Source organism: Microcebus murinus, chromosome 5 (assembly GCF_040939455.1).
Source record: "Microcebus murinus isolate Inina chromosome 5, M.murinus_Inina_mat1.0, whole genome shotgun sequence".
NCBI classification, from domain to species: Eukaryota; Metazoa; Chordata; class Mammalia; order Primates; family Cheirogaleidae; genus Microcebus; species Microcebus murinus.
Window position 1 is genome coordinate 111,074,335 of NC_134108.1, and position 144,179 is coordinate 111,218,513.

Consider the following 144,179-nt stretch of genomic DNA (forward strand, 5'->3'; position numbering starts at 1 on the left):
AAGTGAATTTTCCCAAGAATGGAAAAACAAGCACCACATATACTCACCAGAAAACTGGTATTAACTGAGCAGCACCTAAGTGGACACATAGGTACTACAGTAATAGGGTATTGGGGAGGGGGGAGGGGGGAGGGGGGCAAGTATATACATACATAATGAGTGACATGTGCACCATCTGAGAGATGGTCATGCTGGAAACTCAGACTTGTTGGGGGAGGGGGGGAAGGGCATTTATTGAAACCTTAAAATCTGTACCCCCATAATATGCCGAAATAAAAAAAAAATCTCTTTAACCTGGGAGTATGTACCTTTCCTGACTATCAACGTTTAGATGTTACATATGCAAATCTTATCTCTGTGCTTGATCAAACATAATTAAAAATATTTTCATGTTAAAAAAAAAAAAAGAATTGCTAGACTGCATTCCAGATTAGCTACAACAGTTGATATTACCATCAGCATGGATAAGGTTGCTCATTATGCTGACATTTATTGTCTATCTTTTTATATATTATATATTTAATATATCCTACCCATTATAGCTGTACTAGTGGGTATGAAGTGGTATCTCACTGTTTTTTTTTTAATTTATTCAGGATGTTATGGGGGTACAAATGTGTTGACTACACGTAATGCATTTGCCCTGCCCAAGCCAGTGCTATAAGGGGTCTCTAGGGGTAGGCAGCTGCTATTATGGGGGTGGTATTAGTTCTTTAAAGTTTGGTAGAATTCGTCTGTGAAAACATCTGATCCTCAGCTTTTCTTTGTTGGGAGACTTTTTTTTTTACTGATTCAGCCTTGATACTTGTTATTGGCCTGTTCAAGGTTTCTAATTCTTCCTGATTCAGTCTTGGTAGGTTGTACGTTTCCAATAATTTATCAATTTCCTCTAGGTTTTCCAGTCTGTGAATGTATGGTTGTTTATAGTAGTTTTTGTTGATCTTTTGTACTTCTGTGGTATCAATTGTAATGTCTCTTTTTTTCATTTCTGAGTTTGTTTATTTGGGTCTTCTCTCTTCTTTTCTTGATTAGTCTAGCTAGCAGCTTACCAAGTTGTTTATCTTTTTGAGGAAACAACTTTTTATTTTGTTGATCCTTTGTATAGTTTTTTCAGTTCCTATTTCATTTAGTTCTGCTCTGATCTTTATAATTTTCTTTCTTCTGCAAGTTTGGGTTTGATTTGTTCTTGCTTTTCAGTTCCTTGTGCTACATGGTAGATGGTAATTTTCTCTTCATGTAGTATCACTGTCTGGCTTTGGTATCAGGCTAAGGCTGGCCTGGTAAAATGAATTTAACGTATCCTTCCTCTTCAAGTTTTTGGAAGAGTTTTAAGAGTAGTGGTACTATTTCCTCATTATATGCTTGGTAGAATTCACCTATAAAGCTAAATGTTCCTGGACTTGATGGGAGATTTTTTAACTGATTCAATCTCCTTACTCATCAGGTCTAGTCATATTTTCTACTTCTTTGGGTGATTCAGTCTTGCTAGATTGTATGTATTTAGAAATTTATCAATCTCTTTCAGGTTACCCAATTTGTTGGTATGTAATTGTTCACAGTAGTCTCTTATGATTCTTTGTATTTTGTGGTATCAGTGAAAAAGTTTCCTATTTCATTTCTGATTCCATATATTGTAGTCATTTCTTTTTTTCATTTTTCGTAATCTAACTAAAAGTTTGTCTATTTTGGTTATCTTTTTAAAAAACAATTTCTACTGTTGTTCATTTCTATTGTTTTTCTAGTCTATTTCATTTATTTCTGCTATGAACTTTGTTATGTTCTTTAATACAATAACTTTGGCTTCATTTATTCTTATTTTTCTAGTTCTTTGATGTGTAATATTAGAAGGTTCACTTGAGAGCTTTCTTTTTTCTTCATGAAAATTGGCAAAAACTTCCCTCTTAGAAATACTTTAGCTGAACCCTATATGTTTTTGGTATATTGTATTTCCATTTTTCATTTGTCTTAATCCTTTTTGATTTCTTCTTTCACCTTTTGGTTGGTCAGCAGGGTATTGTTTAATTTCCATATATTCATGAAATTTCCAGTTTTCCTCCCATTATGAATTCCTAGTGTCATAACAATGTGATCAGAAAAGATATTTGATATGATTTCAATCTTCTTAAGTTTGTTTATTTTTGTTTTGTGGCTCATCATATGATCCATCCTGGAGAACATTCCAGGTGCACTTGAGAAGAATGTGTATTCTGCTGCTATTGGATGGGATGCTCTTCCGCTGCATGTCTGTTAGGCCCATTTGGTCTAAAATTTAGTTGAAACCCAATATTTCCGTCCTTGTTAGTTTTCTGTGTGGATGATCTATCAATTGTTGAAAAGGGGTATTAAAGTCCCCTATTATTGTTGTATTGTTGTCCTTTTCCCCTTTAGTTCTGTTAATATTTGCTTTATATATTTACGTGCTCTGATGTTGGGCGCATGTATAGTTGTTATAGTCTCTTGAAGAATTGATCCTCTATTATATAATAACCTTTTTGCCTCTTGGTACAGTCTTTGACTTAATGTCTATTTTGTATAGTATAAACATTCCTGCTTTCTTTTGTTTTCCATTTGCATGGAATGTCCTTTATTAGCCTTTCACTTCCATTCTTAGTGTGTTTTTAATGCTGGAGTCTATTCTAGGCTGAATATACTTGAGTATTGTTTTTGATCTATTCAGCTACTCTGTGTATTCTGATTAGCTGATTTAATCAATTTACATTCAAGGTAAATATTGATAAGTAAAGACTTAAAATAGCCATTTTGTTCATTGTTTCCTGGCTCTTTTGTAGGTCATTTGTTCCTTTCTTTCTCTCTTTCTGTCTTCCTTTGTGATTTGATGATTTTCTGTAGTGGGATGCTTTGATTTCCCTCTCTTTTTGTTTTGCGTATCTACTATAGGTTTTGCTTTATGATTACCATGAGACTTACATAAAACATAGTTTTAACAGTCATTTTAAGCTGTTAACAACTTAAAATAGATTGCACACAAAAACTCTACACTTTTACTTTCCCAACATTTTATGTGTTAGGGGCTAAATTTACATATTTTTATATTGTATATTCATTAACAAACTAATATAAGCATAGTTAATTTTAATTAATTTTTTTTTTTTTGGTAGAGATGGGGTCTCGTTGTGTTGTGCAGGCTGGTCTCAAACTTCAAGGCTCAAGCAATCCTCTTGTCTCAGCTTCTCAAAGTTCTCAGATCACAGGCATGAGCCACCCACCATGCCCAGCTTACAGTTGTTTTTAATAGTTTGGGTTTGTAACTTTTATAGTAGCATTAAAAATGATCCACAAACCACCATTAAAGTATTGGAGTATTCTGAATTGATTTTATATTTTTTATCAGTGAGTAAAACTTTCATATGTTTTCATCTTACTAATTGTCAGTCTTACACTTTTGACAGAACTTTCTTTAGCATTTCTTGTAAGGTAGATGTCTTGCAGATGAACTCCCTCAGTTTTGTTTGTCTGAGAAAGTCCCTATGTCTCCCTCATTTCTGAAACACAGTTCTGTGGGATAAAATATTCTTGGATGACACTTGTTTTCTTTCAACACATTGAATGTATCATCTCACTCTGTCCTGGCATGTCAAATGTCAAAGTTTTTTAATTGCTCATTCATGTAAAAATGTCTTCCTTTGAAATGCTGATATCCTTTTTGATATTGTCTTGTATGTGATATGCTTCTTTTCTCTTGTATCATTCAAGAGTTTCTCTTTATCTTTGATTATTAACAGTTTGATATAACGTCTTGGTGAAGTCTCCTTTGTGTTGAATATGATTGAAGAGTTTTGAGTTTCAGGTACCTAGATATCCACATCTCTCCCCAGATATGGGGAGTTTTCAGCCATCATGTCTTTAAATAAGCATTTACCCTATTTTCTCTCTCTTTTCCTTCAGAGACTCCCATAATGCAAAAGTTAGCTCTCTTGATGGTTTTCCGTAAGTCCTGTAGGTATTCTTCATTCCTTTTCATTGTTTGTCCTTTTTCTCTTCTGATTATCTAATTGCAAATTACCTGTCTTCTTGTTCAGATACTTTTTCTGCTCAATCAAGTAAGTCTGCTGTAGATTCTCTCTATTGCATTTTTCATTTCATTCATTGTATTCCTTAGTATCAATAGTTCTTATTGGTTCTTTTACATTATTTCTCTTTACTGAACTTCTCATTTTCTTCTTGAATTGTTTTTCTGATATCATTGAGTTGTTGGTCTGGTTTCCTTTGTAGGTCTGCTTTCCTTTGTAGGTCATTTAGTTTCCTTAAAGCAAATTATTTTGAATTTTTTGTCAGGCAACTTATAGATTTATTTTTTAGGCAAATCTCCATTTCTTTGGGGTTAGTCACTGGAAGTTTATGTTTCTTTAGTGGTGTCATGTTTCTCTGATTCTTTGGGATCATTGTAGTCTTGTGTAAGTATCTGCACATTTGAAGAAGCAGTCACCGTTGCCAAACATTATCAACTGGCATTGGTTAGGAAAAAACCTTACTTGCAGGGGTTGGTTACATGCTGGAGTATGCTGTGGTACTGGGTGTAGGGGCATCGGGTGCCTACAGTGCTTCAGGCCTAGTGGGGCATAGTCTTTTAGCCATGGTCCTTAGCATTGCTTGCTCAGGCAATTCTTGTCCATAATATTGTCAACTGTATAGTCCTTGGAGGCAAGTGCTGTAGAAAGTTCATGTTGACTGCATGGGCTGTTGGAATCCTCAGTGGCACCTCTGGTTCTAATGGCAGGGAATCTATCCAGGTAGTTGTGGGGCCAAGGATGGTGGTATGCACATGTTCAGCTACAGGGGCTGGGTGCAAGTATGCGTGTGGCAGCCAAGCGTAGCTTTAGGCATGTGCATGTTGGCAAGGGCCAGAGATGGGCATACACATTATCATAGTGGTGGGAGTTGGCAGAGTTCATCCACATAGCTACAGGAGGCAGGGCTGGCAGTGTGCAGATGTATAAGGGCCAACTGTGAAAGAGAGCATGGTGATGGGGTTGGCAAGAGGAGTCGGGGCCAGCTGCTTATGCACACACAGCTGAAGGTACTAGGGCTGGCAATATTTATGTGTCCAGCTGCAAGGGCCAGCTGCAGGCACATGAATGGTGGTTGGTGCCAGTGAAAGGATGGAGCAGCTGTATGCATGTACATAGAGCAGCGTCAGCCATGAGGACACACAGTGGGGGCCTGCAGCACAGGCCTAGGCTATTTGTGAGCATGTGCACAGTGGCAACACTGAGTCCCTAGGCTGGGACACCACAGCAACAGTGACTGGGAGCTCCAAGGAGAGGATAGAGAGAGGACTGTCAGCTTAGGCACTTAGAGATCATAAAAGCTAAAAACTGCCGGGCTTTTGGTGGCAAAATCTGCAAGAATCCACTGCGGCTGTGCTGGCTGTCAGTTCCTCAGCAGTAAAAGCTGCTGGGGTGCTCTGCAGAACAGACCACTGGGGGCCTCTATTGCAAACACTACAGGTCCTTGGTGGTAAAAGCTGTGGGCTTGGTTGTGGCAGCCAGAAGAGTTTTGAGGTCCTCAGCAGACAAGGCTGCTGGAGTCCTGTGAAGATCAGGCCACTGGAGACTGTGTTGGCTCCTTCTACATGAATGATACCAACAGCTCCATCCTTTTTATTTGTTCCTATCCATCTTTAGATATCTCAGCTATGCCAATCTCTCCAGTGATCTGGGTGGGGTAAAACTAAAGTGAGTCATTCCAAAAGTTTCCCTAAAGGCTTGGGAAGCTTGTTGTTCATTCTGTTCTCCTTTTCCCTGTGAGGGGAGCTCACAAGCTGAGGAGTTCTCTCAGTGCTGAGAAATGTCAAACTGGGGAATGGGATGATGCAGGCAAAATAAAGCCATTCTTCCTATTTTTCATATGGTTATCCTAGGTACTTGTGCTCTACTGTGTTGCTGCAGGTCTTTAAGTGGACTCCTGAGCTCTCCTAGTGCTATTTTTATCCACAGATAGTTGTTCAATTGTTGTTCTTCCTGGGGTGGATAAAGGCTGGGGTCTCCTACTCCATCATCCTGCTGAAGTCCACACACTATCCTTTCAATGACAATCGTCTGTTTATCTTTTGACTTTATTGTACCTCAAATATTCTGTGAATACACTGTATTTTGAAACACTATAAATGTTCTACACCAAAGTCATCCATATGTCATAGTGCAGAATTCTCTAATCTCAGAAATAACCATCTTAAGAATTTGAACAAATCCAAAGATATTTCATGAAAAAGTGCATGGCCACAAATATAAGCTTTCCTAGTCCCTCACAATGGGGTAGAGAAGTTTTCTTCATTTAAACAGAAAGTCAAGGTCATCCTTTGCCCAAGAAGTTGCTAATATTGCTGTCTATCAAGGATATTTAAATTACAGAGACATTCCCATCAATCAACAATATATGATATGTGTATTTTAGATACCAGTTAGCTTTATTACCATTAAAATTTCTCATCTCATCCAAATGCCTGAATTAAAGGACAAGTATGACTTTAATCTATAGGCTTAATTATTAGTCCTAGGCAAACTACTTAGTCAAGGAGATGTTTGCAATTCATTACTCTACTTTTCCTAAACTTTAACTTCTATCAAGTCAAATCAACTGAAAATTACATATCTGAACTCTTTACACATTATTTCTTTCTCCTTATATAGTAGCCTCAAATCCCTATTGTATGTGGTCGAGTTTTCTAAAATAGATCAAATGTCCCTCTGGAAGGTACAAAGAGCCCATAGGTTTTGGGGTTTTTTTTTAGTACACACGTTGTATTATATTGCCAATAATTAGATATTTAGCAAAGGGATATGTCAGGGCTCTCCAGAGAAACAGAATTAATAAGATGTATATAGAAAAATGTATTTTAGAGGGGAGGATCAAGATGGCAGACGAGAAACACCGCCAGACAGAGTGTCTCTGCAGAAAAGACAGATTCTAGCAGAAATTAGAAAAAAGAAGCAAGAAGACGAGCATACAGTGGACAAGGGCAGGAAGGAGGGGTACCTGAGACCCCGGGAGACTCCACGGGAGGAGGCTGTGGAGGAGAACTGGAGGCTGAGACCGCCGGAGCAGCCCGGAGACCAGCGGCAAGGGTAGGTGGATCAGTCCCCTTTCCCCTCCCCTGCATCTGGGACTGCTGGTGGGCTCCCCAGCGGGTGGAGAGACCTGCGGACACCAGCCCAGAGACGGCCGCCGCCAGCTAGTGGTGAGCCTATAGCAGACGTGGCACCAGGCTCCCAACTCCCTCGGGGCACCTCCGTGTGCACAGACCCGAGCCGGGCAGCAGGCGCCATATTGCCTCCTCCTCCCCTCCGCCGACCCTACCCGCAGCTGCCCAGAGAGACAATACAGCCACCAGCCGGAGGCACCTCCAGGGAACAGGACCTTCCCTTTTGGGACCCAACAGCTGACTAAGGGGAACTCAGACTGTGAGCTCCCTACCCGCCCGTCCTCCCAGGTGCTGCTGGCACGGTGTTCCCAGGAGAACGGTGCCGACTCAGAGGCTGAGAGACATAGACACAGCTTGGGCTCCCTGTGGGTGAATTGGGACCGGAAATCCTCTCCCTGGTGGGGATACAGTTTGAACTCTGGGACCCAGAGGTCGGACCTGCAGACCAGATCCCACGCACTGAGGTCTAGCATTGCCCAGGGCACATGAGAGATATACGTGAACAGCCTACTGAGGTGTGTGTGTCTTCAGGGGAAGATCAGCGTCCTACAGGGCAACCCTCCTCCCAAAAGGAGGCCATACACCCAGCCCAGGTGGCATTCCTGCACAGGGAACCTCCCCACCGCCATCACAGTCCAGGGAGGCCTGGGGGCATGTGGTCTGGCCTGCTGGCAGAGGCCGAGGAGTAGCTGTGGAGTTGGGGAGGGTGGAAAGAAGCGAGGCCCCCTCCAGACTGCCAGTCTCAGATAGCCCCAACTCCACACCCAGACTTTCTGGCTGAGCAGGACCATTCCAGCCTCTTCCTGACAGCTTTTCCTGGAAGCAGAGAACAGAACTTTGACCCCTGCTAACGACATTGGTGGTGCCTGAGAGCAGGCTTACCCAACCCAGCTCCGCCTAGAACAAGAGCTTATAACAGGACACAAAATCAACAGAGATACAAGATATAATTTATGAATACTATAAAAATCTTTATTCACAAAGAGTGGAAAATATGGAGGAAATGGACAAATTTCTAGAAACACACAGCCTCCCTAGGCTCAACCAGGAAGAAATAGATTCCCTGAACAGACCAATTTCAACAGCTGAAATAGAAACAGCAATTAAAAATCTCCCTAAAAAGAAAAGTCCCGGTCCAGATGGCTTCACACCTGAATTTTACCATACCTACAAAGAAGAACTAGTACCTATCTTGCAGAAACTATTCCACAACATCGAGAAGAACAGAAACCTCCCCGACACCTTTTATGAAGCGAATATTACTCTGATACCAAAACCAGGAAAGGATGCAACAAAAAAAGAAAACTATAGGCCAATATCCCTAATGAATATAGATGCAAAAATTTTCAACAAAATCTTAGCTAACCCAATCCAGACGCTTATCAAAAAAATAATCCATCACGACCAAGTGGGCTTCATAGCAGGGATGCAGGGATGGTTCAACATACGTAACTCTATAAATGTAATTCACCACATAAACAGAAGCAAAAACAAAGACCACATGATTCTTTCAATAGATGCAGAAAAAGCTTTTGACAAAATTCAACACCCTTTCATGATACGAACACTTAAGAAAATAGGCATAGAAGGGACATACCTAAAGATGATACAAGCCATATATGACAGACCCATAGCCAACATCATACTGAATGGGGAAAATTTGAAAGCATTCCTACTTAGAGCTGGAACCAGACAAGGATGCCCACTATTTCCACTTCTGTTCAACATAGTGCTGGAAGTCCTGGCTACAGCAATCAGACAGGAAAGTGGATAAAGGTATCCAAATAGGGGCAGAAGAGATCAAACTTTCCCTGTTTGCTGATGATATGATATTATATCTAGAAAACCCCAAAGATTCAACCAAGAAACTCCTGGAACTGATCAATGAATTTAGTAAAGTCTCAGGATACATAATCAATACACAGAAATCAGAGGCATTCATATACGCCAACAACAATCTAATTGAGAACCAAATCAAAGACTCAATTCCCTTCACAATAGCAACAAGAAATTAAAGTACCTAGGAATATACTTAACCAAGGACATAAAAGACCTCTACAGGGAGAACTATGAAACACTGAGGAAGGAAATAGCAGAGGATGTAAACAGATGGAAATCCATACCATGCTTGTGGATTGGCAGACTCAACATCATCAAAATGTGTATACTACCCAAACTGATCTACAGATTCAATGCAATACCTATTAAAATCCCATCAGCATTCTTCACAGATATAGAAAAAATAATTTTACGCTTCATATGGAACCAAAGAAGACCCCGAATATCAAGAGCAATTCTAGGCAACAAAAACAAAATGGGAGGCATTAACATGCCAGATATCAAACTATACTACAAAGCTGTAGTAATTAAATCAATATGGTATTGGCACAAAAATAGGAATATTGACCAGTGGAACAGATGTGAGAATCCTGATATAAAACCATCCTCATATAGCCATCTAATCTTTGACAAAACAGACAAAAACATATGCTGGGGAAAAGAATCCCTCTTCAATAAATGGTGCTGGGAAAACTGGATAGCCACCTGTAGAAGGCTAAAACAGGACCCACACCTTTCACCTCTCACAAAAACCAACTCATGCTGGATAACAGACTTCAACCTAAGATATGAAACTATTAGAACTCTAGAGGAAAAAGTTGGAAACACTCTCCTAGACATCGGCCTGGGCAAAGAGTTTATGAAGAAGTCCCCAAAGGCAATCACAGCAGCAACAAAAATAAATAAATGGGACATGATCAAACTACAAAGCTTCTGCACAGCCAAAGAAATAGTCATGAAAGTAAGCAGACAACCTACAGAATGGGAGAAAATTTTTGCATCGTATGCATCTGATAAGGGACTGATAACTAGAATATACTTAGAACTCACGAAAATCAGGAAGAAAAAAATCAAATAACCGTATTAAAAAGTGGGCAAAGGACTTGAACAGAAACTTTTCTAAAGAAGACAGAAGAATGGCCAACAAACATATGTAATAGGGTTTTGGGCAGGTGGGAGGGGGGAGGGGGCGGATATATACATACATAATGAGTCAGATGTGCACCATCTTGGGGATGGTCATGCTGGAGACTCAGACTTGTGGGGTGAGGGGGGGAAAATGGGCATTTATTGAAACCTTAAAATCTGTACCCCCATAATATGCCAAAATAAAAAAAATATATTTTAAAGAATTGGCTCACACAATTATGGGGCCTGACAAGTGAAATCTGTAGGATAGGTCACAAGGCTGTAAATTAAGGTAATAGTTAATATTGCAGTCTTGAGTCTGAAATCCACAGGCAGGCCAGGCAAATTGGAAACTCAAGCAGACTATCTATGGTAAAGCCTTGAGGCAGAAATCTCAGTCTTCGCTTTTAAGACAAAGACTGAATGAGAACCTCCACAACTAACTGGATGAGGACCACCCACAGTACAGAGGGTAATCTGCTTTACTAAAATCAGACTTAAGATTTTTTTTTATTTCAGCATACCATGGGGTTACAAATGTTTAGGTTATATGTGTTGCCTTTCCCCCTTCCCACCCTGGAGTCAGAGCTTCAAGCATGTCCATCCCCCAGATGGTGCACATCACACTCATTATGCATGTATATATCCATCCCTTCCTCCCCTTCCCGTCTGCCCAAAGCCCAATAAATGTTACTCCTATATGTCCACTTAGGTGTTGATCAGTTAATACCAATTTGCTCGTGAGTACACTTGGTGCTTATTTTTCCATTCTTGGGATTCTTCACTTAGTAGAATGGGTTCCAGCTCTATCCAGGAAAATACAAGAGGTGCTATATCACTGTTGTTTTTTATAGCTGAACAGTTGATTTGATTATAACTCTTTATCACATCTAAAAAATGCTTTCACAGCATCACCCAGACTCATGTTTGAACAAACAACTAGGCACCATACGTAGCCATGTAACACAAAATTAACTATCACAGAGAGTATTTTGTTTTGTTGGTTTAGTTTGGGTTTGCATTGGGTTATGATGGGAGTACAATAAAATTATCATGTTTTTGCCATTAGAATTTACATTTAGTCAACAATAAGAGAGCTGTAATTCAGAAATAAGGCTGAGGTACTAATCTATTTTGTAAGATATTACTATGTAACCAAATTTGAATAATTCAATTATAGCATGCTAGTGACATAGTCAAAATTATACAATTAATCATTGTAATTGACTATTGGACTTGCAATGGTTATAATAACTGTAATATACCTTCAGAATGAACCTGTATCAATAGGCAAGTCTTAATAAAATTAAAATATGGAGTAAGTATTGAAATCATGGTAATTTAAATTTATATATGTAAAATTTTTAAATGACTACTCCCTCATCAATCTAGACCATAAAAATAGGCCAAATAAGAATTTTACCATTAAGGTTCATTTAAAAAAACAAAGTAGTCCAGAGCTGCCCTAGACCTGACAGATCAAGCATCCTAAAACTAGAAGGCATCACTCTCCCCTTGCAGTGGCTGACTGCTCACCCTAGAAAATACCACTATAGGCCTCCAAGATTGAAACAAAGTGTGCCTTTGTGAATATAGTGTATGCTTTGGAATCAGAAACTGTCCTTTGTTGGCTGGGTGACTTCTGGTGTCTCTCTGCATCTAGAAGGATTTCACTATGAAGGTTATTGGGGATTAAATGAGTTTGTGCTTGTAAAGTCCTCATATAGAGCCTTGTAGTTAACAGGCACTCAAGAAAGGTGTTTGCTATTCTCCTTGTTCTCCACAGTAGCTTATGAAATCTCATTCAATGGTTCATTTTTCGTAGCACCAGAGAACTCTGCACTTCTCCTTGCTACCTAACTTCAACAACCTGGCTTCTCTGGTTCATCTTTATTTGTTTCAAAGCCACTCTTTTTATAATAAATACAGGAATTTTTTCCACTTTTAATCATTGAACATTTACAAAGTGTCTATTCTGTGGAAGGTTCTCTGTCTCAAGAGTTACAAAGATGAGTGAGACACAATTGCTGCCCTCAAAATCTCTGCAAATTAGAAATTATTCTAAAGCCCAGACAGAGTAAGTTCCTTTCTAATATCTTATATAAGTTAAGGTCCTCCAAAGTATTCTTACATCTTCCCGGCCTCTTGGTTCTTCTCTTTAGTTCCTCTTGCCTCCCTGAAATTCTAAGTCTTTATTACGACATAGATTTCAGAACTTTCACAAGCCACACTCCCATAGTTTGCTCAGATCTGATCAACCTGAGCCACACAGTTTCTCAGCAAACCTCTGCGTCTTTGTCTACAAGGGCCTCCATGACCCTCAAGTTCATACTGCTCATAAACAGTGAGCCTGAACTGTTCTTTTTGTCTTGATCTCCCTCTGACAAAGAAACACAGATGACACGAAACCCACTGAAGACAATACCGGGAAAATGGCAGTCTTGGGTATGGATTGACTTCTTCTCTAAGGCTTCCTTCACTCTACTGGCTCAGGAGTCTTCCCTTAAGGACTTTAACACAGCTGTTTTACCTTGCTGTCTGCCTCCTTTTCAAATTCAATACCGTTTATTTCATTCTTATTGATCCTCTGGGAGCCTGGGAGAAACAACCCACAGGCAGTTCCTTTCTAGAGTAATACTGTCGATTTCTCCTTTTCTTTCTAGAGTTTGAACTGATGAAAAAAAAAATAACCACTTTCCATAGCACTGGAAAAATTTCTTAGCCCATTATCTCCCTCCCATTCATATAGTACCATTCACTCTATGATCCATCTCAACTCTGAGCAATGGGGACTTCCACTTATTTTCCTCATAAATGGGATAAATCATCCTCTAACTGCTCTATAGCCAGAGCACTCAGACACCATTCAAAGGGAGTGCTACTGTCCAGAAGCTTAATAGGAGTACACTGCCTAGCTGTGCCTCCCTCCCCCAAGGGCTATCTCACATTAGCCAAAAAGTTCTGACTCACATGACAGAGTCCAGACTATTTACTCCTCATTTTAGTAGTGCATTAGGAGCAAATCTCCAATGGTTGATTAGGCAGGAGAATTTTCTCACATGACCAAACACCTAAAAGACTCAGTAGATATGTGCCTAATCTGCCTTGATTGTAGGTGTGTGTGTTATTACATCTTAAAGTGGATTCACCTATTCCTTTTTTGAAGTAGCTTTAATCTTGGTGTAACCTATTAACCTATGGAATTCAACATTCTTCAACATTTTCACTGTCACAGGCAGATTTATGGTTGATTTGTTCCTTCTTTGTTCCTCAATCTCTTTTTCTCTCTCTCTCTTTCTCTCTCTCTTTCTTTATTTTCATATCCTTTATAGCCATTATTCTTCATAACCATAGGATGTTGTCTAAGATTTTTCTCTCCTATGACTGTAAGACTCTATCTTACATCAATTGAAGGCAAATCAATGACACATAAACAAACACAGGTTAGTCAGTCTTAGCATGCTTTATCAACCACAGTAACAAACTTCACAAATATTCATCTTATCATGAGAGGTTCAGTGAATGATAACTGAAAGGTCCTCAGTGATAAAAAATTTCTGTCCTCTGCTACAACTTTCACAACCACCTTTGCTTAGCAGAGCCCTTTGGTCAGAGGCATCCAAAGTTTTTTGTTTTTTTTATTTCGGCATATTGTGGGGGTACAGATTTTAAGGTTTCAATAAATGCCCATTTCCCCCCCTCCCCCCAAAAGTCTGAGTCTCCATCATGACCATCCCCAGATGGTGCACATGTCACTCATTATGTATGTATATACCCACCCCTCTCCCCCCTCCCACCTGCCCAATACCCTATTACTGTAGTACCTATGTTTCCACTTAGGTGCTACTCAGTTAATACCAGTTTGCTGGAGAATATATCTGGTGCTGGTTTCTCCATTCTTGGGATACTTCACTTAGTAGTATGGGTTCCAGCTCTAACCAGGAAAATATAAGATGTACTATATCACCATTGTTTCTTAGAGCTGAATAGTACTCCATGGTATACATATACCACATTTTATTAATCCATTCTTGGATTGATGGGCACTTGGGCTGTTTCCACAGCATTGCAATTATGAATTGTGCTGCTATAAACATTCGAGTGCAAGTGTCTTTTTTGTAGAGTGTCACTGGATCATTTGGGTAGATGCCCAGCAATGGGATTGCTGGATCAAATGGTAGATTCACTTGTATTGCTTTAAGGTATCTCCATATTGCTTTCCACAGAGGTTGAACTAGTTTGCAGTCCCACCAGCAGTGTAGGAGTGTTCCTCTCTCTCTGCATCCACGCCAGCATTTATTGTTTGGAGATTTTTTGATAAAGGCCATTCTCACTGGGGTTAAGTGATATCTCATTGTGGTTTTGATTTGCATTTGCCTGATAATTAGAGATGTTGAGCATTTCTTCATATGTTTGTTGGCCATTCTTCTGTCTTCTTTAGAAAAATTTCTGTTCAAGTCCTTTGCCCACTTTTTAATGGGGTTATTTGATTTTTTCTTCCTAATTTTCGTGAGTTCTAAGTATATTCTAGTTATCAGTCCCTTATCGGATGCATACGATGCAAAAATTTTCTCCCATTCTGTAGGTTGTCTGCTTACTTTCATGACTATTTCTTTGGCTGTGCAGAAGCTTTGTAGTTTGATCATGTCCCATTTATTTATTTTTGTTGCTGCTGTGATTGCCTTTGGGGACTTCTTCATAAACTCTTTGCCCAGGCCGATGTCTAGGAGAGTGTTTCCAACTTTTTCCTCTAGAGTTCTAATAGTTTCATACCTTAGGTTTAAGTCTGTTATGCAGCGTGAGTTGGTTTTTGTGAGAGGTGAAAGGTGTGGGTCCTGTTTTAGCCTTCTACAGGTGGCTATCCAGTTTTCCCAGCACCATTTATTGAAGAGGGATTCTTTTCCCCAGCATATGTTTTTGTCTGTTTTGTCAAAGATTAGATGGCTATATGAGGATGGTTTTATATCAGGATTCTCACATTTGTTCCACTGGTCAATATTCCTATTTTTGTGCCAATACCATATTGATTTAATTACTACAGCTTTGTAGTATAGTTTGATATCTGGCATATTAATGCCACCAATTTTGTTTTTGTTGCCTAGAATTGCTCTTGAAATTCGGGGTCTTCTTTGGTTCCATACGAAGCGTAAAATTATTTTTTCTATATCTGTGAAGAATGCTGATGGGATTTTAATAGGTATTGCATTGAATCTGTAGATCAGTTTGGGTAGTATAGACATTTTGATGATATTGAGTCTGCCGATCCACGAGCATGATATGGATTTCCATCTGTTTACATCCTCTGCTATTTCCTTCCTCAGGTTTCATAGTTCTCCCTGTAGAGGTCTTTTACGTCTTTGGTTAAGTATATTCCTAGGTACTTTAATTTCTTTGTTGCTATTGTGAAGGGAATTGAGTCTTTGATTTGGTTCTCCATTAGATTGTTGTTGGCATATATGAATGCCTCTGATTTCTGTGTATTGATTTTGTATCCTGAGACTTTATTAAATTCATTGATCAGTTCCAGGAGTTTCTTGGTTGAATCCTTGGGGTTTTCTAGATACAATATCATATCATCAGCAAACAGTGAAAGTTTGATCTCTTCTGCCCCTATTTGGATACCTTTGATTCCATTTTCCTGTGTGATTGCTGTAGCCAAGACTTCCAGCACTATGTTGAACAAAAGTGGAAATAGTGGGCATCCTTGTCTGGTTCCAGTTCTAAGTGGGAATGATTTCAATTTTTCCCCATTCAGTATGATGTTGGCTATGGGTCTGTCATATATGGCTTGTATCATCTTTAGGTATGTCCCTTCTATGCCTATTTTCTTAAGTGTTCGTATCATGAAAGGGTGTTGAATTTTGTCAAAAGCTTTTTCTGCATCTATTGAAAGAATCATGTGGTCTTTGTTTTTGCTTCTGTTTATGTGGTGAATTACATTTATAGAGTTACGTATGTTGAACCATCCCTGCATCCCTGGGATGAAGCCCACTTGGTCGTGGTGGATTATTTTTTTGATAAGTGTCTGAATTTCGTTAGCTAAGATTTTGTTGAAAATTTTTGTATCTATATTCATTAGGGATATTGTTCTGTAGTTTTCTTTTTTTGTTGCATCCTTTCCTGGTTTTGGTATCAGAGTAATATTCGCTTCATAAAAGGTGTCGGGGAGGTTTCCGTTCTTCTCGATGTTGTGGAATAGTTTCTGCAAGATAGGTACTAGTTCTTCTTTGTAGGTATGGTAAAATTCAGGTGTGAAGCCATCTGGACCGGGACTTTTCTTTTTAGGGAGATTTTTAATTGCTGTTTCTATTTCAGCTGTTGAGATTGGTCTGTTCAGGGAATCTATTTCTTCCTGGTTGAGCCTAGGGAGGCTGTGTGTTTCTAGAAATTTGTCCATTTCCTCTACATTTTCCAGTTTGTGTGCATAAAGATTTTTGTAGATTTCATAAACTGTATCTTGTATCTCTTTGGGATCAGTTGTGATATCTCCTTTTTTATTCCTGATGGAGCTTATTAGAGATTTCTCTTTTCTGCTTTTCGTTAGCTTAGCCAATGGTGTGTCAATTTTGTTTATTTTTTCAAAGAACCAACTTTTTGTTTCATTAATCTCCTGAATAGCTTCCCTGTTTTCAATTTTGTTTAGTTCTGATTTGATCTTGTTGATTTCACTTCTTCTGCTGGGTTTGGGGTTGGTCTGTTCTTCCTTTTCCAGCTCTTTGAGTCGTTTCATTAGATTGTCTATTTGTGATCTTCTTGTCTTTTGGTTATAGGCATTTATGGAGATAAACTTTCCTCTCAGAACTGCTTTAGCTGTGTCCCAGAGGAGTTGATAACTTGTCTCTCCATTGTCGTTTTCTTCATAGAACTTTTTTATTTCCGTCTTGATATCTTCATTTACGAAGTAATCATTTAGTAGGAGATTGTTTAATTTCCACGTTTTTGTGTAGAAATGTGAGTTTCTGTTAGGGTTGATTTCTAGTTTTATTCCACTGTGATCTCAGAAGATACATGGTATGATTTCTATTTTTTTAAATTTCTTGAGATTTTCTTTGTGTCCTAGGATATGGTCAATCTTAGAGAATGTCCCATGAGCTGATGAGAAGAACGTATATTCAGTGGCTTTTGGGTAGAATGTTCTGTAGATGTCTGTCAGACAGAATTGTTCTAGTTTTTTTTTTAAGTCCATTATTTCTTTATTAATTTTCTGTTTGGAGGATCTGTCTCATCCCGTCAGTGGGGTTTTGAAATCTCCGGCGATTATGGAGTTGCTATTAATCCATTTGCTTAGCTCCAATAAGGTTTGCTTTATGAATCTGGGTGCACCTAAGTTGGGTGCATATATATTTAAAATTGTTATCTCTTCTTGTTGGACTGTGCCCTTCACCATTATATAATGACCCTCTTTGTCTTTCACTACTTTTGTTGGTTTAAAAACTAAATCGTCTGAAATTAGAACTGCCACACCAGCCTTCTTTTGGCGTCTATTTGCTTGGAATATTGATCTCCACCCTTTTATTTTTAGTCTATATGCATCCTTGCAGGTTAGATGTGTTTCCTGAAGACAGCATATACTTGGCCTGTATTTTCTTATCCATTCAGCCAGCCTATGTCTCTTGAGTGGAGAGTTTAAGCCATTCACATTTATTGAGAGAACTGATAGGTAAGGTAGATTACTGATCATTCTGTTGGGTTGGATGTTGTTGCTATGATTTCTGTCTTGAGCCATTGTAATATCTGGCCTTTAATATCTTTGGGTTTTGGTTGTTTTTATATCCGTGGGTTATTATTATGATGTTTCATGCATAATGCTGTTTTTAGTACTTCTTGTAGGGCTGGTCTTGTCTTGGTGAATTCTCTGAGCCTTTGCTTGTCTGAAAATGTTTTTATTTCTCCTTCATATACGAAGCTTAGTTTTGCAGGGAATAATATTCTAGGCTGGACATTGTTTTGTTTCAAAAGAGTGAGAATGGGGCCCCAGTCTCTCCTTGCTTGTAAAGTCTCATTAGAGAAGTCTGATGTTATTCGAATTGGCTTTCCCTTGTATGTTACTTGCTTCTTTTGTCTTACAGCTCTTAGAAGGGCCTCTTTAGTTGATACTTTGGTCAGTCTGATGACTGCATGTCGTGACGTCTTCCTGTTTGCATTGAATCTCCCAGGGGTCCTCTGAGCTTCTTGAACTTGTATATCAAGATTTTGAGCAAGGCCTGGGAAATTTTCCTTTATTATATCTTCAAACAGCTTGTCCAACCCTTGAGTGTTGTCTTCTTCCCCTTCTTGTAGCCCTATGACCCTCACATTAGGTTTCTTCACATAATCCCACAGCTCTTGTAGGCTTTGCTCTTTTCTCTTGTTTCTCTGCTCTATTTCTGTGACTGATTTGTTTAATTGGAGAGTGTTATCTTCAAGCTCTGAGATTCTTTCTTCTGCTTGATCTACCGGGTTCTTGAGACTTTCCACAGTATTTTTTAGTTCCCTGAATTGATTCTTCATCTCCAGGACTTCGGTTAAAGTTTTCTTCACTGTGTCAATCTCTTTGTTGAACCTTTGTTCCATTTCCTGGAGGCTTTTTGTGGTTTCTTGGTGTTGGTTATTGAGTTGTTGTTGCAGGTCAGTGAGTGTTTCTATGATCCACATACGAAATTCCTCTTCTGTCATATTGGTTGCCTGATTTTGGTTGGTGTCCATTTCTAGGGGGCTGGTGTTCCTCTTTGGGGGTGTGTTTTCCGTTTGGTTCTTCATGTTTCCTGAGTTCGTTCGCTGAGTTCTTCCCATGTCAATCAGTTGTTGTTTCTTTCCTTAGGTTATTGTTTGGGTATTCACACACCTTGTTTAGTTTCTGGGGCGTTAGGTGGAGTCTGTGGGTGAATTTGGACCACTCCCTGTATATTGAGTCAGTGGGTGCCGTGGAAAGGCTGTGCAAGATGCCGTCCCTGTCAGCAGTTGTGGTTTGCTTGGAGGAACAGGCTATACTGTTGATTTTGTGTCCTGATAACAGCTCTTGTTCTGGGCGGAGCTGGGTTGGGTAAGCCTGCCCTCAGGCCGTTAGCAGGGGTCAGAGTTCTGTTCTCTGCTTCCAGGGAAAGCTGTCAGGGCAGGGCTGGAATGGTCCTGCTCAGCCAGAAAGTCTGTGTGTGGGGGTGGGGCTGTCTGAGACCCGCAGTCTGGAGCAGGCCTCACTTCTTTCCACCCTTCCCAACTCCGCAGCTACTCCTGGGCCTCTGCCAGTAGGCCAGACCACAAGCCACCAGGCCTCCCCGGACTGTGATGCCAGTGGGGAGGTTCCCTGCACAGGAACGCCACCTGGGTTGGGCGCACGGCCTCCTCCTGGGAGGAGGGTTGCCCTCTAGGACGCCAATCTGCCCCTGGAGGCACACACTCTGTGCCCCGGGCAATGCTAGCCCTCGGTGCAGGGGATCTGGTCTGCAGGTCCGACCTCTGGGCCCCAGAGTTCAAGCTGTATCCCCACCAGGGAGAGGATTTCCGGTCCCAATTCACCCACAGGGAGCCCAAGCTGGGTCTATGTCTCTCAGCCTCTGAGTCGGCACCGTTCTCCTGGGAACACGGTGCCAGCAGCACCTGGGAGGGCGGGCGGGGTCCCAAACGGGAAGGTCCCGTTCCCTGGAGGTGCCTCCGGCTGGTGGCTGTATTGTCTCTCTGGGCAGCTGCGGGTAGGGTTGGCGGAGGGGAGGAGGAGGCAATATGGCGCCTGCTGCCCGGCTCGGGTCTGTGCACCCGGAGGTGCCCAGAGGAAGTTGGGAGCCTGGTGCCACGTCTGCTACAGGCTCACCATTGGCAGGCGGCGGCAGTCTCTGGGCTGGTGTCCGCAGGTCTCTCCACCCGCTGGGGAGCCCACCAGCAGTCCCGAATGCAGGGGAGGGGAAACAGCAAATCCACCTACCCTTGCCGCTGGTCTCCGGGCTGCTCCGGTGGTCTCAGCCTCCAGTTCTCCTCCACAGCCTCCTCCCGTGGAGTCTCCCGGGGTCTCAGGTACCCCTCCTTCCGGCCCTTGTCCACTGTATGCTCATCTTCTTGCTTCTTTCCTCTAATTTCTGCTAGAATCTGTCTTTTCTGCAGAGACACTCTGTCTGGCGGTGTTATTCGTCCGCCATCTTGCTCCGCCCCCCAAAGTTTTTTAATTGCTCATCCATGTAAAATTTTTTTGAGCATATATTCTCTATATATGTATATTTATAAATGTTATAAATGTACAACTATACTAACTAAAGGTATGTTTTATATATATATTTTTTTTTTATTTTAGCGTATTATGGGGGTACTATGTTAAGGTTACATATATTGCCCATGGCCCACTCCTCCCTAGAGTAAGAGCTTCAAGCGTGTCCATCCCCCAAACGTTGCACATCTTACTCATTGTGGTTGTATATGCCCATCCCCTTCTCCCCCCTCCCACCCTCCTGACACCCGATAAATGTTACTCCTATATGTCCACTTACGTGTTGACCCATTAATACAAATTTGCTGGTGAGTACATGTGGTGCTGGTTTTTCCATTCTTCAGATACTTCACTTAGTAGAATGGGTTCCGGCTCTATCCAGGAATATACAAGAGGTGCTATATCACCATTGTTTCTTAAAGCTGAATAATAAATCCATGGTATACATATACCACATTTTATTAATCCACTCATGAATTGATGGGCACTTGGGTTGTTTCCATAGCTTTGCAATTGTGAATTGTGCTGCTATAAACATTCAAGTGCAGGTGTCTTTTTCATGAAGTGACTTTTGATCTTTTGGGTAAATACCCAGTAGTGGAATTGCTGGATAGAATGGTAGATCTACTTGTATCGCTTTGAGGTATCTCCATATTGCTTTCCACAGAGGTTGAACTAGTTTGCAGTCCCACCAGCAGTGTAGGAGTGTTCCTATCTCTCCGCATCCACACCAGCATTTATTGTTTAGGGACTTTTTGATAAAGGCCATTCTCACTGGAGTTAAGTGATATCTCATTGTGGTTTTGATTTGCATTTCCCTGATGATTAGAGATGTTGAAAATTTTTTCATATGTTTGTTGGCCATTCTTCTGTCTTCTTTTGAAAAGTTTCTCTTCATGTCCTTTGCCCATTTTTTGATAGGGTTGTTTGATTTTTTTTTTGCTGATTTTCCTGAGTTCTAAATAGATTCTAGTTATCAGCCCTTTATCAGATGAGTAGCTTGCAAAAATTTTCTCCCATTCTGTGGGTTGTCTGTTTGCTCTCTTGACAGTTTCTTTGGCTGTGCAGAAGCTTTTTAATTTGATCAGGTCCCATTTGTTTATTTTTGTTGCTGTTATTACCTTTGGGGTCTTCTTCATAAATTCTTTGCCTGGGCCAATGTCTAGAAGAGTATTTCCAACATTTTCCTCTAGAATTTTAATAGTTTCACACCTAAGGTTCAAGTCTGTTACCCAGTGTGAGTTGATTTTTGTGAGAGGTGAAAAGTGTGGATCTTGTTTCATTCTTCTACGTGTGGCTATCCAGTTTTCCCAGCACCATTTATTGAATAGGATTCTTTTCCCCAGATATTCGACCACACCCTGTATGATGAGTCAGTAGGTGCCATGAAAAGGGTGTGCAGAATGTCCTCCCTGTCAGTAGGTGGCCCTTGCTCAGAGGAACAGGCTACGCTGTTGTTTTTGTGTCCTGTGACCAGCTCTTGTTCCTCTAGAGAGGCACTCTAGTGCCTCAGGTAGTGGGTGGGGCCCTGGGACATTCAGGTGTGTCCTTTTCTCCCCCTCAGTAAGGGCTGGTCTGGGAGTGAGTCTGGGTGGTGCTGGGTTGGATAAGACTGCCCTCAGGCACCACCCATGCTGTTAGCAGGGATCAAAGTTTTTTGTTCTCTGCTTCCGGGAAAAGCTGCCAGGGAGGGGCTGGAGTGGCCCCACTCAGTCAGAGAGTCTAAGTGTGGGGTGGGGCTGTCTGAGACCCACAGTCTGGAGCGGGCATCGCTTCTTTTCACCCTCCCCAACTCCGCAGCTACTCCTGGGCCTCTGCCAGCAGGCCAGACCATATGCCACCAGGCCTCCCCGGACTGTGATGCTGGAGGGGAGGTTCCCTGCGCAGGAACACCACCTGGGCTGGGCACATGGCCTCCCTTTGGGGGAAGGGTTGCCCTTCTGGACGCTGATCTGCCCCTGAAGGCACACACACCTCAGTAGGCTGTTCCCCTATATCTTTTCTGTGCCCCAGGCAATGCTAGCCCTCGGTGCAGGGGATCTGGTCTGCAGGTCCGACCTCTGGGTCCCAGAGTTCAAACTGTATCCCCACCAGGGAGAGGAGTTCCGGTCCCAATTCACCCACAGGGAGCCCAAGCTGGGTCTGTGTCTCTCAGCCTCTGAGTCGGCACCTTTCTCCTGGGAACACCATGCCAGCAGCACCTGGGAGGGCTGGCGGGTAGGGAGCTCACAGTCTGAGTTCCCCTTAGTCAGCTGTTGGGTCCCAAAAGGGAAGGTCCTGTTCCCTGGAGGTGCCTCCGGCTGGTGGCTGTATTGTCTCTCTGGGCAGCCTATAATTACTATTAAATGGGCAAGGGCAGATATCTGGGAACAGTAATATAAAGAAGATAAGGGAATAAAGGAGTTGAAGTAGCAGGAAAGTGAAAGAAAAAATGTCTATCTGGTGGACAGTAAGAAGTGATCAGAAATTGTCTCTGATAATGACCTGCTATAAATAAGCATGCCTACAGGTGAATTTGTATTTCAGAAATAACTTTGGCTGTCATCCTGACTCTACTGGGACTTGCCATTCTCGCTATTTTGTTAACAAGATGGACACGACGCAAGCAAAGTGGTGAGTATTTATGAGTCCAAATGAAGATCTGTTAAAGTCACAGAGGGAGGGATTCCAAGAGTCAGTTTGAGCTCATCTCTACTTACCAAATAACTAGAGACTTTGCCAATATTTGGGGAATCTGTTTCAATACATGAGTTAAAGAATCTATGACCTACTAGTGATTCCCCTACAATTTTAAATTCCCAAAGCTTACATTATCAATGATGTCAACAAAAAAATCACAGAATTTAACAGAAGTTATAAGGATACTTTTTAAAAAAATTTTCTGAGCTCCAAGGAAAATTATCTGAGTTAAAAATAAATAGAAGTAAGAAGACAGTATGCTAATACACACCAATATCTGATGTTATCTGGAAAGAGCTGAGGACTTTTAGAGATTTAATATGGAGAGATGATAAGAAGAGAGAAATACAGAGTAGTACTTGTCAATGAAACAGAGATGTAAATCAAAAGGGCAAAGACCTATTTCTATGTCATGGTTCATTTTTCCAGGATTTTTCCATTTCTCTCCCACTACCTTCTAATCAGCTATAATCCCTTTCTATTTTGCATCCTCAATGTCTATGAACCCTCAAAGAATAAGAATTGTAAAAAATAGAACAGGACTGGCTAAAGATGCTGAATCTTTAGAGAATCAGTAATGCATTTTATCAGGAAGACCACCCTGGGAGCAAAGAAGTACAGCTTAGAGTGAGGAAAGTTGGCTCAGGGGAAGAATATCTCTCACAAGTAGCTAACAGAAACATTTTTCTTAATTCTTCCACAGAAATTTATGTCTCCAGATACAGTTCAGAACAAAGTAAGTACTCAAACCCAGGAGAAAAAGAAATATAATATTTATGAAATTTTCGTAAGTCAGGAATGAAATCTATCTTGTTTACCACTCTTTCTAGCACTTCGCATCGTGCATCATTGCATGAACTGAACTTCTAAGTTACTGTAAGAAGTCAACTAGGGATTTCTGAGCAGTGCTGAATGCAAAACTGGAGTTGGGCAGAATGAATTAATAGTAGGTAGGCCTGCATAAATCTGAGGTGCTCTTCAGATGCTTTCTGTGGTCTGAGAGCAGCAACAGAGATACCAAGCCATAGAAATAGCAGACTCCTTAGGTACCAGAGTAGATGGTTCAGCAGGTCTAACTCTGCTAGTGAAAGGGCCTTTGTAAGGCAGCTGGGTAGAAAAATCTAAAGTAGCCTGGAATGAGGGTAAACATAGCTAATGTGATTATTATTGAAAAGAAGAGTACCAACATCAAATGTGAAGAGGTGAAGCAGACTTTCCATGTAAAGATCTGGAGAGATGCCAAAGGTGCTAAGAAGATAGCCCAGGACTGTTAAGGAGAAAAAAACAGGAGCTAGGTGCTCAAGTACCAAGAGGTAAAAGCAACTTTGAAGCTCTTTTTGATTATCATTTAGCTTGGCTAATATTATGAAACTAGCAACTGGCACTGTCATTTATCATCATCTGCTCCTGTTACTTATGAACAATCCCTCATTCCTGCAAAGTAAATTAATGCACATCATTATTCACTATTAGGAGTTCATGTTTACGTTAGCTCTCAGGGTCTTAAATAAAGCCCCACTAATAATAAAGAAGCAAAATTGTGAGCTCTTTCTTCCTTTTTTCTCTAGGTGCTGGACTTCTGGACTGTGAGGATGGTAAATAGATTAGGAACTACTAGAGAAGTAATGGAGGAACATATTCTTTAGAGAGCAGGACCTATTATGCCAGCACATCTTTTGTTGTTATAATATCCAAATGCCTATCAATCTCTCTTTCTCCCTCTCTCTCTTTCTTTCTCAATAAATAAATAAATTACACACACACACACACACACACATGAATTTTGTAATTTTATCATAAAAGGTAAACAATTCCTTTTCCTAAGACCATTAAAACAATTCAAGTTCCTATTTACCCCAAGACCTTAGAAAGCTTAACAAACCTCTCTGAAACAATTTCCTGAATGTTTAAAGTACAGATAACATACATAATTCACAGGCTTTCATGAAGAGTCAGTGGAATAGTATATGGAAAAAGACTCTTTGAAAGCTATAGAATACAATATATGAGGTAAATAAAACATCCCCATTCTAGAAGATGAAATTTCTAGTGTCAAAAGATTGACACTTAACTCAAGTACACCTACCTAAGGAAGGAGTTGGATATCAAATCAGGTTTTGAAATTTGATGGTTAAGATGAGAAACCAATGTACTGTCTACTTTTCTTCAGAGACACACACACACTACTAACTTCAGTGTACCGTGGCTATCCTTAACCCTCACACTCCAGCACTCAATGCTCTCTCTCAGCATCCACTCACCAGAGCTGCCTATGGATGTGCTGTCTCTCTGACTAGTCCTATCTCCAGAACTCAATAGTAGCCACTAGAACTCCTACCTGCTAGAGGCCACTAAAGTTGTCCATACTAGGCCCACCAACCAGGTTGGCCTATATAACTATAAGGTTATGAAGTTGTGGATGTGTGAACGATTACACACACACACACAAATGAAAATGCACACACACACACATGCTACAAGCATATGGATCCCAAAGAATTGAGAAAAGAAGAGGAGGGAACTTGGTCACTCTGCTTGCTGTCCATGCGCCACGCTTGGACTCTTGGTCCATTCTTCCCCCTTTTTACTTAGTTCATCTGTAATAAACATGAGTTCATCACAGCAAAGGCCATAGCATCTCCTCTTTGTTTTCTGAGATGGAACCCCAAAAAATGGGAATATCTGGAAAAAAGTAACAAATCTCTTAGTAGTTGGATTAAGACTAATGATGAACTTATTTCTTAAGACACTGTTGGTAAAGTTAATCTGTTTTTTTCTTTCCTAAAATATTTTTCCTCTCAGAGATCTGAAAGAGGAAGAGATTAACAGATTTTCATTTAATGAGAAAATAAGGTAGACATACTTGTCAAGGTAGAATCTCATTATGTTTTCATCTTCTCTTTTAGGATTACAATATGCATATTCAACAGAAAGTGGTAAATAAATTAGATATTTATTGGATTGTTAAATTAATATAGAAATCTGGTTATGTGAAATTAATAATCTTATTTTTTTTTATCCTCTAGACACTTCATACAATGACCAAGGTAAGTATATTTAGAGATTATGGTAAAATTAAAGGATAATCAATGTGTTTTCCTGCCATAACATAAAAGGCTGTGAAACCTACTAAGGTTAAAAAAAAAAAAAAGAAATCAAAGCAGTGTATAAAACATTCTGAGAGTGGTAACTATGTGACATGGATGAATACATTAATTAGCCTAATAGTGGTAATCATTTCAAGATATAAATGTGTATCAAATTATCACACTATATATCTTAAATGTATGCACGGTTTAGCTGTCAATTATATCGCAATAAAGATGAACAAAAAGGGAAAAAATATTCTAAGAAGTGTTCGCAAATGTTCACCTTCACACTATGAGGTCCCATTTTCCCTAATGCTATGCAGTTCCTCTCCTATACATCTTCTAATCAGTTAACAAAAATAATTGGAGAAAGCAACATCAGTAAGAAGGTAGAACAAGAACTTTCTTTACTGTCATCCCACACAGCAGTACCAATTTAGACAATTATCCACAGTTGAGAGTACCTCTGTGGAAGTCCAAGAATCCACTAGAGAAGTTTCAGCACAAATTTGGGTTATAAAATCCTAGAATAGATGTATTGACAAGGATAAGAAGAATACTTTCATTTTACCTACATCACCCCTCCCCAAGGTGGCACAACTCAATGCCAAGAGAGGCGCTTTTGGCTTACAATTTTTCCCACAGGAAAAAGTGAGAGGATAGTGACTGAGTGCCCAACTCCTCCAGCCATGCAGGATGCTGCCTGAGACCCACTTCTCTCTCGCCCCTCCAAAATACTGAGGCGATTAGTATGGTTGAGTGATTGGGAGAGGCTGCTAGCAGGAAATAGAGACTGCAGAACCCACTAACCACTCCAGCAGGAAGCCTGCCCACAAGCCAGGTGAGCGGCCTTACCCTCGCCTGACCCACAGACACTCTAAATGTTCCACACATCTCACTTCCCCATCCAGGTTGGCTCCCCAAGTGTACCCCACGGACAACAAGTGACAACATCACACAAAGACTGTCAGTTTGACTTTGCAGGATTGAGAAAAGGCACACAAACTTGATAATTCCAGGGCACCACCCTAGGGAAAACAAATGGGAGTCTCTCAGGACCTAGACTGGCTCCGCAGGATCAAGAAGAAGGCATACAATCTTAAGAAATCCCACACAAGAGGGAAGAAGAGCAATGGAACAGGTGAGTTCGTAGAAAAGCTGTGAGAGAGACTCAGATCCCCAGCCAGGCTGTTTGGTGAAGGCATTTCTCTCCCAAAGACAGACAACAAACAGTGGAGGGAGTGACTGACTCTTCAAATGGGAAAGAGCAATGCAATATTTCTAGGACATAATAGTCAGGGAAACATGACACTACTAAAAGAACACAATGATAATCTGATAACTACCCACCCAAAAATGGAGGTTTGTCTAAAAACAAATCTACAAATTGCCTGATAAATAATTCAAAATAATTGCTTTAAGAAAGCTCAGTGAACTGCAAGAGAACACAGATAAACAATTTAATGAAATCAGAAAAACAATACAAGAACAAAAGTAAGAAGTTCAACAAAGACAGAATTTTTTAAAAGATCCAAACAGAAATTTTGGAGCTGAAGAACACAATGACTAAACAACAACAATAAAAAAATGGAATAGAGAGCTTCAACAGGACAATGGATCAAGCACAAGAAGGAGTAAGAGAAATTGAAGACAGATTGTTTCAAATTACCCAGCCAAAGAACAATAACAAAAATAACAATGAAAAGGAATGAAAAACACCTACAGGATTTAAGGAACACCATCAAAGGAGCTAATTTTTGCATTAAGGGAATCACTGAAGGAAAAGAGAGAGAAAATACAGTAAATGCTTATTTAAAGACATAATGGCTGAAAACTTTCCAAATCTGGGGAGAGATATGGACATCTAGGTACTTGAAATTCAAAGCTCTCCAATTATATTCAACCTAAGGAAGACTTCACCAAGACATTATATTAAACTGTCAATAATTAAAGATAAACAGAGGCTGTTGAAAGAAGTAAGAGAAAAGAAGCGTGTCACATACAAGGAAATGTCAGAAAGGATATCAGCATTTCTGAGCAGCTATTTCAGTCTAGAACAGGTGTCCTCAAACTATGGCCTGCGGGCCACAGTTTGTTTTTTTACTTCAAAATAAGATATGTGCAGTGTGCATAGTAGTTTGTTCATAGTTTTTTTTAAACTATAGTCTGGCCCTCCAATGGTCTGAGGGAGAGTGAACTGACCCCCTGTTTAAAAAGTGTGAGGACCCCTGGTCTAGAACACAGTGGCATGATATATTCAATGTGTTGAAAGAAAACAATGAGTATTAAGAATACTATCTTTAAGAAATGAGGTAGAGAGAAAGACTTTCTCAGACAAACAAAAGCTGAGAGAGTTGACCACTAATAGATCTGCCTACAATAAATGCTAAAGAGAGTTTTTCTAGTGCAAAAGAAAGGCTGATAATTAGATGAAAACATATGAAAATATAAAACTCACTGGTGAAGGTAAATATTAATATATCATCAATTTAGAATATTGGTGCTCGCTTCGGCAGCACATATACTAAAATTGGAACGATACAGAGAAGATTAGCATGGCCCCTGCGCAAGGATGACACACAAATTCGTGAAGCGTTCCATATTTTTGGTTAGAGCTGGAACCCATACTATTAAGTGAAGTTTCCCAAGAATGGAAAAACAAGCACCACATATACTCACCAGCAAATTGGTATTAACTGAACAGCACCTAAGTGGTCACAAAGGTACTACAGTAATAGGGTATTGGGCATGTGGGAGGGGGGAGGAGGGCGGGTATATACATAAATAATGAGTGAGATGTGCACCATCTGGGGGATAGTCATGATGGAGACTCAGACTTGTGGGGGTGGGGGAAATGGGCATTTATTGAAACCTTAAAATCTGTACCCCCATAATATGCCGAAATAAAAAAAAAATTTAGAATATTGTAATACTGTAATGGTGGTATGTAAATCACTTAATGTTAGTATAAAAATTGAAAGACAGAAGTGTTAAAAATAACTATAGCTATAATTATTTGCTAATGAGTATACAATATAAAAATATGTAAATTTGGCCCCCAACACATAAAATATCAGGGGAGTAAAAGTGTAGAGTTTTTGTCTGTAATCTATTTTAAGTTGTTCGCAGCTTAAAATAGACTGTTGAAACTATAAGATATTTTATGTAAGCCTTATGGTAACCACAAAGCAAACATCTATAGTAGATACACAAAACAGAAAGAAAAAGAAATCAAAGCATACCACCATAGAAAATCATCAAACCACAAACAAAGACATTAAGAGAGGAAGAAAGGAACAAGGCTCTAGAAAACAGCCAGGAAACAATTAGCAAAATGGCTATAAGTCTTTATCTATCAAAACTTACTCTGAGTATAAATGGATTAAATTCTCCAATCAAAAGACAGAGTGGGAGGCAAGATGGCAGATGAGAAACACCTTCATCCATAGGGTCTATGCAAAAAGGAGAAATTTTAGATGAAAGAGAAAAAAACAAACAGGCAGACAAACATAGATCAGATGAGGGTCAGAAAGAAGGGTGCCTGAACCTACAGGAGACTCCATGGCAAGAGGTTGTGGAGCAGAACTGGAAAGAGAAAAGTATTGTAGGGATTAAGCTCCAAAAGGCTTGGAGACCAGTGGAAAGGGTAGGTGAAGTGGTTAAATTTCCCCTCCCTTGCATCTTTGACTGCTGGTAAGCTCCCAAGCTGCTGGAGAGACCTGCTGATACCAGCCCAGAGAATGCTGCCATCAGTGAACAGACACGGCATCTTGTGAACAGGGCACCAGGCTCCCAGCTCCCTAGGGGCCCTTCCCACACCACAGACCACAGCCAATCAGCAGACACCATATTGCTTCATTTTCCCCTTACCTTCCCATACTCGTGTCTACTGAAAGAGACAATTTAGCCACCACCGGGAGGCATCCACAGTGAATAGGACCCTTCCTTTTGGGCCCCTGCAGTGGACCGAGGGGTGCTCAGACTATGAGCTTCCCATCCAGTGCTACTTCCTGGTGCTACTTGTCCAGTGATTTCAGCAGAGCAGGGAAAACCCCAAGGTGGAGAGACATTGATCCAGCTTGGGCACCCTGTGGGTGACTAGAGACCAGCATTCTTCTCCCTGACCTGGACAGGAGTTGAACCCTGGAGCCCAGGGCACAGTCCAGCAGGCTAGATCCCATACACCCAGGTCTTGATCACATTGTCCCCGGGCACAGAAGGGATATTTGTGAATTAGTCTACTGAGGTATGTGTGCCTTCAGGGGCAGATCAGAGTGGGTCCTAGCTGCAGTGTGCTCAAGGGGCACCTCTCCTCCCATGGGAAGGCCACACTCCCAGCTTAGGCCATGATCCTGGCCAAGGAACCTCCCCCCACATCACAGTTGAGGCAGAGCTCAACTGGTTTGAGGTCCTCCCTGCCAGCAGAGACCCAGAAGAAACCATGAAATAAGGAAGAGTGAAAAGGAGCAAGGCCTGCTCCAGACTGCGAGTCTCAGACAGCCTCACCTCAACATGCCCACTTTTGGTTGAGGAGGGCCACTTTAGCCCTTCCCTGGAAGTTTTGCCTAGAGGTGTGGGACAGACCTGTGACCCCTACTAAAAGCATTTCTGGAGCTAGAGGGTAGTTTCACCTGATCCAGCCCCACCCAGCCTCACTGCCCCACCCACCCATGCTGAGGCGAAGAATAAGGACACACCTGGAAGTCCGAGGGCCCTACTCACCACCCAAGGAACTATAGCGCCTCTCCATAGGAATGAGAGATGGTTACAGGACCCCAAAACAACATTACACCTTGCTCCTCCTGGCAAGTGCCACCTACTGACATTGAGGTAAATTTGCATGTCCTTTTACTGCATGTACTGACCCATCACACAGGGTGTGGTCAATTCTCACCCACAAGCACCACCTACTGGCTTAGAGACCAAACTGGGCATGTCATTATCTAAATGAAAATCCAAAGGTAAGAAGCAACAGCTGTTCCAGATGGGAAGGTATCAGAGAAAGAACTCCAGAAGTATGAAAAAACAATCTGAAAGGATACTTGCAAAAGAGAACACCAGCTCCCTCGCAATGGATACCAACCAAATTTGGAACACTGAAATGACAGAAGAATTTTAAACATGGATTGTAAGAAAACTCAATGAAATGCAAGAGAAAATGGATACCCAACACAAAGAAAACACACACACACACAAAGATACAGGACATGGAAGAAAAATTCACTAAATAAATTGAAATATTAAATAAAAATCAAACAGAATGTCTGGCAATGAAAAATTTAATCAAGGAATTACAAAAGACAGTGGAAAGCCTCAAGAATAGGCTAATTCAAGCAGAAGAAAGAATCTAGGGAACAGAAGATAACATGTTCAATTAAACAAGTCAGTCACAGAGATAGAGCAGAGAAATAAGACAAAAGAGCAAAGCCTACAAAAAATGTGGGATTATGTAAAGAGGGCTAATATAAGAATCATAGGCCTACTTGATGGTGAAGAAGAAAATATACAAGTGTAGGGTAAACTATTTGAGAATGTAATGAAGAATAATTTCCCCAGGCCTTGCTAGAAATCTAGATATCCAGATAAAAGAAGCTGAAAGGATCTGGGAGATTCATGGCAAACAAGAAGAAATCATGACACATGGCCTTCAGACTGGCCAAAGTAAACATAAAAGAAGCCCTCCTACAAGCTATAAGGCAACAGCAGCAAGTAATCTACAAAGGAAAAGCCATCAGACCAAGAGCAGACTTCTCAACTGAGACCTTAGAAGCAAGAAGAGACTGGGGCCCCATTCACATTCTTCTCAAACAGAATAAAATTGTGTATCTTGCAAAACAAATTTTCTTATGTGAATTTTCTTATTATGTGAAATAAAGACCTTTTCAGACAAGCAAAGACTCAAGTAATTCATCAAGACAAGATCTGTTCTCCAGGAAGTATTCACAATAGCCCTATACACAGATATGCATAATGGACACTGACCAGTGTAAAATCATCCAAAGCCTAAAAGTCAAAGGACAGATACTTCAATGACTTAAGAGAGTAAACAAAGCAACAATGTTCAACTCAACAGTATGAACAGAAATCTGCCCCACTTATCAATTCTGTCAATAAATGTGAATAGCTTGAACTGCCCACTAAAGAGACATAGGATGACTGAATGGATAAATATGCACAAACCAAGTATCTGCTGCCTTCAGGAAACACATCTAACCCACAAGGATGCATTCAGACTCAAGGTGAAGGGATAGAAAACAATGTTCCATCCAAATGGAGACCAAAAGAAACTTAGAGTACCAGTTGTGGTTTCAGATAACTTACTCATCAAACCAAAAGAAGTAATGAAAGACAAAGATGATCACTATATGATGGTGAAGGGTACAATTCAATAAGAGGACATAAAATCCTAAATCTTTGTGCAACTAACTAAAGTGCAACCAGAATCACAAAGCAAATCCTACTTGATCTAAAGAAAATGATAAACAGCATCACCATAATATCTGGGGACTTCAACACCCATTTGACAGGACAGAACAGATCCTCCAAAGAGAAAATAAATAATGGACGTAAACAGAACTCTAGAACAAATGGCTCTGACCTACATTTACAGAACATTCTACCCCAAAACCACTGAACCTGTTTTTCTCATCAGCTCATGGGACATTCTGTAAGATTGACCATGTCCTAGGCCACCAAACATGTCTCAAGAAATTTTTTAAAAATAGAAAATTATACCACAGATCTTCTCAAACCACAGCAGCTCCAACAGAAACTCTCATCTCCACATAAATTCATGGAAACTAAACAACCTTCTCCAGAATAATTATTGAGTTAAGGAGGAAACTAAATGATAAAAGAGACACAAGTTATCGAAATCTGTGGGACACAGCTTACGCAGTCCTGAGAGGAAAATTTATATCCCTAAATGCCTACATACAAAAGACAGAAAGATCACAAATCAGCAATCTAAGGAATCATCTCAAAGAACTGGAAAAGGATGAGCAAACCAACCCCAAATCCAGCACAAGAAAAGAAATAACAAAGATCAGAGCACAACTTCAAGCACTATGTTGATCAGGAGAGGTGACAGTGGGCATCCTTGTCATAGTGCTTGAAGTCCTAGTGATAGCAATCAGGCAGGAGAGGGGTATTAAGGGCATTCAAGTGGGGGCAGATGAAATCAAACTCTCGCTCTTCACCGATGATATGATATTATACCTAGAAAACCCCATGGACTCTTCCAAGAGACTCCTAGACTTGATAACTGAATTTGGTAAAGTTTCAGGTTATAAAATCAATATACACAAATGAAAAGCATTCATATATGCCAAGAACCATCAAGCAGAAACTCAAATCAAAAATGCAATACCCTTTACTATAGCCCTAAAGAAAATTAAAAATCTAGGAGTATACTTAACGAAAGATACAAAAGATTTATACAAGGAGAACTACAAAGCACTAAAAAAGGAAATTGCAGAAGATTTAAACAGATGGAAAAATCTACCATGTTCATGCATTGGTAGAATCAATATAGTTTAACATTGACATTTTAATGTCAATATTACCTAAAGTGATCTACAGAATCAATGCAATCCCTATCAAAATACCATCAGCATTCTTTACAGATCTAGAAAAATAATTCTTCACTTTGTATGGAACCAGAAAAAACCTCATATAGCCAAAGCAATCTTAAATAAAAAAAACAAACTGAGAGGCATCAGTCTTCCTGACTTCAAGCTGTACTATAAAGCAATAATAGTTAAATCAGCCTGTTACTGACACAAGATCAGAAGCATGGATATCTGGAATAGATCTGGGATACCAGAGATGAAACCATCAGTGTACGGCAACCTAATCTTTGATAAAGCTGACAAAAAATAGACAATGGGGAAAAGAATCTCTCTTCAATAAATGGTGCTGGGAAAACTGGTTAGCTACATGCAGAAGAGTGAATCAGGATCCTTATCTCTCACCTCTCACAAACATTCACTCAAGATGGATAACAGACTTAAATTTAAGGCATGAAACCTTAAGAATCCTAGAAAAAGATGTTGGGAAAACCCTATCAGACATTGGTCTAGGCAAAGAATTTTTGAGGAAGATCCCCAAGGCAATCACTGCTGCATCAAAAATAAACAAATGGGATCTGATCAAATTAAAAAGTTTCTGCACAGCCAAGGAAACCATCAGTAGAGCAAATAGACAACCCACAAAGTGGGATAAAATATTTGCTCTCTACACCTCTGATAAAGGTCTAATAACAAGAATCTATCTAGAACTTAAAAGAATTAACAAGAAAAAATCAAGCAATCCCATCAAGAAATGGGCAACAGAAATGAAAAGAAACTTCTCCAAAGAAGACAGAATAATGGCCTGCAAACATATAAAAAAATGTTCAACATCTCTAATCATCAGAGAAATGCAAATCAAAACTGCAATGAGATACCATCCAACCCCAGTAAGAATGGCCTATATCAAGAAATCTCAAAACAACAAATGCTGGTGAGGATGCAGACAGGAACACTCTTACACTGCTGGTGGGACTGCAAATTAGTGCAACCTTTGTGGAAAAGAATTTGGAGATAGCTCAAACAGCTAGAAATAGAAATACCATGTGACACAGCAATAGCATTGTTGGGCATCTATCCAAAAGAGCATAAGACATTCTTTTATAAAGACATCTGCACCTGAATGTTTATGGCAGGACAATTCACTATTGCACAGTCATGGAAACAAGCCAAGTGTCCGTCAATTCATAAGTGGATAATTAAAATGTGGTATATGCTCACAATGGAATACTACTCAATTCTAAGAAACAACAGTGAGCTTGCACCGTTTATGCTATCCTGGATTAAGCTGAAGCCCGTTATCCAAAGTGAGGTGACACAAGATGAAGAAAATGGGCTCCACATCTACTCGCCATCAAATTGGTTCTGACTGATTAAAACTATGGTGCTCAAATGTGGTAGTGTTCACGGGGCTTGTGGAGGGAGATACACATGTTAGGGTTGTGGCGAGCATGGGGGGGGGTTACCTCTAACCCTTCGTAGGGAGAGGCAAAGATATACAATGTAACCAAAATGTCAAAAAAAAAAAAGAAAAAAAAACTTTTTATCGGGTGGTGGGAAGGTGGGATGGGGAGGAGGAGAAGGGTGTATACTTACATAATGTGTTTGGTGCGTACCACCAGGGGATTGGACACGCTTGAATCTCTGGCACATCAGGGAGAAGGGAGGTAGGGTGGGGCAATATTTGTAACCCTAACAATATTTGTACCCCATAATATGATGAAATAAAAGGAAGAAAGAAAAAAAAAGATCAGAGCAGAAATAAAATGAAATCAATAACAAAAAAGCTATATGGAAAACTAATTTCAAAAGTTGGTACTTTTAAAAATTAAACAAAATTGATACACCTCTTCCCAGTTTAACCAGAAACAGAAAAGAAAGGACTCTAATCAGCTCAATCAGAAAAGAAAAAGGAGAAATTACAGCTGATGCCACAGAAATACAAAATATCATCCATGAATAATATAAAAACCTCTATGAACATAAATTTGAAAATGTGGAGGAAATGGACAAATTCTTAGAAACACACAGCCTCCCTTGGCTCAATCAGGGATAAATAGAATTCCTGAATAGACTAATATCAAGTACCAAAATTGAAGCAGCAATAAAAAGCCTTCCTATATAAAAAGTCCTGGACCAGATGGTTTCACACCAGGATTTTACCAGACCTACAGAGAAATGGTGCCTATCCTGAAGAAATTATTCCACAACATGGAGAAGGAAGGAATCCTCCTCAACACATTCTATGACCAACATCACTCTGATACCAAAACCAGGAAAGGTCACAACAAAAAAATAAAACTACAGACCAATATCCCTTATGAATATAGATGCAAAAATTCTCAATAAAATCCTAGCAAACCAAATTCAGGTGCTTATCAAAAACAACAACAACAACAATACACATGACCAAGTGGGCTTCATCCCAGACATGCAGGTTCAACATACGCAAATCTATAAATGTAATTCACCACATATATAGAAGCAAAAACAAAAACTGTATGATCCTCTCAATAGACACATAAAAAAAAATTCAACAAAATTTAGCACCCTTTTATGATGAGAACGCTTAACAAAATAGAAATAGATGGGACTTACCTAAAAATGATAACAGCCATATATGCAAAACCCACAGCAAACATCATATTGAATGGGGAAAAATTGAATGCATTCCGACTTAGAACTGGAACCAGATAAATTTTCAATCTATCACCACTTCTATTCAACGTAGCGCTGGAAGTCCAGACAAGAACTAGGCAGAGGAATCAGACAAGGAAGGAAATCAAGGGCATCCAAATGGGGGCAAAATTGGTTAAACTATCATTTTTTGCTGACAATATGATCTTATATCTATAAACCCCCAAAGATTCTGCCATGAGACTACTGGAATTGATAAACAAATTCAGCAAAGTCTCAGGTTACACAACCAATGTACACAAATCAGTAGCATTCCTACATGCCAACATCTGTCAAACTGAGAACCAAATCAAAAACTCAATATCTTTCACAATAGCAACAAAGAAAATAAAATATATAGGAATATACTTAACTAAGAAGAAATCTACAAGAATTATGAAACATTGAGGTAGGAAAGAGTAGAAGACATAAACAGGTGGAAAACCATACCATACTCATGGATCAGCAGAATCAACATTAGTAAAATGTTTCTACTACCCAAAGTGATCTATAGATTCAATGCAATCCCTATTAAAATAGCAACATTATTTTTCATAAATCTAGAAAAAATAATTCTATGCTTTGTATAAAACAAGAGAAGACCTGTATAGCAAAAACAAACTTAAGCAAAAGAACAAATTGTGAGGCATCAAGTTACCAAACTTCAAGCTATACTACAAGCCTATAGTGACCAAAACAACATGGTGGTGGCACAAGAACAGAGACATAGACCAATGGAACAGAACTGAGAACCCAGATATAAAGCCATTCTCATATAGCCATCTAATCTTTGACAAAGCAGACCAAATCATACACTGGGGAAAAGAATCCTTATTAATAAAAGAGTACTGGGAAAACTGGATAGCCACCTGTAGAAGACTGAAACAAGACCCACATCTTTCACCTCTGACAAAAATCAACTCACAGTGGGTAACAGACTTAAACTTAAGGTGTGAAACTATAAGAATTCTAGAAGAAAATGTTGGAAACTCTTCTAGACATTGGCCTAGGCAAAAAATTTATGAAGAAGACCCCAAAGGCAATCACAGCAACAACAAAAATAAATAAATGGGACCTGATCAAATTAAAAGGCTTTTGCACAGCCAAGGAAACTAACATGAGAGTCAAAAGAAAACCTACAAAATGGGAGAAAATATTCGCATGCTACACATCTGATAAAGGGCTGATAACTTTAATCTACATAGAAGTCAGGAAAATCAACAAGAAAAAAAAATCAAACAACCCATTAAAAAGTGGGCAAAGGACATGAACAGAATCTTTTCAAAAGAAGATAGACTAAAGGCCAACAAACATATAAACAAATGCTCAACATCTCTAATCATCAAGTAAATGCAAATCAAAACCACAATGAGATATCACTCAACTTCAGTAAGAATGGCTTTTATCAAAAAGTCCCCAAACAACAAATGTTGGTGTGTATTCTGAGAGACGGGAGCATTCATACACTGCTGGTGAGACTGCAAACTAGTACAACCTCTCTGGAAAGTAATATGCAGTTACTTCAAAGAGCTAAAAATAGAACTACTATTTGGTCCCATTATTGGGCATCTACCCTAAGGAAAAAAAGACTTTCTATAAAAGAGTCATCAGCACTAGAATGTTCGTAGCAGCACAATTCACAATTGCAAAGATATAGAAACAATCCAAGTGCCCATCAACACATGAATGGATTAACAAAATGTTGTACACATATATCTTGGAATAGTACACAACCACAAAAAATAATGGTGATCTAGCACCTCTTGTATTATCCTGGATAGAGCTCAAGCCCATTCTACTAAGTGCAGTATCCCAAGAATGGAAAAACAAGCACCACATGTACTCACCATCAAATTATTATTAAGTGATCAACACTTATGTGCACATATAGTGCACATATATAGCACATATAGTAGTAACATTCACTGGGTGTCGGGCAGATGGGAGGGGCAGGAGGAAATGGGTATATTCACACCTAATGAGTGCACTGTGCACCCTCCGGGGCATGGACACCCTTGAAGCTCTGACTCAGGTGGGGCAAAGGCAATATAGGTAACCTAAACATTTGTACCCCCATAATATGCTGATTTAAAGAAAAGACATAGAGTGGAGAATGGATAGAGGAAAATACTATTCAGATATATGCTGCCTACAAGGGACTCACTTCAGCTTTAAGGACATGTATAGAATGAAAGTGAAGAGATAGAAAGAGACATTCCATGCAAATGGAAAACAAAAGAGAGTAAGAGTGGCTACCCTTATATTATACAAAATAGACATTAAATCAAAAACTGTACCAAGACAGAAAGACCATTACATAATGATAAAGGATCTGTTCATCAAGAGAATATAATAATTATATATGAACCCAACATGAGAGCACATAAATATATAAAGCAAATATTATCAGAATTGAAGAGGGAAAAGGGTAACAATACAATAATAATAATAGGGACTTCCATACCTGTTTTCAGTAATAAATAAATCATCCATGCAGAAAATAAGAAAGGAAACATTAGGCTTCAACTTATTTATAGACCAAATGGACCTAATAAACATACAGCAGCAGAACAGTCCATACAGCAGCAGCAGAATACACGTTCTTCCCAAGCGCATCTAGAATGTTCTGAGGATAGATCATGTGATAGACCACAAAGCAAGTCTCAACAAAATTAAGAAGATTGAAATCATATGAAGTATCTTTTCTGACTCCAATGTTATTAAACTAAAAATCAGTAACGGGGGGAAACTGGAAAATTCACAAATTTGTGAAAATTAAACACCCTCCTGAACAACAAAAGGATCAAAGGAGAAATCAAAAGGGACATTAGAAAGTATCCTAAACCAATGAAAATGAAAACATAACATAACAAAACTTATAGGATGTTGCTAAAGCAGTTTTAAGACAGAAGTTTATAGCAAAAAAATAGCATGAAGGAAAAAGAAACATCTTAATTAATTAACATCCTAGCGTTATACCTCAAGGAACTAGAAACAGAAGAACAAACCTAGCCCAAGGTTAGTGGATGGAAAGAAATAACAAAGGTCAGAGAAGAAGTAAATGAAATAGAGACTGGAAAAACAGAGGCAATTAATTACACTGAATTTTTTTAAAGATAAACAAAATGGACAAACCTTCAGCTAGACTTAAAAAAAAAGAGAGGACTCATATAAGTAGAATCAGAAATGACAGAAAAGACTAAAGTCTGAGGAAAAGACTAAAGGACTGATGCCACATAAATACAAAAGATCATAACAGACAACTGTGAACAATTACACACCAACAAATTAGATAGCCTAGAAAAAATTGGTAAATTCCTAAACACATGCAACCTACTAGGACTGAATAATAAAGAAACATAAAATTTGGACAGACTTATAATTAGTAAAGAGATTAAATGAGTAATACAAAAATTTCCCATCAAAGAAAAGTCCACAGCCACATGGCTTCACAGGCAAATTCTACCAAACAATTAATGAAGAATTAATACCAATTCTTCTCAAACTCTTCAAATAACTGAAGAAGATGGACACTTCCAAACTCTTTTTACCAGGCCAACACTAGCCTGATACCAAAGCCAGTCTACATGGAAAGAAAATTACAGTCCAATATCCTTGATAAACATAGATGCAAAAATTCATTTAAATACTACGGAACTGAGTTCAACAACTCATTAAGATGATCATGAACCATAATCCCTGGGGTACAAAAATGGTGCAACCTATACAAATCAATAAATGGGATAGAAAATGAAGGGAAAAATTATTATCATCTTGATGGATGCAGAAAAACTATTTGCAAAATTCAACAGCCTTTCATAACAAAAAAATCTCAGCAATTAGGTATAGAGAGAAAGTACCTAAACATAATGAAGACCATATACAACAAGCCTAAAACTAACATCCTATTCAATAGTGAAAAATGAAAGCTTCTATGATAAGGAACAAGGCAAGTATGCCCACTCTAACTACTTCTATTCAACATACTACTGGAAGTCCTAGCCATAGCAATTATGCAGAAGAAAGAAATAAAAGTCTTCCAAATCAGAAAGAAAGAAATAAATTATCTTTTGGGAGATGGTACAATCTTATATATGAAGGCTATCCAGAAAGTATCCAGCCATGCAATACTTTATTGTTAAAGAAAACTCGAAAGATTCCACCAAAAACCTGTTAGAATAAATAAACAAATTCAGTAAAATTGCAGGGTATGAAATCAACATACAAGAATAAGGAGCATTTCTATACACTAACAGTGAATTATCCAAAACAAGAAAACAATTCCATTTACAATGGCTACAAAAAAAAAAAATACTTACGAATAAATTTAATCAAGTAGGTGAAAATTTTTCACCTTCTATATGCTCACTGTATTTCACCTCCTATATGAGCACCTGAAAACAATACTCACTGAAAACAATAAAACGTTGATGGATGAAATTGAAGAAGACACAAACAAATAGAAAGAAAGACATCCTGTGTTCAATGATTGGAGGAATTATCATTCTGAAAATATCCATACTAAACAAAGTGATCTAAAGTTTCAATGAAATCTCTATCAAAATTCTGATGGCGTTTTTCACTGAAGTAAAAAAACAAATCCATAAATTCATATGAAACCACAAAAGACCTCAAATAGCCAAGACAATCTTGAGCAAGAAGAACAAAGCTGGAGACATCACACTACCTCACTTCAAAATATTCATAGTAATCAAAACAGTACCAAAGGAACAAAATGTAAATTCCAGAAATAAATCCACATATATACAATCAACTAATGTTTAACAAAAGTAACAAGAATACACATAGGGAAAGAATAGTATCTTCAATAAATGGCATTGGGGAAACTGGATATCCATGTACAAAAATAAAAAAGAAATTAGTCCTTAAACACCATACACAAAAATAAACTCAAGATGAATTAAAGACTTAAATATAAGACTGTAACTGTAAATCTCTTATAAGAAAACAGGGAAAGCTCCATGATGTTGGGCTTTGCAATGACTTTTTGTGTAAGACACCAAAGACACAGCAATTAGAGCAAAAATGAATAAGTGGGACCTCATCAAACAAAAAAGTTTCTGCACAGCACAAGAAACAATCAACAAAATAAAAATCCAACCCACAGAATGGGAGAAAATATTTGCAAACCATATATCTAATAAGTGATTAATATTTGTTTGAGTCTATTTTCTGTTGCTTATAACAGAATACCTGAAACTGGGTAATTTATAGAAAGAAATTTATTTCTTACAGTGACAGAAGATGAGAAGCCCAAATTTGAGGTAGCACATCTGGTGAGAGCCCCTGGCTGGTGGGGACTCTGAGCAGGTTCCCAAAGTCGTGCAAGGCATCACATCACGAGGGGCTAAGCATGCCAACATGCTATGATCAGGTCTCCCTTCCTCATCAGCCGCTAGTTCCCCTCCCATAATAATCCATTAATGTATTAACCCATTAATCTATTATGGATTAATTCATTCATATGGGCAGAACCCTTATTATACAATCGCCTTTTAAAGGCCCCAACTCTCAATATCGTCACATTTGGGAATACGTTTCGACATGAGTTTTGGAGGGGAGATTCAAACTGTAGCAATACACAAAATATACAAGGAGCTCATACAACTCAATAGCAGGAAAATAACCTGATTGAAAAATAGGTTAAGGATCTAAATAGATATTTTCCCAAAGAAGATACATGAATGGCCAACTAGTAAATAAAAAGGTACACAACATCACTAATCATTAGGGAAATGAAAATCTAAACCACAATGAGATACCACTTCACATCAGTTAGGATGCATTCAAAAAGCCAAAAGGTAACAAGTGTTGGCAAGGATATGGAGAAAAGGGAACCTTTGTGCGCTGTTGTTGGAAATGTAAATTGGTACAGCCATCACGGAAATCAGTACTATGGTTCCTCCAATAAACTAAAAATAGAACTACTACCATATGATTCAGCAATGCCACTTCTGGATATATATTCAAAGTAAATTAAAATCATTATATTAAAGAAATATTGGCATTACTATGTTCATTGCAGTATTTTTCACAATAGCTAACATATGGAAACAACCTAAATGTCCATTATTGGATAATGGATTTTTAAAAATGTGGTGTATATACACACACACACATATGTACACACACACACAATGGAATATTATTCATCCTTAGGAAAGGAAAGAAATTCTGCCATTTGTGTCAATATGGATGAACCTGGAAGACCTTATACTAAGCGAAATTAACAGGAACAGAAAGGATCACACAAATACTGGGTGATGTCATGTATATTTGGAACCTAAAAAAGTCAAGTACAGAAAAAACAGAGTAGAGGTGTGATTACCAGAGAGGGTGAGGGAAATGGGAAGCTATCGGCTAAAGAGTACAAACTTGCAGTTATAAAATGAATAATTTCTGGAGACCCAATGTACAGTATGGTGACTATAATGTATTGTATACCTGAAATTTACTAAGAGGGTATTCTCATCACAAAAAGAAAAATAAAGGTAACTATCTGAGATGGTGGATATGTCAATTAACTTGAGTGGGTGATCACTTCACAATATATATGTATATCAGAACATCATATTGCACATCTTGTATATATGTACATTTTATATCAATTTTACCTCCATAAAGGTAAAATTGAAAAAAACTAATGAGTATTTAAGAGAAACTCAGCATGCCAAATATCTCAAATGTTAACTACACAATATGCCCTTCTTAATATAAATGTTAAGAAATCAAGGAATAAGTCTCTTAAAAGTCATCATGCTAAGGTACTACTTGTACAATCAAATTCCAAGGGCACAAAGAATTGCTGCTATTGTCTACTATTGTCATTTACATCTCCTGTTTCATGGGAAACAGTCCTCCTTAGTAACAGTTAATCAGAGCACCACATTTAACCCTTTGCACTCAGATGTCAAGTGTGGATAATGTCGAGTGGATAATGAGAAAAAAGCAAGCAAGTGCAAAGGGTTCACCAGTGCAAGAACCTACCTCAATGTTAGGAATTTAAGGGTACATAGAAAAGCAAAATAAAACTACACACAATAGTAATGAAAAAATTAACGTGCTTAGCACGTTATGTGCTAGTCTATTATGTGCTAGTCACGCTAGTGGACATTATTCATTTTATTTTATTTTATATCTACACACAACCCTGTCAGCCACACAAAAATGAAACACCCAAAAATCCTTCCCTGGCTGTCCAAGACCTCCACTATCCCACAGGTTGCTTTGCTGCGTATTAGGGAAAGGTGCTCCTCCTCCGGGTGGATGCAGTCCAACAAGGACACTGTTGGAGATTTCAGTTCCTGTAACACTTTTGCAGCGAACAGCCTGTACAATCATAACACAGTGGTCCTAAATATATATGAAAGGCATCTCACTCTCTACAGGTCTAAAACCCAAGTCTTAATCCTTTGTACACATAGGTACTGGCACTGGTATTCACCTAACTGCTCAGACATTCTTCTAACTTGAAGTCATCTTTATCTCCTTTCTCTCATCATCTTTGTCTAAGCCACCATCAAATCCTATCATTCATACTTTCAGATTATATTCCAAACCAGACCAGTTTTCACCACCGTGACAATCTTAGCCCAAGAACCACATCTCGCCTCCTAACTGGTTTCCTTGCTACCATCCCTCTTGCCCCCTTATAGTCTATTCTCCTCACCACAGTTAGGGAGATCCTTATTAAGTAGTTCTTAAAGGAATAAAGTAGTTTACTGTACATTGTTATCCATAAATTACAGAAGAGAAACTTTTGCTTGAAAAATGTTAATGACGTACCCAAGGCCACAAAGCTTGCAAGTGACTCAACCTGGATATGAACTTAGAGTTGTCTGGCTCCAAATTTCAGGTAGTTAGGGAGTTTATTCTTATACAAATTAGTAATATCTTAACTTTTAATGTCCTAGTTATGAGTCTTTAGTGTATAGCCTACAATCTTAGTGTCCTTCTATTCTGAGATCCTCTTGCATTTTTAGGGAAAAACTTGAATCAGTAAACATTTTATTATTGTTTGAGTAGGCCATACCTTAAAATTCATAAAGGCAAATGATCATTTATTTCTCTTACTTTCAAGTCCTCTCTAAGGTGGTCTTATATATCTGAGTCATCCTAAGTTTCTAAGTTCCCAAGCTCTATCTCTTCCCTCTATCATTTCTGGACAGAGAAATATAAATTTGCCAGTCAATGTGAGAAAATAGAAATCTTCTGGCAGTAAAATATTAGGTAAGGTCATTATGTTGGTTTAGATACATGAACTTTAGTACTCAACACTTAGTTGAATTTAAGCCTATCATACTAAAGTCGATATTAAAGTTGCCATGATAATTCAAAAATTTTGAAATAACTAAATTTATTCTTAATATTAATTTTTATAGCAAATGTAAGTGTAGTACATGAAAGTTTTTAGGACAAATTTCAAGTGAAGCAGATGAAAGTGCTCAGCATCTCAGTGGTACTTTTTATTTATAAAATCCCCATAGAACCATAGGAAATAAGTAACATTATTATAAAACAGAGAGTGTTTTATGTGTTTTGGACTTAATTCCCATCACAATTACAACCAAACATGGAAGGAAATCACTTGTTTTCAGAAAAGATGCTGAGGAAAAAAATTCATGCTGTCTTTATATTTCTGGGTAGACCTTTAACTACACTTTAGTGAAATATCAAATGATACTGCCATGCAACATAATTGAGATTGACTGCAGAGTATCAATGCTATTATTTACTTTTGTACTTCTGCACTTTTATGAAAACAATAGTGATAAATTTGCTTGGTCTCTCCCCAGATCTTTTATAAAATCCATTTCCATGACATCACTAAGAAACAAGTATTAGATCACAGAATGCACGTCCAATCACAATAAATATATGCATATGTATTCATTATAATTTGCCATATTTTCATTGATTTTGAATTCTCTATCAGCTAAGTAAATATTTTATCATTTCCTCTCTTGTTTGGCCTCAACTTATTTATAATTAATATATTCTTCTGTTTGAATGTTTCCATACATAGTTTATTATTTCTTCTTACTACACATATTTACTTCAGTTAACTTTAGCTTGTTTTTTTATGTCATTTAACTCATAAATTAAGCCATGAAGAGATTTTGCCTCCAGTTTCTTGCCTGCTTAGCTATTTGAGAATGTTGACTTGGTGATTTTCTATAGTGATACCAAAACTACAGAAACAGAAAATCTGGGGGCAGGAGGATAAAGAAATAGAAAATCCAGACTTATTTTTCTTTGTTTTTTTCTGTATTTCCAGAGGGATCCGGAAGAGATTATAGTAAGTATTCTCTTGTTTCTAAAAAAACAAATTTAGCTTCCCGTTAGTAACATTTCCCTAGATTGTAAATGCTTTGGAGGAAAGAGAAATCTTATCAGTTCATATGAATACTAAGCAATAGATAAAGTCTCCTAGTGCTGGTTGAGAATCATATATTGGTAACAGATGAGTTTCCAAAGTGGCTGGGAGAAAAAAAAAAAAAATAGAGGAAATGATGAGTGGCAGAAAGGGGAAATAATACAGATAAAGGGGAGAGAGGAAAGAAGGGAAGGAGGAACAAGGACAATAGGAATAGCATCTGTCTACTAAAAATTAAACCCTTGAAAGAGGGTTTGAAAGAGAGTGACAGGCTATGTGATAGCTGGTGACAGTGGCCTTCAGCACCCATCACCAGCTCTGTGATGCCTCCCTGGGCCTGGGCTTCAACTCCTGAGAAGGGGGTGACAGTGGTTGAAGCTGAAAGATTAAGGGCCCAAATTCTAATGATTCCCCTCATGTTTTTGTGTACGTGTGTGTTTTAGCACCATCAACCAACTCCTTAGGTAAGTGCTTTGTGGTTTTCTTTCAATTCTACTGTTGTCTGGTTTATAAACCCTGTTGTTTCTACATTTGCTTTTTTCTTTCTTTTAAAGAAGTTTTAAAAATAAAGTACAAAAATAATTAACACTTGTATACCCATACACCAGGAGTGACAATTGATAATATTTTGTCATATTTCTCATTACAGATACTGTAGAAATCCCTTTTGTCCCCATCCCTAGATCTATTCCACTCCCCTCTTCCCAAAGACTTATAAATGCGTTTTTCTTTTTAAAACAGACTATTTTTCCTTTGCATATTTTGATTATTGTTAGATGTATACAATTTTAAAATTGTTCTCTTTTTTAAATTTTGCTTTATATAATGACACATGTCCATCCATATCCTCATGACTGTTTCGGGGGCTTAAATTCTACACTGTCTGATATTAACATTGTTCCAAAACCTTTATTTCAATTAGTATTTACCTATTATATGTGTTTCCATCCCTTCATTGTGAACCTTAAGAGTTTGCTTTTCCCTTAATTGTATCTTTTTTAAACAGCATATTGCTTGACTTTGTTCATATTAACAATGTAAAATGTTTTATTTCTTAATAGATAAATTTAATTAATTTTATATTGTGAATTGCTGATATATTTTACCTACATTCTAGCAATTTCAATTTACAATACTATGTTTTGGTTTTTTTATTTTTTATTTTCTTTCCTGCTTTCTGCCAGATTTTTAGATTTCCATGTTTCTTTTGTTTTGCTTTACTGTTTTGGTGGATTTTATTTTATTCATCCTTATATTTGTAACATACGTACTGTTTAATTTTTCTAAAAACAAACAAACAAACAAAACTAAAGACAATCAGTATCTTCTTCCCAGACAATATAGTAACCTTTATTTGACCATCTTCCCTTCAAAATATTCTTTCCATATCCTTCATGTTGTTTTATGGCATTCTTTTTAAAAACAAAATAATTATTTACTTTTTACAATTAATAATTACTTAGACTTAAAAAAATGTTTCAGCATTGTTTTTGCTTACCATTATTTGCTACATCCTGCACCTTTCCTATTTTATTTGTTGCCCAGTACAATCATTTGGTAGTTCTTTAAAGCTTTTATATGTGTGACAATTTTTCTAAACCTTTATATGGCTGAAAATAGCTTTCTTCACCCTCAGCCTTAAATGAGAATTTAGATGAGCATAGAATTGACAATTATTTTCCCTCAGCACTTTGAAGATTTATTCCATTTTCATCCCCATTTATTATTGTTTATAAGAATCTACTACTAGTTTTTTTTTTCAGCATATTACAGGGGTACAGATTTTAAGGTTTCAAATAATGCCCATTCCCCCCTCCCCCCACAAGTCTGAGTTTCCAGCGTGACCAACCCCCAGGTGGTACACATCTCACTCATTATGTATGTATATACCCACCCCCCGCCCCCCTCCCACCTGCCCAATACCCTATTACTGTAGTACCTATGTGTCCACTTAGGTGCTGCTAAGTTAATACCAGTTTGCTGGTGAGTATATGTGGTGCTTGTTTTTCCATTCTTGGGATACTTCACTTAGTAGTATCCCAAGAAAATACAAGATGTGCTATCTCACCATTGTTTCTTAGGGCTGAATAGTACTACATGGTATACATATACCACATTTTATTAATCCACTCTTGGATTGATGGGCACTTGGGCGGTTTCCACAGCTTTGCAATTATGAATTGTGCTGCTATAAACATTTGAGTGCAGGTGTCTTTTTTGTAGAGTGTCATTGGATCTTTTGGGTAGATGCCCAGTAATGGAATTGCTGGATCAAATGGTAGATCCACTTGTATCGCTTTAAGGTATTTCCATATTGCTTTCTAAAGAGGTTGAACTAGTTTGCAGTCGCACCAGCAGTGTAGGAGTGTTCCTCTCTCTCCGCATCCACACCAGCATTTGTTGTTTGGGGACTTTTTATTAAGGCCATTCTCACTGGAGTTAAGTGATATCTCATTGTGGTTTTGATGTGCATTTCCCTGATGATTAGAGATGTTGAAAATTTTTTAATATGTTTGTTGGCCATTCTTCTGTCTTCTTAAGAAAAGTTTCTGTCCTTTGCCCACTTTTTGATAGGGTTGTTTGATTTTTTTTCTTGCTGATTTTCGTGAGTTCTAAGTATATTCTAGTTATCAGCCCCTTATCAGATGTGTAAGATGAAAAAATTTTCTGCCAATCTGTAGGTTGTCTGTTTATTTCATGACTGTTTCTTTGGCTGTGCAGAAGCTTTGTAGTTTGATCATGTCCCATTTATTTATTTTTGTTGCTGCTTTGATTGCCTTTGGGGGCTTCTTCATAAATTCTTTGCCTAGGCCAATGTCTAGGAGAGTGTTTCCAACATTTTCCTCTAGAATTCTAATAGTTTCATACCTTAAGTTTAAGTCTGTTATCCAGTGTGAGTTGATTTTTGCCAGAGGTGAAAGGTGTGGGTCCTGCTTCAGCCTTCTACAAGTGGCTATCCAGTTTTCCCAGCACCATTTATTGAAAAGGCATTCTTTCTCCCAGGGTATGTTTTTGTCTGCTTTGTCAAAGATTAGATGGCTATATGAGAATGGTTTTATATCCAGATTCTCAGATCTATTCCATTGGTCAATATTCCTATTTTTGTGCCAATACCATATTGAGTTAATTACTACAGCTTTGTAGTATAGTTTGATATCTGGCATATTAATGCCTCCCATTTTGTTTTTGTTGCCTAGAATTGCTTTTGATATTCAGGGTCTTCATTGGTTCAAAACGAAGCGTAAAATTATTTTTTCTATATCTGTGAAGAATGCTGATGGGATTTTAATAGGTATTGCATTGAATCTGTAGATCAGTTTGGGTGGTATACACATTTTAATGATGTTGAGTCTACCGACCCACAAACATGGTATGGATTTCCATCTGTTTACATCCTCTGCTATTTCCTTCCTCAGGTTTCATAGTTCTCCCTGTAGAGGTCTTTTACCTCCTTCTTTAAGTATATTCCTAGGTACTTTAATTTCTTTGTTGCTATTGTGAAGGGAATTGAGCCTTTGATTTGGTTCTCAATTAGATTGTTGTTGGCGTATATGAATGCCTCTGATTTCTGTGTATTGATTTTGTATCCTGAGACTTTACTAAATTCATTGATCAGTTCCAGGAATTTCTTGGTTGAATCTTTGGGGTTTTCTAGATATAATATCATATCATCAGCAAACAGTGAAAGTTTGATCTCTCTGCCCCTATTTGGATACCTTTAATTCCACTTTCTTGTCTGATTGCTGTAGCCAGGACTTCCAGCACTATGTTGAACAGAAGTGGAGATAGTGGGCAGCCTTGCCTGGTTCCAGTTCTAAGTGGGAATGCTTTCAATTTTTCCCCATTCAGTATGATGTTGGCTATGGGTCTGTCATATATTGCTTCTATCATTTTTAGGTATGTCCTTTTTATGCCTATTTATTAAGTGTTCGTATCATGAAATAGTGTTGAATTTTGTCAAAAGCTTTTTCTGCATCTATTGAAAGAATCATGTGGTCTTTGTTTTTGCTTCTGTTTATGTGGTGAATTGCATTTATAGATTTATGTATGCTGAACCATCCCTGCATCCCTCTGATGAAGCCCACTTGGTCATGATGGATTATTTTTTTGATAAGTGCCTGGATTAGGTTAGCTAGGATTTTGTTGAAAATGTTTGCATCTATATTCATTAGGGATATTGACTTGTAGTTTTCTTTTTTTGTTGCATCCTTCCTGGTTTTGGTATCAGAGTAATATTCGCTTCATAAAAGGTGTCGGGGAGGTTTCCACTCTTCTCGATGTTCTGGAATAATTTCTGCAAGATAGGCACCAGTTCTTCTTTGTAGGTGTGGTAAAATTTGGGTTTGAAACCATCTGTACTGGGACTTTTTAGGGAGATTTTAATTGCTGTTTCTATTTCAGCTCTTGAGATTGGTCTGTTCAGGAATTCTATTTCTTCCTGGTTGAGTCTAGGGAGGCTGTGTGCTTCTAGAAATTTGTCCATTTCCTCCACATTTTCCAGTTTGTGTGCATAAAAGTTTTTGTAGTATTCATAAATAATATCTTGTATCTCCTTAGGATCAGTTGTGATATCTCCTTTTTTGTTTCTGATGGAGCTTATTAGAGATTTCTGTTTTCTGCTTTTCATTAGCCTAGCCAATGGAGTGTCAATTTTATTTTTTCAAAGAACCAACTTTTTGTTTTATTAGTCTCCTGTATAGTTTCCCTGTTGTCAATTTCGTTTAGTTCTGATTTGATCTTGTTTATTTCACTTCTTCTGCTGGATTTGTGGTTTTTCTGTTCTTCTTTTTCCAGCTCTTTGAGTCATTTCATTAGATTGTCTATTTGTGATCTTTTTGACTTTTGGTTATAAGCATTTATAGAAATAAACTTTCCTCTCAGTACTGCTTTAGCTGTGTGCCAGAGGATTTGATAACTTGTCTCTCCATTGTCATTTTGTTCATAGAAATTTTTTATTTCCATCTTGAATTCTCATATCTTTATTTAATTGTAGAAAATTCTTACTGTAATTGCTATGAATAGTGCCTCTCTCTATATATATATATCACTATAGTCTTTCCTTCTAAAATTACTATGTATGTAAATAAATGTGTTATGCCATCTTTCAGATGTTGTATTTCTTATCTGCATTAAGTTAACCCCAGATCCTGTAATAGATAAATCCTAAATTTGCAGTGGTTTTACCTAATAGAATTTCATTTCTTACTCATGAGAAGTCCAAAATAGGAATGCTTAATCATTCTTTTAGTAATTTCTTAAGCACTCAAATTTATCTTATTCAATAATACCTTCTGAGTTCATCATATTTGTTTGCCTAAAGTGAGCAGGGAGAGAAAACATTTGGAGATCACGAGTGGGAAGCTTCACAAACAAGCATAGATGATGTCTTATATCAATATGTGACTTCCAACAACATTAGACTGGCTAGAACTCAATCATGTGGCCACCCCTAACTGCAAGGGAATCTTGGAGAAACAGTCTAGCCATATAGTATTAGTTTTCTATAGCTGCCGTAATAAATTACCACAAACTTAATGGCTTAAAATAACATGAAGTTATCATCTAACAATTCCGCAGGCTAGAAACCTGCCATACGTGTCTCACCAGACAAGGATCAGGCTATCAGCAGAACCTGTTCCTTCTGTGGGTTCTGGGAGCAAATCTGTTTGCCTGTTTTCTCAGCTTCTAGGGGCTGCCCACATTCCTTGGCTTATGGCCCTCTTCCTCAACCTTCAAAATAAAAATGAATCAAGCCCTCACATCACATCACTCTGACCTTCTTCCGTTGTCATATCGCTTTCTCTGACTCCCTGTTCCTTTCCTCTTTCACTATCGAATACCCTCGGATTACATTGGTCCCACCCATACAAACCAAGATAATCACCCTATTTTAAAATCAACTAATTAGCACTTTAATTTACTGTTCAACCTACTTCCCTTCTGCCAGGTAAACTAACATATTCACAGGTTCCAGGGATTATAACATAGAAATCTTCAAAAGGGCCATCAATGCCTAAAAGAAGAAGGAAATTAGTTTGGTGAACAGCAAGGTAGTCTCTGCTATACCATCTCCTTATTTCTCTGTGGTGGGTCCTGAATCATTTCCTTCACATTTATTTTCCAATTCACTATTTTTTTCTTCAGTGGACTGTATTCTGTTTGTTTATCCACTTAATGATTTTTATAATGAAATGACTATATTTTTCATATCTGTTATTTTTATTTTTTCTTTATCAAATGTACTTGTTCCTGCTTCATAAGTTATTCTTATTTCGTGAATTCTACTCCTTCCTTTGTATCTTTCAATATTTGAGACACACTTATTTGAAAATTCCTTTTGAATTGCTCTTCTAGTGTGTATTGTCCCATTTGCTGTGGCCATCTGCCTACTGAGGTTTCATCAAAAGCTTTTTACCTTTTGTCTATGAGCTCACTGATTATCATTTGTTTGAGTTCATCATAAACCCTATGTTGTGTAATAATTCTTTTCTTTTTTTTTTTTTTTTTTTTTTTTTTGAGACAGTGTCTCATTGTGTTGCCCGGGCTAGAGTGCCATGGTGTCAGCCTGGCTCACAGCAACCTCAAACTCCTGGGCTCAAGCAATCATTCTGCCTCAGCCTCCCAAGTAGCTGGGACTACAGGCATGCACCACCATACTTGGCTAATTTTTTCTATATATTTTAGTTGTTTGGCTAATTTATTTCTATTTTTAGTAGAGACGGGATCTTGCTCTTGCTCAGCCTAGTCTCAGACTCCTGACCTCAAGTGATCCCTCTGCCTTGGCCTCCCGGAGTGCTAGGATTTCAGGCATGAGCCACCATGCCCGGCCTGCTCCATAGGCTACTTCATGGGTCAGTTTTTGTAATAGTTTCTGTACTCATAGTTTCTTCACTACATGAAGTGTTCAAATATGGACTTTATACCTGAATTTTCAGCCTTCATTGAATGTTCTCCCATTGCTGAAGACTCAATTTCCAACAATGGCCTGTTGTAAATGGGTTATTTCCTGGCATACTCCAACCAACAGGGATTAATGGTTGCCTTTCACAGATAATGCTTTTGTGAGCCCTGGATTCATACAGGACGACAGTCTCAAGTTCTTACAATGCCTGAGGCCTGTGGCTTTGATTTCTGATGATGATTATTTAAGACTCAGCCTCCAATAAGACACTGGCTTAAGTGGTGAAACTTCTCATTCACTATCAAAATTATGGGTTTCCTCTGATATATTGCTCTTGGAGACTTCTCCTTCTAGCTATCAATCTCAGCTATACATTTTAAAGCTTTTAAAAATATTGTGTCCAACTTTTCCAAGTGATTAAATGAGAGGATGACATATTTATTTTGACAGCAAGCCCCCTTTCCCTGCTTTTATTCTTTATCTTCTAGTGTTTAAGAACTTTCTGATGTGATCTCTTGCTATTCAGCATTCCCATAGGACACAGAGGTTTTTGGAAAGTGGAAATCCCTTATTGAAGCAGTTAGGTAGTAATAGATTGGCATAACAAAGAACCTTTCAAACAAAGAGAGAAAAGAGAAAGAAAATTGAGGAGAGAGAGGGGGAAGAAGAAGAAAGGCAGAGAAGGGAAGAACAAAAGCAGCAAATCAGTGCTGAAAGAGGACAGTAGAGACAGAAAAATTTCCATGGACTGAGAAACTGGCAATTTCCCAAAATATTTGTATTCTCTTATTCAAAGAAATTAAAAGAAAGATTGCATAGATCTTGCAGTCCTACCCTACCACAAAGTATTACCTAGGAATATATAAAAGTCTGTAGTTATGCCCGAAAGACAATCCACAAATGGCTATCCAGCTGCTCACCAACTGCATTGCAACTGATAATAGAGAATGGGATCTAACTAATTTCTACCTTCTTTCCCACAATGTTTTTGCAGTATAGTGTCTATGAAATCTAAGTTTTCCATGAGAGCTGCAGAACTCATTCTTGTTTTGATTTTTTTTCTTTTAGCACTGTCTCGTTCAACTATTGGTAAGTTCCTTTACTTTTCTTCAATTCTCCTGATATTTAGCCCCATTTAATCAAGAGTACATTTTCCTAAACTGCCCAGACTTCCTCCACTGAAGTATAGCAGAAGCTTGAGCTTCACATGTTTTCATTTTCTGGTTCTTCATAACCAGACAAATCAATAATCAGTCAAAAATATAGAAGGAAAATGAAAGTTCCTAGTGGCTTATTGTAATGACATGTCAGCAAGAAAAAGAGCAATTTCCAAACCTGAAGTGCTAGCAAAACAGAATAAATAAAGAAGGAAGATAACAAAGGGTTAGTAAGAAAAATGAGATAAGAATAGAAATAATATAGAATGAGAAACAAATAGCATTACCTGTCTCCTGAGAATTCCAATGCTTTGCAAGGCTGAGAGGAAAGGGCAGCCTTCCCTGAAGGTGTCCCCAAGTCAGGCTTGCAACAATGGAAAAGGTGCCCAGTCCCTGACCTCCCTAACCTGCAACTGGCACTCCGGGTTTATGGTTCCCGGGGCTCTTGTTCTGATACTCACCCTACTTCCCCCAAAAAGGAAAGAAATGTGTGATTTTTTGAGCCAACCACATAAACTTTTTTGTGAATATATATTTTTAAGAGAAATAAAGGGTAAGGTCCCTTCTATTTCCGAATTCTAATTCTGTTTGGTGTGTCACAGAAATGAGGAACATTTAATAATCCTGCTGAGCTCTCATTCCTCACCCTTTCTTCCTTACCCATCATTAAGCATTTTACCTGAAATTAATGAGAGCTTTGGAAAATGAGAAATACAAAGATTAACAAAGGAATAAAGAGACTATTAAAATGGTTTTAGCTACCAATGATGGTTTCAGCAAAACAATTTTAGCTTCTTTAACTTAGAAATTAGAGGGAAGAAGAAAGGGTTGTGAAGAGAGTAGGAAATGGGGGTGGGGACAGGGAGAAAGCTGCAATTAAAGGTCATATTTACAGATCTTACAGATGAGAAAACTGAAGTCCAAAGACATTACTTAACTTGGCCAAGGATGTATACCTAGTAAAAGGGTAAAACTGAGATTCTAAATACTGATCTTCTGACTCCAAGTCCTGTGCTTGCCCAGCTACCCCCAGAAGACCATTAAATATAGTTAATCTTCCAATTCAAAGTATCTTTTGAAGTATAAGATTTGTTTCAAGAAATTTAGGAAATTGTGCACATATAAAAACATTATTTCAATGCTTAAAATGTAATTTGAACCTCTTAAAATATAAATTAATCTAATTTCAAAATTAATGTGCTAGTTCAATACTGTACTATAACCTTATCCTATGAATAAGCCTGTTTAATTATATATATATGACACTTAAAGGGCGCTCTTAGAAAACTATCAAGATCAATATTTTATTATTTTTATAATTAAAACAAGTTTTTTTTAGTTTTGATTTATTTTCATCTAATTAAGTCATAGAAATGATAATGTACTATAGGGACAAAGTAAAATAGCTCTAGGTTGAAATGTGCTAAATAATAAACTCAGATCTTCAATTTCTCCTGTGAAATTTTTCAGGGGACGCATATGAGACTGGCTTGCCATAAAAGCCCTCCAAATCAGAAATAATTCAGTGGGTTTCAACTGCTATGGCTAAGATAACTATAACTATTTCATAGAGAGCATAAGTTCTAGTGAGGTAAGGCAAAGTAAATATGTAAACAAGCAAATAAAATAATCTCAGATCATATCAAATTCTATAGAGAGACTAAATTAAAATAATGTTATAGAGCAAGAGCAAGGAGCAGCAATCTTTAGCAAGGAGATTAGAAGAATTGTCTCTGAAGAGATATTTGAACTGACATGGGAATGGTGGAAAAAGTGGTAGTGCATGAGGACCTTAGTGAAGACTATCCCAGGCCAAAAGAACACCAAGTTCCTGAGACAGGAAGGAGAGTGGTACGTATGAATGATTGCAAGAAGGCAAGTAGTGAATGATGGTGGAGGAGTTTGAGAAGTAGGGAGAGGCCAGATCATAAAAGACCTTTTAGAATAAAATACAGAATACAGTTCTGAGCATCCAGTAAGCCATTGGAACATCTTAATCAGGGAAAGGATAAAGTCATATCTATGCCTTAAAAAGATAACCCCGGCTTCTGGAGAGAATGAAATGGTAGGGGATAGCCAGCACACTGATGTATGACAGCAACAACAGGGGGTGCAGAGGACACTCTCTTACATGCTTCAGAGACAACAGGAGCTTCTGAAGGTGGAGAAATTGTTTGGAAACAGCAAGGGGGAGCCAAGATGACATTTACCTACATCCAGGCCCTGTGGCATATGGGTATGGAATTTTAAAATAACCATCACTCAGAGGGCTGTAAGAGACATAGTATCTTTTCTAAATTTTTATCTGTTATATTTTAACATACAAAAATTACATGTATTTACTATACAACATAATGTGTTGATATATGTATACATTGTGGAACGACTAAATCAAGCTAATTAACATATCCATTGCTTCACATACTTTTTTGTGTGATGAGAAGATTTAAAATCTACTCTCCTAGCAATTGTCAAGTATAAAACACATTTTTAACTATAATCACCACATTGTATAATGGAACTCTTATTCCTCCTAAACAAAATTTTGTATCATTTGACCAACATCTGAGACACAGTATTTTAAATGACAGTGAAGAGAAAGTTTGGAGAAATTAAAGATATAGAGGATCTGCTGATATATTAATAATTACAGGCAGCATGGTGTGTTTTAGAGAGTAAGGGGAGGTGGAAGGAACATCAGATTAGGAGTTATACCACAAATTATAATAATAATACTATCAATAATATATCAATATCAATAATAATACTATCAATAATAAGTATCCTTAAGATGAGGATTATCCTCTGATGGTGAGTAAATTAAATGAGGATATAACACATGTTGATATTAATCTCAAAACAAGGTGAGTAATTAGCTATTACATAGAATATTTAGCTGAAAGGTGTGTGGGGCCACCAAGAAGCTATTCATCCCTGAAGCTCGAGATGACGTGTGGTCCCGCAGAATGAGTGAGGCCCTCTTGAGGTGCCATCCTCACAGACAATCCACTGGACTGTGATAACTCGGGAAAGGAGATCTGAAGCCAGGAGCCCAAAGGACTTGATCCTATTATTTCTTTGAAAATCTCAAACCACATAGTGCCCAAGGCAGAGGATGCTATGGTCCATTTCCCCTACAGGTATACACAGTTTAAAATTGCAATTTTAAATAATGATATAACAATTAATATCTATTGAGCATTATATTCCAGGCTTTGTCAAAAGCACTTTATATCTTCATAACAATCTTATGAAGCAGATATTATTGTAAATCTTACTTTTAAAACTAATAAACTTAGGCACAAAAAAGTAACAGGCAAGGTAGCACAGATACTAAGTAAAGGAACTAGGATTCAAAGCCAAGCATTCTAGGGGTTGATGGCACTTTCTATTTAATGAAACCTAATTAGGGTCCCCTTTCTAAAATGACTCAGCAAGAATTATATACTTTATAAACCAATTAATCTAGACTGAGGTGTATTTTTATTACTATTCCTCAGTGTCAACTCCAGGAACCATGTTTAAGTTTCTTTTCTATTTCTCAATTTAGAAAAGAGAATTGAGAATGAACAGGTAAAAAGAAAGGAGTACATAGGGACACTAATGAAAGTTTAATCAAGACTAAGATCCTCAAAGCGTGTAGAGAAAAAACTAAAAGGACTTAAGGCCTTCCAAATTTCCTTAAGAGCTTCAACCTTTAAAAAGGCTGAGAAGAAAGGCCATCACCAGTCCTGTACAGCTCTCTGCGCCTTGGCCACAGCACCAAAGTATGAGATACTTAAACAATCCATGACCGAACCACACTGCAGCTGGCACAGAGGATTTGATGCTCCCTGGGGGAGGTAGTATGAGGGCTTTTTGCTGATATTTCTCTTCAAAGTGGGATAAACTCTGATACTGTTAAGCAGTTGATCTCATGAATGTATGAGTGTGGCCATCTAGCACAGCTCATAAGGGAATCGATTGTTTCTCGATTCTCGATTGTTTCTGCACCATGAATCCTTGTTGGCTAGAGATCTTGTCCTCCCTGTCTGCCTCTTTATAGGCAGGCCCTAATTCTAGAATGTCAGCCTTTTTGCTTCCCCTAGCAAAACTTATCCTAGATTTTATAAGTTAAAGCTGAAAGGCCCAAGTACACAGGACATGAGTTTGTGAATTTAGACTTATTGAATCATTAAAAGCTGAGCTGAAAATAGCATGTTAAACCCTGTCATTTTAAAGGTCAGTTAGCTGAGGTTCCAAAAGATGCTGATAATTTTCAAATTTTGCACAGCCTCTTAACCACCAATGTAAGACAAACAAGACTAATGCCTGGCTTGTCTGCATTAAATACAGTGGGGGTTGACTCTATGGTATCTTGTACAATTACTATTACTATCAAAATTAATATCATTAAAAGGTCCACAAGCCTTGCCCTAGAATTTAGATCATTTTACAAAAGAAACATTCCATAGATAAACAAAAAGAACAGGAAAAAAAATGTTGGAGAGAGAAGAGGGTCAGTATGTAGGAAAGAAGTTAAAACACTTTTTAAAGGAATATTCCAGAAAGAAGAGAAAGAGGAGAAAATTGTGAAGAGTGTGAAGGAAAGCGCACAAACTTAGACTCCGGAAAACTGGAGGCTAACGCTGCCTATAATTTTGTTTTGCACACTCAGTCACAGGTCCTCCTCTCAGTCTCATTTTTCTTTCTTTTTTAATAAAATTACAACCTTCCTAACGTTGCCTTTCTTTGGTTCTTGAAGCTATCACATTATGGAAAGAAGACTCTCCAAACTGAAAAGATGAAAGAAAGAGGGAGGGAGAAATGGAAAAGACAGGGGAAAGGCGGCAAATGAAATCAGAATATTGGCAATACAGTGAGCCTGGATGTTGCCCTGGAAACTCTCAACCCTAGGCAGTGTCCAGGGGAGAGGGCGATACGAGACCACCTGCAGAAGCAGCAGCGTCTGTGTCTGCCGGAGAGTGGGAGGCCTAGTGTAGCCTGAGGGCAGTTTCTGGGAGTTTCTTGGGAAATGGGTGGATTTTTTAAACCATCACCTCTAGACTGATTTGAATGTTTGTTATTGTTCTTTAGCTTCATCTCAAGGATCCACAAGTAAGTTTTTCTTCTTATTTCAAAATCTGGTATTGTTGGGCTTCCACACTAGGCAGTCCCTGTCTTACCTGTTTCCTGCTGTCACGGTGACAGGGCTTCAGGATCATGATTCTCCACTCTGTCTTTCATTATCCACCTTAACTATGCCAGGCCTACTTTTATCGCTTTTCTCCCTCTCCCTCTCTCTCTCTAAGCAATAAGACAGCTCTCCTTGCTTAAGCACATTTTCCCACTCTTGCCTTTGACCACAACCTCCCATCCCACCTTATCTCTTCAGGAGTCAACGCTTTTCTCTTCCTTAACTTTAATTTTTTTCCTTCTTTTAACTCCTTCTCCCTAAGGTATAGAGCATGTTGGATTTTCTCCCTCCCAAACCGATCTCCCCTCGACCATGTTCCCTTCTAATTATAGCCCACCCACAAGGGAGGAAATTATGCTGTTCACTTTGTGAACTTGGGAAAAAGTTATTGCTCACCTCTCATCTGAACTATGCACTGTTTCTTCATGAATTGAGAGTAGTATAATAAGACCTACCAAAAGCCACTTTTAAAATAAGTTTTCTTGCTGCGTAAAGCATTTTAATATACAGAGGACTGTTGCTGAGCACGTAAGCATGCAGGCTCCGGCGCCAGGCTAATTGGAGGTGGATCCCCACTCCCTGTTTACTAATTATTCGAACATAAGCAGGTTATTTAATCTCTCATTAAGTTTTTGAATCAGTTACATAACTAATTTCAAAGGCCAGGTAAAAAACTAGTCAAATAGAAGACCAGAAAAGTGAGGGAAGCTGGAAGAAATGAATAGAGAAGCCAGAAAAATTGAAAACGCAAAGTTTAAACAAATCTCCTGAAACTGATTTCAATGGTCATCAAAACAAAATGAATGTATTTTCTAAATGTAGGGAAGATTGAGAGAAGAATGAGGAGCAGAAAACTGAGGAAATCATGGAAAAATCAGAACAGATAATCCTGGTTGGACAGTTTTTTTTCCCCTGAATTATGTGCTTTCAATAAATTTTTCATATTGAATATTATGTTTTTGGTTGCATAATATGGTCATTTCTCTTACTAGTTAAGTTGTTTCTTGTTCAAGGATGGAATTAAATATATCATATTTCATGGTTTTCTCTAAAAGTTATCACAACTTCCAGATGCTTCATAACCTGAACAAGTTTATCTATTAATTACAGGTTTTGATTAAATGTGATCCAATCAATACTTATCCTAAAAATAAAGAAAAGAAAGGGATTCACATGGTCTATCCCAACTCAGGCCACAACCCATATGATGCTGATGTCATACTGCCTGGTTGCTGAAGTATGTATGATGCTTGTTTATATATATCTCTTCCTATTTCAAAGTAGAGCTCCCAAATTAGCCACCACTAGCCCAGTGCTATCTGTAGATGTTTTGGGGTTTTTTTTGTTTATTGTGGTGTTTTGTTTCCAGTATAGTATTATCTTAAATTTTCAATTTGAATTCTTCTAGACAGGGCATGCACTTTTCAAATGGCCAACATCTCCACTATCCCTTATAACTGGCTGATTTACAATCATGAGACCTATTGGGCCCCTGAATGTAAATTAGTTTGTGACCCTCACAGAGATAACCAGGATTTCTGTCTGGTATGGAAAATTTGGTACTCTCTAAGAGAACTAACTCTGATGTTCTCATTAGGAAGAATATCCACAGAGACTGTGTCCTTAATCCAAAAACACACAGTATCTAGTATTTTGGCAGCATATCTCCATCTTATAATTTTTTCTAATCTGCTTCTCCACTTCAAAAGTCAATAAGTAAATACTTTTCATGCTTCATCTGGGACCAGAGAAGACCTCGTATAGCCAAAGCAATCTTAAGCAAAAAGAACAAATTGGAAGGCATCAGTCTCCACAAGCCTATAGTAACCAAAACAGCATAGTATTGGCACAAGAACAGAGATATGGTCCTTTGGAACAGGACTAAGAACAAGACATAAAAACATACTCATATTGTCATCTAATCTTCGATAAAGTAGACAAAAATATACATTGGGGAAAAGAATCTCTATTGAATAAATGGTGCTGGGAAAACTGGCTAACCACATGCAGAAAATTGAAACTGGATCCCCACCTCTCACCTCTCACAAAAATTAACTCACAATGGATAACAGATTTAAACTTATTATTTTTTCTAGATCTATAAAGAGTGACAATGGTATTTTGTTAGGGATTGCATTAATTCTGTAGATTACTTTAGGTAGTATGGATATTTTAACAATATTGATTCTGCCAATCCATGAGCATGGTAGGGCTTTCCATCTGTTTACATCTTTTACAATTTCTTTTTTCAGTGTTTCATAGCTCTCCCTATATATGTCTCTCCCCCCTTCATTAACTATATTCCTAAATATTTAGATTTCTTAAGGCATGGAACCTTAAGAATTCTACAATAAAATGTTGGGGAAACCCTTATAAACATTGTCCTAGGCAAAGAATTTATGAATAAGACCCCCAAAGCAATCACAGAAGCAACAAAAATAAATAAGTGGGACCTGATCAAATTAAAAAGCTTCTGCACAGCCAAGGAAAAATATCATCAGAGCAAATAGACAACCTACAGAATGGGAGAAAATATTTGCATTCTACACATCTGATAAAGGGCTGATAACAAGAATCTATATAGAACATAAGAAAATTCACAAGAAAAATATCGAACAACGCCATCAATAAATGGGCAAAAGACATGAGCAGAAACTTTTCAAAAGAAAACAAAATAATGGCCAGTGAACATATAAAAAAGTGCTCAACATCTCTAATCATTAAGAAAATGCAAATCAAAACTACAATGAGATACCACCTAATTCCAGTGAAAATGGCCCTTATCAAAAAGTCCCAAAACAACAAATGCTGACATCGATGTAGAGATATTGGAACACTCTTACACTCCTGGTGGGACTGCAAATTAGTACAACCCTTGTGGAAAGTAATTTGGAGATACCTCAAAGAACTAAAAATAGAAATACCATTTGATCCAGCAATTCCACTACTAGGCATCTACCTAAAGGAAAAAAATACGTTCCATAATACAGCCATCTGCACTCGAATGTTTATAGCAGCACAATTCACAATTGCAAAGATATGGAAACAATCCAAGTGCCCATCAAAACATGAGTGGATTAACAAAATATGGTATATGTATACCATGGAAATCTACTCAACTACAAAAATCAATGGTGAACTAGCACCTCTTATACTATCCTGGATAGATCTTGAGCCCAGCCTTCAAAGTGAGGTATCACAAGAATAGAAAAACAAGCACTGCGTGTACTTGCCATCAAATTGGTACTGCCTGATCAACACTAAAGTGCTCACATGGTGGTAATATTCACTGAGTGCTGGTCAGGTGGGTGGGGTGGAGGTGGGTAAACTCACAACTAACGGACGTGGAGTGCACTGTATGGGGGAAAGACACACTTGTAGTCCTGGCTTGGGCGAGGCAAAGGCATTATATGTAATGTAACCAAAATGTTTGTACTCCATAATATTCTGAAATAAATAAATAAATAAATGATAAAAAGGTGCAGTGACGCATAAAAAAAAGAAAGTAGAAAAAGTACAATAAAGTGGAATACCTTAAATGCAGTGAAAGCTTACTACTTTATAGAAGTGTTTTATTCCTTTGTAGTTACTGAATATTTCTTTCCATAACATTTTTTTAAATTTTTTAAATTATCTCATATTATGTGGGTACAAATATTGTTAGGGTTACATATCTTGCCCCTGCCCCCCGGCCCCACCCCGCTATGCCAGAGCTTCAAGGGTGCCCAGCCTCCAGGTGGTGCGCACTGCACCCACCATTTCCATAACGTTTCTAATAGAACTTTTCAACTTTTCCGACTGTCATTACTCCTGAGTTTTCACTATTGCTTCACAATATGAGATAGAATTTCCATTGTAAAGATGAGAAAATTAATGTTCAAAATATTTAGTGACTTGCCCAAAGTCATAGAACCACAGAATAGCAAAGCTAGGACTCGAGTCTTTAACCTCAAGACTATTGCTACCTCACACCTGCAGAGGAGGGAATGGGATCGTCTACCCTCCATGTCTTCTGAAAGTCTAAATCTAAGTGAGATTATATTTGTCAATTTTTATTACAGGTAGTATAAAATGTTTGAAGACAACTCAAGAACCTCAAGGTACATGTGATATTTTGGTACATGCACACAATGTGTAATGATTTTGATCTTCTATAAAGTGCCTACTGTTGGGGGATGGGGAGGCTGGTGTGGAGAAGGCACCTGTGGAAGTTCTCCCTTTCCTTTACCAGTGTGAGGAATTCGAGGTTGATTTCAAGATGCCCTAAGTAAGTGTTTTTTTTTTTTTTATTTAGCAAAGTGAAATTTCTGCTAATGAATTAATTAATTGAAAGGTGAAAGAAAAATCCTAGGGCTGTGCGGAGTTGTTTATCTAAAATTTTAGAAGGATTTGACAGCAGGAAGTTAGTGAAAATTAAGAATAAGAAAAATAATTGCAAGGAGTGTGATTGTAACAGTCTGCTATGGGAAAAAGAAGATGTAGGTTTACCCTCCTGCTGCCTTTCCATGTAAATGTGATACACAGTAAATGCTTGATCTGAAACTCCCTGAAACAAACACCCTTGCATCATGCTCTCTCCACACTCACTTTTTTTGTTTGTATTTTAGCTGGCACTCCAGGACCCATCAGTAAGTTCTTTATCTTTTTAATTTTCATGTGCTTTGCTTTACCATACTATTAGAATATGTAAAACACTTACATTGCTGGATGTTCGGGGTTTTGTCTGTTTGTTTCGTTTTACTGGGAATTCCCTTATCTTCTCTTGGATGTTTTTATTTCCTTGACAAATTGTCAATTCTTTTCTCCTAATTTGTTTCCTATTCTTATATTAATAAGCTGGTGTGCCTCTGTAAAAAAGTATTGTTACTTTTAATTTTTTCAAAATCTGAGATCCAACAGCAAAGGAAAAAGTTTTAAGAACAAAAATGGTCAAGTGAAAGGTAGGCAGCTTCCCCTGCTAGAAATCCCAGCAACACTCAGAATAAGGAGCGTGATGGTGGCCATTCTATTCAAGATCCACCAAGAGAGTTTTGGTGACAAGCTGTGAGTCCAGCTCACTGACGGAGAGTCCCCAAGCTGTCATTGATGATTGTGTGGGATGTATGTGTCTGGATATGAACAAAGAATAAGTCCGGAAGAATCAGCCTGACAGTTTTTAATGGCACTACAGCATACGCTGTGGCAGACGCACTGGGAGGGAATACAGGGGTGAGAGGCAGCTGATACAGAAAGCAAAAATGGTAAATAGAAACAGCAACATTTAAGTGATCTGAGATTCCCCTAGATTTTTATGGCCTTGCCGCCTAAAGTGTGCCCAGGGACCTGCACTGGCGCCCCCTGGGATTGTCAGATATGCAGGCTGTCAGCCTAACACCCCCGCCCCCGCCCCCCTCCCCCATCTACTGAATCAGACTTTGCATTTAATGAGATCCCCACTGATTGTGTGCACACTGAAGTTTAGGAACCATTGCTCCACAGCTTTTCCATGACTACAGATTCTCCACACCATGAGTAGCCTTAAAGCAAAAGACAAGAAAGATGAAACTCACCAAGGTTTAATTCATTTTTTGACACATTTCCGTCCATCATTTCTGAGGGTATTCAGAGCTTGAGCTCCAGGGGCAGGGCTAACTCTGAAAGAAAAAGGAAAAGGAATGATTTGAGGATTAGGGCTCATGGCCTATCACACCCTGTCTCTATTCCTCTTAAAGTATTTGTATCTATGAAACATAATTACAATAACCAAAAGTCAGGCCAGGTATACTGGTTCACATCTGTAATCCCAGCAATTTGGGAGGCTGAGGCAAGATGATTGCATGAGGTCAAGAGTTTGAGACCAGCCTGGGCAATACAGCAAGATCCCATCTCTACAAAACTTTAAAAGTTAGCCAGGTGTGGTGGCACATACTTTCTGGCTAGCTACTCAGGCAACTAAGGCAGAAGGATCACTTGAGCACAGGAGTTCAAGGTTACAGTGAACTATGACCACTGCACTCCAGCCTGAATGACACAGCAAGACTCTATCTCTAAAAACATAATAATGATCAAAAGTCAAACTTCATGAGCAAACCCTGAGGAGGTACCACAAAAGCACACATAGCCTACAAGGTGTAGAGAGGTGTGGTGAGTATACATGCATATGTGTGTGTGTGTAAAGAAGGAGAAGACCATTATTGCCACATATGTGTGTCTAGTGTCTCAATTCCTTTAACCTCTAACCATACCTATGAATGTCTTAAGTGTATCTAGCAGTTTCTATTCCCTCTTACACTAAGATATAGCAGGTCAAGTTACTCTGTTGAATAAGAGACAAATAGACACCATACACACAGGAATCACTACTACCTCTTCAGAAGATGAGGCTATAGATTCTAGCTTTAAAAAGTTCAGATTAGCCTAGCTGGAAGAAAGGCAATGGCCTGTGTAATCTTCTGAGCTACAAACAGGACACCCACTGAGAAAGGGGAAGGAACCCTGACTACTGCATCCCTAAGGGTCCAGCTGTCAGATCCCAGCAGTAACTGGGGTCCTCCAAGGTGAGAAAGAAACCTTTGTAAACTGTATTAGTTCCTCCATGGAAATGGAAAATTTGCCCCTGGTGTCTACATTTCTGATGTTTTCCCAGAAAGAATTTCAATGCAAACTGCATTTTTCAATGCCAAAGAACCATCCTCGTTAATTCTGTTTTGTTTTTTTCCATAATTTAGGTGGAACTATTGGACCTATAAGTGAGTTCCTTTTTTGTTTCCTAATTCTAACTCTCTTTGGCCTTCTATGGAAAAGGGAACCTCTCCACACCCTACCTGTTGCCATTTCTCCCGTGCAGGGTTTCTCTCTCATGTTTCTTGATTGTACTTAAATCTCCCGACAACTCCTGATGCCCCAGCCATCAGACACAGCGCCCTAAATTTTCACTGAGTTTAGAAAAAGAGCTTCATAAAATTATTATGAAAAATAATTCATATTTTAAATTTTATTTTATTTGTTGTTTTTATTATTCATATTTTTAATGTTTTTAATTACTTATATTTCTCATCTAAGATGGACATTGAATGACTTGATATGGTGGGTGGGTTGTGGGGCTTCCGTGCTAAAATTATCTGTAGTCCTGCAATAGTTGTTCTCTCCGTGGTTTTTCTTCACAGTTCCTTTAGAAAGAATACTGGTAGCATGAAAATTCTGTTAATGTCAAACCACACTGATTTTCCTCCTTCCCCTATTTCAGTGCAATTCACAGCACCTGTCTGTAAGTACCAAGTTTGTTTCTCTACTCTTGAAATGGTGGTCTTGCAAATAGGGTTTCAACCCTAACACTCTGCTTCCTTTCATATCGGGCCTACAATGACTTGGGGCCTGATCTGCCTTGCTTTCTTGACACTATGTTCCTCAGCTCCCCTAGCAATCCTATTACACAGCTTCCAATGAGGCCCCGCATGAAGTGTTAGCAAATCCAACAGGATAAGATAAAAAACAGAAAACAAAAGAAAAGAGCCCTCTTGGTGACAGTCATAATGACCCATTAGCCAGGGAAGGAATACTTACAGGTAAACCATAAGTCTCTAAGAAAATGTGAGGGTGTGGGGAAGAAAAATGTAGGAAGTAAAATAGAGGCCTAACAGAGTATCATGGAATGAGTCTCTCCCAGTCCTCGGAAGGGCTTCCGCCATCACTGGGAACAGCAGAGGCCTCCATTCCTGTAGTCTCCTATGTTGTGCAACGGGGAGCCTGCCCGGGGCTCCCTGATCTTCCCAAGGGCTTCCATTTAAGATACTCCCTCTGGAGTGAGTGTTGAGAAAGAAGTATTTCTTTCACAGTAGTGAAGCTTACTCATATTTTTCTTTCTCCTTCTCTCTCTCTCTCCCCTTGTCTCTCTCTCTCTCTATCTCAGCTGGACCAACAGCACCCATCAGTAAGTTTGCTGTCTAATTCTCTGTGGAGCACTTTAATTTCCCACTGTCTTAGGAATCTATACCTTGTTTGCACTTTGGGATTTCAAGGTCTTGGAGTTCATATTTTCTTGGTCTTTTGGTTTTCTTCTATTGAACATTTCAATAAGTCATGAGTGATTCTGGGAATGTACATTTCACTGATAAACACAAACTACAGAGTGGAGGACAAACCCTTGCAGAAGTTTTCCAGTGGCTTATTGCACACACAGAGGACTTTAGTAACGTGAAAAAGTCTGAAAACAGAGTGAGTCAGAGGTAGTGGCTCACACTTGTAATCCCAGCTACTCAGGAGGCTAAGGTAGGAGGAGCATCTGAACAAGGAATTTGAGAGCAGCTGGGCAATACAACAAGACCCCATCTCCACAAAAAATTTTAAAAATAGCTGGGTGTGGTGGTGCATGCCTTCCAGCACTCAGGAGGCTGAAGTGGGAAGATAACTTGAGCCCAGGAGTTCGAAGTTACAGTGAGCTATGGCCACTGCACTCCAGCCTGAATGACACAGCAAGACTCTATCTCTAAAATCATCATCATCACCATCATCATCATCATCATCATCATCATCAAAAGTCAAACCCTGAGGAGGTACCACAAAAGCACACATAGCCTACAAGGTGTAGAGAGGTGTGGTGAGTATACATGCATATGTGTGTGTATGTAAAGAAGGAGAAGACCATTATTGCCACGTATGTGTGTCTAGTGTCTCAATTCCTTTAACCTCTAACCATACCTATGAATGTCTTAAGTGTATCTAGCAGTTTCTATTCCCTCTTACACTAAGATATAGCAGGTCAAGTTACTCTGTTGAATAAGAGACAAATAGACACCATACACACAGGAATCACTACTACCTCTTCAGAAGATGAGGCTATAGATTCTAGCTTTAAAAAGTTCAGATTAGCCTAGCTGGAAGAAAGGCAATGGCCTGTGTAATCTTCTGGGCTACAAACAGGACACCCACTGAGAAAGGGGAAGGAACCCTGACTACTGCATCCCTAAGGGTCCAGCTGTCAGATCCCAGCAGTAACTGGGGTCCTCCAAGGTGAGAAAGAAACCTTTGTAAACTGTATTAGTTCCTCCATGGAAATGGAAAATTTGCCCCTGGTGTCTACATTTCTGATGTTTTCCCAGAAAGAATTTCAATGCAAACTGCATTTTTCAATGCCAAAGAACCATCCTCGTTAATTCTGTTTTGTTTTTTTCCATAATTTAGGTGGAACTATTGGACCTATAAGTGAGTTCCTTTTTTGTTTCCTAATTCTAACTCTCTTTGGCCTTCTATGGAAAAGGGAACCTCTCCACACCCTACCTGTTGCCATTTCTCCCGTGCAGGGTTTCTCTCTAATGTTTCTTGATTGTACTTAAATCTCCCGACAACTCCTGATGCCCCAGCCATCAGACACAGCGCCCTAAATTTTCACTGAGTTTAGAAAAAGAGAAAGCCAAATAATTCATATTTAAAATTTTATTTTTTATTTTTATTATTTATATGAATTCAGTAAAGTCTCAGGATACAAAATCAATACACACAAATCAGAGGCATTCATATACACCAGCAAAAGTCAAAGTGAGAACCAAATCAAAGACTCAATTCCCTTCAAAATAACAACAAAGAAAATAAAGTACCTAGGAATATATTTAACTAAGGAGGTAAAAGACCTCTACAGGGAGAACTATGAAACACTGAAGAAGGAAATAGCAGAGGAGGTAAACAGGTTGAAGACCATATCATGCTCGTGGGTCGGCAGAATCAACATTGTTAAAATGTCTATACTACCCAAAGTGACCTGCAGAGTCAATGCAATCCCTATCAAAATACCATCATCATTTTTCATATATATAGAAAAAATAATTTTATGCTTTGTATGGAACCAGAGAAGACCCCATATAGCAAAAGCAATCCTAGGCAATAAAAACAAAATGGGAGGTATCAATTTACCAGACTTCAAACTATACTACAAGGCTTATTTTAAATTACTTAAAGTTCTCATTTAAGATGGACATTGAATGACTTGATCTGGTAGGTGGGTTATGGGGTTTCCATGCTAAAATTATTTTCAGTCCCACAGTAGTTCTCTCCTTCTGGTTGAGTTCCTACATAGTTTCTTTAGAAAGAATACCGGTAGCATGAAAATTCTGTTAATGACAAACCATACTGATTTTCTTTCTTTTTCTATTTCAGTGCAATTCACACCTACCCGTAAGTATCAAGTTTGTTTCTCTGCTCTGCTCCATTTCATATCTGGCCTACAAGGACTTGGGGCCTCATCTGCCCTGCTTTCTTGACACTATGTTCCTCAGCTCCCCTAGCAATCCTATTACACAGTTTCCAATGAGACCGTGCATGAAGCATTAGCAAATTCCAGAGATTAAAATGAACAATACAAAACAAAAAGAAAAGAGCCCTCTTGGTGACAGTCATAATGACCCATTAGCCAGGGAAGAAACACTTACAAATAAACCATAAATCTCTAAGAAAATGATGGTATGTAGGGGAGAAAAATGTAGGAAGTAAAATAGAGGCATAACCAATTAATATGGAATGAGTCTCTCCCAGTCCTCGGAAGGGCTTCAGCCATCACTGGGAACAGCAGAGGCCTCCATTCCTGCAGGGCTCCTATGTTGTGCATCGGGGAGCCTGACCTGCGGGGCTTGCCGTACAATCAACCCCTGATCTTCCCAAGGGCTTCTATTTAAGATACTCCCTCTGGATGAGTGTTGAGAAACAAGTATTTCCTTCACAGTAGTGAAACATACTCATATTTTTCTCGTTCTCCCTTTCTCTCTCTCTGTTTCTTAGCTGGAGCAACAGGATCTATCAGTAAGTTTGCCTTCTGATTCTCTACTATGGAGCACTTTAATTTCCTGCAATATCTTAAGGATATTTACCTGGTTTCCATGTTGGGATTTCAAGGTCTCGGAGTTCATATTTTCTTGGTGTTTTGGTTTTCTTTGGTTATCCTGAGACTTTACTGAATTCATATAAATAATAAAAATAAAAAATAAAATTTTAATAAGTCACTTTAATAAGTCATGAGTGATTCTGGGAATGTACATTTCACTGATAAACACAAACTACAAAGCAGAGGACAAACCCTTGCTAAGTTTTCCAGTGGCTTATTGGCACACACAGAGGACTTCTGTGATGTGAAAAAATATGAAAATAGAGTGAGCCAGGTGTGGTGGCTCACACTTGTAATCCCAGCCATCTGGGAGGCTGAGGCAGGAGGCTCGCTTGAGGCCGTAGTTTGAGACCAGCCTGAGCAATATAAAGAACCAGGTCTTTTATTAAAAAAAAAAAAAAAACAGAGTGAGATGACAAGATGTGAAATAATGGATAAGGATTTTTCTAATCCTCTAGAGGAGTTTAAATTCATCAAAGGGTGACCTCTACTTAGTATCTTTGCTATTTACCATCTTACGGATCCATTAAATGGAGAGGCCTTTAATATGCATTAGCTTGCCATAGCATCCCTGCTAAGCAGTCAACATTTCTACTACCCAGCTGCAGCTGATCTTGAGCTTAGTGATGCCGATTCTTAGTAGGGAAAGTATATAAATGAGCAATAAGGTATCCTGAGCCTGAAAGCATCCACTGATTCCTTTTATTTCTTGTTTGTTTGTTTGTATGTTTAGAGCTCTCTCAGAAAACCATCGGTAAGTCATCTGAATCTCAATTGTAATGTTTTTTGGTCATTTACAAAACTCAGAACGCCAATCTATTTCTTGTTTCAATGATTTATGTCCAAAGACCCAAGGATCAAGTGCTTCCACCATCTCATAACCCCACCCAGAACTCATCTAGGTTGGATTCACCCAGGTTCTGCAATAAAAAGATATTAACTGTGAAGCTGAAATGCAACGTGAAAAAATACCCCTAGAGATGTTCCTTCCTGAGTTGTTCAAATTAAGTATATAATCTAGCTTTTTAGAGTCAATATAAAGACCTTCTTTTTCCATTATTAGATTACCTTCACTTTGTAAAACAATGTAAATTTTAAGTTTCCTTTCATTTTAATTGCTCTGAAAGGTTCTGTCCAGAACAGTTAGGCTCTATATTCACCAACTTTTAGTATCTTGCCCTATTATATTTTTCCACAGAAACATTATACATAGTGGTTGGGTTCTAAGACACAACTGCTCATAATTACATGTTTATAAGCTGAGATCCATCCATGTACAAATAGTTTGTTTCACATGCTGAATTATGATATTACTAACAAAAACTAAGAATTTTTTTAAATTATAAAACTAAGTAAATATGATTTGAGTTTCCCCTATAACCCTGTGACAGAATGAGTCCTATATTTATACCTAGTCACACTGAGCTATTCCTATTATATCTTAACAATGTTTTTCTAATACTCATGTGCATAATTCTGTTAGATCTATACAACATTCCAATGGCAGTAGGTAAGGCAGGTATCAATATCCATACTTAGAGATAAAGAAACTGACGGCTAGGAGTCATTTCTCCAAAAATAAGAAAAGAAAAAAGGAGAAAGTAGAAAAAATTAGGAATGAAGTTTTAAAGATGCTTAGTTCTTTCCACCACCATTTTTAGGTGTTATAATAGGCTACTAACAATGAATAAAATGAACTTCTCATTTGAGATTAAAGTGTAAAAAAGGGCAGTGGGAGTGGGGAAAGACAATGAGAGAAAGAGCAACACACGGAGTAAAAGAGAATGAAGATGCCGGTTAAAGAGAGATAAATGGAAGAAATTTTAAAAGAACAAAAGTGGGAAGAAAATTGAAAGGAGAAAGATTAAGTGAATTGGCACATAGGAGAAAAAAGAAGAGTAAATATATATAAATAAAGCTGAGAAAGGGGAGTAAAGGAAGGGTACAAGAAGTTAGAAACTAAGAATGGGAAGGGGGGAATAAAAGATAGGAAAACTGAAGAAACAAAAGAAAATTTGAAGTGATCACCTATCCAAAGATTTAGCAACTTATGTCAAGAGGGGAGATGTCCTAAGAGTTCCACTTAGAATCAAAGGCACATATTTATAGTTATGGTCAAAGCAACTATTAAACTACTTTAGAAATACCTAAATTTCTAGCTTGTTTGAAGCTCATAGCCCAGGATATCAGATCTGGAAAAATACCTTCTAGCTGTTTTACATAGAAAACAATTGAGAGTTAAGGGTTTAGGGCTTATGGGTCCAAACTGGGATACTTCTCATCATGAGTGCCAATCCAGTATGGAAAAGAAAGATCCTGCAATGCCCACTGGGTGGTTGTCTCTTTAGACTCACCTAAGCATGCAGACTCACAACATATCATAGCCCTCATCTGGCGCCAGTCTACTCAGTAAGACCTAAGGCAGGAAGCGCAGCTTGCCAGCAGGGCCGCACCAACTGTCCCTCTTCTGTAGGAGTAACCCTCACAGTGACCTGCGCAGGGATCCACACAGCCACCTAGGAACTACTGTCTTTGGCCTCTAATCAGTTGAATGTGGGAGCTTCCCTGGCTTAGAAGCCACACATGTTCCCCAGGAGCTAAAATTTCCTAGAAGAACCCCATTCACATTACCTGCCGGGATCCCCTAAGCCTAGGAATATGCCCAAATACATGGGTCACTATGCTCAGGGAAGCCCAAAGCTATGGCTTCTTGACTATTCATAGTTCTCCCAGTTCACACTAATCAAGGATCATTCTTATGTAAGTAATGATGCCAAGTAACATAACAGGCTTTCAATCTTATCAGGTACCAGGAGATAAGAGCTGGAAAATCAGCTGAAGGCTGCTTTCTCATTAAAAACGGAAGGTTTTGTCGACCCTTTGCTCACAGACACTAAAGCTAGTCAAAGCAGCAGTCACCACTCTCTCAGTTCCCAATAAGCAGGAAGTTGTGAGAAGAGGGAACCAGATCATTACCTCCTATCCTAATGCCTACCCCTGAAACATATTAGTTGGTCAGAAATAACGATTTTAGTCCAAGAGTATCCCCTTGAGAAAGCAGTATCTTCTATTTTTACTGATAAGAGTTTCACCTTTCCCTAATATCAATAATATTGATACCTAAAATCAATACCTGATAACAAAGTTTCACCTTTCCCCAGTATCTCTTAGGTTGATAAAGATCCTACAGGAAAAAAAAAAAAAAGATCCTACAGAAACCTAAATTTCAGGCTGAAATATTACAGTAAATGCTAAATATCCCTTTTGCTCTACAGTTAACATAGTTGGATTAGTTCTCCCTAATGATCTCATAACTGATATCACTTCCTTTCCCCTACTCTATCCCTCAAAGCTTCATCTCTAGAATAAAATTAATGAAAAAGATGTTCTTCAATCAAATAACCATACTAATATGCCAATTTGAATTTATTTTTAGTGCAAACCTCAGGACCTATCAGTAAGTTGTCTTTATATATCTTTATTGACTTAACCTCTGGTGGCTTCCTACTATGTCTGAAGGAGTCTGGCTTCAACTATTTACATTTCTGAGTTAAAGAAGCTAAAAATGGCCAGGCACAGTGGCTCATGCCTGTAATCCTAGCACTTTGGGAATCCGAGGTAGGAAGATTGCTTAAGGTTAGGATTTTGAGACCAGCCTGAGCAAGAGCAAGACCCCATCTCTATAAAAAGTAGAAAAATTAGCCAGGCATGGTGGCACATGACTGTAGTCCTAGCTGCTCAGGAGGCTAAGGCAGGAGGATAGCTTGAGCCTAAGAGTCTGAGGTTACAGCAAACTTGGTGACACCACTGCACTCGAGTCAGGGTGACAGCAAGACCCTGTCTCAAAAAAAAAAAAAAAAAGAAACGTGAAAAATCACGTTTCTCAGGCTTTCATTTCCCTATCCTAACCATGTCTTTGGACAGCCAATCGTATTTTATGGAAATTCCATTACCTTAAAGTTATAATAGGCAGACACTTTTCTAATAATGATTATAGCAGTTTGTCAATAATCATTAGAAGAGCTTTTCATACTAAAGATGTAAGAGAGAGGTCTGGAGAAGGACATAAGAAATGAGCAGGAACACGAAAGAAAGATGACCAAAAAAAGTGAAATAAGAACGATATAAGGAAGAAAGGATAGGGGAAGGTGAAAAAAGTAATGCAATTGAGAATTTCACCTCCAACACCTATAATGAAAAGCAAGAATGAAGTGGCTATCCTTCTAACTAAAACATGGTTGTAGATCTATTTCTTAGCAGTGCAATAAGAAATGTTTAATTCTGAATAGCAGATTTAGTTATTCCTAAGAAAATCTGCTCATCTTTAGAAAACATCAATGGTATAAGTATTTTTTTTTAATTCAACAGCCACAATAATTTGTTTGTTTTTATTTTTAGTACGATATACTGGACCCAGTGGTAAGTACCTTATCAATTTTTTCACTTCTGGGTTCCTTGATCTTCTACAATGTCTAGAGTGCTTATTCCTTGCCCTAAGTGTGTCTGTTGCCATGAGAGCAGTGGTTTTAGGCATGTTTTCATTTCACAGTTTCTGCCTCTCCAGGGCTATTTTTTAAAGAAAAAGAGTAAGAATAGCAGGCTGAGGCAGGAGAATCACTTTAGCACAGGAGTTGGTGGTTGCAGTGAGCTATAATTGCACCACTGCACTTCAGCCTGGGTGACAGAGCAAGACCCTGTCTCTAAACACAAAAGAAAGAAAAGCAGTAAGAAAATCCCCCCAGCAATAGTCATGATGGCTTATACAACAATATAGAAGAATTTTCCAAAGTAAGAGAGAAAGAATAAAAAGGGCAGCTTTTCAGTTCTGAAGTGCTTTGTGATTTCTAAAGGGCCTACTCAAGGATAAAGCAGACAATGTAAAGAGAATGAGAAAAGCAAATTTTAGAAATAAATGTAAAAGGGGAAAAAAACAATAAAATTTAAGTAGACTGAAGTCTTATCAGTTTTCTGATGCAAGGGTCTACCAGGAAATACTATTCAGGGTCTAGTCTAACCTGAGTTTACCAGTCTTCTTCCCCCAAACCTTTCTCTTTTCTCATGTCCTATCCTGCTTTCTTCCCCCCACCCCATGATACCCCTCACCCTCTCACCACCCCACACACACGAAAATAAAAAGAGAGACCAAGAACACTTCATGGAACAGAATATGACAGTACTTGGGCTGCAATTACAATAATTGGCAGAAGCATCAGGCAACTGCAAATCCTATGTGGAAAAGAAAAAAGAAAAAAGGGAAAAGAAAAAAGTCATATTGTAACTATCTAGGGAAAAACCAGTGTCAAAATTGAGGGTGTCAAAACCAATCCCTAGGCATGGGAAATTCTGAGTCTAGAAAGGAAGTGATGCCATTCCCAAGTTTAAGCCAAGCAGAAGAAATTATCCTAGGGCTAGCCAGGTGTTTCTTCATTTACCTGAGCTCCTACCATGTGTCAGATACTGAGCTGAGCACTAGAGCTAAAGCTATGAATAAGAGAGAGAAAGAAGAGGTTGGTCTCTAGTGCCATGGAATTTACAGTCCTACAAGATATCTTGGGAAAACAAACTCAAAATCTTGAGAAGGCAGACAGCACCCCACATGATTATACTATGAAAAGCTGGATGTTTCCTGTCCTGAATGCTGATTCTAAACATCCTTCTTATGAATGAATAAGAACCATCACTTATTAACCATTCCCCTGAATCAAGGCTGCCTCTCTAGGTACTCATAATTATTGCCAAGACCTACTTCCTTAAAAGGTCTCAAAATCCTTACAGGGAGCCCAAAAACTTAGAAACCAGCCCACCTGAGAGGATCTCACTGGGGCTAGAAGAAGGGTCCCAATCCAGTCTAAAGTCCCCTAAGACCCACCACATAGCAGAGAATCTATGTGGATGCATTGCCCTTCTTTTCTCTCCTGTTAACTCCCTCCCCCCATGTGTAAACACTTTAAAAATATAACAATATAGAAATAAAAATTATATTGCTATTTTTATTCCTTCCTGGATTTCACCCTAAATTATAGGAGATTTGGAGAGAGTGCAAAATGCACTGATTAAAATTTAAAAGACTCGGCCAGGCACGGTGGCTCACGCCTGTAATCCTAGCACTCTGGGAGGCCGAGGCAGAAGGATTGCTCAAAGTCAGGAGTTCGAAACCAGCCTGAGCAAGAGCGAGACCCCATCTCTACTATAAATAGAAAGAAATTAATTGGCCAACTAAAAATATATAGAAAAAATTAGCCGAGTATGGTGGCGCATGCCTGTAGTCCCAGCTACTCGGGAGGCTGAGGCAGGAGGATTGCTTGAGCCCAGGAGTTTGAGGTTGCTGTGAGCCAGGCTGACGCCATGGCACTCTTGCCCGGGCAACAGAGTGAGACTCTGTCTCAAAAAATAAATTAAAAAAAAAATTTAAAAGACTTTAACAAAAAGTAGTGGCTCCCAACAGACCTAGTAAAGAGAAGGAGTAGAAAAAAGACTTTAAATCAATTAGCAGGTTAAGTAGGAAAAAGTGATTTAAGAAAATGAGAATGATGAAAGTACATAGAAGTACAAGTTCAAGACATTATGTACCTCTAGAAGTATTTCAAGCATGTACCACCCTCCAGTGGAATCAGAAGGATGAACAAAGCCTCACTTTAACACTTTAGCACCACTCTCCTTTTCCAGACTAGCAGAAATAGGCTTCGGGGTGCAAAGCGCAAAGTGGGGCACTGAAGCCCAGACACTGTACTAAGCTAACAGGCAGGTTTTAGAGACCCTGCATTTTCTCTGCAGTTACCCTTTTAAGCCTATCATGGGAGAATTGAGTTCTCTTGGTTTTACACAAGCTGATTTCTCCTTTTCTTTTTTCCTTCCATTTTTCCATCAGCTGAAACTTCAGAAACGACCAGTAAGTTCCATGTCTGTTCTTATATGATAGCTGCCTTTGGCTTCCCAAAGCCAGAAGGAAAAGGTCCAGGATCCTTTTCCTCCCTACTTGTTTCTGTCCTGTATGTGTAGAAACTCATGTTCCTCCATCTCTTTTGCTTATTCCACAATCTAGGGGCTGCCCCTGAAAGCAATGAATAAAGGAAAATACCAACCCCACTGATCAACCCAAAATATAGAGATCAGATGAAACTATCCAAAGTTTATACTGACTTGTCAACAAGGGAAGGGGAGGATATTTGTATTAATGAATGAAAGCTTGCACAGGATGGCAGAAATAGAAGAAAGGTGAAGGCAACACAGTTTAAAGAAATTACCAATCCCCTGCAGGATTTCAAGCAGTTACCAGTCACTGCAGAAAGGGAAGAGATAAATCATCTCCCTTTCCTGCAGCACCCCCATACTAAGTAGGAGGCAGAATGCCCCCAAGGCATGATGGCAGGTGTATTCCCCAGCACAGCACTCTATGCCCCTCCATTGAGGAGTTCCTCCATTGCCATTTCTCATATTTCCTCTCAGAAGAGTAGCAAAAAAAACTAGCTCCTTTTCCACCAGCCTGTCCACACTGATTTTCCTCTTTTGTTTTTCAGGTACAGAATCGTCTTGTAAGTTTGACTAGCTCCCTTTGTGATGAAACTCAATTGTCTCAAGCAATATCTAATACTTCTTAAGCCAAAATTTATCTATCTATGTTGGGATACAATAGCTTAAAGTTCCAATTGCCTTGACCCCTTGTTTTTCTATTACTCAGAACTCTACTACCTTATTAATAAGTTTATAGAACATCCACTGAGTTACATAAAAATAAAAGATTAGAGAAAAAAATTCTCCATGGTTCTAAATATTGTCAGTTAGGAATTTTCCAAATGGAAAATAAAAAAGGGAATAGGAGAAAATGATACAGATAACATTTCTGTTTTCCAGCTGAGTCATCTATACAAGCAATTAGTAAGTTGTTTGTTTCTCTGCTGTGCATTTATCGAAGCCCAGTGATGTCTATTAGAACTCGAGTTCTAATATAGAAACTTGAAAGTCCTATTTTATTAGCCTTTTGCTTTACCATTATCCAGAATTCTACCAGCTAATAATTAGTTTTCTGGAATATACTAATGCCTCTGATCAGAAAAACTTTTCAAGCAAGTATATCACTAGGAAATTCATCACTATCATTTAGAAAAAAAATGAGGAAAGGAAACAAGAAGGGAGTAATAAGAAATCTCTGCTTGTTTTTCAGCCACAGCACCTCCTTGAGTAGTTAGTAAGTCTGTGTGTTCATTTAATTCTCTCCCACAGGACTCAGTTGGTCTCTAGTGGGGCCCAGGAGTCTTTATCTGGCCATACTGGGATACAAAGGGCTTGAGGTACATCTTGGCCCCTTGCTCTCTCATTATCAAAACGCTTTTAGGATATTCATGACATACTGAAAAGTTCTAAGACTACTGATTTACAAAAATATGAAGAGCAGAGCAGAGAAAAAAAATTACATAGTTTTAAAGACCATTAACAAGAGATTGTCTACAGAAAAGGAAAAAATGATAGAAGATAAAGGAATAGATAATAAGTTTCTATAACCCTTTTTCATTTGGACTTCCTGCCCTACCAGATTGGTTTCTCCATATTTAAATTCCAAGATATCTGAGGAAAATATCCCTGACCATATAGGGATTTTAGGCTCTCAGCTTTTAAATAATTATAGGAAAACAATCAAACTTTACTGATTTACATAAAAAATAAAGAGCAAACAGGAAAGTTTCTGAGCAGTTCAAAATGGTATATTCCGAAGGACTTCACAAATTGAAAAAAAAAATGTGAACAAAGAAGAAAGGAAAAGGAGATAACAATTTTTTCTCTGTTCTATTTACCAGTTGGATCAGGTCTACCTGCCATCAGTCCATGTTTCCAGCATTGTTGGGTCCTAGAGTCTCTCTTTTTCCTGGCAGTGCTAAGATTTCTGAGTTTGGGGTACATACTACTAAAAATCCCGTGAATTTTTTATAAATTCTGATTCTTCCAATTCAAATTTAAAGTAAATAAATACCAAAGGGAAAGTTTTCTCTATTGTTATAATGACCTACCAAGAAGAAACTCTCTAAATAGAAGTAAAAAAAATAGTAGGAATAGTAGGAGAGAAAAGTTGATAAGGTACTTCTTTATTTTTCGGCTGGTCCACCTTTGTTGCCCAGTGATAAATTCAGTTTGTTTTCTACTGTTTCCCATTATTGTTCCTGTTGTTTTGTACAAGGCCTAGGGGCCTGTCCTTACCTTGCTTATTTTTAATTCTGTGTGTAGCAGCCTGAAACTCTCAGTTTCCAGTTTCCTTTGTGCCTCTGCTCATCTACTTTCTCTCTGTAAAGTACACTTACACTTACTTAATTTCAAACACATATTTACTTTGTGCCTCCTATAAAAACTATATAGGTCCTTTAATTATATTATCCCATTTAATTCTTAGGGTAACTCCACTACCTCCTTTGTAAGGGGTAAGAAACTGAGGTCAAATACTTGCCCAAGATTACACAGTCATAGAATCATAATTCAAACCCAGATCTGTGTGACTACTAAGCTTTTCCCCCCACACAAATATGACTCCCTAGAGAAAACCTTGTGCCTTTCAAATAAATCTTTAGCGATATCTGATTTGTTTTTTTAGGTTCGTCCCTGACACCTATAGGTAAGTATTATACCTGTTTCTCTACTTTGGTTCTCTTGGGTCCCCTTCACTTCACTTCTGTTAAAGTGATTTAAGTTTCTTATTCTTCTCTTGCTTCCTAATTACACAGGTTGCTTTACATTATAGATAATTTAAGAAAATACTAACTAAAATAAAGACTAAGCTAGCGTTTATTAACAAAAAACTACGAATGTTATGAAATAATAGAGGTAAGCAGAATTTTTGAAAGAGAGAGATAGAAAGACCATGATGATGTTTAAATGGAGCAAGACCTTGAATGTTCTCTCAAGATTCAAAGGAAACAGAAAAATCCAGTGGTCTTTACCTAAGACTAGACCTGGAGTTGTTCAGGTCCATTCATTTAGAAGGGATTGTTAAAAATTAAAAATTAAAATTAAGAAAACAAAGTTCTTTGGGTCCAATAAATGAAGAGGGCCTTTAAGAAAACCCTTTCTTTGACTTCACCATCACAAGACCACTGCCTAGTCTTACATCCAAGTATGCATTGCAACTAATCTATACCGTTGTTTGTGATGCTCCCCTCTTTGCCCTCCTAGGCCCTCCCCTCACAGACTATAGCAAAATATACTAGATAATAATATGCTTTTGCTATTTGAAAAAAATTAAATGGATTTCTTTTTGCTTATTTTTTAGTGCTTTCACAGAGAACCACAAGTAAGTTCTTTATTTCTCAGCTGGTCGTATGTGGAGGCTCTTTCATATCTTAGATGTTCTACTTCTAAGTGCCCAAAAGATTGAGACTCATGTTTCTCATATCCATTTGCTCCCACATAACCCAAAGTCCTCCAAATTAAGACTCAAAACAACCTTTTTAATTCATAATTGTGGGACTTCCCATTATTTCTGTTCTTAACTCAATTTCCCAGGTAACAGACACCAAGAGTGACTCAATATTTAAATGAGATCAAGCACTGAAAATGGTGATATTTTACATAGCATTCATGAAACCTTTCACACTATGTCCTAGTTTTCTAGAATGCAAATCTGGTTCTCATACCTAGGTTACAAATGATTTCCAAGCAAACCCAGTATCCCTTGGGATTCCTCTGACTAAAATTAAATCACATTAGCATTAAAACTCAAAGTTACTGTCGAGGTTAAGACTTCAGATGCCAACAAAGCCCAGGCAGGTAATGTAAATGAATAAGGTGAGGTAAGTCTCCTAAGAACTGCTTAGAACTGGGAGGACACCTGCAGACTGAAGAGGTTAGGTACTGCTTAGCTCCAGCCAACTTCTCCATGCAAGAATGCCAAATCTACAGTTGCCAAAGCATCTCACTTAATCCAGATTTTAGGTAAAATTTCCCAATTTTTAAACATGATAGACATCTGGATTACTCTAATTGTAAGCATGCATGCAAATATACTCCCCTCCACTTCCATCTAAACATACTCTGAATATAATATAATTTTTATAATAACGTTTCAGTGATTTCAATAATGTTAGGACAAAGGCATTTGTCCTACAAAAGTATTAGAGTTGAATCGGAGCTGTTAACACCGAATGAGCTGGTGTCCCTCTGAAGTCCCCATTCACACATCCTTTCTGATCTGAGCAAAGGGGCTGGTCAGCTAAATAGTCTCACTGCACAGATAAAAACACAAAGTCAGTGCTCCAGACCCAAGGATGAGGCTGGAAACTCCAGGTGTGCATGTCTCAGCACAGGCTCTATAGTTGGAAACAGGGATCAGGGCTCACCCGAGGTCAGCAGAAGGGATTATTGGTTTTACAGCTAGAAATTACAAGTCAGAATACAAATTGGATGGATAGTGTCCTTTTCAGTGGAGTCATCAGAGAGGATAGTCAGAACAGAAATGTAAAAATCCAAGACCCAAGGGGTTAGGAGTAGGAAAAAATGTACGCCAAAGTAATTGAGGACTATGCCACCTTCTTTTTGGCTGGCTTAGTTTTGGCTGGTAATTGTCTTTAATTAAAAATACACAGACAAATTTCAGCATAGAAAAGGATGGTGGAGTGATTTCCAAGGGGCAGAAACTGAATATAGGAATACACTGTGCAGAGAAGCTAAAGCTAAGCTCTTGACAGGAAAGGTGAACAGATGAAGAAACAGAGGTAGCAGTTTTGCCTGAGGAGCACAGCCAGGGTTTCAACACCTGCTCCCAGATGGCAGCCATAGCCTCAGGCCACAACATGGTGGAGAACAGGAATAGGCCACCCTGAGTAAAACCAGAAGCAGAAAATACACTGCCTTTCCATGAAGAGGACCTGAAATATCTTCACCCATCTGCCAGAAGCATGAAAACAGAGCCACCCCACAGGACCACACCTAAATCTGCCCAGCGTGCAGAGCCCTGCTAGAGGTATGCTATCTAGGCAGTGTGCATAACCCAAGTCAAAACAGTGGAGATCCGGTTCAGTGAGGGTGTGCCCAGGAAGCTGGGGCAATAGCAACCACAAAATTCCCCACAAGAAGAAATCCACAACGCAGAAGGAATCCACAACCCCGTATCATATTTATATGATAAAATATCCATGAAAGATAATTCCCAAAGAATAAGAAACTACAAAAAATATAAAATCTGTGAGGAAATTCAGCACAAGCCCAACAAATTGGAGAATTCCAACCCAGAGAAAGATGGAAATTTTCTCTAGAAACTGCGAGAGCAATCTGAAGACTAAAATAAGAAACTTAAAATCTTCGAAGACATTAATGCATTTAACAAGTAGTTATTGGCCTGTTCAAGGCCAGGCATTATCCTAAGCACTGATAATATAGAAGTAAATAAGGCAAAATCCCTACATTCAAGGAGTTGATATTTTGAAATTAAAAACAGGCAAATAATAGCAAATAAACATACAATAAATGTCAGGCAGATAAATGCCATAAAGAAAATTAAGAAGAGTAACAGACTAGACTAGGGAAAGATGGATAGAAAGGGGAGAGCGTGTGCTCCGCGCAAAAGGAACAAGTACAAGGACCTGCTAATGGGGACGCAGAGTGGCCGGCCCAGCCAGAAGGAAGGAGCAGAGCAGTAGAAGATTAGGGTGCGGGGACAAGAGCTAGATCAGGTGGGGCCTTGCAGTCTTTAGTAAAAATTGCAGATTTTCTTCTAGATGTGGTGAGACGCAATTGGAGGGTTTGAACAGGGGAGTGAGAAGAGTCTCCTTTCTAATTTTAAAAGATCACTCTGTCTGATCTTACGGAGGATTAACTGGGGTGAGAGCGACAAGGCTCAAGAGAGGAAGCAGAAAGATTAGTTAGGAGGCCTGAAACTAAAGGTGAGTCTCACAAGGAGAAAAGTGCTCAGACTGGAGGTAAGGAGGCTTCAGATTCCATTTGTTTTGGGGACAATCAGCAGGGCCTACTATTGGATGGAATGCCAGTTTGTGGGGAAAAGAAGACTCAAGAATTACTCCTAGGCTTGGAGCCTAAGCAACTGGACAAATGAACTATTTTCTGATCTAGGTAGTTGGGAAGAAGAGTAGATTTAGAGGAGCTAATCACGAGTTCAGTTTTGCATATGTTAGACTCTAGATGCCTGGGACATTTAAGACTAGTTTAACATGAGCTAGTTTAACACAGATCTCTTCCCTGTCCCTTAATGATATCTTAGAACCCATACTTTTCTAGTCACTTTAAATTATTAAAAACATTCATGCCACCCCTCTAAAACACTCAGCTCTCCCAGTAGCCGCTCTTACGCCCACGGACCCAGCACAGGGAGGAAGTGCTGCCTGCGTCTCCTTCCTGCACACTGTCCATGTTGTTACAGTTCCCACTGAGCTAAGGCTGGGAGGATGGATTTGGGACATGCAATTTCCCTTCTCTGTTAGTGGTAGGGCCTTTTCTGTGAGAACCTGAGACTGATTGTTCTTTTATGTCATCTAGGGCAGATACCCAAATGTCTTATAGAATAAATACATATTTGAGTTCTTCAAAGGAATATGCAAGAGCTTGACCAATTCTGAGGGCTCCACAGCATAGTCCCAGTGCGGGAGTATCAACTCTAGTCTTGCCTGTTCCAGAGCCTCTTAGCTCCCTCCCCAGCAGTACATTTCATAGCGTGCACGTCAGATGTGCCTCACAGAGTGGGCCACCCACGTGAGTGATGTGCCAGCAGGAAGACTCAAGCCTGGATGTCTTTTGCACTGTCCACTGAACCCTCAGTAAGCTCAAGCATCCTCGTCACAAAAAAAGGACACTGAGCACTGCTATCTCTCTACAACTTTATTTTCCTTCTATTTAAATAGGCACAAAACAAATCCACAAATCCAATAAGCAGATAATTCAATCAGGGGATGAGTTACCACGCATCCTTTCTCAGACACGTTCCTAATCTTTGTAAGAAAATCTCAAGGAAACAATCATTAGAGCAAATGGACAACCCACAGAGTGGGAGAAAATATTTGCTGTCTACACTTCTGATAAAGGTCTAATAACAAGAATCTATCTAGAACTTAGAAGAATAAACAAGAAAAAAATCAAACAAACCCAGCAAGAAATGGGCAATGGAAATGAACAGAAACTTCTCCAAAGAAGACAGAATAATGGCCTGCAAACATGTAAATAAATGTTCAACATCTCTAATCATTAGAGAATGCAAATCAAAACCACAATGAGGTACCACCTAACCCCAGTGAGAATGGCCTATATCAAGAAATCCCAAAACAACAAATGCTGGCAAGGATGTGGAGAGACAGGAACACTCTTACACTGCTGGTGGGACTGCAAATTAGTGCAACCTTTGTGGAAAAGAATTTGGAGATACCTCAAACCGCTAGAAATAGAAATACCATTTGACCCAGCAATAGCATTGTTGGGCATCTACCCAAAGAGCATAAGACATTCTATTATAAAGACATCTGCACCTGAATGTTTATGGCAGCACAATTCACTATTGCACAGTCATGGAAAGAACCCAAGTGCTCGTCAAATCATGAGTGGATAACTACAATGTTGTATATGCTCACAATGGAATATTACTCAATCCTAAGAAATGACAGTGAGCTAGCACCATTTATGCTATTCTGGATTACGTTTAAGCCCCTAATACAAAGCAAGACGACACAAGATCTAGAAAATGGGCTACACATCTACTCGCCATCAAATTGGTACTGACTGACTAAAACTATGATGCTCAAAAAATGGTAGTGTTCAACAGGGATTTGGGGGGGAGACCCACATCTCAAGGATGTGGTGAGCATTGTGGGTGGGAAGGGATTACCTCTATCCCTTTTTAGGGAGAGGCAAAAATATACACTGTAACCAAAATGTCTAAAAAAAAAAAATCTGTAATGTGGAAGTGGGCAGGTGGAAGGGGGGAGGAGGGGAAGGGTACGTACTTACACGGTGGGTGCGGTGCACACCACCTGGAGGCTGGACATGCTTGAAGCTCTGGCATAGCGGGGTGGGGGCAGGGGGGCAGGGGCAAGATATGTAACCCTAACAATATTTGTACCCCCATAATATGAGGTAATAAAAAAAAAGAAAATCTCAAAGTCCTTCTCATTTGCCTTCAGAAAATAATGCACTATCTCTTCCTCCCCCACAACACCATTCCTTAGTTAACTACTCATAACTCTAAAGATTGACTTAAATCTCCTTCCCCTTACAGCTGTTTGTTTATCTAGGCTTGGGAAAGGCTGCTCTTTGGGATAAGAGAGCTTTTGGCCATCATCTGTTAAAGCCTGAGAGTAGCACCCTCTGCATTTCACAGCTCCAAGAATCCTTCCCAAAGTATTCTGGAGTTGGGCAATGCTGAAGCCCTTCCTGAGGATTTGTCTCACTTCAATTTGGTGAAGAGAGAAATGGGAAGTCACAATCTCTTTTCTTCAGCTTTGTGATCCTACTTGTCAATTTTGGGATAACAGGAAAAGGTCCCACTCAACATCCTGTCCCCCATCAAAGCATATACTGGTGATAATGGAGTTGCTATTAATCCATTTGCTTAGATCCAGTAAGGTTTGCTTTATGAAACTGGGTGTACCTAAGTTGGGTGCATATATATTTAACATCGTTATCTCTTCTTGTTGAAGTGTGCCCTTCACCATTATATAATGACCCTCTTTGTCTTTCACTAGTTTTGTTGGTTTAAAAACTAAATCGTCTGAAATTAGAACTGCCATACCAGCCTTCTTTTGGCTTCCACTTGCCTGGAATACTGATCTCCACCCTTTTACTTTTAGTCTATATGCATCCTTGCAGGTTAGATGTGTTTCCTGAAGACAGCATATACTTGGCCTGTATTTTCTTATCCATTCAACCAGCCTATGTCTCTTGAGTGGAGAATTTAAGCCATTCATGTTTATTGAGAGAAATTATAGGTAAGGTAGATTATTGTTCATTCTGTTGGGTTGGATGTTGTTGCTTTGATTTCTCTCTTGAGCCATTGTAATATCTGGCCTTTAATCTTTGGGTTTTGGTTGTTTTTATATTCGTGAGTTTTTATTATTTTTTTCCATACTCAAAAGACTGTTTTGAGTACTTCTTGTAGGGTGAGTCTTGTCTTGGTGAATTCTCTGAGACTTTGCTTGTCTGAGAATGTCTTTATTTCTCCTTCATATATGAAGCTTAGTTTTGCAGGGAATAAGATTCTAGGCTGGGCATTGTTTTGTTTCAGAAGAGTGAGAATGGGGCCCCAGTCTCTCCTTGCTTGTAAAGTCTCATTAGAGAAGTCTGGTGTTATTCGAATTGGTTTTCCCTTGTATTTCAATTGCTTCTTTCGCCTTACAGCTCTTAAAAGGGCCTCTTTAGTTGATATTTTGGTCAGTCTAATGACTGCCTGTCATGACGTCTTCCTGTTTGCATTGAATCTCCCAGGGGTCCTCTGAGCTTTTTGAACTTGTATATCAAGATTTTGAGCTAGGCCTGGGAAATTTTCCTCTATTATATCTTCAAATAGCTTGTCCAACCCTTGAGTGTTGTCTTCTTCCCCTTCTGGTAACCCTATGACCCCGACATTAAGTTTCTTCACATAATCCCACCTCTCTTGTAGGCTTTGCTCTTTTCTTTTGTTTCTCTGCTCTATCTCTGTGATGGTTTTATTTAATTGGAGGGTGTTATCTTCAATCTCTGAGATTCTTTATTCTGTTTGCTCTACCGTTCTTGAGACTTTCCACTGTATTTTGTAGTTCCCTGAATTGATTCTTAATTTCCAGGAGTTCAGTTAAACTTTTCTTCATTGTGTCTATTTCTTTAGTGAACTTTTGTTCTAGGTCCTGGAGGCTTTTTTTGGTTTCTTTGTGTTGGTTATTGAGTTGTTGTTGCAGGTCGGTGAGTGTTCTTATGATCCACATATGAAATTCCTCTTCTGTCATTTTGGTTTCCTGATTTGGGTTGGTGTCTGTTTCTAGGGGGCTGGTGCTTCTCTTTAGGGGTGTGTTTTCCGTTTGGTTCTTCATATTTCCTGAGTTCGTTCGCTGATTTCTTCCCATGTCGATCAGATGTTGTTTCTTTCCTTTAGGTTTTTGTTTGGGTATTCACACGCCTTGTTTAGTTTCTGAGCCGTTAGGTGGTGTCTGTAGGTGAGATTCAACCACTCCCTGTATAATGAGTCAGTGGGTGCCGTGAAAAGGCTATGCAGGATGCTGTCCCTGTCAGTAGGTGGCGCTTGCTTGGAGGAACAGGCTATGCTGTTGTTTTTGTGTCCTGTTATCAGCTCTTGTTCTGGGCAGAGCTGGGTTGGGTAAGCCTGCCCTCAGGCACCACCAGTGCTGTTAGCAGGGGTCAAAATTCTGTTCTCTGCTTCCAGGAAAAGCTGTCATTGCGGGGCTGGAATGGCCCTGCTCAGCCAGAAAGTCTGCCTGTGGGAGTGCGGCTGTTTGAGGCCTGCTTTCTGGAGCGGGCCTGGCTTCTTTCCTCCGTCCCCAACTCCGCAGCTACTCCTGGGCCTCTGCCAGCTGGCCAGACGACAGGCTATCAGGCCTCCCCGGATTGTGATGCCGGCGGGGAGGTTCCCTGCGCAGAAAGGCCACCTGGGCTGGGCATATGGCCTCCTTTTGGGAGGAGGGTTGCCCTCTAGGATGCCGATCCGCCCTTGAAGGCACACACACCTCAGTAGGCTGTTCACATATATCCCTTCTGTGCCCCGGGCAATGCTAGACTTCGGTGCACCAGATCTGGTCTGCAGGTCCGATCTCTGGGTCCCAGAGTTCAAACTGTATCCCCACCAGGGAGAGGAGTTCCGGTCCCAATTCACCCACAGGGAGCCCACGCTGGGTCTATGTCTCTCAGCCTCTGAGTCTGCACCGTTCTTCTGGGAACACCATGCCAGCAGCATCTGGGAGGGCTGGCTGGTAGGGAGCTCATGGTCTGAGTTCCCCTTAGTCAGCTGTAGGGTCCCAAAAGGGAAGGTCCCATTCCCTGGAGGTGCCTCCAGCTCGTGGCTGTATTGTCTCTCTGGGCAGCCGCAGGTAGAGTCGGGGGAGGGGAGGAGGAGGCAATATGGCGCCTGCCACGCGGCTCGGGTCTGTGCACACGGAGGTGCCCGGAGGGAGTTGGGAGCCTGGTTCCGCGTCCACTACAGGCTCACCGCTAGCTGGCAGCGGCCATCTCTGGGTTGGTGTCCGCAGGTCTCTCCACCCGCTGGGGAGCCCACCAACAGTCCCAAATGCAGGGGAGGGGAAAGGTGACTTATCCACCTACCCTTCCCACTGGTCTCTGGGCTGCTCTGGCGGTCTCAGCTTCCAGTTCTCCTCGAAGCCTTCTCCTGTGGAGTCTCCCGGGCTCTCAGGTATCCCTCTTCCGGCCCTCATCCGCTGTATGCTCCTTTTCTTGCTTCTTTTTTCTAATTTCTGCTAGAATCTGTTTTTTCTGCAGAGACACTCTGTCTCGCGGTGTTTCTCATCCACCATCTTGATCGCTTATGTTTTGTTTTGATGGACACTTGGGTTGTTTCCATATATTTGCATTTGTGAATTTTGCTGCTATAAACATTTGAGTGCAGATGACTTTATTATGGAATGTCTTTTTTTTCCTTTGGGTAGATGCCTAGTAGTGGCATTGCTGGATCAAATGGTATTACTATTTTTAGTTCTTTGAGGTATCTCCAAGAATCTATGTCAATTCTTGTTATCAGCCCTTTGTCGGATATGTAGAATGCAAATATTTTCTCCCATTCGGTAGACTGTCTATTTGCTCTAATAATAGTTTCCTTGGCTGTGCAGAAGCTGTTTAATTTGATCAGGTCCCATTTGTTTATTTATTTTTTTGCTGCAGTGATTTAAAAAGCATACTGCTAAATAATCAACAGGTTACACAGGAAATTGTGAGAGAAAGTAAAGAATATGTAGAAATAAGTGAGAGTAAAATCATTACATATCAAAACACTTAGGACACAGCAAAATATCATTTAGAGAGAAATTATTAGAGTAAATGGTTTTAGTAGAAAGCATTAATTATCAAAAATAGATGAACTAAACATGGAGCTCAAGATGGCAAAAGAAGGAAATAATCCCAAAAGTAGGGCACAATAATAAAAATATAAGCAAATCTTAATGAAATAAAAATATTTTAAAGTAATCAACCAAAAAATTATTTTTTGAAAAAAATATTAAATAGAGAAAAGGAAAAGAATAAATGATACTAGGAATAAAAAGAAACTTACAGATATAGCAAATTTCTTTAAAATCATAAAGAAATGCACTAAAAATTATATGGAAATACTGCGAAATGAACACTTCGTTAGCCTAGCCAGATCACCCATTTTACCTGAGGATTTAACATTACACATGACAGTCAGAAAAACCTTTTATCTTGAGGTAAACTTGGAGGGGTGTAAGGAGCAATGAAAAGAGAAAGGAAGAAAAAACAGAAGGAAGCAAGGGGTGGAGGGACAGTTAGCATTACCTGTTCTTAAAGTGATCGATAGTTCTGTTTAGCACTTGTGCCTAGAATAAAGCCTGAAGTCCATTTGCTCTAAATTGCTGACTTCCCAACAGAAACAGTTTTTGTGCTGATTTTTACAAAGTTGATATGTACAAATGTGTAGTGACCCTTACTGACATATAATCATGATAGAGAATTATTATTTTTCCACTGGTGAGAATAATCAGCAAACTAATTGTAACTTTATAGATTGTTTCCCTTAAATTCCTTCTATGTCTTTTATTCAATGAGCCAGTTCTTCTAAAGACAAGGTTCCTTTGCAAGCACTGCAACTTAAAAAAGAACATAAAAATGTTTCTCAGTGTTCAATTTGCCTTCAGTTTTTATTTGACAATACAATACTTCAGAAAAACACAATATAAGGAACCCAGAAATAAAACCATATAGCTACAACCAACTGATCTTTGACAAAGCAGACAAAAATATACACTGGGGAAAGGATGCCCTACTCAATAAATAATAGTGCTGGGAAAATTGAATAGCCACATGCAGAATAATTAAACAGGACCCATATCTCTCACCATATACAAAAATTAACTCAAGATGGATTAAAGATTTAAATGTAAGGCACAAAACTATAAAAATTCTAGAATAAAACATAAGAAAAACTCTTCTACACATAGGCCTAGGCAAAGAATTTATCACTAAGTCCCTAAAGGCAAATACAGGAGCAACTAAAATAAATAAATGAGGCAATTAAATTAAAAACTTTCTGCACAGCAAAGGAAATTGTCAACATAGTATCCAAGCAACCTACAGAATGATAGAAAATATTCACAAACTATAAATCTGACAAAGGACTAGTTTCCATAATCTACAAAGAACTCAAACAAAACAGCAAGAAAAAAACAAATAACCCTATCAAGAAGTGGGCAAAAGACATTAAGAGAATTTTTTTCAAAAGTAGATAGACAAATGGCTAAAAAACATATGAAAAAATAGTCAATATCACTAAACATCAGGGAAATGCAAATTAAAATCACAATCACAATAAGATACCACCTAACCCCTGTCAGAATGGCTATCACTAAAAAGTCAAAAAACAACAGATGCTGGCATGGATGCCACTACTGGATATCTACCCATAGGAAAAGAAATCATTTTATAAAAAGACACCTACACTTAAATGTTTACCACAGCACAATGCCCAATTGCAAAGATATTAAATTAACTTAAGTGCCCTTCAATTCATGAGTGGTTAAAGAAAATGTGGTGTATATAGTGTGTGTGTGTGTATATATATATATATATATATATATATATATATATAATATTAGCATATATAGCAGGGGTCCTCAAACTTTTTAAACAGAGGGCCAGTTCACTGTCCCTCAGACCATTGGAGGGCCGTTGGAGAGTGTGGTGCACATTCCACATATGTGTACTGTGGGTCGGGGACAAGTCGGCTGCTAAGCAGGACAGGCAGCGGTGGCAAAAACACCTGGTGGGCCAGATAGATGTCCTTGGCGGACTGCATATGGCCCGCAGGCCATAGTTTGAGGACCCCTGATATATAGTATACTATATATAGCATATATAGTGTGTGTATACCTACACACATACATAGACACACCACGGAGTACCATAAAAAAGAATGATATACGTCATTTGCAGCAACTGCATGGAATGGGAAACCATTATCCTAAGTGAAGTATCTCAGGAATAGGAAAACAAACACCACATGTTCTCATTAATAAGTGGAAGCTAAACAATGGATGCTCATGGGCACAAAAAGAAGTAAAGATCACTGGAAACTAAGAAGGGGGAGAATGGGAGGGAGGTGAGGGATAAAAACTCACCCACTGGGTACGATGAGCACTGTCCTGGTGGTGGCACACTGAAAGCCCTGACTTCAGCACTACAGAGTGTACCCATGTAAAAAAAACTTTTGTACCCACTTAATATTTTGAAAATAAAAAAGTAATATGAGGCTTGAATAAATGGAGAAATAAAGCCAATTCAAAGATAGGAAAATTCAACAACATAAAAATGTCAATTCTCCCCCAAGAAATTTATAAATTTAATAAAATTCAAATAAAAATCTCCAGGATTTTTCGTGGATCTTGACAAATCAATTCTATAACTCATATAAAAGTGAAAAGATCCAAGAAAAAATAACATACCACTAAACATAAAGTTGTCAAGAGAGGAGACTCACCCTAGGAATTACATTTGACTATCAGGTCACTTAACTAAGTATAGTGACTGAACACATGTAGTACTGGCGCAGGAATAAACAAATCAGCATGACAGAAGTAAGAGCCTAGAGACAGATTCTTATTATATGACAACATTGAGTTCATAACAGATGGAGAATTCAACAAATAGTCTTAAGACAATTGAGTATCTTTATGTAAAATAAATAAAATTCCAGGTGAATTAAATATCTAAAGATAAACTCTATCACTACCAGAAAAGAACGTAGGAGAAGAGATTTATGTTCTAGGCTTTGTTTTAAAAGAGCCCGAAAGGTAACAGAGTAGCGCAGCAGAAGCATGCTGGGCCCATAAAAGAGCCAGAAGACACCAAACATAAATGTTGACTAACAAAAATTCAAAACTTCTTATTGACAAAATAACATTACATACAAGGTTAAAAGATAACATGCAGACTGAGAACAAATATTTGCAATGTGCATAACTATCAATGTTTTCAGTACTGAGAATATAAATAAAATCCCACAATCAGAAAGAAAAAGGAGAGATATTGAGTTAAGGATAAGAATAAACAATTGGCAAAATAGGAATAATGAATGCCTAATAAACACAAAAAAGGTTACTAGATCTCATTAATGATCAAAAAATACAACATAAATGAGACACTACTTTTCTCAAAATATGTTGGCAAAAATTTTAAAGCCTGGCAATATCAAGTATTTATTAGAATGTTTGGTGATGTGGGAACTCTCATTCTCTAAATTTGTTAGTATTAAACTAAATATATGCATACCCTATAAATTCTACTTTTGGTTATAAATCCTAGACAAAAGTCTTACATACATACATAGAAATATAAGTACAAGGATGTTGTGGCATCGTTTTTAACAATAAAAAATAAATTAAGCAGTTTAAAATGAATTAACACAGTACATGTTGCTGTGTGTATATAATTGATGAAAGGTCTTGAACCATGGTGTTAAATGAAACAAATACCATGCAAAATGGTATTTGCAGATACAAAATGATATTAAAAGATGACATATGCAAAGTAAAGCAAAAAAATATTTAAACCCACCAGATTGCTTAAGGTTCCACATGTATATGAAATCACTTTTAAAAATTATTAAGTACACATTGAACTCAAAAGAGCAGAGGGAAGAACCTGGCATTGGTAGTTCAAAGGGATTTTAACTATCCCTGTAATATTTTCTTTTTTAAAAGAAAAATTGGTAGCAAATGTGACAAATATTACATTATAGGTAGCATGACTATTTTTTTGAGTATTTTTAAAAATACCCTAAAGTAAAAAAGAAAGCAAATAAAACAAATATACTGTGTAACCCTAAGAAGACAGGTCACCCTGGCAAATTTGTCTGTGGATCACCAATGTGTCCCCCTGCATAAGATCCAACCCTTCTTACAATATGTCCTGTCTTTTCAAACATTTCTGGGGCTCTCTAAAGGAGTGACTACACGTCCTTACCCACTAGTCCATCAGAACAAATCTTCTCTGGTTTCCTATATTTTGTCCACTGTCCATGCTGCTCTTTGAGTTAGCTCCACTCACTGCCATGGCTAACGCCCTTCCTTGTCAAGAGTGCCGCCTTTGGATATTAAAAAGCCACTGATCCTCAAAGTGTCCTGTGGTTGGGGTTGCACCAGGAATGGGGATCTCATACTCCACTCCGATACCTACCTGAAACCCAAAATAGCACAGTCTCATAACAAATCCCAATAAAATTGCTGGTTAGTCATCTATGAACAGGATGCATATGCTTACACACTCAAGAAATAGTTATCAACATTCGTACAACCCAAATTCATACTTAGAAAACAAATGGTTTTCTTCTATGTAGGTTTTCTAATTCTCACATGGAGCAGTTTGGTTACTCAGAGACGTAGTTTATCAAATATTTTCTTTTCAAACCTTTTTCACATGATCTCTGCTTTACTTTTTCAGGCTTGGCCCTTTCTAGTGGTTTCCTAGAACAAAAGAACAAACTTCTCCCAAAGTATATTTATTATTTTACCTCTTGCTAGACAGAAAACTCTTTGTAACTTTGAAATTATTATTCCTAGCTTCACCGAGTTTTCAAAGTCTTATAATTAATGTTCTTCCAGGACTAAGGCACAAAATCATATGATCACCACCCCCAGAAATCTCTTTTGTTCCCCTTCCCAAATCTTGTGACATTTTATCAAATGACTATATTTCAACCCTTTTCTAAATGACCTACGAGCAAAAAATAAATTTTTAATTTATTGTAATAATAGTCTTATAGTCACTATTAGCTCATACTTCATAAATGTTTATCTATATTAATTATGTGAAATTAACATTTGATACTATTTCTAAATATTAATATCTAAATATTAATATTAATAATTCCTAATACTGCATGCCATCCCAGACCACTCCACATACCTACAGTTTATGTGAAGTTGTGAGTATATTGATGCCTCCAGCTTTGTCCTCTAGCCTTCTGGAGGAAAACAATAGAGGGATTGATTTATCATGTTTCATTCATTCCTTCTTAGGAGTGAGATGGTCAAGTGGTCTCAGGAATTCTTTTCCTCTCCTGCTATAAAAAATGATTTCAGGAACTTGAACTTTGTATTGTATTGATTTGTTAGAGTTCTTTTCAAAACTCACCAAAATGCTGCAATTAAAGAGTCCTTTGGCTTTCCACAGGGTTCTGGTCCCATCTCTGACTGGCTGCATTCATTTACGTTAATTCAAAACCTAAGTGGCACATGTGCTCATTTATTAGTAACATTCATCAAGTGTTGGGCAGGTGGGGGGGGGAGGATGGGTATATTCACACTTAATGGGTGTAGTGGGCACCATCTGGGGGATGGACAGGCTTAAAGATCTTACCTGGGCAGGGCAAAGGCAATATATGTAATCTAAACATTTGTACCCCTGTAATATGCTGAAATAAAAAACAAATATTTTTAAAATAAATTTTAAAAAAATCTTAAGTGGCATATTTTCCTATCTCTTTTGTGTTCATACCATCACATTTGGAATTAGGCCTTCAACATGAATTTATTTTTTTGCTTGTTTCTTCTTTTTTTCCCTCAATTTGGACTGAAATCAACATGAATTTAGAGGGACACAAACATTTAGTCCATAGTAAGATGTAAGCCTAATATACAAATTCCTTTTCTCTCTCTTAATTCTGGCATTCTTTAGTATCCTAAAATATCTGGAAGATTTCATCTAACATACATTATTTCCTAAGCCAGCTTTAGAATTCTGATTAAACTAAAGAGATTATCAGAAAGAAAAACATAGAAAAATTATCATGACAAGAGTCTAAAAACTAGGCCGGGCGCTGTGGCTCACGCCTGTAATCCTAGCTCTTGGGAGGCCGAGGCGGGCGGATTGCTCAAGGTCAGGAGTTCAAAAACCAGCCTGAGCAAGAGCGAGACCCCGTCTCTACTATAAATAGAAAGAAATTAATTGGCCAACTGATATATATATATAAAAAAATTAGCCGGGCATGGTGGCGCATGCCTGTAGTCCCAGCTACCCGGGAGGCTGAGGCAGAAGGATCACTGGAGCCCAGGAGTTTGAGGTTGCTGTGAGCTAGGCTGACGCCACGGCACTCACTCTAGCCTGGGCAACAAAGCGAGACTCTGTCTCAAAAAAAAAAAAAAAAAAAAAAAAAAAAAAAAAAGAGTCTAAAAACTTATCAACAAACGATCAGACCATTACATTTAGCAATTGACCACATAGTCCTTGAGTTTTTGCCTAACTAATTGCATAACTGGTTATTTTAGTTTCCATTTTGTGAAAAGTGGAAAGCATCCCAGCAGAAGGTGTTAATGTAGACTCTGTTTTGCACCCATGTGGTCAATTGCTAAAGGTAATGGTCTGATCGTGATGCTGCATAAATACGTCTTTGTTTTTAATGTGCTGTGTAAAGTTAGTCTACTCTGAAGCCATTTTGGGAAACTTCCCCAAAAGTGTGAGGATAGAATTCCTTCAGGGTGATGCCAGGTTCTATTTGAAATTCATTTACAACCTGCTAGTGTGGAGAAGACATTGTCTTCAGAAACCTTGTAGTTGAATTGACAGTTACTGTTGTGACCTGAAGTTCACTATTAAAAGGATCACCCTAGCAAAAATCATGAAATTACTGGTTATAAAGATGATTGTTGTATTATGTTATGCAATATGTCTAAATTGAATAATGGTACCAGATAAAATTATAGATGAGATTAACTTTGTGTATATCATCCATTATCATGTGTAGTCAATAAATGATTTATACTCTCCTGTTTCATTCAAAAAAAAAAGAAAGAAAAAGAATGATTTAATGAATGAAAAAAAAGAATATTGTAAGACAGAAAAGATGATGAAGAGGAACATAAGTTAGTAACCGTTAACTATTAACCAGTCTCCTGAAAGAATGTAACCCTGTGTCCTGGTTAAGAATGTTAAAAATCTATCTATCTCTCTATCTCTCTATCTCTCTATCTATCTATCTATCTCTCTATCTTTATATCTATATATTTGTTTCATTGGAAACAGTAACTTTTACTCATATAACCCACCACACAGGCCTTCCCAAATGGCCTGGATATTTAAATTATTAAAGTGGAGGTAAAACTGACTTAATAAGGAATAGCATATTCTTGTGAGATTTAACATTCCCAAAAGTCCCTTTTGTGGTGTTCCAAGTGGATTTTCAATGGAAACTCAGTACACAAATTTTTAAAAGTACTAATTTGTTCTCTCATAGCGTCACCCACACTTTTGAAGGACCATTAAAAGCCTGGGGCCTCTTATCTCAATGGCTTTGGGCAAAATAACTAAAAATGGGCAAAGGAGATCCTAAGAAGCCGAGAGGCAAATGTCCTCACACACATTCTTTGTGCAGACCTGCCGGGAGGGGCACGAGGAGCAGCGCCCGGCGAGTCCGCCAGCTTCTCAGGGTTTCTAAGAAGTGCTCAGAGAGGTGGAAGACCACGTCTGCTAAAGAGAAAGGAAAGTTTGAAGATGTGGCAAAGGCGAACAAGGCCCGTTATGAAAGAGAAATGAAGACCTATATCCCTCCTAAAGGGGAAACAAAAAAGAAGTTCAAGGATCCCAGTGCACCCAAGAGGCCTCCTTCGGCCTTTTTCTTGTTCTGTTCTGTGTATCGCCCTAAAATCAAAGGAGAACATCCGGGCCTTTCCACTGGTGACGTTGCAAAGAAACTGGGAGAGACGCGGAATGAGGCTGCTGCAGATGACAAGCAGCCTTGTGGAAAGAAGGCCACGAAGCTGTAGGGAAAGTACGAAAGGACATCGCTGCACACCGAGCTAAAGGAAAGCCTGCTGCAGCAAACAAGGGAGTCGTCAAGGCTGAAAAAAGCAAGAAAAAGAAGGAAGAGGAGGAAGATGAAGAGGATGAAGAGGAGGAGGAAGATGAGGAAGATGAAGAAGAAGAAGATGATGATGAATAAGTTGGTTCTAGCGCAGTTTTTTTTTCTTGTCTATAAAGCATTTAACTCCCCTGTACACAACTCACGCCTTTTAAAGAAAAAAATTGAAATGGAAGGCTGTGTAAGATTTGTTTTTAAACCGTACAGTGTCTTTTTTTTTGTATAGTTAACACACTACAGAATATGTCTTTAGCTAGCCCTGTCCTGGTGGTATTTCCAAAAGCCACTAACCTTGCCTGGTACAGTGTGGGGGTTGTACATTGGCATGGAAATTTAAAGCAGGTTCTTGTTGGTGCACAGCACAAATTAGTTATATATGGGGATAGTAGTTTTTTCATCTTCAGTTGTCTCTGATGCAGCTTATATGAAATAATTGTTGTTCTGTTAACTGAATACCACTCTATAATTGCAAAAAAAGTTGCAGCTGTTTTGTTGACATTCTGAATGCTTCTAAGTAAATACAATTTTTTTATAAAAAAAAATACTAATTTGTTTTATTTTCTTTTTAGCAATTGCTCCAATGGCAGCCAGTAAGTTCATATTGTCTTTCTCAGTTTCCCCCAGTCTTCCGTAGGACGTAAGTTCCTTTATTGGCACTGACGTGTTTGACATGTCAGAACCCTCTCAGAACCCTCTCAGAACCCTAAGATTCACACTGTTTTCCATCTCTTTTCCTCTACATTTTCTAGTATTCCTTTCAGTTACAAATATTTTGTTGTTATTGTTTTTGGTTGGTGGTGGTGATGGTGGTGTTTTTTGTTTTGGTTTGATTTGGGTGGGGTTTTTTTTGGTAAGTCAAAGGCCCACAGAAACAGGAAACCACATGGAAAAGACAAAAGAAAAAAAATTATCTTCTGGTTAGAGAATTAAGTTACAAAAGAGAAACAACAGGAAGCAATGCTGGCAAAATCTCCTGGGGTCAGATGACAGGAAAGATCGTGGAAATAATACACTAAGAAGTTTATATTTCAATATGAAGCTACAGGGTCACAGAAAAAAATTCCCAAAAATAAAAAGTAGACATAATAAAATGAGAAGATGTAGCAACTGAAAGTATAGAGAGGGACAGACTAAAAAATGCAAACACAGACGCACTAACAAAAATAGAACTGAAGATAAATGAGAAAGGCGGATCTTTGTCTTCTTCATAAAGTTTATCACATTTAAACTTGGACCATCACTGCTCCAGAGAATAAGCCTTTTCTGATTTTCCCTATTTGAAAGAATTGAATTGGGACTTGTCTCTCACCATAAGCACACATATTACAAAAATTTGTGTTTCCATTTAAGAAAAATACTGTGGGCATAAATACACCAAATTTTTAAAGTTTTAAAAACCTATATTTAACTCAAATCAAGATTATTCTACAAATGATACCTCTCTCCAAAAAGTTCCTTTTTTATTTTTTCCCTTTATTTTTTATTTATGTATATTCATGGGGCACAAGTGCAATTTTGATACATTGACATATTGCACTGCAGTGAAGTCAGGGCCTTCAGTGTATCCATCACTGGAACAACTCACATTGTCCCACAAAGCCACTCCCATCATCCATGCACCCCCACACACCCCAAAACTCCAAGTCTCCATTGTTCATCATTCCACACTCTGTTTCTATGTGTACACATTTTTTAGCTCCCGCTTATAAGTGAGAATATGCAGTATTTGTCTGTCTGAGTTGTTTCACTTAAGATAGTGGCCTCCACTTCCATCCATGTTGCTGCAAAATAAGTAGTTTCATTCTTTTTTATGGCTGAATACTATTCCATTGTGTATATATACCACATTTTCTTTATCCAATCCTCCATTGATAGACACTTAAATTGATTCCGAATCTGTGCTATTGTGAATAGTGCTGCAATAAACATACAAGTATCAGTATCTTTTTTATATATTGATGTCTTTTCCTTTGGGTAGATACCCAGGAGTGGGATTACAGGATCTACTTTTAGTTCCTTAAGAAATCTCCATACTGTTTTCCATATCAATTATACTAATTTACATTACCAAGAACAATATATAAGTGTTCACATTTCTCTGCATTCTTACCAACATCTGTTATTCTCTGTCTTTTTAGGAATGGCCATTCTGATTAGTGTAAGTTGATATCTCATTGTGTTTTAATTTGCATTTCTCTAATTAGTGATTTGAACATTTTTTGGCCATTTGTATATCTTCCAGTGAAAAATGTCTATTCATGTACTTAGCCTACTTTTTAATGGGGTTATTTGTTTTTTAATTGTTGTTGAGTTCTTCATAAATTCTGGAAATTAGTCCCCTGTCAGATGTATGTTCTCCCATTTCTCAGGTTGTTTCTTCACTCTGTTGATATTTTTTTCTGTACAGAAGCTTTGTAGGTAAATTAAGTGCCATTTGTCTATTTTTGTTTTTGTTGCCTGTGCTTTTGAGGTATTAATCGTGAATTCTTTGCCTATACTAATGTCCAGAGGAGTTTTCCCTAAGTTTTCTTATAGTATTTTTATAGTTTCAGATCTTACATTCAACTCTTTAATCCATATCCAGTTGATTTTTGTATATGATGAGAGATAGGGATCTAGTTTCATTCTTCTGCATATGGCAATACAATTTTCCCAGCAACATTTGCGAAAAAGGATGTCCTTTCCCCCATGTATGTTCTTGCCAACTTTTTCAAAGATCACTTGGCTGTAAGTATGTGGTTTTATTTCTGGGTTCTCTAGTCTGCTCCATTGATTTATGTGTCTATTTTTATACCATTATCATGCTGTTTTGGTTACTAGGGAGTTCTAGTATAATTTGAAGTCAGGCAATGTGGTGCCTCTAACTTTGTTCTTTTTGTGCAAGATTGCTTTGGCTATTGGGGCTCTTCTTTGGTTCCATAAGAACTTTAGAACTGCTTTCTTTAATTCTGTGAAAAATGACATTGGTATTTTTATAGGGATTATATTGCACCTGTAGATTGCTTTGAGCAGTATGTTCATTTTAATGATATTAATGCTTTTGATCCTGAGCACTGAATGCTTTTCCATTTGTTTGTGTCATCTACAATTTCTTTCATCAGTGTTTTGAAGTTTTCCTTTCAGAAATCTTTTACCTCCTTGGTTAAATATGTTTTTCATGTTTTTGTTTTCTTTTTTGGTAGCTATTGTAAATGAGATTTACAGAATCTCACTCTTGTCACCTGGGCTACAGTGTAGTGGCATCATCATAGCTCACTGCAATCTCAAACCTCAAACCTCTTGCCTCAGCCTCCCAATAGCTGGTACTATAGGCATGTGCCATTATACCTGGCTAATTTTTCTATTTTTGGAATAGACGGGGTCTTTTTCTTGCTCGAGCTGGTCTCAAACTCCTGGGCTCAAGTGATCTTTCCACCTTGGCCTCCCAGAGTGCTAGGATTATAGGCTTGAGCCACTGCACCCATCCTGAGACTGTATTCTTGAATTGGTTCTTTGCTAGATCATTATTGGTGTATATAAATGTCACTGATTTCTATACATTGATTTTGTATCCTGAAACTTGACTAAATTCATTATCAAATCTAAGAGACTTTTGGTGGAGCCTTAAGGATTTTTAGATATAAGATGGTATCATCAGCAAACAGGAATAATTTGATTTTCTATTTTACAAACTGGATGACCTTTATTTCTTTCTCTTGCCTGACTGCTCTGGTAAGGAATTCCAGTACAGTGTTGAATAAGTGGCAAAATCAGGCATCCTTGTCTTGTTCTAATTCTTAGGGGGAATGCTTTGAACATTTTCCCCATTAACTATATTGTTGGCTGTGGGTTTGTCACATATGGCCTTTATTATTTGGAAGTATGGTCCTTCTATGCCTAGTTTTTTAGGATTTTTATGATGAAAGAATGATTAATTTTATTGAATGGTTTTTATGCATCTACTGAGAAGATCTTATGGGTTTTGTCCATAATTCTATTCATGTGATTATAAAATTTTTTGATTGTCATATGTTGAACCATCCTTGCATCCCCTGTATAAAACTCATTTGATCGTGGTGTACTAGCTTTTTAATGTCCTGTTGAATTTGATTTGCTAGCATTTTTTGAGGATTTTTCCATCTATGTGCATCAGGGATACTGGTCTGTAGTTTTCTTTTTGTTGGTGGTGGTATGTCCTTGGCTGGTGTTGCTATCAGGGTAATACTGACCTTATAGAATGAGTTAAGCAATATTCCTTCCACCTTGAGTTTTTGTAACAGTTTCAGGAAAGTTGGTATTAGTTCTCTGTATATTTGGTAGAATTTGGATGTGAATCAATTTGGTCCTGGACTTTTTTTTCCTTGGAAGATTTTTTATTACTGATTCATTGTCACTACTCATTATTGGTCTGTTCAGTTCTATCTCTTCCTGGTTCAATCATGGGAGGTTGTATGTTTCTAGGAATTTATCCCTTTCCTCTAGGTTTTCTAGTTTGTGAGAGTATAGCTGTTAATAATAGTCCCAGATGATCTTTTGCATTTCTGTGGTATGAGTTGCAATGTCTCTTTTTTCACTTCTGATTTTACTTGGATCTTCTCTCTTCTTTTCTTGGTTAGTCTGCTCTTGGTTTATTAATTTTGTTCATCTTTCTAAAGAATCAACTTTCTGTTTCATTGATTGTTTATTTATTTATTTATTTTTGGTCTCTATTCCATGTAGTTCTGCTTTGATCTTTGTTATTTCTTTTCTTCAGCTAACTTTCAGCTTAGTTTGTTCTTGTTTTTCTAGTTCCTTGGGGTGGGATGTTAGGTTGTTAATTTGTGATCTTTCTACTTTCTGGTGTAGTTATTTAATGGTATAAACTCCCCTCTTAGCATCGCTTTTACTATATCCCACAGTACTTGGTAAGTTGTGTTTTCATTTTTCATTCATTTCAAAAAATTTTTAAATTTCTGTCTTAATTACTTCATTGACCGAGTCAATGAAGGAGCATGTTGTTTAATTTCCATGTATTTGCATAGTTTCTGAAGTTCCTCTTCATATTGATATCTAGCTTTATTTCACTATGGTCTGATAAGACACGTGATATGATTTCAACTTTTAAAAATTTGTTGAGACTTATTTTGTGGTCTAAAATGCAGTCTATCTTAGAAAATGTTCCACATGCTGGTGAAATGAATGTATATTCTGTAGTTATTGGGTAGAATGTTCTATAAATGTTTGTTAAGACCATTTGGTCTATAGTCCAATTGAAGTCCAGTGTTTCTTTGTTAATTTTCTATTTCAGTGATCTGTCTAGTTCTGTGGGTAGGGTACTGAAGTTCCCCACTATTATCGTATTACTGTCTATCTCTTTCTTTAAGTCTAGTATATTTGTTTTGTGAAGCTGAATACTCCAATGTTGAGTGCATATATATTTGCAATTGTCATATCCTCTTGCTGAATTGATCCCTTTATCATTATACAGTGGCCTTCTTTGTCTTATTTACCATTTTTGACTTAAAGTCTGTTTTATCTTATAAAAGTATGACTCCTCCTGCTCACTTTTTGTGGATTACCTTTTTCTACTGCTTTACTTTCAATCTATGTATGTCTTTACAGGCAAGATGAGTTTCTTCTAAGCAGCACATAGTTGAGTATTTTATTATTCATTTTGCCAATCTGTATCTTTTAAGTGATGCATTTAACCCATTTATGTTCAAGGTTAATGTTGATTGATATGTGAGGCTTTATTCCTATCATACTATTAATTGTTTTCTAGTTCTTTTATAAATTGTTTCTTTCTTTTTTTCTTTGTGGTTTAATGAAATTCTGTCATGTTGCCATTAGAGTCCTTTCTCTTCCTTGTTTGTGTGATTGTTTTATAAGATATCTGAGTTTTATATTTTCATGTAAATATACCAATTAAAAAACAAAGATTAAAAGAGTACATAAAAACCATGACCCAAATATATGCTATCTACAAGAAACTCACTTCAAATTTAACAACAAAAGTAAAAAGAATGATAAATATAAGCCATGAAAGCATCAAGTTTTTTAAGAAGCAGAAGTGGCTATATTAATGTCACATATTGCAAAGAAAATTACCAGGAACAAAGAGGAACATAACATTATGATAAAAAGATCAGTATATCTAGAAAACATAGAAATCATAGAAGTGTATGTACCAAAGAACAGTGCTTCAAAATAAATGGGAAAAAACACCTACAAAAACTGAAGAGAAATAGAAAAACCCACAACTGTAGTTGGAAAGTTCAAAACCCAAGTCTCTGCAACTGATAGAACTACTAGATGGAACATGAAGAGGTAGGAGAGGTAGGAGAAATAGCCATGCAGATATCTGAGGGGGGAATATTTCAATCAAAGGAGATAACAAGTAAACCATCCTAGGGCAGGAATGTTTCCAGACTATTTGAAGAAAAGCAAGAAAGCAAGTATCATATAGCTGGATCAAAATGAAAAGTGACATAGGGTCTAGATGTGATGCCTTACCCTTGTGATCCCAACACTTTGGAAGACTAAGGTGGGAGGATGTCTTGAGGCCAGGAGTTCAAGACAAGCTGGACAACATAGCAAGCCCCCATGTCTAAAACAAAAGTTTTAAAAGTAGCTGAGCATGGTGATGTGCCTGTAGTCCTAGCTACTCAGAAGGCTGAAGCAAGAGGATTGCTTAAGCCTGGGAGTTCAAGGCCACAATGAGCTATTACCATGAGTGAGACCCTACCTCTAAAACTAATAATAATAAAAAGAAAAGAAAAAAATAAAATAAAAGTGACATGAAAAGAAGCTATCAGAGAGCTATGGGAGGACGGATCTTCTAGGGCCTTCCTTGAAAGCCACTATAATGACTTTGACTTTGGCTAAAGCAAGAGAACAAAAAATTGTTATCAGAGTCTATCACCTTAAAAGGGTCCCTCTAGGTGCTGTACTGCACTGGGAAACAAGGGCGACAGCAGAGAGAGCAATTAGAGAAATGACAGTAACTTGGACCACAGCAAGAGCCATAAAGGTGGTGAATAGTAACAGGTTCTTATAACGCACTGAGCCGTCCCACTGTATCTCACTGTACCCTGCTAGAGGTCTTGATAGTACCCCAGAAAAAAGAATTGGGAAAATGGGAGTAGGGAAGAACTGTGTTTCTGATCCAAAAATACTACCGTTAACCTATCTTCTTATTTTGATTTTCAGGAATGCCTCAAGTACACACTAGTAAGTTCCTAATCTATTTCTAGTACTTTAGTTTCTTCTAAGATTTGGGTGGGAAAACTTTTTCTATAAAGAGCCAGATAATAAATATTCTAAGTTTTATAAGCCACAAAGTCTTTGTCACAACTACTCAGCTGTTGTAGCACAAAAGCAGTCATAGACATTAGGTAAAAGAATGAGCTTAGAATGTTCCAATAAAATACTATTTGTACACATTGAAATTTGAATTTTATATAATTTTCACATGTCACAAAATATTTTTTTCAACAATTTAAATACGTAAAATCCAGTCTTACTTCACAGGACATACAAAAATAGCCAACAGGCCGGGCGCTGTGGCTCACGCCTGTAATCCTAGCTCTTGGGAGGCCGAGGCGGGCGGATTGCTCAAGGTCAGGAGTTCAAAACCAGCCTGAGCAAGAGCGAGACCCCGTCTCTACTATAAATACAAAGAAATTAATTGGCCAACTGATATATATATAAAAAATTAGCCGGGCATGGTGGCGCATGCCTGTAGTCCCAGCTACCCGGGAGGCTGAGGCAGAAGGATCGCTCGAGCCCAGGAGTTTGAGGTTGCTGTGAGCTAGGCTGACGCCACGGCACTCACTCTAGCCTGGGCAACAAAGTGAGACTCTGTCTCAAAAAAAAAAAAAAAAAAAAAAAAAAAAAAAAAAAATAGCCAACAAGCTAAATTTGTTCCATGGACAGTACTTTGCCAACTTCTGCTCTAGGGTTTAATGCCCTAACTCCACATATTTATCTCTAGTAAACAATGCAGGTATTATGCCTCTCACAGTTTCATGCTTTCTGATTATTTTGTGCTTTAGATGCTAGGTGTATCAAGTAACATCAACATAAGAGATCCACTCATATTCCAGTACCTGGCAACAATTGTACCTCAAATAGTTCACATCAAACAATGTCAGTGAATAGTGTTAGCACACATCTTCTAAGTAGGACCATATACATCCTGTATTTTATAAATCATAATCTTGACACTTTATACAAAACTGCTAATGATTAATGAAAAGTAAAGGTGATTAAAAGTAGCTTACCACAAGGTCTTTCTAAACTACAACAAGCTAAGAGAAAGTGAAAGGGACATGAAGGTTCCTCATATTTAAATAAATGAAACTAAGTTGTTAATGTCACAAATTCTACCCAGTGCGAAGCTTTGGGGATTGAGAAGAAGGGAAAGCCTAATACCCACTGATGTTTTTGCCTTTGTCTCTTTCAGTGGAAAGTTCTGGAAAAATTGGTAAGTCTGGATCATTTTTTTGCCTTACCTATCTAGGACCTTTGAGTTCTTCCTAAATTTTCTTGTATTACAAGTTCTTTTCCCTTCAAACAGTCAATATTTCTTAAATAAGTGATTTCCTCATATGTCAATTTTGATTGTTCTTATCTATTTTCCTTTTGTAACAAGATATAATGGTCTTGTATTTGATTCTAGTTATTTACTACCATACATTATTGGTAATATATATTCTCAGCTACACTATTACAACAGAGCCTATTTTCTCTGTGCTTTAATCTGGAATCTGATACTTTTTACTAAAAAAGAAAATCCCCTAAGATTGACATAAAGAATATATGTCAGGACAAGATGATGATTTTGGTAATTGACCAAAAATACACATTTTTCAAACTGACTGAGAGAGTGGATAAAAAGCTGAAAGAACAAAGAAAAGTAGGAAATGCAGTAGCTTGAATGTTGGTAAAATTGATATTACCTGCCCAAATCCTTACATTAACTAAATGACACCCTAAAGATAACTGTCTCTGTGGAGTGGGATGTGGATCTTTGGCCACAGCACTCCTAAGGATGACACAGAGAGTTTTATATCCAATGAGGTCCTGTTTCTTCATTCACCTAGAAAGGGTATCATTAGAAGGTGGATTATCCTTGAGTTAGAAAATCCCCACTTTCTTTTGCGTTTTGTTTTTAGCACTATCTCCTATGGGTAAGTTCCTTATCTATTCTCAACTCTGATGTTTTATATTGCTTATAATTATTTTCTGGCCTGGCCATTTCTACTACCAAAATAGAGGCCTTCTAAAGTCATTTTAAATGTTCCTATTCTCCAGAACCTTCCAAGATTTTAAACTATTTTTGGAGAGATTTCTGTAGAGAAGATGAAGTTCAGATGAAAGAATATCACAATCTCTGGTCATCTTCTGAAAAAGAATCTCCTCCATGACTCTCAGCAAAGTGTAATGAAAGAAAGATTAGTTTCTGAATTCCATTAGTTCTTTGTTGGGAATTTAGAACTTTTTTAAATTATAAGTGAAGGCCTTTTGAGTCATATTATTATGAAAAAAAACCTCGTTAAGAACAAAGTCTCATCAACTTTCTGTTGTCTTCTAAATACCTTTGATAGACAGAAGGTATTGAGCACTAGACAGGTGCAGCGGTTTGCACCTGTAATCCCAGCTACTCAGCAGGCTGAGGTGGAAGGACTACTAGAGGCCAAGAATCCATAGCCCAGCTCAGGCAATGTAGTGAGACCTTCCTCTCTAAAAAAACTTTAAAAATTAGACAAGCCTGGTGGTCTACACCTATAGACCCAGCTACTCCAGAAGCTAAGGTGGGATGATTACTTGAGTCCAGGAGTTTAAGGCTGCATTGAGCTATGATCACACCACTGCATTCCAGCCTGGACAACCGAGCAAGAATCCATTTTGTTGTTGTTGTTGTTTTGTTTTGTTTTGTTTTGTTTTGTTTTGTTTTGTTTTGTTTTGAGACAGAGTCTCACTTTGTTGCCCAGGCTAGAGTGAGTGCCATGGAGTCAGCCTAGCTCACAGCAACCTCAAACTCCTGGGCTCAAGCAATCCTCCTGCCTCAGCCTCCCCTGTAGCTGGGACTACAGGCACGCGCCACCATGCCTGGCTAATTTTTCTGTATATATCAGTTGGCCAATTAATTTCTTTCTATTTATAATAGAGATGGGGTCTCGCTCTTTCTCAGGCTGGTTTCGAACTCCTGACCTTGAGCAATCCACCCGCCTCGGCCTCCCAGAGTGCTAGGATTACAGGCGTGAGCCACCGCACCCGGCCTGGAATCCATTTTTTAAAAAGAAAAAAGTGGCCAGGCGTGGTGGCCTGTAATCCTAGCACTCTGGGAGGCCTAGGCAGGTGGATTGCTCAAGATCAGGAGTTTGAAACCAGGCTGAGCGAGACCCATCTCTACTAAAAATAGAAAGAAATTAATTGACCAACTAAAAATATATATACAAAAAATTAGCCGAGCATGGTGGCACATGCCTGTAGTCCCAGCTACTCGGGAGGCTGAGGCAGGAGGATCACTTAAGCTCAGGAGTTTGAGGTTGCTGTGAGCTAGGCTGATGCCACGGCACTCACTCTAGCCTGGGCAACAAAGTGAGACTCTGTCTCAAAATAAAATAAAAATGAAAAGAAAAAAGAAAAAGAAAAAAAGTTTTAAAAAGAAGTTATTGAGCACCTACTATATACTGTGCACTGGGCTAGGCACTTTCAAAAATAGTATCTCTTATTATCTCTGATTCTTATTGTAGCCCTGCCTGGTAGCTATTATCCCCCATTTTACAGATCAGGAAACTAACTCAGATATCTGCCCAGCGTTAAAGAGTTGGTAAACATCAGTGTCAGGACTTCAAGCCAGGTCTTTCTGTCTCTGAAATACATACACTTTCCACCCCAACACATTGCCTCCTATACTGAATCACGAATGCCTTTCTTGGGATTAGTCATGGAAACTTATCTATAAATCAAATGTTCATAAAAAAATATACATCTACTAGAGAAGCTAGATAATCAAATGTGCACAAAAGAATCCTTTTAAAAATAGAAGACTTTCCATTTAAATCAATGTTTGACTTTTAACTGTCTTCTAAATATGGATTTCTCTATATCAGGGATTATTTAATGTATGGCTCAGCTCTTCAAGGAAACCACATCAAATAAAATAGAATAAGTTTTTTAATTCTTTAAATACATAATCATAAGAAACAGTAAGACTTAAATGTGGTAGGACACAATTTCAAACATTCAAAACAGTGACAAACACAACACATGTCTTTATATTTAATAATGTTTAAGCCCCATTCTTCTTTCTCAGTTCACGCCAGAAAGGGGCGGGGCGGGGAGGGCAGTGAGATGAAGTTGAAAGGAGCAATTATCTTCTTTTGCTTCACAGTACAAGACACAGTTGCATTCAGAGCAGTCATGATGTGCCTACATCCCTCAAATGTCCTCCCCACATAGGAAAAGGACAGGACTGTATCGTGTGTGTTTCCCTGACAAAAGAAAGAGGGCCGTGATGGTTAATTTTATGTGTCAGCTTGACTCAGAAGAACCCTAACTAATACAAGGGCTCTGAGAAGGAATCACAGGCCAAGTCTCTTCCTAGAGGTAAATCAGTGTTTAATGAATACTAATTTTTTTAAGTTACCAGGAAAAATCCATTTAATTTTTTAAATTTTTTTCTTATAAAAGATATCTTATTGATATATTCTTTCAAACACATTCATTCCAACTGATATTTTTAGAAAAATGAGGTTAAGGTTTAATTCAATGATCAAAGAAAGATTTAAGACAGATAAGACCATCAAACATTGTCATCCTCTCAAGCTGAGTCTCTTATTTCTCACCCCCACATTCAGCTAATTAGTATATGATCTTTTAAAATGTAATTTACGGCCTGAAAGCCATAATGATTCATCTCTCTGGTGCTTAACAGATCTTTTAGAGTCTAGATCTGACTGTGCTCTTCCTGCCAACCACTAGATTAAGCATCTAAGATTAGTTTCCTAATAAAGCTCATGTTCCATTTTCTACATTAAGTATCATATGATTAGGATTATTTATGTGATAGCTATTAAAGACAGATAGCTAGCTGTCTGTTAATAGCTTTAGTAAAGCTATTAAACAGATAGCTGTTAAAGCTTTCTTTTAGCTTTAACAAAAATTAATCCAATTTAAAAATTTTAATAGTTAAATTTTAATAAGCCTATGTTGCAATGATCCCCAAAGTCTTGATTAAATCTTTTAATTGTATTAGAATTTTTTTGTATGGACTGGTGCCTGCAATAAATGGACTTCTAGCCAGGGCTTACAAATCTTTATATTATGAAGATTTACACTGTAAATCTAGGATGATTATGAGGTCAAAGGAAAGAATATATTTATGCACTATCTTGAAATCTGGGAGAAGGAAGAGAGGAACTTAGAATGTGATAGAATAATGATTCGTGGCTTACTTCTGCAATGCAAAGTTGAAATAAAAGTGAACCTCACTATGAGATATGTAGCTCCCTAAAAAATAAATCCTAGCAAATTTAATCTATGTTAATTAAGTTCAAGATAAAAAAAATAACATCAAAGATATTTAAATAATCAAGGGTATGAAGATACTATTAGAAGTGACTAATGGTATTTTTCAGGGCAATAGGAAAAATAATAAAATTTTTTAATTCTATGAAATTAGGGAAGTTATAGTTAAAAATAAACAGTGTTTCATGAAATCCTAGAATACTTAATTTTGGTTAACAAATCTATACAATTTAGAGGGTAAAAGCAACTTAGGTTAAAATGGGTTATGCAGTGTTACACAGTAATAAACAATTACCCCCAGAGATGGTAAAACTAAAAAGATTCATATAGTAAGAAAAATCAGCTTGTTTGAGGAATACATTCCATAAAATTCTTAAGGTTAGAAGCTTCAATGGAAAAACATGCTCTTCTTCACATCATTTCACACCACACTATACCCCCAAACAAAACAAAACAGTGTCCTGTGGTAGCGCTGTCAAAGATCAAAATATTCTTTGCTATCTTTCTTAATTCAGCAATGCTTGGGCTATGTTACATCTGATTTTCATTATAAACTTAGAAATTGGCTTGTCTAATATAAAATGTCAGGCCTCATATTTTAATGAAAAGCATTGGGGGAAATATAAAAAAGGGTTCAGAAAGCATTACTGCAAGGTTTCTAATGTTATTTTTATCTTGATGTCAAGCTTAAAATAAAAAAAAAGAAAGCACCAGTAAACACTGAATTATAATATCCCTTTTGAGCCATAATTAGTTTCTTACCTTATACAGGGGTGCCTCATTTTTACAACTGATAATGTTCTTTATGTGTATGCCAACTTTTTAAGCATCAAACCCTAAATGTAAAGCACAAAAAGTCTAATAATTAATTTTTAAGCAAAAAGTGTTCCTGCAATACAATTAACCACTCCTCCAAATTATGTTTTGGGAACTAAGAATGCCTTGTCTTGACTGGATCAGAGTTTTTCTTATACTATCTCATTTTGTAGTAGTAATGGCCAATGTTTACTGGCTACTTATGTTCCAGGCACTGCACTGAGTGCTTTATTTAGATAACACCTCTTTGTGGTAGCTACTACTCCTGCCCCCATTTATAGACAAAAACAGTAAATTTTGCCCAAGGTCACCAGCTAGATTTAATATGCAAAATGCTCAAAACAACGAGTGCCTAGTATATGGTAAGCACTTAATAATTATTAACTAGTACTGTTGTTACTTTTGCATAGTTAAATATGCTTTTATTCAATATTAATAGCATATTTAAGCTTTCTTCTTCTATTTTAAGAAATAATTATTCCTTCTTCCCACAATTTTTCCTTAAAATAAATTCTATTTCTTTTCAGAATACATCTTCCATTAGCCACTAAGCATTATTCATTAGCCCTAATCTATTCAACAAATGTCACTTCATTTATAGTGTATTGTATCTTTTCTCTCATTAGTCTTCTAACTTATTGAAAAGAGTCTAGAATTTTATCAATACTTCTGTAATTTTATGTGTAGAGATCCACCATCTTAGATAACAGGAAAATCTCAAGTTACCTCCTGTTTATTAATTTTAAGACAAAAAAAGAAACCAATATAAAGGGAAAGTAGAAATAAAGAGAAAATACTTGACATCTGAATCATGCACTTTTCTTGTATGATCAGTTGTATTTCCAGGTTACTCGGATGAACAACTTGCAAAAAAATCAGAGTCCAAAGCCCCGATTCTAAAAAGTGGAGGTCCTGCAAGTCCTCAGAATAGCCAAGAAGAAAACAAGGAAACATCAAAGAATGAAGTTATATTTAGAGATTCTGATAAATCCTTGAAATCAACACACCAAAAGGAGCCAAAAAAAAAAGCAAAAGTCACTGATTTAGAGAAAGACAAGAAAGGAATGGAGATCAAGGTAGAAAGAGACACTGGAATACTAAAAAGACAGGAAGCCCAAGTAAAGAACAGTGAGGCGGTTTTACCTAAAGGACAAAAATCTCAAGTAAAGAAGAGTGAGGCAGGTGTACCAAAAAGACAGAAAGCCCAAGAAAAGAAGAGCGAGGCAGGTGTATCAAAAGGACAGGAAGCCCAAGAAAAGGAGAGTGAGGCGAGTGTACCACAAGGACAGGAAGCCCAAGAAAAGGAGAGTGAGGCGAGTGTACCACAAGGACAGGAAGCCCAAGAAAAGGAGAGTGAGGCGGACGTACCAGAAAGACAGGCATCCCCCAAAAAAGCGGGTGTACCAAAAAGACAGAAAGCCCAGGGAAAGAAGAGTGAGATGAGTGTACAAGGACAGGAAGCCCAAGAAAAAGAGAGTGAGGCGAGTGTACAACAAGGACAGGGAGCCCACGTAAAGGAGAGTGAAGTGGGTGTACCAGAAAGACAGGCATCTCCAAAAAAAGCAGGTGCACCAAAGAGACAGAAAGCCCAGGGAAAGAAGAGTGAGGAGAGTGTACAACAAGGACAGGAAGCCCAAGAAAAGGAGAGTCAGGCAAATGTACAACAGGAACAGGAAGCCCAAGAAAAGAAGAGTGAGGTGGACGTACCAGAAAGACAGGCATCCCCCAAAAAAGCGGGTGCACCAAAGAGACAGAAAACTCAAGGAAAGAAGAGTGAGACGAGTGTACAAGGACAGGAAGCCCAAGAAAAAGAGAGTGAGGTGAGTGCACAACAAGGACAGGAAGCCCACGTAAAGGAGAGTGAAGTGGGTGTACCAGAAAGACAGGCATCTCCAAAAAAAGCGGGTGCACCAAAGAGGCAGAAAGCCCAAGAAAAGGAGAGTGAGGCGAGTGTACCACAAGGAGAGGAAGCCCAAGAAAAGAAGAGTGAGGTGGATGTACCAGAAAGACAGGCATCCCCCAAAAAAGCGGATGTACCAAAAAGACAGAAAGCCCAGGGAAAGAAGAGTGAGACAAGTGTACAACAAGGACAGGAAGCCCAAGAAAAAGAGAGTGAGGCAAATATACAACAAGGACAGGAAGCCCAAGAAAAAGAGAGTGAGGCAAATGTACCACAAGGACAGGAAGCCCAAGAAAAGGAGACTGAGGCAAATATACAACAAGGACAGGAAGCTTAAGAAAAGGAGAGTGAAGCTAGTGAACAAAGTAAAACAGAAAGGGTAAATAAAAGGAAGCCCCATAAGCCAAATGGTCACTATGATTCCCATCCTCCACCCATTGCCTAAATGGATTATAATTATAAAATCCCTTTAATTTTTATATCTGCAGAGTTTCTGCTCTTCAAAAGTTTCGCCATTTTTAGACTTCTGAGCCACAATACTCAGATTCCAAATATTTGTTTTATTTGGGGTAAAACACTAGGTAAAACACTTTAATTAAAGAAATGCATAACAATTTCCTTTGACAAGTATGTCTATGATAGCTTTCCCAACCAATCAACCAATAACTCCTCATGGCAGGCCACATAGTTGCAAGGTGCTGTTCTAGCAATAAAGGGTATACAGAAAATACAAGTCAGAGTGCCTGCAATCAAGTTGCTTGAAACATACATGTGGATATATGCATACATGGCAATTTTTTTAAGAAGTAAATCTAAGTGTCAAAAAAGTCATTAAGAGGGACAATATCCATTTTGGGATGAAAAAGTAAAGGGGTAGTTTCATGGGAAAGGTAGTAGTGGAACATGACATGCTTCAAAAAATGGCCAAGATGTTGATGTGCTGAGGGAAGTAGGAAGCGTGCAAGAAAGGCAGAGGGCGCCAGGGCTGTCGTGCCCTGCTCTAGGGGCAGCAGGAAATTTTGTGGTTGCAGCAGACTCATGGGAGGCATTCTGGAGTGTAATTCTGAAAAGGAAGATGTGAAGAAACTTGAAAAACAAAGCATGAATTTATATTTTACCTTTGGGCACCTGGAAGCTTTCTGGGGTATTTGAGACGGAGAGTGAAGTGAATAAGTTTGCATTACAAAAAAATATTAATCTTGTGATAGTGCAAAATAGACTGAAGAAGAGAAACAATCATAGGTAGTAAATCTAGTTAAGAGGTGCTTGGAGTAAGTGATGGAAAGAAAATAAATAGAAGAGATAGATATGTTTTTTCAAAGAAGAATCACTACTTCATGATGACTGGCTGCATAGGAGTAAAGGTAAAAACAATTGATGACCTTGTAACTTTTGAAACCAGGTGACAGAAAATCACTAACAAACTAGGAGCTAGTTTATGGGACGGGGAGAGAATAACAAATTGCTGCGTTTAAGGGGATAAGCAGTAATACTTGTCATTCAAGAGAGGCCTGGAGTTAGACAAGCAGAGGTAACACTTGAAGCCGTAAATGAGTTCTCCAAAAGAGAAAGTACAGGGCTAGCAAAAGCAGAAGTCCAAGAACTGAGCCTTTTATATGTAATAGGTTGAAGAAGAAAGTTAACTAAGGCATAGGAAGATGCGAGGAAAACCTGGGTAATGGAATGTTCCAATAATTAAGGAATATGAGAGTTTCAAGAAGAGTAGATGGTAAAATATAGCCAAGACTTCAAAGAAAATAAGGATGGAAAGAGACCATTGTAGTTGCTACAATGTAGTTGGAGATGACCGAGGAGCTTGTAGGGAGCACTGTACAAAGATAGGTACCTAGGAGAAGGAAATTAAGTAGGCAGAATATAGAAACGCAAGTAAGTAGCTATGGGATGCGCCTTCCAAAAATAATCAACTTTAGTTTGTTTTAAAAGTGTAGTTCTTATTTTTATTCTACTCTTTTCTGTGCTGAGTAGCCCAAACCCTGAATATTACATTTGGTTCTGTCATGGGATATGGATAAACAAAAGTGCCTTCAGGAAAGAAAGACACAAGTGAGCAGGAGTTTGCACAGTTCAGCTGAGGGTGTGGGGGTGGGAAATAAAAACATATAAGGAAACAATGAGAATTATTTTCAAATATATGAAGGTTGACCATGAATTAGAATATTTTGTATGGCCCCATGGAAATCAGAGCAGTGAATGGAAAGGTGCAAGGTGACAAATTTTATCTCAGGAATAAGAGGAAGTGGGATCCCCAAAAGAGTTTAAGCACGAGTTTAAGGCTGCATCATTATTGAGTGGTAATGCTACAGTGGAGACTCTGGAAACACTGAGTAGTTGGAATAAATTATCTTTATGGTTCCTTCCAAATAGACTTCCTAAGAGTCTATAATGCAAAGTATAAAATTCTTTAGACTAACTAGATATCTTCCAAGGAACCTTTCAACGGTGAATTTTTTGCGGATTTTTTTTAAGAAGTTGACCCCAAAAAAAGGAGAGAAACCAGACTTGAGTCTCTGCTCAAAGTATAAAGTGTTTCATAAATTTTTCAAGCTACCCGACCACGACCTTAAAAGAGTATCTCCACAGCTTCTAGCACAATCCAAAGTACTATATGGATGTCTAATCTGTGCTCACAGCCCTACACAGGTATAGAAGCCTATGTTGATTTTAGAAGTCACAGAATCCTCAGGCCTTCTAGGAGCTGATATAGATTTAGCAAAACTAAATTGCAAAAAAAAAAAAAGAAGAAGAAGAAGAAGAAGAAGAGAGAATAGGACAGTCAACATGGAATTTCTATTTATTAAGTTACTTTTATGTCTCTGAAAAATATGCATTTAGCCTTAGTTGATCTATCTCTTGCACACATTGAGCTGCTATCAGGGAAAATTTGTGACCAGAAGAATTTTCACATAATTAAAAGCATTTAGATTTTTATCATCATCCTGTCATTTTTTTCTGTAGCTCTCTCTGGTCCATCTTGCAGCTAACTAGTAGGTTTTAGAAGGCTATGACAACTGCAGCTTCTTGGCTGGGCGCGGTGGCTCGCACCTGTAATCCTAGCACTCTGCGAGGCCAAGGTGGGCGGATTGCTCAAGATCAGGAGTTCAAAACCAGCCTGAGCGAGACCCCATCTCTACTATAAATAGAAAGAAATTAATTGGCCAACCGATATATATAGAAAAAATTAGCCGGGGATGGTGGCGCATGCCTGTAGTCCCAGCTACTCTGGAGGCTGAGGCAGCAGGATTGCTTGAGCCCAGGAGTTTGAGGTTGCTGTGAGCTAGGCTGACGCCATGGCACTCACTCTAGCCTGGACAACAAAGTGAGACTCTGCCTCAAAATAAAATAAAATAAAATAAAATAAAATAAAATAAAATAAAATAAAATAAAATAAAATAAAATGACACATGCAGCTTCTCTCAGATTTTTGCTAAGAAGCAGGGACCCCTGTCAAGGCAACAACTAAAAAATAGTAGATAGACTTGAGCAACCTCGCTCAGCTGACTCCACATCTGTGTGTATAGCCCCCTGAACCAAGGACTAAGAAGAGATGGGTCTATAGAAACTTCCCTGTGTATCTTCTCCATAACTTCTAACTTGAGGTCAAAACATTTTCACTCTCACTAGATATTTAAAGGTAAATACATCATACAGTAGAATACTCCAACTATGAAAATTTTGTGAGCCATTCTTCAAAAGCCACTGAAAAATAGGCCAATTTAAAAGAATTGTTAACCCTCCCTTAAAGATGCAAGTGTGCAAATCTTAAAGGACCCCAGAAAAAAAAGGACGGGAAAAAGGGCAAGCTATCAAAATGACACCATGTTAGGCAAAGTGATGAAAATTTTAGGAAAATGCATAAGTTTGTAATTCTAAGATGCAATATAAAGGTAGGAATGTGAAATTTACCAGAATTAATTGCGGTAATTTTTTTGTACAAGTAAGCTAATACAAATATCAAATGTCCTGTTCACAAGAATGAATGGAAACCATTCAGTTAGTCATTTTAAGTTTAGGAGCTGAACATAGGGAGGAAAAGCAGAAAAGTAAGTTTAGAGAGAACAAAGCCAAATGATAAATACACAAATATTGGAAAATTTATGCAAATTCATGTTTCCAAATATTGGAAAATTTATGTAAAATCAGTTAGTGTGGCTCCCATCCCAATTAAAGATTTCCTGGGTTAGTAGTATATTAAAAATGCAATTTCCCATTTGCCCCAAAATAGCTCTCACTCTAGGTTATAACTGACACATCTAGGAAGTGAATACAGGGAACTGGTAAAGGGCATGAGATATGGAAGGGGGAAAAAAGGATTCAAAGGAATAAATGGATAAAATGAAAAACTGTTCAAAATACTCAGTTTTATATTTGATGAAATTCCATTACTCCCTCCCTTTAAAACAAGTAGGAATAGAAAAAGCAACTAATGTCCTACACTCTACCTGGGATGCTCCAACTGTGGTTTGGATGAAATATAAGCATATTTTCCTAGTGTTTAAGGAATAAAGACAATCCCATTCATCATCATCCAGAAGCCTGAACACCTGCCAAGACTGGGAAGTCAAATCTAAGAGATGTTATACCACAGATCATACATATTGTAACCCAGGTCTCAATAAATATTTTATTTAAATCTTTATGAAGTTTCTCTTCAAAAATTAAAAACTCAGTGTTAACTTCCTGTGCATCTCTCTGTATCTTAATCCATGTTCAATATAAACATATATGCAAATACAGCATATGTAGGAAATTTTTTCTAAAAATGGGGTCAAAATATAACTCTGCAATTTGATTTCTTTACTATACAAAAATTTATTTCATCTAATCAAACGTGTCTACCATACCCTGGATAACTTCTGGTCTTCCAAAAGGGTCTCTTCCACTACTATGGTACCCATATTTATAATCACTTAGTTTTTTCTAAATGTTTAATTTCTCTTTTATACTTTAATATTTAGTCTATTTAGTTTACGATGTGAAATAGGGTTTAGTTTTCTTTCCTTCAAGATGGATATCAAATTATGTCAGCAACATCCTTTTTCCACGACATCATGCATTCTCTACAGGAGAAATGTTGCCCTCCAGGAGACAAAAAATGGTTCTGGAGAGTCAAAAAATATTTCTCTTTTTATATATAAATCATATATATTCACACAGTACATAAGCAGATATATAATATATTCATAAAATACATACCCAGATATACAGTATATTTATAATATTAAATTTTATGAGAGGAGGCGATTAGGATAAAAAATATCTTCAATAGTTTCCTTAGGGAGATGATAATGAAAAAAAGGTGCCAATATCATACTGCTTTGATTACATGGGCTTTACAGAAAGTTTGAATATTTGTTAGGCATTCTACTCTTCTTTTTTCATTGTTTCTTGGTTCTCTTTGGCACATGTTCTGCTATATGGACTTTAAAATATTTACCTGACTCCCTTAAAAAAAGCTAGCATTCTGACTGAAAAAGGAGTTAAATTTATATAATGATTTGGGAACATTTGACATCATCATTATTATTATTATTATTATTATTGAAGTCACCCCACCCAGAAATGTTATATAAGTCTATTGGTTTGGGTCTTAATATTGGTGCTTTCACAAGACTTTATAGTTTTCTTCATATTAGTTCTAGTTACATTTACTCCTATGAACTTAATAGCTTTGTTGTCCTTGTAAACATGATTTTTTAAATTTCCTTTTCTAATTAATTTTAACAAGTATAGAGAAAAATAACTTTTATATTCATCTTGATTCATGTAACTCAGACTCTCAAATGATTACTAATAGTTTTCTAAACATTTCTTGGATTTTCTAAAACACTTTGTAAAGAGATACAATTTTGCTTTACACAATTTGCATTTACATTTTTTGAGCATGTGTTGTTAGGTGTGCATAGTATCCAGATTCTTCCAGGAAAATCACTTATTTTATCAATATTTAATGACATTCTTTATTCCTAATAATAACTTCTGATGTAAATTCTATTTTAGCTGATAGCTTTCTTTTGGTTAATATTAATATTCTTGTGAATATAAAATAATTGGATCCTTTTTACCAATCTTAGAGTATATGTCTTTTAAGTGGCAAATTTAAGCCATTTATATTTATGATGATTACAGATTTATTCAATTTTGTTTATAATACATTACACTACTCCATTGTCATTGCTATTCTCTGATATTTTCATTCTGTTATGTTTTTAAGCACCCTAAAAGTAGTCATGATAATTAAGTTGTTTTTACAATCCATAATTTTTCACATTTACTCATATATTTACCAATATCTTTGCTTACTATTTCTCTTTGTGTCTTAATCCTTGCTTTGTGGTTTGATCTCCTTCTTCTGATATGTATCCTTTATTTGTTTTTCAGTGAGGATCTGTGAATAATAAACTTCTTGGATTTTTGCTAGAAAATCTTTTAACTTCACCTTCACTATCAAATAACAGTTTTACTGAATAAGAAATTCGAGGTTGGCAATTTATTTTCTCTAAGCTAATTGAAGATATTATCCATTGCTTCTTGGCCTTTGTTTTTGCTCTCAAGAAGTCTGCTAAATACCTAATTTAGTTCAGAGGTTATTTTGTCTTTTTCTGTCTGGTGGCATTTAGAATTTTCTTTGTCTCAGTGGTACACAATTTCACTACTAAGTGTCTAGTACATTTTCATTATTTCCACTTTGGAAGTATGCATCTGAGAACTTCAGAATCATATTTTTCATCAATTTTGAAAAATTCTTAGACGTTACCTCTTTTAACTTTGCTTTTCCTCCATGCTTTCTTTTTTTAAAAATGAAAAGTATTTAACACACAAAAAGCACAATAAAATCCAAAGTATTAAAAGCATTCTGTAATACAAACACCAAAAAGATACAGAGCTATTAACTTAATAGGGCTTTAAAGAAAACTAGGCGAGCATGCATGAAAATGCCTCCCTCTCCTCATTCAGTGAGTGAGTTGGCCACTGTTCAAAGTTATTTTTAACTGCTTTTTTCTTCCCACTTTATGAAACCACATTTGCTACTCCTGTTGATTGTGACGATCCAATCAGAAATATTTGGAAAACTACATGTTTTCTGTATATTGGCAGTGCATTTTATGCCACCTACTCGAGTGTATGTAGAAAGAGAATTTTTGTACATCAAGGCCACAGCAAGCCAGTTTTATCAGGATAGAATCTGCTACCCAAATTTATACACTTCTCTCAGAACACCTAGAGACAGAACTCTTTTCCATCCAAGAGCCTCACTTAAAGTTTATCTGAGCTAGAAGCACAGATGAAAGAGCTTGTAGTAAGCAACACAGGCTCTGCTAGGCAGGCATAAAGGAGAACTTGTGCTCAGCTTCCAAGACATGAGGTATTCTGAATATATACCCCAGAGCTCCATCTACCAAGAGGGTAATAGCTTCTTACGTCTCTTCAAGGCAATTATAGGTTTTCAATTTGCTCCCCCCTACTTACCCACGCCACAACATACTATAAGGTTAAAAGGGTAGGTATATATACTCATTTTATAGATGAGAAAAACTGAGGCTTTAGAAGTGGGACTCAAGACTTGCTCTACCTCTATCCAAGAGACACTTCACAGTGCATAGCTGTGGACTAAAGAGACAGCTGTATTAAGAGGCCGCTTGTGACTGCTGCTGTGCCAAGTGCTGAGGACACCAAGAAACATTTCATTTTCCCTTTCAAACATTTTTTGTTGGTTGTAAAGGAGAGAAGGAAAAAAAAAAAAACCAAAGGAAATATTTTGATTCTTATGAAAAGGAAGTGAAAAAATAAGGCAAACTACAGAGAAAAAAATAATCCTCCTGTAGGAAGAGGGAAGGCTGATCTCAATTTCTTAGGACTAATACAATCAGGAAGCTCATTCCCCTCTCCCCCCATCACCCACAAAAGGAAGCTTCAACTACAAATTGTTACTTTATTATTAATAGATAATAGCTCTGCCCTCATAGCTTCACTTCATTACTTCCTTCACTTCTAGCAGTGAAATTCAATAAATTTTTACATTGTTATAAATGATATCTTTTTAACATTTCATTTATTAACTTTTTGTTTTTAATATATAAAATAAAATTGAGTTTTGATATTGGCCTTATATCTAGCTAGTTTGATAATCTATAATTCTAATAATTTGTCTATAAATTATTTTGGATGTTCTACATTCAAAACCTGGTTATCTAAAAATATTGACAGTTTTATTTCTTCTTTTGCAATGCTTTGCATTTTATATGTTTCTGTTGTCTTCTTGCATTGGCTAGGAACTCTAGCATAATGTTAAACAGAAACTACAATAGCAAGCATTGTTTTCTTGTTACTAACCTCAGAGAGAAAGCTATCAACATTTCAGTCCTAAGTATAGTATTTGCTTCTGGGTTTTGTTTTGTTTTGTTTTTGTGAGAGTTTTTTTATCTGACATCCTATTTCTAGTTTACCAAGAGTTTTTATCATGAATAAATCTAATGTCAAATGCTTTTTTAACATCTATTGAGATGATCACATGATTGTTAATTTTTTAATTTTTTATTTTTTAATTTGCAAATCAAAAGTGTATATATTTATCATGTACAACATGTTTTGAAACACAAATATATTATGGAATGGCTAAATTGACCTAATTAACATATGCTATTCCTTATTTCATTATTGTGATGACCTACTACTATTGACCCTTTTGAATATGAAACTACTCTTCCATTCCTAGAATAAACCAAACTTGATCATGATGAGGAGGGATGAATTCAATTGTCTAATATTTTGTTTAGGATTTTTGCATTTATCTTCATGAGTTACTCATTTGTAACTTTCTTTTCTGAAAGGTCCTTGTCAGGTTATCATATTGAAATTATTCTGGCCTCATAGAATGCCTAGGGACTTATTTCCTCTTTTCTATTATTTGGAAGGGTTCTATCTTAAATGTTTGGTAGATTCACCAGTGAGGCCACCTGGATATCAAGTTATTTGGTGAGAACATTTTTCATTAAGACTCAGTTGCTTTAATATCATAGGATTATTCAGCCTTTAATTTCTTCTGATGTCATGTCTTGTTTTGGTCTTTTTTGTTTGTTTATTCGTTTGTTTGTTTTATTTTAGCGTATTATGGGGGTACAAGTGTTAAGGTTACATATGTTGTCCATGCTTCCCTCCCCCTTGAGTAACAGCTTCAAGCGTGTCCATTCCCCAAATATTGCATATCTTACTCACTGTACTTGTATATACCCATCCCCTACTTCCCCCTCCCCCCTCCCAACACCCAATAAATGTTACTCCTATATGTTCACTTAGGAGTAGATACGTTAATACCAATTTGCTGGTGAGTACGTGTGGTGCTGGTTCTTCCATTCTTGAGATACTTCACTTAGTAGAATGGGTTCCAGCTCTTTCCAGGAATGTACAAGAGGTGCTATATCACCGTTGTTTCTTTTTTTTTTTAAATTTTTTTTTATTTCGGCATATTATGGGGGTACAGATTTTAAGGTTTCAATAAATGCCCTTTCCCCACTCCCCCCACAAGTCTGAGTCTCCAACATGACCATCCCACAGATGGTACACATCTCACTCATTATGTATGTATATACTCGCCCCCCTCCCCCCTCCCACTTGCCCAATACCCTATTACTGTAGTACCTATGTGTCCACTTAGGTGCTGCTCAGTTAATCCCAGTTTGCTGGTGAGTATATGTGGTGCTTGTTTTTCCATTCTTGGGAAACTTCACTTAATAGTATGGGTTCCCGCTCTAACCAGCAATATATGAGATGTGCTATATCACCATTGTTTCTTAGAGCTGAATAGTACTCCATGGAATACATACACCACATTTTATTAATCCATTCTTGGATTGATGGGCACTTGGGCTGTTTCCACAGCCTTGCAATTATGAATTGTGCTGCTATAAACATTCCAGTGCAAGTGTCTTTTTTGAGAGTGTCATTGGGTCTTTTGGGTAGATGGCCAGTAATGGGAATGCTGGATCAAATGGTAGATTCACTTGTATCGCTTTAAGGTATCTCCATATTGCTTTCCACAGAGGTTGAACTAGTTTGCAGTCCCACCAGCAATGTAGGAGTGTTCCTCTCTCTACACATCCACGCCAGCATTTATTGTTTGGAGACTTTGTGATAAAGGCCATTCTCACTAGAGTTAAGTGATATCTCATTATGGTTTTGGTTTGCATTTGGCTGATGATTAGAGATGTTGAGCATTTTTTCATACGTTTGTTGGCCATTCTTCTGTCTTCTTTAGAAAAGTATCTGTCCTTTGCCCACTTTTTGATAGGGTTATTTGATTTTTTTCTTCCTGATTTTCATGAGTTCTAAGTATATTCTAGTTATCAGCCCCTTATCAGATGCGTAGGATGCAAACATTTTCTTCCATACTGTAGGTAGTCTGTTTACTCTCATGACTGTTTCTTTGGCTGTGCAGAAGCTTTTTAGTTTGATCATGTCCCATTTATTTATTGTTGTTGCTGCTGTGATTGCCTTTGGGGACTTCTTCATAAACTCTTTGCCTAGGCCGATGTCTAGGAGAGTGTTTCCAACTTTTTCCTCTAGAATTCTAATGGTTTCATACCTTACGTTTAAGTCTGTTATCCAGCGTGAGTTGGTTTTTGTGAGAGGTGAGAGGTGTGGGTCCTCCTTTAACCTTCTACAAGTCGCTATCCACTTTTCCAAGCACCATTTATTGAAAAGGGATTATTTTCTGCAGTGTATGTTTTTGTCTGCTTTGTCAAAGATAATATGGCTATATGAGGATGGCTTTATATCAGGCTTCTCAGATCTGTTACACTGGTCAATATTCCTATTTTTGTGCCAATACAAGATTGAGTTAATTACTACAGCTTTGTAGTATAGTTTGATATCTGGTATATTAATACCTCCCATTTTGTGTTTGTTGCCTAGAATTGCTTTTGATATTTGGGGGCTTCTTTGGAGCCATACGAAGCATAAAATTATTTTTTCTATATCTGTGAAGAATGCTGATAGGATTTTAATAGGTATTGCTTTGAATCTGTAGATCAGTTTGGGTAGTATAGACATTTGAATGATGTTGAGTCTGCCGATCCACGAGCATGGTATGGATTTCCATCTGTTTACATCCTGCTATTTCCTTCCTCAGTGTTTCATAGTTCTCCCTGTAGAGGTCTTTTACCTCCTTGGTGAAGTACATTCCTAGGTACTTTAATTTCTTTTTGCTATTGTGAAGGGAATTGAGTCTTTGATTTGGTTCTCAATTTGATTGTTGTTGGTGTATATGAATGCCTCTGATTTCTGTGTATTGATTTTGTATCCTGAGACATTACTAAATTCATTGATCAGTTCCAGGAGTTTCTTGGTTGAATCTTTGGGGTTTTCTAGATATAATATCATATCATCAGCAAACAGTGAAAGTTTGATATCTTCTGCCCCTATTTGGATACCTTTAATTCCACTTTCCTGTCTGACTGTGTAGCCAGGACTTCCAGCACTATGTTGAATAGAAGTGGAGATAGTGGGCAGCCTTGTCTGGTTCCAGTTCTAAGTGGGAATGATTTCAATTTTTCCCCATTCAGTTGACTATGGGTCTGTCATAAAGGGCTTGTACCATTTTTAGGTATGTTCCTTCTATGCCTATTTTATTAAGTGTTCGTATCATGAAACGGTGTTGAATTTTGTCAAAAGCTTTTTCTGCATCTATTGAAAGAATCATGTGGACATTGTTTTTGCTTCTATTTATGTGGTGAATTGCATTTATAGATTTACGTATGTTGAACCATCCCTGCATCCCTGGGATGAAGCCCACTTGGTCGTGATGGATTATTTTTTTGATAAGCGTCTGGATTCGGTTAGCTCGGATTTTGTTGAAAATTTTTGCATCTATATTCATTAGGGAAATTGGTCTGTAGTTTTCTTTTTTTGCTGCATCCTTTCATGGTTTTGGTATGAGAGTAATATTTGCTTCATAAAAGGTGTTGGGGAGGTTTCCGTTCTTCTGGATGTTGTGGAATAGTTTCTGCAAGATAGGTACTAGTTCTTCTTTGTAAGTGTGGTAAAATTTGGGTGTGAAACCATCTGGACTGGGACTTTTCTTTTTAGGGAGATTTTTAATTGCTGTTTCTATGTCAGCTCTTGAGATTGGTCTGTTCAGGAATTCTATTTTTTCCTGGTTGACCCTAGGGAGGCTGTGTGTTTCAAGAAATTTGTCCATTTCCTCCACACTATCCAGTTGGTAGCATAAAGATTCTTGTAGTATTCATAAATTATATCTTGTATCTCTTTGGGATCCGTTGTGATATCTCCCTTTTTGTTCCTGATGGAGCTTATTAGAGATTTCTCTTTTCTGCTCTTCATTAGCTTAGTCAATGGAGTGACAATTTTGTTTATTTTTTCAAAGAACCAACTTTTTGTTTTATTAATGTCCTGAATAGCTTCCGTGTTTTCAATTTCGGTTAGTTCTGATTTGATCTTGTTGATTTCACTTCTTCTGCTGGGTTTGAGGTTGGTCTGTTCTTCTTTTTCCAGCTCTGTGAGTCATTTCATTAGATTGTCTGTTTGTGATCTTTTTGACTTTTGGTTATAGGCATTTATGGAGATAAACTTTCCTCTCAAAACTCCTTTAGCTATGTCCCAGAGGATTTGATAACTTGTCTCTCCATTGTCATTTTGTTCATAGAATTTTTTAATTCTGTCTTGATTTCTTCATTTATGAATTAATCATTTAGTAGGAGGATGTTTAATTTCCACCTTTTTGTGTAGAACTGTAAGTTTCTCTTAGCGTTGATTTCTACTTTTATTCCACTGTGATCTGACTAGATACAAGGTATGATTTCCATTTTTTTAAATTTGTTGAGACTTACTTTGTGTCCTAGGATATGATCAATCTTAGAGAATGTCCCGTGAGCTGATGAGAAGAACGTATATTCAGTAAATTTGGGGTAGAATGTCCTGTAAAGGTCAGTCAGACCCAATTGACCTAGAGTTTTGTTTAAGTCCATTATTTCTTTATTAATTTTCTGTTTGGGGGATCTGTCTTGTGCCATCAGTGGAGTGTTGAAATCTCCGGTGATTATGGAGTTGCTATTAATCCATTTGCTTAGATCCAGTAAGGTTTGCATTATGAAACTGGGTGCACCTAAGTTGGGTGCATATATATTTAAAATTGTTATCTCTTCTTGTTGAACTGTGCCCTTCACCATTATATAATGACCCTCTTTGTCTTTCACTACTTTCGTTGGTTTAAAAACTAAATCGTCTGAGATTAGAACTGCCATGCCAGCCTTCTTTAGGCTTCCACTTGCTTGGAATGCTGATCTCCACCCTTTTACCTTTAGTCTATATGCATCCTTGCAGGTTAGATGTGTTTCCTGAAGACAGCATATACTTGGCCTGTATTTTCGTATCCATTCAGCCAGCCTATGTCTCTTGAGTGGAGAGTTTAAGCCATTCACATTTATTGAGAGAACTGATGATAAGGTAGATTACTGTTCATTCTGTTGGGTTGGATGTTGTTGCTTGGATTTCTCTCTTGAGCCATTGTAATATCTTTACTTTAATCTTTGGGTTTTGGTTGTTTTTATATTCGTGAGTTTTTATTATGATGTTCCGTGCATACCACTGTTTTGAGTACTTCTTGTAGGGCTGGTCTTCTCTTGGTGAAATCTCTGAGACTTTGCTTGTCTGAGAATCTCTTTATTTCTCCTTCATATATGAAGCTTAGTTTTGCAGGGAATAAGATTCTAGGCTGGGCATTGTTTTGTTTCAGAAGAGTGAGAATCGGGCCCCAATCTCTCCTTGCTTGTAAAGTCTCATTAGAGAAGTCTGATGTTATTCGAATTGGCTTTCCCTTGTATGTCACTTGCTTCTTTCATCTTACAGCTCTTAGAAGGTCTTCTTTAGTTGATATTTTGCTCAGTCTGATGACTGCATGTCATGACGTCTTCCTGTTTGCATTGAATCTCCCAGGGGTCCTCTAGGCTCCTTGAACTTGTATATAGAGATTTTGAACAAGGCCTGGAAAGTTTTCCTCTATTATATCTTCAAATAGCTTGTCCAACCTGTGAGTGTTGTCTTCTTCCCCTTCTTGTAACCCTATGACCTTCACATTAGGTTTCTTCACATAATCCCACATCTCTAGTAGGCTTTGCTCTTTTCTCTTGTTTCTCTGCTCTATCTCTGTGACTGATTTATTTAATTGGAGGGTGTTATCTTCAATCTCTGAGATTCTTTCTTCTGTTTGATCTACCCTGTTCTTGAGACTTTCCACTGTATTTTGTAGTTCCCTGAACTGATTCTTCATTTCCAGGAGTTCGGTTAAACTTTTCTTCATTGTGTCTATTTCTTTAGTGAACTTTTGTTCTAGGTCCTGGAGGCTTTTTGTGGTTTCTTTTTGTTGGTTATTGAATTGTTCTTGCAGGTCGTTGAATTTTCTTATGATGCACATTCGAAATTCCTCTTCTGTCATTTTAGTTGCCTGATTTGGGTTGGTGTCTGTTTCTAGGGGGCTGGTGCTCCTTTAGGGTTGTGTTTTCCATTTGATTCTGCATATTTCCGGAGTCCCATCGCTGATTTCTTTCCATGTCGATCAGTTGTTCTTTCTTTCCTTTGGGTTTTTGTTTGGGTATTCACAAACCTTGTTTAGTTTCTGAGCCAGTAGGTGGTGTCTGTGGGTGAGATTCGACCACTTCCTGTATAATGAGTCAGTAGGTGCCATGAAAAGGGTGTGCAGGATGTCCTCCCTGTCAGTATGTGTCTCTTGCTTGGAGGAACAGGCTACACTGTTGTTTTTGTGTCCTGTTATCAGCTCTTGTTCCTGTAGAGAGGCACTCTAGTGACTCAGGTGGATGGTGGGCCCCTGGGACTTCCAGGTGTGTCCTTTTCTCCCCCTCAGTGAGGGCTGGTCTAGGAGAGAGTCTGGGTGGAGCTGGGTTGGGTAAGCCTGCCCTCAGGCACCACCAATGTCATTAGCAGGGGTCAAAGTTTTGTTCGCTGCTTCCAGGAAATGCTGTCAGGGAGGGGCTGGAATGACCCCACTCAATCAGAAGGTCTATGTGTGGGGTGGGGCTGTCTGAGACCCGCAGTCTGGAGCAGGCCTCGTTTCTTTCCACCCTCCCCAGCTCCGTGGCTACTCCTGGGCCTCTGCCATCAAGCCAGACCACACGCCACAGGCCTCCTCTGATTGTGATGCTGGCTGGGATGATCCCTGTGCTGGAACGCCACCTGGGCTGGGCACATGGCCTCCCTTTGGGAGGAGTGTTGCCCTCTAGGACGCTGATCAGCCCCAGAAGGCACACACACCTCAGTAGGCTGTTCACGTATATCCCTTCTGTGCCCCGGGCAACGCGAGACCTGGGTGCACAGGATCTGGTCTTACCTTGGGCCCCAGAGTTCAAACTATATCCCCACCAGGGAGAGGTGTGCCAGTCTCAATTCACCCACAGGGAGACCAAACTGGGTCTATGTCTCTCACCCTAGGGTCTGCCCCATTCTCCTGGGATCATCGTGCCAGCAATACCTGGGAGGGCTGGCGGGTAGGGAGCTCAAGGTCTGAGTTCCCCTCAGTCTGCTGTAGGGCCCCAAAAGGGAAGGTCCCATTCCCTAGAGGTGCCTCCAGCTAGTGGCTATATTTTCTCTCTGGGCAGCCTCGGGTAGTGTCGGCAGAGGGGAGAATGAGGTAATATGGCGCCTGCCGCGCAACTCGGGTTTGTGTACACGGAGGTGCCCTGAGGGAGTTGGGAGCCTGGTGCCGCATCTGGCTACTGGCTTACCGCTCACTGGCAGTGGCTATCTCTGGGCTGGTGTCCACAGGTCTCTCCACCCACCTGGGAGCCCACCAGCAGTCCGAGATGCAAGGGAGGGGAAACTTGGCTGATCCACCTACCCTTCTCACTGGTCTCTGGGATGCTCCGGCGGTTTCAGCTTCCAGTCTTCTCCACAACCTACTCCCGTGGAGTCTCCCTTGGTCTCGGGTACCCCTCCTTCCAACCCTCGTCCACTGTATGCTCGTCTTCTTGCTTCTTCTAATTTCTGCTAGAATCTGGCTTTTCTGCAGAGACACTCTGTCTGGCGGTGTTTCTCATCCGTTATCTTGATTCCCAAGCCCCTCCTCTGTCCTCTATTTTAATTGGCTGCTTTTCAAATTACATGAGTTGAATGTTGATATCTTTGATTTTGAACCAACTTTCTTTCCTAATATTTGCATTTAAAGTTCCAAATTTACTTCTAATTAAGGCTTTAACTGGATCCTACATGTTTTGAAATATCAGCAAATCCTGTCTGCAATAAAATGAATAAGTCTCTTCACTTTCATTGTATTCAAAAAAAAACAAAAAAGAATAAGTCTCTACTTCTTCAAATGCACACACACTAATGCACAGCCACAGCATTAAGAACACTCAGGGAGGGAGTCAAGATGGAGGAGTATGCTCGAGAGCCTTGCCTCTGGTGAATTGTGGATGACTGTGGTGGGGCCTTTACAATGGGTACCATTGGTGGTGGTATCTTTCAAGCAATCAAAGGTTTTTGAAATTCTCCGGTGGGAGTAAACCACAGACTATGAGGGAGTTTGACAGCTATTAAAACCAGGGCTCCACAGTTGGGAGGTAGCTTCGCAGTTGGGGGAGGTCTGTTTTCCATGATTGATTGTAGTATGGTTCAAGTCAGAGGAAAGGAAGATCCCTGGACCTCCATCACGAGTGGTGCCTTAACAGGAGCCATACTGGCAGCAAGAAACGAACCAGTGGCCATGGCTGGGTCAGCTGTGATGGGTGGCATTTTCCTAGCTTTAATTGAAGGAGCTCGTATCTTGTTGACAAGATTTGCCTCTGCACAGTTTCCCAATGGCCCTCAGTTTGCCGAAGATCCCTCCCAGTTGCCTTCAACACAGTTACGATCCTCACCTTTTGAAGACTATCGACAATATCAGTAGGACATCTTTCCCAGGATTTCTGTAACAGAATGAGCTGTAGTTTGAGAAGGATTTGATTTCAGAAGATCAAGTCACAATCTGTTTTTAAAACCATAAGTTTTTAAAACTATGGCCAAATAGGCTATGAAGAGACATTTAGTACATTTTTCTATTTAAAAGAACATGGGGAAGGGGTCTTAAAAGATAATACATTTATTTATTCACCCTTGAATTGCATTTGTGATCAAAATAAGTGTCTAATATCATTAAAAGAAAATATAAGTGCTTAAAAGATGAAGGACCAAAGGGCAAATAACAGCGAAACGTGATCATCATTTCCTTGAGGACTTCTCTGCCTGCTTTTGTGTGTTCTGTTTTTCAAATAATAAAAAGCTCCTGGAACTTACTCTTTTTTTAAGATAAGTTGTAGAGTTCTACTTTTCATGCTCGCATACTTCAAATAATGCATGTTTTATAGTCAGTTCCTCATCTAACTTGAAGTGAATTATGAGTGAGAAGAATTATGCAGAGTCAATGTGAATAATTTTACAGTGGAATGCTCTATGGATTGAAGGATATGGTAAAATATTTATACTCTACTTTGAAAGTAAAATATGCTATGTCTTGTTTTTGAGGATGTTAGATATAAAACTCTTACCTTTAAGGCTGTTGTGTCTTGATTCCTGATAATCAGAAACAACTTGCTTCCAATATATTCAATTCTATACAAAGAATTTGTGGAGGGTACAGTGGTACTGGAAAAGTCTGATGTTCATTATGTGCTTAAAAATAAAATATGTGCTATTTTTAATGTGAAAAAAAAAGAACACTCAGGGAAACACGACACCAAAAAAAGAACAAAATAAAATACCAGTAACCAACACTAAAGAAATGGAGGGCCAGGCATGGTCACTCACATCCTAGCTCTCTGGGAGACCAAGGCAGGAGGATCACTCGAGATCAGGAATTCAAAACCAGCCTGAGCAACAGCGAGACCCTGTCCCTACTAAAACAGAAAAAAATTAATTGGCCAACTAAAAATATATATAAAAAATTAGCCAGGCATGGGGGTGCATGCCTATAGTCCCAGTTACTCGTGAGGCTGAGGCAGAAGGATTGCTTGAGCCCAGGAATTTGAGGCTGCTGTGAGCTAGGCTGATGCTATGGCACTCTAGCCCAGGCAACAGAGTGAGACACTGTCTCAAGAAGAAGAAGAAGAAGAAGAAGAAGAAGAAGAAGAAGAAGAAGAAGAAGAAGGAGGAGGAGGAGGAGGAGGAGGAGGAGGAGGAGGAGGAGGAGGAGGAGGAGGAGGAGGAGGAGGAGGAGGAGAAGGAGAAGGAGAAGGAGAAGAAAGAGAGAGAGAGAGAGAGAGAGGGAGGGAGGGAGGGAGGGAGGGAGGGAGGGAGGGAGGGAGATTTGTGAATAGCATGACAAAGAATTCAAAATAATTGTTTTAAGGAAGCTTAGAAAACTTCAAGAAAATACAGACAACATTTCAACAAAATCAAAATAATAAATGACAAAAAATAGATATTTAACAGAAACATTGCAATTATAAAAAAATTAAATTTTGGAGCTGAAAAATATAATGCATGAAACAAAATATGCAATAGAGAATGATGACACCAGAACTGGTCAAGCAGAAAAAAGACTCTGTTAACTTAAAAACAGTTATATGAGGTCAGGCGTGGTGGCTCACATCTGTAATACTAGCACTCTGGGAGGCCGAGGCAGGAGGATTGCTTAAGCTTGGGAGCAAGAGACCAGCCTGAGCAAGAGCAAGATGTCATCTCTATAAAAAATAGAAAAATTAGCCAGGTATTGTGGCATGTGCCTGTACTCCCAGCTGCTTGAGAATTGCTTGAACCCAGGAGTTTGAAATTGCTGTGACCTACAATAATGCCACTATACTCTTCCCAGGGAGACAGAGCAAGAATCTGTCTCAGAAAAAAAAAAAAAAAAACAGTTATATAGTTGTATGAAATCATATAGTCAGGGGAGAAAAAAGAATAAAAATGAGTGAAGAAACCTTACAGGATTTATGTAAGCATCAAAAGAGCAAATATCTGAATTACAGGCATTAGAGAAGAAGAAGAAACAAAAGGGAAGAAAGGTTTTTTAAACGAAATATTAATAATAGCAGAAAACATTCCAAATCTGGGGAAAGATATAAATATCAAGGTACAGGAATGTCAAAGATCCCAATCAGATTGAATTTACACAAGACTGCACCAAGAAATATTATAACCAAGTTGTGAAAAATCAAAGACAAAGGATCCTTAAAGCAGCAAGAAAAAAAAAGTAAATCACATATAAGAGAGTTTCAATAAGACTATCAGCAGATTTCTTAGGGGAAACTTACAAGCCTGGAGAGAGTGACTCAATATATTTAAAGGGTCAAAGAGAAAAAAACTTCCAACCAAGAATACCTAGCAAAGCTGTCCTTCAGAAATAAAAGAGAGATAGACTTTCTCAAACAAAACCAGAAGTTCATCACCACTAGCCACGTCTTACAAGAAAGGCAAGAGGCTATTCTTCAAGCTGAAAGAAAAGGTTGCTAATTAGCAAACATAACATATAACATGTAAACTGAGGTGTAAAAGTAAGTACACAATTTCAGAATATTCTAATATTCCATATCTAGTATTGATGGTGTGCATATCACATATATTTGGCATAAGATTAAAAGATAAAATTATTAAAAATAATAATACCTACAATAATTTGGTAAGAGATATACAATATAAAAATGTAAATGGTAACATCAAAAACAAAATATGGGGGAGGTGTGTGAAGTAAAAGGGTAGAGTCTTTTTTATTCATTCAAACTTAAGTTGTTATCATCTTAAATAGCCACTTATAACTATAGACTGTTTTCTGTAAGCTTCATAGCAACCACAAAGCAAAACTGTATAACAGATACATGAATGATAAAATGTAAGGAATCAAAGTATACTATTATAGAAAGTCACCTAATCATAAAGAAAAACATCAAATAGGAAGAAAGAAACAAAATATCTACAAAATAATATGCAAACAATTGACAAAATGCCAGTAGTAAGTCCTTACCAATCAATAACTATCTTGAATATAAATGGATTAAACTTTCCAATAAAAAGACAGAGTGGCTGAATAATAAACATAAGACCCAACTCTATACTGCCTACAAAAGACTTACTTCACCTTAAGCACCACATAGAGTGAAAGTGAAAGAATGGAAAAAGATATTCCATGCAAATGAAAACTAAAAGAGAACAGACATATGTATATTTATATATATACTTATACATAGACTTTAAGTCAAAAACTGTAAAAATAGACAAATAAGGTTACTTTATAAAGATAAAGGGGCCAACTAATCTAGAGGATATAACAATTATAACTATTTATGCATCCAACATTGGAACAGATAATGATATACAGCAAATATTAATAGAGCTGAAGAAAGAGAGAGTCTGTAATACAATAACTGTAGGGGACTTCAATTTACCCCCCTTTCAGCTATAGATAAATCATCCAGACAGAAAATCAATAAGAAAGCATAAAATTTAAATATACTTCAGATCAAATGGATGTAACAGACATATACAGGGCATTTCATATAACAGCAGCAGAAGGGATACACATTCTTCTCAATCACACATGAGACATTCTCAAAGATAGATCATATGTTGAGCCACAAAACAAGTCTTAACAAATTGAAAAACACTGAAATCATATCAAGTATCTTTTCTAAACATTATGGTATAAAACAAAACATCACGAACAAAAGGAATTTTGGAAAATTCACAAACTCATGGAAATTGAACAACATGGTTTTGAAGAACCAAGGGGTCAAACAAGAATTGAAAGGAAAATAAAAAATATCATAAGATAAACAAAAATGGACACACAACATAACAAAACTATGAGATGTAGTATAAGCAAATCTAAAAGGGAAATTTATAGCAATAAACACATACATCAAAAAAGAAAAAAGATCTCAAATGAACAACCTAATGTTGCACTACAAGGAACTAGAAAAAAAAAATTAAGTCAGTACAAGAAAGGAAATAATAAAGTTTAGAACAGAAATAAATGAAGCAGAGACTAGAAAAACATTAGAAAAGCTCAATGAGATCCAGTGTTGGTTTTCTGGGAAGATAAACAAAATTGACAATCCTTTAGCTACACCAAGAAAAAAGAGAGAAGACTCAAATAAATAAAATCTTAAATGAAAGAAGAGACATTTACAGCTGATACCACAGAGAGAGAAAGAATTATAACAGACTACTATGAGCAATTATACACCAACAAATTGGAAAAACAAGAAGAAATGCACAAATTTCTAGAAATATACAAAGACTAAAAGTAGAAACAGACCAAAAACAAGTAAGATTGCATCAGTAACAAAAAGCCTCCCATTAAAGAAAAGCCCAGGACCTGATGGCTCTACTGCTAAATTCTACCAAACATTCTTTAAAAAATTAATACCAATCCTTCTCAAACTCTTCCAAAAAATTTAAGATGAGAGAATACTTCCAAGTTTATTTCATAAGGCCAGCATTAGCCTGATACCAAAGTCAAATAAGAACACTACAAGAAAAGAAAATCACAGGCCAATATTCCTAATGAACACAGATATAAAAATACTCAACAAAATGCTAGCAAATCAAATTGAACAGCACAAGAAAGGATCATTAAACATTTTCAACTGACATTTATTCCAGCATAAAAGAATAGTTCAAGATTTGCACATCTATAAATGTGATGTACCACATTGCCAGAATGAAGGAATGAAACCATATGATCATCTCAATAGATGCAAGCCAGATGTGGTAGCTCATGCCTATAATTCTAGCATTTTTGGAGGCTCAAATGGGAGGACCACTTGAGACCAGGAGTTTGAGACTGGCCTGGGCAACATAGTGAGACCCCATCTCCATAAAAAATTTCAAAAAAATTAGTCAGCCTTGGTGACATATACCTGTAGTCCTAGCTACTCAGGAGAATAAGGTGGGAAGATTACTTGAGCTCAGGAGTTTGAGGCTGCAGTGAGCTGTGGTCATGCCAGTGCCCTCCAGCCTGGGAAATAGGATGATATTCTGTCCCAAAAAAGAAAAAATATAGATATGCAGAAAAAGCAGATGAAAAGATTCAACATCCTTTCATCATAAAAACTCTCAATGAATTAGCTATAAAAGGAATTTGCCTAAAAACCAAAAAAGTCTGTATGACAAACCCAGAGATTGACATTCAACCAGGAAAAGTTGAAACCTTTTCCTCTGTGATTAGGAACAACACAAAGACACTCACTCTTGCTACTTCTATTCAACATGGTATTAGAAACACTTGGGCAAGCGAAAAAAATGAAAGGCTACCAAATATGAAAGGAAGAAGTTAAATTGTCCCTGTTTGCAGATGACATACAAAAAAACTAAAGACCCCACCAAAACACTGTTATTAACTGGTAAATGAATTCAGTAAAGTTGCAGGATAAAAAAAATCAGTAGCATTTCTATACACTAACATAAAACTATCAAAAAAGAAATTAAGAAAGCAATCTCATTCACAATACTTAGAAAAAAATACTTAGGGATAGATTTAACCAGGGAAATAAAAGACCTGTACACTGAAAACTATAAAATATTGATGAAAGAACTTGAAGAAGACAGAAAATAAATGGAAAGATATCCCATGTTCATGGACTGGAAGAACTAATTTATTTTTCAAAATATTACAGGGGTATGAATGTTTTTGGTTACATGGATCAATTTTGTTATGCTAGAGTCAGGGTTATAAGTATATCCACTACCCAAATAGTGTTCATTATACCCATTAGACAGGTTTTCACCCATCCCCAAATTCCCCCTCCCCTCTGCTTGATTTCCACTGGGTTTTACTTCCTTCTGTGCACATGTGTCCTCGTTGGTTAGTTCTAACTTAATAGCGAGTATATGTGGAGTTTGTTTTTCCATTCCTTAGATACTTCCCTTAGGATGATGGTCTCCAATTCAATCCAAATTGTTGCAAAAGGCCTTAATTCATCCTTTTCCATGGTTGTGCTGTATTCACAACCCATAGTATACACATACTACATTTTGTTAATTCACTCATGAATTGATGGGCACTTGGGTTAATTCCACATATTTGCAATGGTGAATTGTGCTGCAAAAAAACATTCATGCACAGGTGTCTTTTTGGTAAAATAACTTCCTTTCCACTGGGTAAATACCAAGTAATGGCATTGCTGGATCAAATGGTAGGTCTACTTTTAGTTCTTTGAGAAATATTTATATTGTTTTCCATAGATGTTGTACTAATTTGTAGTCCCACCAACAATGTATGTGTTCCTTTCTGCACCCATGCCAGCATCTATTGTCCTTGGGCTTTTTATAAAGGCCATTCTAACTGGGATAAGGTGATATCTCATTGTGGTTTTAATTTGTATTTCCCTGATGATTAGTGATGTTGAGCATTTTTGCCTGTATTTATTGGTCATTTGTCTATCTTCTTTTGAAAAGCTTCTGTTCATGTCTTTTGCCAACTTTTTAATGGGGTTGTTTGGTTTTTTCCTTGCTGATTTGCTTGGGTCCTTTGTAGATTCTGGTTATTAGCCCTTTATTAGATGTATAGCATACAAATATTTTCTCCAATTCTGTAGGTTGTCTATTTGCTCTGTTGATTATTTCCTTAGCTGCGCAGAAGTTTTTTAATATAATCAAGGCCCTTTTGTTTCTTTTTGTTGTTGTTGTGATTATCATTGAGGTTTTCTTCATAAATTCTTTGCTTAAGCCAATATCTAGAAGAGTGTTTTTCCAACATTTTTTTCTAGAATTCTTATGATTTGATACTTACATTTAGGTCTTTTATCTGTCTTGAATTAATGTTTGTGAGTGGTGAGAGATATGGATCCTGTTTCATTCTTCTGCATGTAGCTATCCAATTTTCCCAATACCATTTATTGAATAGAGCTTCTTTTCCCCAGTGCATATTGTCATCTGCTTTGTCAAAAATCAGTTGGCTGTAGGTAGACGGCTTTACATCTGGGTTCTCTATTCTGTTCTATTGGTCTAGTCTCTATTTTTGTGCCAATACAATGCTGTCTTGGTTACTATAGCCCTATAGTATACTATAGCCTTGAAGTCTGGTAATGTGATGCCTCCAGATTTGTTCGTTTTGCTACTAAGATTTCTTTGGCTATTCAGGCTCTTTTCTGGTTCCAAACAAAGGGTAGAATTGTTTTTTCTAGATCTGTGAAATATGATGTTGGTATTTTGATGGGGTATGCATTAAATCTGTGAATCACTTTGGGTACTATAGACATTTCAACAATGTTCATTCTACCAATCCATGAGCATGTTTTTCCACTTGGTTGTGTTGTCTGTGATTTCTTTCCTCAGGATTTCTTAGCTCCCTTTGTAGAGATCTTTCACTTCCTTGGTTAAGTATATTCCTAGATATTTTATTTTCTTTGCAGCTATTGTGAATAGTATGAGTCTTTGATTTAATTCTCAGCTCAATTATTATTGGTGTATAGGAATGCTATTGATTTGTATATATTGATTTTGTAACCTAAGACTTTGCTGAATCTATTTCTCAATTCCAGGAGTCTCTTGGTGGACTCTTTGGGGGTTTCTAGATATAAGATCATAACATCAGCTAAAAGAGATAGCTTTATCTCCTCTTTCCCAATTTAGATACCCTTTATTTCTTTCCCTTGCTTGATTGCTCTGGCTAAGGCTTCCAGCACTATGTGGAATTGAAGTGGTGACAGTGGGCATCCTTGTCTTGTTCTAGTTCTTAATGGGAATGCTTTCAGCTTTTCCCCATTCAGTATGATGTTGGCTGTGAGTTTGTCATGCATGGCTTTTATAATCTTGAGCTATGTTCCTTCTATGCTTAATTTGTTATCATGAAAGGGTGCTGAATTCTTTCAAATGCTTTTTCTGTGTCTATAGAGATGATTATATGGTCTTTATTTTTGCTTCTGTTTATATGATGAATCACATTTATTAATTTACATATGTTGAACCATCCTGCATTGCTAGAATGAAGCTCATTTGATCATGTTGGATTATTTTTTTCATGTGCTGTTGAATTCAGTTTGCTAGTATTTTATTGGGGATTTTTGCATCTATATTTATAGAAGACATTGGTCTTTAATTTTCTTTCTTTGTTGTGTCCTTTCCTGGCTTTGATATCAAGGTGATACTGACTTCACAGAATGAGTTGGAGAGGATTCTCTCCTTCTTAATGTTACGGAATAGTTTCTGCAGTATAGGTATGAGCTTTTCTTTGTAGGTCTGGTAAAATTCTGCTGTAAATCCATCTGATCCAGCACATTTTTTGTTGTTAGAAGATTTTTTATTACTGCTTCAATTTTGTTGCTCATTATGGGTCCACTGGTCAGAAGTTCTACTTCTTCCTGATTGAGTCTTGGGAGGTTGTGTGTTTCCAGGAATTTCTCCATATCCTCTACATTTTTTAGTTTATGTGTGTAGAAATTTTCATACTATTCACAGCTGATATTTTGCTTCTGTGGTATCAGTTGTAATATCTCTTTTTTTAATTTCTGATTGAGCTTACCTGAGTCCTTTCTCTTCTATTCCTGATTAATCTAGCAAGAGGTCTACCAATTTTATTTATCTTTTCAAAGAACCAACTTTTTGTTTCATTGATCCTTTCTATTATTTTTTTGTTTTCCATTTCATTTAGTTCTGCTCTGACCTTAGTTATTTCTTTTCTTCTGCTGGCTTTAGGTTTGGTTTGCTCTTCCTTTTCTCATTCCTCAAGATGTGTCATAAGATTGTTAATTTGTGATCTTTCTGTCTTTTTGATGTAGGCATTTAAGGCTATGAATGTTCCCCTTAGGACTGCTTTTGCTGAATGCCATATATTTTGATAGCTTGTGTGCCTTTTGTCATTCAGGTCAAGGAATATTTTGATTTCCATTTTAACTTCATTATTGACCCAATATTTGTTTAGCAGCAGGTTGCTTAATTTCTATGACTTTGTATAGAATTGAATATTTCTCTTGAAGTTAATTTCTAGTTTTATTCCTGTGCAGTCTGAGAAGATACATGCTATAATTTCTATTTTTTCAAATTTGTTGAGACATGCTTTGTGGCCTAAAATATGATCTATCTTGGACAATGTTCCATATACTGATGAGAAGAATGTATATGCAGTAGTTTTGGAATAAAATATTCTGTAGATGTCTGTTAGGTCCATTTGTTCTAGAGGCCCATTTAAGTCCAGTGTTTATTTATTTTCTGATTGGGTGATCTGTCCAATTCTGTCAGTGGGGTGTTGCAGTTCCCAGCAATTACACTGCTGCTGTTCATCTCTTTGCCTAAATCTAATAGTGTTTGCTTTATGAATCTAGGTGCTCTTGTGTTAGGTGCATAAACATTTAGTATTGTTATGTCTTCTTGTTGAATTGCTCTCTTTACCATTATATAATGACCATCTTTGTCTTTCTTTGCTATTGTTGATTTAAAGTCAATTTTATCTGATATGAGAATGGCTATACCTGCTTTCTTTTTGTTTCCATTTGCATGGAATATTTTTTTCCATCCCTTCACCTTGAGTCTGTATGAATCCTTATGGTTTAGATGTGTTTCCTGAAGACATCAGGTGTTTGGGTTGTGACAGAATTAATATTGTTAAAATGTTCATACTATCCAAAGCAAGCTACAGATGCAATGCAATCTCCCTCAAAATACCAACATTTTTCACATAAATAGAAAAAAATAAAATTTGTATGGAACCACAAAGACCTTAAATGGTCAACAAAATTTTGAGCATAATAATAATAATAATAACTGAAGGCATCACACTAGCTAACTTCAAAATATATTATCAAGCTATAGTAATCAAAACAACATGGTACTGGCATAAAAATACATATATATACACCAATGGAACAGAATAGAGAGCCCAGAAATAAATCTATGCATTTACAGCCAATTGATTTTTGACAAAGGTACCAAGAACACATAATGGAGAAAGGATCAACCCTTCAATAAATGGTGCTGGGAAAACTGGATGTCCACATGTAGAAGAATGACATTACACCCTTACACCACATACAAAAATCAACTCAAAATGGACTAAAGAGTTAAACATAAGATTTGAAACTGTAAAACTCCTAGAAGAAAATATAGGAGAAATGCTCCATGACAGCAGTCTACAACCTTTTTGGCACCAGGAACCAGTTTCATGGAAGAAAATTTTTCCATAGACCAAGGGTGATGGGTAGGGGGTCATGGGTAGGGGGTGGGTGCTGAGCTCAAGTGGTGGTGCATGGCCCATTTCCTAACAGGCCACAGACCAGTACCAGGCCGCAGCCCAGAAGTTGGAGACCACACTCCATGACATTGGTCTGGGCAATGATGTTTTGGATGTGAACCCAAAAGGACAGAAAACAAAAGTGAAAACAGACAAGACTACATCAGACTAAAAAGTTTCTGCACAGCAAAGGGAACAATAAGGAGAATGAAGAGACCACCTTTGTATCCTGAGATAGCTTTTCATCAACTAAAAACAGAAGAAATTTCCAAACCAACAAAGGGTAGGTGAAATAGACAAAGGCAAAAAATAAAATGAGAGAATAGGAAATGAGAAAACTAAGGAGGAAGAAACATTACAGCAGCCAAATTTAATGAGGTGCTTTACTAAATCTCTAAAATCTGTTCTAAAATCTCTAAAATGTGTTCAAGTCTAACCCATACTAAGTGAAGTATCCCAAGAATGGAAAAACAAGCACCACATATACTCACCAGCAAATTGGTATTAACTGATCAGCACCTAAGTGGACACATAGGAATTACATTTATCAGTGTTGGGCAGGTGGGAGGGGAGAGGAGGGGATGGGTATATACATACATAATGAGTGAGATGTGCACTGTCTGGGAGATGGTCATGCTTGAAGCTCAGACTTGAGGGGGGAGGGGGGGCAAGGGCATTATATGCAACCTTAAAATTTGTACCCCCATAATATGATGAAATAAAAAAAAAGACTTGACCACATAAAAAAAAAGAAGAAGAAAAGCTGGAAAGAAAAAACGAAATCAGATGCATATCTATGAACTTTATACCTTTCGGATCTATTCAATGGTGGAATGAGTGGCTATGGAAATAAGTTTTCATTTGAAGAAAAGGCAAAATATAGTAGGCTTCTCACTTAGTATAAATATTTAAGAGGAGATACAAAAGCAGTTGTGTTCCCCAAGGTTTCTTCCGATCCTTAAACTGACTGTTTAAGGCCCATCATCAAGAACTATTGCCTTAATCAATGGCTTCCAAGTAACTGATGCAGATATATTCATATTTCTTGAATATCATTTTCTAAGACCATCCTTGAAAAAGTATTGATAGATATTATGATGTGCACATAAAAGACCTCCCAAAAATATAGTTTTGTTTATATTTGTTTCAACAAACACAAAGCCACTACCTATCACCTATTGGTAATTCTAAAGTGCACTGATTTACTAGACTCTGTGGTCCAGGCTTATATGCACCCTGATTTTCATTTAAAACTATCCCCAAAATAAGAATCTCCTGAGTTATTGAAAATACCTTTGAAATTTAATTTCAATGAGTTAGAGAAAAAATAACAATGTCAACTGGCATGTCAAAAATAAATAAGAATGTTCATATTAAAAATAGATGTATATCAAATCAGTGATAGCCAATAAGGTGATGATAGGAGAAAGAAAAACAATTCAGGGAAATAAAAGAAGAAAACCATGAGAATAACAAATAAATGTGTGCACAGTGTCAGAAGATTGACCAACAGGTGCAATTTTTTAATTCAGTTTTCCATATTTAGTTTATTGATTTCTAGAGTGTTTAATATATTCTGGATACAACCCTTTCTCAAAAATACCCATTGAAAATATCTTGTACTCAGTTTATCTTTCCATTTTCTTAATGATGCCTTTTGATGAATTGAAGTTTATAGTTTTTATATAGACTGATTCATCAATCTTTCCCCTTATAACCAGTGATTTTTACAATCTTGTTCAAGAAAACTTTGCTTACACCAAAGATAAGAAGAGATTCTCTTATGTTATTTTCTAGAAGTTCTATTGTTTAACCTTTCACATTTAGATATATAACCGACCTAGAATTAATTTTTGTGTGTGATGTGAGGTAGATATCAAGCTACATTTTTCCATATGGCTATACAGTATACAGTTGACTAAACATCATATATTGAAAAGGACATCCTTTCTCCCACAGTTCTGCAGTGCCACATTATCTGTCTGGTTCCATTGCTCTATTTATCTAAACCCTTACCAATACCATACTGTCTTAATTAAAGTGGCTTTATAATAAGCTTGAATAGCTGGTAAAATGACCCCTCCAACTTTGCTATTCTTCAAAGTTTTCTTGACTAGTCTTGGCCCATTGCATTTCAAAATAAATTTCATAATATGCCTGCCAATTTTCACAAAAATAAACACTTAGACCTTGGGATTGGAATTAATCTACAAATCAATTTGGAGACAATTTACATTTTTATTATGCTTAGTTTTCAGTCAATTTTCACAGTATATTTCACTTTATTTAGATCTTCTTTAATTTCCTTCAGTACAGTTTTGGATTTTGCGCTGTGGAAATCTTAAACAGTTTTTGTTAGATATATTCCTAAGTATTTAATGTTTATTAATGCTGTTATAAATTAAATCATATTTGTATTAAATAATATTTTTAAATGATAGTAACTTTCTATTGGTTTGCTGATGGTATATAGAAATAAAATTGTTTACATATTTTAAACCTCGTCTCCAGTGACCTTGCTAAATTCAATTACTAAGGTTATCTCTACATTATTTAGGATTTTCTATGTACACAGCCATGTTGTCTATAAATGACAGTTTTATTTCTTATTTTCCAATATTAAGTTATTTTGTATATTTTTCTTGACTTATGAGCTAATTAGAACTTAAGTACAATGCTAAAAAGAAGGGGTGAATGAGTATTCTCTCCCTCTAAATGTTTCAAGTTATCACAATTAAATATTTTTCCTTTAGGACTCCTTAAAATACACTTCATCACATTAAGGATGTCTTCAATTGTCTGATTGCTAAGGATTTCACCATGAATGGGTATTCAATTTTATCAAATCCATTTCCATTTTTTAACTGGATTGTCTTCTTACTATTGAATTACAAGGCTCTTTATGTATTCTGGAAATTGTATTCTTATCAAATACATGGCTTATAAATATTTTCTCCCATTCTGTGGCCTATCTTTTCATTTTCTTGATAGTGCCCATTGGATCATAAAAGTTTTTAATTGTCATGAAGTCCAATTTATATATATTTCACTTAGTTGTTTGTACTTTAGGTGTTATATCTAAAAAATCCATTGCCTATTCCAAGGTCACAAAGATTTATGCTACTTTTTTGCTAAATGCTTTATAATTATAGCATGGTAGTTGAGTTCTATATTGATTTTCATATATATATGTATATATACATGGTATGAGATAAGGACTGTGATGGTTAATATTAGGTATCAACTTGACTGGATTGAGGGATGCCCAGAAGACTGGTGAAGCAGTTTCTGGATGTTTCTGTGAGGGTGTTTCCAGAGGAGACTGATGCATGAGTCAGTGAACTAAGATAGGAACACCTGCCCTCAGTGTTTTGGGCACCATCCAATCAGCTGGGGGTGCAGCTAGAACAAAGCAGGCAGAACAAGGGGGGCGCTCAGCTTACTTGGCTTTCTTTTTCCTGCTCTTTCTGCCCCTTCAGGACCAGGAGGCCCCTTTCTCCTCTTGTCCTTGGACAACAGACTCCAGCTTCGTAGGCCGTTGGACTCTGGGATGCACACCAGTAGTCTCCTGGGTGGTCTCAGGCCTTTAGTCTCATACTGGAGGCTGCACTGTCCCTGGTTCTGAGGCTTTCAGACTTAGACTGAGCCATGCTATCAGCCTCCCTAGGAGCCACTACCAGCTTCTCTGGTAGCCACACTACTGGCTTCTCTCATTCTCCTGCTTGCAGATGGCCTACCATGGGACTTGACCCGTGTGATCATGTCCCATTTTTCCCTAATAAACTCCCTTTCTCATATACATATATACATATATATACACACACACACAAAATACACATGTGTGTATATTTTTATTTTATATGTATATAAAATAAATATATATAATATGTAAAATATATATTAAATAAAATATATATATATATATATATAATGTCTCCTATTGGTTATATCCCTCAGGAGAACCCAAACTAATACAGTCCATGGTACCAGAAGTGGAGTGTCGCTATAAAGAGATCTGAAAATATGGAGGCAGATTCAGAACTGGGTAATAGGAAGAGGTTAGAAGAGTTTAGAGGAATCAGAAGAAGATTTTAAAAATGAGGGGAAGTTGGGAACTTCTTAGAAATTGTTATGTCATAAGTGCTTATGACCAATACGCTGATAGAAATACAGACAGTAAAGACCACGCTGACAAGGTCTCAGATGGAAATGAGGAATTATCGGGAACTGGAGTAAAGCTCACCCATGTTGTTTCATAGCAAAGAACTTGGCAGCATTGTGTGCGTTTTCTAGAGGTTGCAGAAGGCCCAACTTAAGAGCAATGATCTATGGTATCAAGAAGAATATATTCTAAGCAGCAAAGCATTCAAATGGTGTAATTACTTCTAACAGCTTATGCTGAATTACAGCAGCAAAGGAATGACCTAAAGGTGGAATTTATAATTAAAAGAGAAGCAGAGCATAAAAATTTGGAAAATTCACAGCCTTGCCATGTGGTAAAGAAGGAAAGAGCATTTTTAAGAAAGGAAATAAAGTGGGTTAGAGCAACTTCTAGCTAGAGAGATTAGCATGGCTAACAGGGAGGCCAGTGCTGAATGTCCAGACAATGGGGAAAAGCCCCCAAAGGCATTTTAGAAATACTTGGGGTTGTGTGCCTTCCATCACAGGGCCAAAGGCTCAGAAAGACAGAACGGTTTCAGCAGACAGACCCAAGGAACTGCTGCCATGTGCACCTTGAGATGCTGTTCCCCACATCCCAACTGCTCAGGCTGTAGCATGGCTCAAACAACCCCAGGTACAGCTCAGGCAGCTGCTCCAGGGAGCGCGAGCAATAAGCCTTGGCAGCATCCATATAGTGCTAAGTCTACAGGTGCCCAAAATGTAAGATGGTGGAGGCTTGATGGCTTCCAGCTAGATTTCAGAGGATGTATCAGAAAGCCTGGAAGTACAAACAGGGCCAGTGCCTTCAAACCTAGCAGCATAAAACACTA

General features: G+C 37.8%; 1 protein-coding gene, 1 non-coding gene and 1 pseudogene across 5 annotated transcripts; all 3 read left to right on the plus strand.

Moving 5' to 3' along the window:
• Positions 1-12,347: 12,347 nt before the first annotated feature.
• On the plus strand, positions 12,348-112,723 carry TSBP1 (testis expressed basic protein 1). 4 transcript variants are annotated; one of them, XM_076003453.1, is made up of 30 exons: positions 12,348-12,574; positions 22,830-22,916; positions 23,686-23,718; positions 24,551-24,577; positions 25,889-25,918; positions 26,009-26,029; positions 45,614-45,634; positions 46,156-46,176; positions 53,682-53,702; positions 58,847-58,867; positions 63,008-63,046; positions 63,554-63,574; positions 65,654-65,674; positions 66,172-66,192; positions 66,835-66,855; positions 68,106-68,126; positions 69,075-69,092; positions 69,693-69,713; positions 70,529-70,549; positions 73,232-73,252; positions 74,194-74,214; positions 76,664-76,684; positions 77,313-77,327; positions 79,373-79,393; positions 80,048-80,068; positions 97,366-97,386; positions 98,935-98,954; positions 103,964-103,984; positions 105,219-105,239; positions 110,942-111,106. In XM_076003453.1, exons 1-30 carry the CDS (start codon positions 12,562-12,564, stop codon positions 111,005-111,007), a joined length of 768 nt encoding a protein of 255 aa, XP_075859568.1. In that variant the 5' UTR covers positions 12,348-12,561; the 3' UTR covers positions 111,008-111,106. The 4 variants fall into 4 exon arrangements, with proteins under 4 accessions (XP_075859568.1, XP_075859565.1, XP_075859566.1 ...); XM_076003450.1 differs by lacking the exon at positions 98,935-98,954 and having other exon boundaries at positions 110,942-112,723; XM_076003451.1 differs by lacking the exons at positions 97,366-97,386; positions 98,935-98,954 and having other exon boundaries at positions 110,942-112,723.
• LOC142871189 (U6 spliceosomal RNA) lies at positions 28,572-28,678 on the plus strand. Its single transcript, XR_012919453.1, has one exon. It is a non-coding gene; the product is annotated as a U6 spliceosomal RNA (small nuclear RNA).
• A 15,698-nt stretch (positions 112,724-128,421) lies between the features above and the next one.
• On the plus strand, positions 128,422-129,605 carry LOC105858078 (mitochondrial import inner membrane translocase subunit Tim17-A pseudogene; annotated as a pseudogene).
• The last annotated feature ends 14,574 nt before the right edge of the window (positions 129,606-144,179 follow it).

Excerpts from the sequence above, each read along its gene's own strand:
- TSBP1 (XM_076003450.1), top strand. Across the intron at positions 70,550-73,231 it reads GCTCTCTCAGAAAACCATCG|TGCAAACCTCAGGACCTATC; the intron begins GTAAGTCATCTG and ends ATTTATTTTTAG. Across the intron at positions 73,253-74,193 it reads GCAAACCTCAGGACCTATCA|TACGATATACTGGACCCAGT; the intron begins GTAAGTTGTCTT and ends TTTTATTTTTAG.